We start from the raw sequence: 144,179 nt of genomic DNA, 5'->3' as shown, positions 1-144,179 counted from the left end.
TTCCCAAATTCAAATCGGACTTAGAAATTCTTGATTCCTCTTCTGAATTTAATTCCAAATTCATTTTGAGATCAAAAAATTCAACACTCATATTGGATCTTAGACTTCGGATCCAATTACTCTTTAGGATCCAGAGTCCAATTCCACTTTTGGATCTTAGACTCCAGATCCAATTCCTCTTTAGGATCCAGAGTCCAATTCCACTTTTTCCAAACTCAATTCCTCTTTATGACCCAGAGTCCAATTCCACTTTTGGATCTTAGACTCCAAATCCAATTCCATCTTTAGGATCCAGAGTCCAATTCCACTTTTGGATCTTAGACTCCAGATCCAATTCCTCTTTAGGATCCAGAATCCAATTTCACTTTTGGATCTCAGACTCCAGATCCAATTCCCAATTAAGATCCAGAATCCAATTTTGCTTTGGATCTCAGGCTTTTAGATCAAAAAAATCCATCTTAGGATCCAGAATTCAATCATACTTTGGATCTTAGATTTCAGATCCAATTCTCCTCTAGGATCCAGACTCCAATTTCACTGTGGATCTTAGACTTCAGATCCGAATCTATTTTAGGATCCGAAACCCAATCTCCATTCCCAATTCTAGATTTCCAATTCAATTCCACTTTCGAAATCTTACTTTCTTTTTCTTAAATCCATGATTAAATTCAAAGTTCACCTCTGACTCTGAAACTTCATTTCCTTTCACTTTCAAAACTTTAAATCATTCTTTCTCTAAGTCAAAGAATTACTCTTTCGACTCCGATTTACTTGGACTTAGAAATTTCCTGATCTATCTCAAGTTCTAAGTTAGATTCAATCATTTCTTCACTCCCTTATCAAGTTCACCTCAGAATAACTTGGAGATTTTCAAAATATCTTTCAAAAGAGCATACATTATTGCATTGCACAAGCATAATTCTTTGTGCATTCAGATCTTTTTAGGATAAATTCTTAGATTATGTTTAGGCAAAGCAAAAGGCACAGATTCAATCCTTGGTTCGATTACCCCTGGTAAAGGCGCCAGGAACGGTCGAACCTCGTACCGACGAGCGAATCCCATCTCTCCATTTTCCTGCAATATTTTCAAAAACGGAGGCGAGTTAAATTTCTAAATGTTTTCAAATTAAGGTCAAGTGAGACCGTGCAAAATTGTTCCTCCTCTCTCTTTATTTCTTTCTTTTCTCTTCTCTTTCTCTTTTCTTTCTTTTATTCTTCTCCCTTCAAAAAGGAGGAAAATAGAGGTTAGAAAAGGAAAAGAGAAGGAAGAGAGAGAAAAACCACAAGAGGAAAAATTTTGCGATGATCACAGTTTTGGCGACCGAGATGGGACTCGTCTTCGTCCGGTTGGATCTATGCCTTTGCTTTGCTCTTATATAATCTAAGTCTTTATTCTAACATATGTCAGCTACATTTTCATGCAAACCTTAGGAAGCTTAGATTTTGTCCTAAGCTGCCATCATTGCATATAGGATCTAAGTATGGTTTGGTAGGACCATATTGAGGGGATTATCCATGTTCACATTAGATTTAGGTTGAAATACAACTCTCCTCAAATCTAGGGATTGAATGCAAAAACAATGTATGCAAGTGTATGCTTCTCTTCATTTAAATCTATCTCTTTAGGACTTGCATTAAAGCCTTCTGATTTCATTGCATGTTGATCATATTTTGAAAACATCCCTACCTATATTGTCCCGGTCTTCACGTTGCTGGGATGTCTCACTGAACCATAGTTCGGGAGAGAGCCTCACAACTGGACCACTTATTTGGGTTCGCGCCCCCCTACCACGTACCTAAGGGCCATAGTCCGAGGTATATCGGTAGGTGCTCAAGGATGTTGGGAGGCCCTTACCTTAGAATCAGAGAAATATCTTATATGCCACGTACTTCGAGCTTCGGCTTGAGTATATCGGCATACCTTGATTGGAATCAGATGATCTGAACCATAGAGTTAGGATTAAGGTCCCACAAGCTATTTCAAATATTGCATATAGAGTCAGACCTTAGGGAGTGCTGTGTGTGCATCCTTGTTTGTGCAGCTATGAGTATGCGATGTTTTTCCTGTGTTCTCCTATATCGACCTCTTTTAAAACCCTGGGTATACTATTTTAAACTTCCTCTATTTTCAAAAAAAAACCCAGGTGCATATTTTTCCCCCTTGCCTATATTCTGTTCCTTTTTTGTTTTTATGTCAAAACTTTTTCTTCAAAACCCTGGAAAGTCTTTTTCAAACCCCCTGTGCTTTTCAAAATTTCCAGGATTAATGTTTGTTCCCTTCCTTTCATCGAAAAGTCTATCCGTAAGTCCTGCATTCTACCTGACTCTCTTCCTCTTTTGCCACAGTATCACTCCGATGGCATCCGAATCTCCCGATACTATCTTTCCTTGGGATCATGTCTTCTATCAAATAAGGGATGAAACCCTAGATCATCGGGTCATTCAGTCCCGTACCTTCTTCCCTCGGTGGTACTATTCTTGGTTCACCGCCTTCTCGCGTATGTTCCCAGACCACTTGGACGATTGTGGATTGGAGATGGCTTCGGCAGTTGGCAAGCGAACCATCAACGGCAGTCTAATTCGAGCTATGGCAGAGCGATGGAATCCGCTTACCTGCACGTTTTGGTTTCCGTGGGGAGAGATGACTATGCTAATGGACGAGTTCAATGATATCATGGGATTGCCAGAACCAGCTGGTCAGCCAGATGATCCGGTCGAGCAACAATTTTTGATCAATGTCAAAGGGGTAGATGTCCGAGAAGCATTGGCCAGAGCTACAGGGAGCAGATCCTGGCCTCTCACAGAGATCAGCGGAAGTCAGTTTATCGATCTATTCGAACTCTACAACAAATATGGGGCCTACGAAGAAGTCGATACCTTATCTCGAGCAGCGAAGGAAAGAATCCAGCATGCCATGGTCCTATGCACAGTGGGGCTGGCATTCTTTCAAGATGGTCAGAATTTCATCGATATCAGAGTCGCCCAACTTTTTCGAAGATGGGGAAGCAAGCAGACCCGTCAGCTTTCAGTATCCATGGCAGCTCTAGCGTTTCTCTATAGAGGTTTAGCTCGATTTGCCCTCAGAGAAACCATTCTGGTGGAAGGATGCACGTATGCCTTGCAGTCGTGGTTCCTGCGACATGTATCGTCAAAAGCCAGTTCTTTCAGATTCGGAAGCAAGCAGCCGAAGTCAGCCATTCAGTGCCGGGCTTTGATCGAGAAACTGCATCAGGAGGAAATAGTTTGAGACTTCTTCGACAGAAGAGAGACCATTCCTCGTTACACCTATGCTCGTGACAAATGTTACAAACTGCTTAGTCCGTTCTTCTGCGTAGACTATCAGCCAGAGAGATGTCTCAGACAGTTTTCGCAGCGGCAGGTTCGTGCCAACACTCGCTTCCCGACAGGCCGCATGCCAGAGTTCGATCTACGGTCAGATTAGTGGTCTGGAGCATACCACGTCGCCAAATACACTTGGGACTCCTTTATTCCTTTGTCTATATTTTCTGGTCCTAATGTATCATCAGAATATCGAGAATGGTGGCAAACTGTCTGCCCACCTTCTCTTTGTATTTAAATTTTGTCATCAATGAAAATGCAAACTTTTATTTTGATGAAAAGCTTTTTTGGCCAAATCTTAATTTATTTCATACGGATTCATTTTGTCTATTCTTTTATCCCTCGTCATGACAGATGACCTCGCCTAGATCATAAGGCGCATTTTGTCACCATGAAAGGATGACGCGATCATTGCTAAAATTTGTCAATTCCTTCCCTCATGCCTTTTCTAAAAGAAATCACATTTTCAAAAGTTTCCTCCGAACCCTAATCATTCTTTTTATAATATTTTAACAGGAAATCACTGGCATTGGCAAAATGGTCGTAACAAGGGCAGGAAAAGAAACAGTTCCTCAACACAACGACAGCGAGGCCAAAGGGATAGATTCTCCCAAATCAGTCAGAGGACAAAATCAGAATCAAACAGATGATATCGATCCAGCCATGTATAATCTGTTTAAAAGAATGATGACCAAAATGACGGCTGAGCAGGACGAGGCCAGTAAAAAAGAAGCCGTTCCGAAGAGCAAGCCAAAGAAGAAGGCCGTGAAGAAGCCAGTCAGGATTGTTAGGAAGCAAGTACAGCCCGACACCACTTCTGAAGAAACAGAGTCAGTTGAGGAATCAGAAGAGGAAGAGCAGCTTGTCTATCAGAATCCTCCACCGCAGTTTGCAAGGACCGCTGCAGAGCCCGAATCAATCAACAAGCCCATTCCAACTAATGACCCGATGCAGGAACAAATGAAAGAAATGAATCGGGCCATCAAGGATATTCAAGCTAAAAGCAAGGGCAAGCAGACCTACTCCGGTGAAGACTTCTATCATGGTCTGGACGGGGATGACAATTTGGAGAATCTCCCTTGCAAGTTCATTAAATTCGACGGAATTAGCAATCCCAAGGCTCATTTGGCCACCTTTTATGCCGAATGTGGCCGTTTCAGGAAAGATAATCGGGCGTTATTCATCTGCTTTCCTCGCAGCTTAGAAGGGGTAGCGGCCAGGTGGTATGCAGACCACATTAATCCTATCGAACTAAGAGAGTTCGATAAAGTTGTGAACATGTTCATTGAGCGCTTCATGTTTAATGTTGAAGCCTCACCAACCCTCAATCATCTGTACAATTTAAAACAGATGGAAAATGAGAAAGCCAGTGAATTCGTCCACAGGTGGAGAAGCACCTGTAACAGAATGAAGGTTCCCATCCCGGAGGAGCACGCCCTGCAGATTATTCTGAATAAATTTGCCCAGCCTTTGAGGAACCTCATTTCCACTTCACCTGCCAAGTCATTCATTAAATTAATTGAGAGAGCCGAGTGGCTCGAGACCGGCCTGGACAATGGTCTATACGAAGGATATCCTTTTGTCAGAGGAAATCCAGATCAAAAGAAAAAGGCGCATGTCGCTTATGCTGCAGGATTGACAGATCAGGGCAGCAGTGGTTCCGGCAGAAAGAAGAACAAGAAGGGCCGCAACAAGAACTCAGGACATCCCAGTGCCGAAAGGACAAACTCGGCAACCCAGAAGGGAAAATTTGTTAAGCCCATCCAACCAGCGCCCCAGCCAGAAGCGAAGCAGCCAGAAAGGCCGAAACACGAAGGTTGGAGTTATGATCGGGAATTTTCAGCATTAGAGCAGTCCCGCGAAGACATCTTAGAATATATGATGTCGAAAGGAATGATCAAACTTCCCAAGGTGGCCGATCCTCCTGTCGCTATGGGTAAATGGACTGACAAATTCTGTAAATTCCATCGGACTGTCGGACATGACACCGAGCATTGCTTTGTTCTCAAGAACATCATTCAGGACTGTATTGACAAAAACATGCTGATTGAGGACGAGGATGAGCAGCAGCCGGAAGTCTTGTCCAAACCTTTCCCTAAGCATTCAGCTTCAGTCGTTACAGAGCAAGCATTCTCTCTGCAAGGCAGTATCCAGCCGTATTCTAGGCAGGACATTCAGGATCAACATCAGGTCCTAGTCCTTCGCCAGGCGCAGTCATCCGTCAAGAGGGCGGATGTCATCCCATTTTCCAATAAATCAACAAAGGCAGCAACAGGAACTGCCAAGCTAGTTCCCAGGATCCCGAAGCGCTTCATCAAGGCAGCTTCGAAGAAAGAAGAGGCTTCAGGGTCAATTCAGAAGCCAATTACTGCATTATCCAACATCTCTATCTTGGACCTGACCCACGCTTCATCTGAGCACCAACAAGTGCTAGAAGATCTTCTTAGAAAGATCAAAGTCAAGCCTAGCACGACCCCGCAAGATATGGCTCAGATTGTCAATCAGGCCATGATGAATGCACCAATCACTTTTTCTGATGAGGATTTGCCAAAGCCTCATTCGTTTCATAACAACGCCCTATACATAGTAGTGCGGACCAGGGGCATGACAGTCCCTCATGTGCTCGTTGATGGAGGCAGCAGCCTCAATATCTGTCCAGAGATGACGGCCAAGGCATTGGGCCTAAAAGAAGAGGAATACACCCCAGATCCGATCACTATCTACGGTTTTGATAACCATGGGCAGACAGCCAAGGGGAAGATATTTCTCGAGATCTTCATCAACTATTCAGTGCATACTGTACTCTTCCATGTAGTGAATGTGCCACCTACATACAATCTGCTCCTCGGAAGCACTTGGATCCACAATGCCAATGCGGTCCCATCAACCCTGCACCAGTGCATCAAATGGTCGAAGGGGGGCATGATCACCACGGTCCTAGGAGAGGATCCAGAAGAACGACTCCCACAGCCGATGATTCCCCGTCCCACTTTCACTGCCGACATCCCAAGCATTAGGGAAGTCGACGAGATCAATCTGAGTGAAAGCCTGGATATGCTGAATCTGAAGGAGGTCCAGCCAACAGAAAATGTCATTGCAGTTGTTCAGTGGCAGGGACCTCGCTTCTTCAAGCTAGGAGGACGCCTCGATTGCACCTCAATTAAGGATCACCCTCTGTTTCCTCGATTCTCAAAATCAAGGAAAGGATTTGATCTTCTGATGAAGCATGGGTATCAACCCTTCAGGGGCCTAGGCAAAAATGAAGACGACATTCTGGAGCCGATCATCCCTATTCAGCATGCCACCGGCACAGGCTTGGGTTTCACAGGTCAGTCATCTTGCAGAAAGACCATCCTCGTCAAGGGAGCTCAGTAATGAAGACAATGCCAGTGTTTTCTGTTTTCTTTCCTTTTTGGTCATCTTGTAAGGGCAAGATCCGCCCCAATTTCTTTCCTTGTCTCAAACGGTCGCTTGTAAATATCCAAGTTCATTCAATCAATGAAAAGTTTGTTTTGCTTTGTTCATCTTGGTGTACACAAATTCTCTGCTTATATCCTTATCTATGTTGTCATTTTCTATCTCTGTACAAAAGGCTATTTTTCAGATATTTTACCTTTTTCTCAAAAGCCTCCTTTTCACTTACAGGATTGCCGTGATCATGGCTCCTAAATCATTCAAAAAGCTCGTTATCAATGCCAACCTTTTTCAAAATAAATCAGCCAAAGCGTGCAAAGCGAAGGCAGGGGCAGAAGTCAGCAAAATGACAGAGCGGATTGAGGAGTTGGCAGAATTCGACTCGACAATTCAAGATTTGCCAGAATTTGCCAGCATTCGGAAGCAGGATGAACCATCGCCGTTGGTGCAGGATCCAACAGAGGATGTCAATATTGGTTCAGAAGATGATCCAAGAATCCTCAAAATTGGTTCCAGTCTAAGTTTTGATGAGAAGGAAAGGCTCATCTACTTCCTCAAACAGCATCAGGAAGTCTTTGCTTGGACTTATGAAGATATGCCAGGTTTAGACTCCAAGTTAGTCGAGCATCGCCTTATGTTGAAGTCGGATTGCAAACCAATCAAGCAGAAACTAAGAAAAATGGATCCTCGAGTAGCACCACAAGTTAAAGAAGGACTTGAGGAGTTATTAAAGGCAGGATTCATTCGGACCATTGAATATCCAGACTGGTTGGCAAACATTGTGGCAGTCCCCAAAAAGAATGGCAAAGTTCGGATTTGTATTGACTTTAGAGATCTGAACAAAGCAACCCCAAAGGATGATTATCCACTCCCCAACATCGATCTCCTGATTGATAGCACGGCAGGCCATGCCATGTTCTCCTTCATGGATGGATACTCAGGCTACAATCAAATCAAGTTGGCCGCTCGTGACCAATCCAAAACTTCCTTCACCACGCCTTGGGGAACCTTTTGCTATACAGTCATGCCGTTTGGACTCAAGAATGCCGGGGCAACCTATCAGAGGGCTATGGCAGTGATCTTTCATGATCAGATGCACAAGAACATGGATGCCTACGTGGATGACATCCTGGTCAAATCTAAAGAAGGCGAGGATCATCTTGATGCTCTCAGCCCAGTCTTTGAAAGACTTATCCTCTATAAGTTGAGACTCAATCCGCAGAAATGTGTCTTCGAGGTAGAATCAGGCAAGCTGCTTGGCTACATGATCAGCAAGAAAGGCATAGAGGTGGACCCGGCCAAAGCTAAGGCGATCATTGACATGCCGCCTCCCACCAAGCTCAAAGAATTAAGGAGCCTTCAGGGGCGCATTCAGTCTATTCGACGTTTCATCTCAAATTTGGCCATGAGATGCGAGCCTTTCAATCACTTGCTAAGAAAAGAAGTGAAATTTGAATGGGGACTAGAATGCCAGCTCTCATTTGAACGCATCAAGCAGTATCTCCTCAATCCACCAGTTCTGAAACCACCCGAACTGGGAAAGCCGTTGCTCTTATATATTTCTGTCAACCACAATGCTTGTGGCGGATTTCTTGCGCAGTATGAGGAAGGCAGTCGGATAGAGCATGCCATCTACTACATCAGCAAGACCTTCATCGATTACGAGAAGAGATATTCTCAGATGGAAAAGACATGTCTAGCCTTAGTGTGGATGTGTCAGAAGCTGAGACATTATCTAATGGCATCAGAAATCAAGATCCTGTCGAGACTCAACCCTCTCAAATACATCCTTGAGCAGCCTTTCCTTACAGGACGGATTGCGAAATGGCAAGTCCTCCTGATGCAGTATGATTTGGAGTACGTTTCTCAGAAATCGGTCAAGGGTCAGTCCATCGCAGATCAGTTAGCAGATTTCCCGTTGACAGAAGAGATCAGAGCAGAAGATGATTTTCCTGACGATCGCATCTGCAGTATTCAGGAATCTCCACTCTGGACTCTATTCTTTGATGGAGCTAGAAATATGTCTGGTATAGGAATTGGGATCTTATTAATCACTCCTGAAAAGGAGATGCTCCCCTATTCCCTCAAGCTCAATTTCCAATGTACCCACAACATGGCTGAGTATGAAGCTCTAATACAAGGCCTCAAAATTTTGTAAAGCTTTGATGTCAAGAGAGTACACGCCTTCGGTGACTCATTACTTGTTATCAGCCAAGTTAATGCTGAATGGCAAGTCAAGGATTCAAAGTTAATCCCTTATCAGAAGATTGCCTTAGCTCTTATAGGCAACTTTGAAGAATTTCAGCTCAATCATGTCAAGAGGGAATACAATCACATAGCCGATGGTTTAGCCTGCTTAGGCTCTATTTTGTCTTTTAAAGACAGTGAATCCTGTCGTTCCTTCAAGATCGGCAGACTTGATCAGCCTGCCTACATTCCAGTTGAGCAAGCGAACCAGGCCGCTCAGAAGGAAAAGCCTTGGTATCAAGACATCAAAAATTTTATTGAAACCGGTGAGTTTCTAGCAGAAATGCCAAGAAAGGAACAACATGCGATTCAACGCATGTCAGTCCGCTATTTTATCCTTGCCAATACTCTCTACCGTCGTGGGTTCAGTTCTGAGTATGCTAGATGCTTAGATAAGGATGAAGCCATGGAAGTAGTCCGAGAGGCACATGAAGGAATTTGTGGCGGTCACATTGGCTACCAAACACTCGTCAAGCAGATTATCCGCGCAGGATATTATTGGAAAACCATGCAACAAGATTGCCATCAATTTGTAAGGAAATGCGTCAAGTGTCAAATGCACGCACCTTCCATTCATGCGCCAGCCGCATACTTGCAATCTGTGGTCTCTCCTTGGCCCTTTTCAATGTGGGCCTTCGACGTAGTTGGTCCAATCACTCCTTCTGCATCTAATGGCCACAGATACTTTCTCGCGGCTACAGAATACTTCACCAAATGGGTCGAGGTTGTAACTCTGCGAACAGTAGAAGGCCGGCATGTGGTTTCATTTATTCACAAAAATCTTCTCTGTCGCTTCGGCGTCCCACATGATATTGTGTCAGATAATGGCAGCTATTTCAAGAATGAAAAGATGAAGACCTTCTGCTCGAAGTTCGGGATTCATCACCACTTCTCAGCTCCTTACTATCCCCAAGGGAATGGTCAGGCTGAGGCCACCAACAAGATTTTGATCCACATTCTGGAAAGAACAGTGGAAACGGGCCGTGATTGGCACGAGAAGATGCACGACGCACTTTGGGCGTACCGAACCACCATTCGAACCCCAACCAATGCTACGCCTTCAGAGCTTGTTTATGGGACGGAGGTGGTGTTACCTCTACATGTTCAGAAGCCCGCACTCAAGTTTGCGTCACTCGTTGAACTTCCGCTTGATCAATATCAGCAACAGAGATTGGTACAGCTTGATCTATTAGACGAGAAAAGACTCAAGGCAGCAGAGCACGCTCAAGCCTATCGTCAGAGGATAGCTAGACACTACGCCAAGTTAGTCATTGAGAGAAGATTTCGAGTTAATGATCTTGTGCTCAGATCGACAGCTCATCTCAAACATCGGCCAAAGGGCAAGTGGTCAGCCAATTGGGAAGGCCCTTATGTGGTTAAAGAAGCATTACCCCATAATTCCTATCGTCTGATCAATGCAGATGGAGCGGAATTGCCAGATCCTATTAATGCTTTACATTTGAAGAGATTTTACACTTAAATTCCTAGCCTTTTGTACTCTTCAAAAGAATCTCTCTCAATAAATCGACGATTTTTCTATTAAATTCTCATATCTTCTCCCTGATACTGGGGCATTTTTATTTTTGATCTATATATGTCTTCCTCCGTCATATGCAGGCAGGATTAGACGAACTCTCTTTCTGAAAAACTTGTCAATCTTTCAGTTGATCTATTTTTTAATTACATCTATTTCATTTTCCAATTTAATTGAATTTTCATCGATTTGTTCATTTTGTCAAGTTTTTTTATCAAGTTTTTATCAAACTTTTAAATTTTATCGATCTTTTATTTTACATCCCTTTCAGGTTAAGGGATAAAACCTGAACTACTTCCCATAAACTCTTCAATCCATATCAATCTTTTATTCATTCTTCCCCAGGATAAGGGAAAATCCTGAAGTCATCAAAGTTCAAACCATCTTGGGTCAAGAGTCTTGAATAAATCTTTGTAATCAGCGAGATCTATTCATGCTTTTTGTCAATCCTTTCAAATTCGACTCTTGGGTAGGAATTATCTCCTTCTCATCTGGGTTCCGACTCGGATTTTTTTTCCTTTTTGTATATTCTTATTTTGAAGTCTCAAGTTCCGACTTGAACTTCCTTTTGAATCCAATGCTCGTGTTGGATAATTCTTTGTTTTGAGAATTCGAGTTTTCGAACCCGATTCTCACTCTCTGTCTTGTATTTAAAAACCGGGTTCCGACTCGGATTTTTCTTTTTGTATATTCTCATTTTGAAGTCTCAAGTTCCGACTTGAACTTCCTTTTGAATCCAACGCTCGTGTTGGATAATTCTTTGTTTTGAGAATTCGAGTTTTCGAACCCGATTCTCACTTTCTGTCTTGTATTTAAAAAACCGGGTTCCGACTCGGATTTTTCCTTTTTGGTATATTCTTATTTTGAAGTCTCAAGTTCCGACTTGAACTTCCTTTTGAGTCCAACGCTCGTGTTGGATAATTCTTTGTTTTGAGAATTCGAGTTTTCAAACCCGATTCTCACTTTCTTTCTGGTATTTAAAAACCGGGTTCCGACTCGGATTTTCCCTTTTTGTATATTCTTATTTTGAAGTCTCAAGTTCCGACTTGAACTTCCTTTTTAATCCAACGCTCGTGTTGGATAATTCTTTGTTTTGAGAATTCGAGTTTTCGAACCCGATTCTCACTTTCTTTCTTGTATTTAAAAACCGGGTTCCGACTCGGATTTTCCTTTTTGTATATTCTTATTTTTGAAGTCTCAAGTTCTGACTTGAACTTCCTTTTGAATCCAACGCTCGTGTTGGATAATTCTTTGTTTTGAGAATTCGAGTTTTCGAACCCGATTCTCACTTTCTGTCTTGAATTTAAAAAACCGGGTTTCGACTCGGATTTTCCCTTTTTGGTATATTCTTATTTTTGAAGTCTCAAGTTCCGACTTGAACTTCCTTTTGAGTCCAACGCTCGTGTTGGATAATTCTTTGTTTTGAGAATTCGAGTTTTCGAACCCGATTCTCACTTTCTTTTTTGTATTTAAAAACCGGGTTCCGACTCGGATTTTCCCTTTTTTTTTGTATATTCTTATTTTTGAAGTCTCAAGTCCCGACTTGAACTTCCTTTTGAATCCGATGCTCGTGTTGAGAATTCGAGTTTTCAAACTCAATTCTCACTCATTTCTTATATTTGGAAAAACCGAGTTCCGACTAAGATTTTTCATTTTCCCTAAATTTGCATTAAAATGTCCATTCTATTTCCCCTTCAGAATAAGGGATAATCTTGAAACACCGGCAATCACTTTCGCTCAATTCTCAAATATCTTCGAATGTCGGTCTCATTTTTCAAATCCTCCTTTTGAAAAACCCAGTACTAGGTATGCATTTCGAAAACCCAGTGCTCGCACTGGTGTGCATTTTTCGAAAACCCAACGCTCGTACTGGGGCATTTTTTGAAAACCCAGTGCTCGCACTGGTGTGCTTTTTTCAAAAACCCAGCGCTCGTACTGGGGCATTTTTCGAAATCCAATGCTCGTGCTGGCACATCTAGCGCTCGTGCTAGTGTTTGGCTGACTAATCAGTTAGCCATCCAGGTTCAGTCTTTGCACTAACCAAGCATCATCATTTCAAAGTTCTAAATTCTCAATTTCAACCTTCGGGTTATCATTGTATCAAAAATCAATCTTTTCTTGCGAATGACCCTCTTCAGGGAGAGTTCGAGGGAGCTCATTCTTTTCGCATGCAACCATCTTTCGTTCGCAAGGACCCTCTTCCAGGGAGAATTTGAAGGGACTCATTTTCTTCGCGAACAGTTTGCAAAACAACAGCCAACTTTACACAAGAGAACCCTTTTTCCAGGAAGAGCTTCGACGGAAGCTCGTTTCTTTTGTGGCCCTCGTTTTATCATCTTTGGCCAACTCCTTCACAGAGGACCTTCTTCTAGGGAGAGTATGATGGACTCGTTCCTCTGTGATACTTTCAACTTTGTTTTTCGGCCACCTTTCCATAAGAGAAGCCTAGAGATAGGGAGTTTTGACGAAAACTTAATTTCTCTTCGAAAGTTCCGTTTTGCAAACACCTCCTCTTTCAGGGAAGAGAGGAGTATTTCCAACTTCCCATTCAGGTAAGGGCTTAAGCCTGAGTCTCTCTTTTTGGGGAAAAAGAGAGGAGAATTTTGTCATGGATGTGTCGACTCGATATCAAGCGACCTTCGTCAAGGATTTTCTAGAATACGTTGCCAATTTGCTATCAAAAAGTCATTGTTGATCTCAAAATTTTCATCGCACAAAGAATTACCTCAAACTACCTTCAGTATCATTTTCAAAAAAAGCAAGACTCTTGCGAAGTAAGAGCTAAATTCAAGCTTATTCTGCTGGTCAACCGAGAGGATGAAGAAAAATCTTCGATATGATCGGCAAAGAAAAATTCAATGATGTTGAAAAGCCATAAGTGAACTGGTATTGATCATAGCTGTGGCGCATTCTTAAAGATTATTCTTTTGGCGGTAAGACAGTGGAAATATCCTGGGCAGTAAAAAGAACCTACCCAATCTATATATCCTCAGTCATCCAAGCTAAGCTGTAATCAAATATCCGCAAAAGGGATCTCTCAATTGTCGTCGAGATGAAGGCGAATTAAGCGAGTGGACCCCTGGGGCCAAAGAAGATTTGAAACATCTCCAAGATGACGGAGTTTGCGACGGATCCTTCCAGGAAAAGTTCGGATCACCGTCGAGATGAAGGCGGATGCGATGAACCTACCGACAAACCCTAAAAGATATTTGATTTCTACTATCATTTAGAGATTTCAACCCAAGAACCAATCCCTGAGAAAGGAAAGAAGGATCGGAGCATCTCCAAGATGAAGGAGTTTGTGACGTACCCTTCCTCGAAAAAGGAAGAAAAGTTAGGACATCTCCAAAATAAAGGAGGATGTAAAAGAATCCAGAAAAGATCCATGGTTCAAAAGAGTACAAAAAGATCATCATAGAAAATGCCCAGGATATCAAACTGCCCGAAACTATCAAAGAATCATCTTTATCTATGTGAAATTCTTTATCAATGTCTTTTCGCTTAATTGCTTTTATGAAGCTAAGAATGTTTCCTCTTCTTTTCATATTAGGGAAATTGATATCTTCCTTGAGGAAACTCAACAACAACAAATTTGAATTTTAGATCTCAAAATCTACTGAGTTAGCCCAATTGAAGCTAATACTCTAGGTAAGAAAGAGGTGATATCTTCACACATGAGCACCATTCAATCATTCTGAATCAACTACAATTTTTGGCATCTTATTGGCAATATTTTTCTGATTATCCCAACATGAAGTGTGAACTTGAGATCATTTTGACGTATCCTGATGTCATCCCTCCTTAGGACTGAAAAGTCCTTTCCTTCCGTCTAATCTGAGCGCTCTCAGATCCGCACACTTCCCTGTGCTCCCAACTGTCCCGCCATAGACAGTACCCGCTCAGGATAAGGGTTAAACCTGAACTTTTTGCAAAAGATCTGTTATTGTCAAAAGCTATTTTCAGTCTCAGCAATGAGGTGCCCAAGAACAACCCCTTTTCAAGCTTTAGGGACCCCCATTTTTATCCTTTTGCAAAAATCCCTCTTGGACTTGTTGTGCAAGGTTTAGAGGCCCATCACAGTTCTCCTCGCTCCTCGAGGGTTCTGTATCCATTCAGGCTAAGGATTAAACCTGTTACCTTGCTCCTCGAGGTACAAACCCAAAACCTTCTGCGAGAGGTCGTCTGTTTTCAGAAAGCTGATTTTAGTCTCAGTAATGAGGCACCCAAGATCATCCCTTTTCCAAGCTTTAGGGAACCCCTTGTTTTTCTCTTCTCGCAAACCCCTTCTGGATTTGTTCGTCCAAATTCCGAAGGCCCCATCATGGTTTCTTCATCCGAGGATTCCGTATGGTCATCCCTTTCAGGTTAAGGGTTAAGTCTAAACCTCGCTCCATGAGGTACCTTCCGTTCAGGTTAGGGTTAAACCTGAGTCCCATTTCCGACTAGATATCTTTTCTAGTCCCACCACGGTTTTGTCGCTTGAAGATTCTGTATCATTCTCCCACTCAGGTCAAGGGTTAAACCTGAATCTCGCTTTGGCGATGTATTTGTTGTCCCATCACGGCTTTTCTTCATCCGAGGATTCCGTATGGTCGCCCCTTTTCAGGTTAAAGGTTTAAGCCTAAACCTCACTCCGTGAGGTACCTTCCTTTCAGGTTTGGGTTAAACCTGAGCCTCGTTTTGACGAGGCAATCCCCGTCCCATCATGGTTTTCTCCACAAAGGAACCCATGCTCTTTGTATATCCATCCAGGAAGGGATCGTCCTTAAGTTTCATCTCATGAGGCATTTCTCTCAAAATGTCCCATCGAGGTCCATTTTCCTTTCCCCATCCAAACTATCTTGATCTATCTTCGTCCCATCCAGGTTAAGGGTTAAACCTGAGTCATTCCAAAGGGTTGATCTTATCTCACCCATGAACTTGATCAAAACTCTTGTCTCTCACCACCCCTGGAATTTTCACCCAAAGTCCCATCACGATTTCCTCATTTCTATCATTCAGTCGTATCATTGTCGAGGATTTCATCCCCCCAGGACCATTCAAGAAAAGGTTTCAAGCCCAAAGAGCCGTGTTTTCAAAATAAGTCTTCCACACCCAGCTCAGATCAGCTGACTGGGGCATTTTTCAAAATTTGGAGTGTTTCTTTGCCACTAAGCTCGGCTCTCAACCGACTTAGTAGCAAAGAGGGGCATCTGTGAACACCCCAAATTTTTCAAAATATTGTAAATATCCCCTTTCTGCCCTTTGCCCCCATTTTCTGGGTAATTGAGTCAGTTTTTAATCTAAATTCCATTTTGTTTCTCAAAATTTGGTTGAAATTAAATTCATTTTCCACATCTGACTCAATTTTGGATCCGGATCCATTATCAAAATCCAAATCTGAGCTTCATTATCCAAATTTCAAATTAAAATCTCAAAATTACCAAAATAATCTTTTGGAAAGCTCAGACACTTCATCCGGTATCCGTTTGGATCCATCGAGTTATATTTCTCGATTCGAGGTTTAAAACTCGAATATTTTCTCAAAACTCGGGTCCAAACCCATTTTCTATAGAAACTTCCTCAAAATAGCCTTTAAAATCTTCCTTTTTTCAAATATTTCTCAAAAATACAAAAGAATTAGTTTAAATCCTTGTTTTACCTTACATTTTAGAATTTTGTATTTCCCAAAATACAAAAAAAAAAAAAAAATACTCAGAAAAGAACAAAAAAAAAAATAAAAAATGAATGAAGAAAATTGCGAAATGGTTTTTAGAAACCCGTTTTTTGAAAATCTTTTTATAAGAAGATCTCTTTTGGAAAATACAAAGCTAAATAGTTGAGTTAGGGTTTTTCTCAAAGTTTCCCAAGTTTGTTTCTCTCCTTCAGCCGCTCTCGTCCGAACCCCCCATGTGCATCCTTCATCCTTCAGCCGTCCTATCCCCAACGACCTCCTCCTCCTTCGTTCATCACCTTCGCCCTTCATCTCCTCCATTCCATCTCGCCATCACCAAGCCACCCCCATGTGCGAGACCCCCTCTGGAAACCCCCATGGCCTCCATTCGCCCTTCATCTGCAACGGCTTTGCACGCCCCTTTTCCATCACCCGCTCATCCCCCTTTTGCTTCAAAGCAACCCTTGATCGTCGCCATCATCTTCAACTTCCCCCCATCTTCTCGGCTTCCACCCCTCTCTATAAAAGGAGCGCAATTAGGGATGAAAAGGGGGGATCGACATAGTCCACGAGACACATCTTTTCTCCTAAGCGAAAACCCTTCCTCATTGTTCTTTCCCTCTGGCGCCTTCCCGCAAGCGGTAGAAGGAGATCAAAACCTCCAGCATCCATCGGGTCCTCTTTTCTTCAACATTTCATACAAAGATCTTCTTCAGCAACTCTCCCCTCCTTCGTTGCCTGGTTCCTATCTGTCTCAACTGAAGGAGCTCAGCCGATTCCAGCTCTCCTGGATTAAAGCTCAGCAGCAAAGGACATAATCCAATCCTCTGCAAGAAATCACATCATTAACTATCATACAATGATCCCCCTTCAAGCAACTAAGAAATCGACACCCACTACAGGTATGAAATCATATTCCTCCTTTCTTTTCATTGCCAAAACATTATTTTCCCCTTTATCTTCAGTGCTACTCTGTCTTAATTTTATTTTAGTTTATTTTTTTTTCTATTTCTACTTCGTTTTTCTTTCATTAAATTATGAGAGAATTAAAGAGGAGATCATCCTGCATATAGCAGGAGCGGACCCTCTGTTTGCTACAGTCAAGGGAATGCTTCCTCATTCCTACAAATTTTTTTTTGGGCAAATAATCATCTCCTAACATTTGATTTCTTTTCCTTATCTTGCTTAATCGGATAGTTCTATCATCCCCTTGTTAGTTTTTTTTTTTTAGTTATATCTTTGTTTTCTTTATGTACAGGATGTTCATAGTTTATACTACGTCATTTTTTTTTTTTGCATCTCCATCTGCATTATACAATTAGATTCCATTTAGCATTTTATCCTCCTTTTGCTGCCTTTATAATCTCTTCAGTTCTAGCCTCGTCCATTTCATTACATTACCATCGTAATTCACTGCAACCATGTGTGACTGGATCAATGCCACATCCTTTTCCATTGTGTCTCATTTGACATTAAGTTGGTAAGTTCTGTGACTTCGGATTCATGTCAGAATCTTCTTCCACCATCTACGCCCATACCCCTGGCTGATGCATGAGCCACACCCCTTTGGCATCTGGCGCTATGTGGAAGTTCCCCTCCTTTGCTTTCCCATTCTATATCTCAATTTAGACCACTCTTGCCTCCTGGTTGACCCACAGGAATCAATTTGACAGCATAGCAATAAGGGTGAGATCCACCTAGTTCTTCGTCTCTATCTCAAAACCTTCCATCCATCCATAAGTCACCACCCTCGTCGGCGTTACTTCTTTCAATTTTTGCTGCAAATTGCCCCTGTTTGCGGCTTACACAACCAGCACCATCACACTCATAGGTAAGCCAACCTGAAATTGGCATCGATTTTCTATTTACAATGGCAGATCTAATCCACTGCGAAACTCTCTTGGGTTTGCTGTGGAATTCTGCAAACTCTGCATAAACTACATATTTCGGAATGTCTGCATATTGCATTTTGCCCCATTGCATACTATGTCATTGACACATCCGCGTTTAGGCCAGCAATGCATCATTGGGCAATGGTCTTAATAGGAGTCGGCCAGAAACTCAGGAAATTGTGAGTTACCTATGGTCTGGGTGCCAATCTCATGAAACCTGGATTTCTAAATTTTGTTGTTATTTAGAGAAAATTAAGCCAGTTACAGTATTTGGATGATGTCTTTCTTATTGGTTACAGTTTTATTTATGTGAGAATTCTGGGTGGCTGTATATGCATTCTTTCGTTTCATAAAGAACGTCTAACATGTGAAAATAGCTTACGATAAGATATATTTCTTATCCCTGGTGACAGTTCCAGTAATGTTACATTCTTAGTGCTATTTACTGATATAAGGTTTCCATAAGGCAACTCTTCTGCAGTTATGTAATATGATGATCAGGGCATAAATCTTGCATCATTCCGTGTCAGCACTAGTAAGTATGTGGGTAGGACTCAGATTGATTGCTTTTCTTGAATCAAAATTGCTTGTGTTCTATAGGCCTGTTGGTCCATACACACCCTATTTATTTTACGATGCTGCCTATGCTTACCATGATATGTGCGGTAATTCACATAAAATTTTCTTAAGTTTGTAAGGTTTATCAGATGTATATCCTAAGATTCTTGGAGAATTGATCTACTACGTAAGGTCTGGTATATCATTAGCTAAATGTTATTATGGTGAAATCTCTGGAAATCTGAGGTTTGCGTGGTTATTCAAATTTTCTTTTTTAGGGGAATAACATAACACTTTACTACAAGGCCTCTTCACAACTGTCATATTAGAATCATGTGCACACTGTGGTATTATCACTTCACTGTATTTTCCCCTCCATTGAAACCCTCCGTTCATAGCATCCTTCTACCATAGTCCTATACGCAGCAGTACCAGTACAACACTTCATTTTTCATCTCCCCATATCCTTCTCATTATAGTTTTTCACCTGCCTATTATCATCCCCTGTGTCCCCATACTGCAACATCTACTGCTGCATCCCCTGCGGAATCTATGCATTACTACATACCTCCTTCATATCACAATTGTGCCCTCACAACATGGCCACACTACCCTGCAAAGACCTATACAGTAGGCCCATCATCATCTTCCACCATCTGCAGCCGCATATTATCAGATATGTTCATGACATATCGATTGATATGCTCACAGCATACCATGCACTTAAGCCTAGTTACATTCTTCATTTACCCACAGCATATCATATATTTAGGTATAGTTGCATTTTTCATTTACTTACAGCCATCATATATCTACTACATAGTGGCGGTCTTGTTACACTTTACCAGTTTCCATTATTTCACTCACCTGTTCTACATTCATGTGATATATATATATATATATGTATATGTGTAAGTATATATATATATATGTGTGTATATATGTATATATATATACATATGTATATATATGTAAATATATTAAATGATTATCCTTCCACATCTTAGATTATCAAGGTTATTTCCTTAAGATGATAAGTACAAGGTAGGTATACGAATGTCTCATAACCTGTATCTTTGAAGTCAATATTATATGTGCCATTTTCCTTTTATTTTCATACTAATCAAGGGTTTTTGCAGGGGATATATGGGAACTGTCACTACTGAGAGTTATAAATTTGATTTTATGAGTTGTAATAGTCAGATTTTAATGAGAACTTACATTTCCTGCTTTAGATAGAATGAATGAGCATTGTAGATACCATGAATTACTTGTTCTTCATGCATTTTTCCTTTATTTCTCAAAATCTCACCATGGTGAAACACGAATGGCACGTGCACCATTTCGTAAGAGGTAAATTAATCCTAAGTTGATGATCCATATCAATGGTCATAGTCAGGGTATGGACAAAACTTAGGATTTTTATCTTTTACGAAATAACACTGGACCCATACTGGATCCGTTTTAAAAACTCATCATATTTCCCTTAAATATCTTCTTCTTTTATTAGAATTTAACTTAAAATTAATTCAAAATATATACCAATGGCCATAGTCAGGGTATATTGAGAGTTAATTTCATTTTAAATTCTATAAAAGCACCAAATGTGTTTTATTCTCCACCTGAATTTAAATATAGATTATTATATAATACATTCAATGACCATAGTCAAGGATGTATTATATCTTCAATCTTATTTTAATTCATCCAGAGAATGAAATAGCTTTTCAAAATCCAATTTCAAAATCCTTTAAATTCATTCATCATTTAGGATAGAATTGCATCATATTTTCAAAATTAGTTTTTTTTCAAAACTCCAAGTGATGTAAATATCTTCTTCAATCAATCTTCAATCCTATTCATCTTTTTCAATCCTATCTCATTTTCCATCTCAGAGTCCAATTCAACTTTGAGATTCTAATTTCATTTCCTATTCAAAATTTTCAATTCAAATTCATTTTCAAAGTTCAATTTTATTTTGACATTTCAAATTCATTTTCAAAAGCTTCAATCAAACTCAAAGTTCAGTTTAACCTTGAGATTCTTGATTCATTTCAAGCTTCAAATCCCAGGTCTAAATTGACTTTGGGATTCATCTGTATATCCAAAATTCAATGTCTAAAATTCCCTTTTTCCCAAATTCAAATCGGACTTAGAAATTCTTGATTCCTCTTCTGAATTTAATTCCAAATTCATTTTGAGATCCAAAAATTCAACACTCATATTGGATCTTAGACTTCGGATCCAATTACTCTTTAGGATCCAGAGTCCAATTCCACTTTTGGATCTTAGACTCCAGATCCAATTCCTCTTTAGGATCCAAAGTCCAATTCCACTTTTTCCAAACTCAATTCCTCTTTAGGATCCAGAGTCCAATTCCACTTTTGGATCTTAGACTCCAAATCCAATTCCATCTTTAGGATCCAGAGTCCAATTCCACTTTTGGATCTTAGACTCCAGATCCAATTCCTCTTTAGGATCCAGAGTCCAATTTCACTTTTGGATCTCAGACTCCAGATCCAATTCCCAATTAAGATCCAGAATCCAATTTTGCTTTGGATCTCAGGCTTTTAGATAAAAAAAATCCATCTTAGGATCCAGAATTCAATCATACTTTGGATCTCAGATTTCAGATCCAATTCTCCTCTAGGATCTAGACTCCAATTTCACTGTGGATCTTAGACTTCAGATCCGAATCTATTTTAGGATCCGAAACCCAATCTCCATTCCCAATTCTAGATTTCCAATTCAATTCCACTTTCGAAATCTTACTTTCTTTTTCTTAAATCCATGATTAAATTCAAAGTTCACCTCTGACTCTGAAACTTCATTTCCTTTCACTTTCAAAACTTTAAATCATTCTTTCTCTAAGTCAAAGAATTACTCTTTCGACTCCGATTTACTTGGACTTAGAAATTTCCTGATCTATCTCAAGTTCTAAGTTAGATTCAATCATTTCTTCACTCCCTTATCAAGTTCACCTCAGAATAACTTGGAGATTTTCAAAATATCTTTCAAAAGAGCATACATTATTGCATTGCACAAGCATAATTCTTTGTGCATTCAGATCTTTTTAGGATAAATTCTTAGATTATGTTTAGGCAAAGCAAAAGGCACAGATTCAATCCTTGGTTCGATTACCCATGGTAAAGGCGCCAGGAACGGTCGAACCTCGTACCGACGAGCGAATCCCGTCTCTCCATTTTCTCGCAATATTTTCAAAAACGGAGGCGAGTTAAATTTCTAAATGTTTTCAAATTAAGGTCAAGTGAGACCGCGCAAAATTGTTCCTCCTCTCTCTTTCTTTCTTTCTTTTCTCTTCTCTTTCTCTTTTCTTTCCTTTATTCTTCTCCCTTCAAAAAGGAGGAAAATAGAGGTTAGAAAAGGAAAAGAGAAGGAAGAGAGAGAAAAACCACAAGAGAAAAAATTTTGCGATGATCACAGGGATCTGGGATGTATTCTTCATCTTTGATCCCTAATGCTTTTGCGGTCATCTCGGGACATATATTGAGGTTGTTGCCTCCATCTACTAGCACATGGGGTACTGTCATTCCCCTTACCCGAACGACGATATAAAGAGCATTATTATGAAAGGAATGAGGCTTTGGAAGGTCCTCATTCGAGAAGGTAATTGGTGCATTGGTCATGGCGGAGTTCACAATCTGTGCCATGTCTTCAGAAGTGGTACTGGGCTTAACCTTGATTTTCCTGAGTAAATCATCCAGTACTTGCTGGTGTTTGCTAGAATTCTTGGCCAAGTCAATAATGGAGACATTGGATATAGCGGTCAGAGGCTTCTAACTTGAATTCTCCAGCCTGGGTTTGATAATTTGCTTGAAGAAGTCAGGAGTTCCCTTTGACTTGGGGGCTGACTTTATAGACGCTTTCGAAACTTTTATCTTGTCGAATGCTGAGATTAAGTCCATCCTCTTGGAATCAGGAGTTGCTTATCGTAGCACTGTCACCTGATGCTGAACTTGGAGATCTTGTGCAGAACATGGGTTGATATGCTCATGCGGTAGAAATGGCTGTGCAAACACTACTGCTGTGGTGTGCGAAGGGAAGGGGTGATTGAGAATGTCCATTTTCTCTTCTTCTTCTCCTTCTACCAATAGATTCTTTTCAATGAGATCTTGCACGATGTTTTTGAGAACAAAGCAGTTCTCAGTGTTGTGTTCCACTATCCTGTGGAACTTGCAGAACTGATCTTTCCATTTCCCCATGGGCATAGGGGGATCGGCCAATCTGGGCAACTTAACCATTTCCTTTGATAGCATGTACTCGAGCACATCCTCGAGTGATTGGTCAAGAGGAGTAAATTTTCTATCGTAACTCCATCCTTCATGTCTAGTCTTCTCACGCAGTTTCGGCCCTTGATCCTGCTGAGGAGGCTTGCTGTATTAAGGGGCAGGCTTTGCTTTCTGATCTTTGTGGTTCGAACTGCCTGAGCTGTAGCAGTGATCTTTCTTCTGCCCTTTGTGCTGATTTCGGCCTTTGTTGTTGTTGTTGGCAGAATAAGTGAAGTGAGCTTTCTTCTTCTGCTCACCATGGGAGTTGTTCTTGGAAAAGGTGAAGCCTTCATAGACTCCATTTTCCACACTTAGTTCGAGCCATTCGGCTCGTTCAGTCAGTTCAATGAAAGTCCTGGATGGTGCTGTGGAGATCAATCCTCTTAATGGCTGCGAAAAGTTGTTGAGAATTAGGGACAATGCATGCCTTTCCGAGATAGGATCTCTCATTTTGTTGCAGGCCGATCTCCATCTGTGGATAAAGTCCCGCGCCTTTTCTTTTTCATTCTGCCTGAGGCTGCAGAGATGGCTCAACGTAGGCAGTGCTTCTGTGTTGAACAAGAAGCGTTCAATAAACAGATTCACAACTTTGTTGAACTCCTTGAGCTCGATGGGGTTGATATGCTCAGCATACCATTTGGCGGCAACTCCTTCCAAGCTGCGGGGAAAGCATAAGAACAATGCTCGATTGTCCCTCTTGAACCTCGAGCATTTAGCAAAGAAAGTGGCGAGATGAGCTTTTGGGTCGCCAGAACCGTCGAACTTGATGAATTTACGGGGGAGATTTTCCAGATCATCATCCCCTTCTAAGCCGTCATAAAGTCCTCACTGGTGAAGACTTTCTTGCCCTTGTCGCGGGCTTGCAGATCCTTGACAACTCGGGCCATTTCCTTGAACTGTGCTTGCAAGGGTTCTTCTGCATCTCGGCTTTTTGATCTGCGACTTTTACTTTGGCCACGTTTCTGAAATGCCGGAAGCACCTCATATTCTTCATCAGTATTTTCAGTTGAGTCTGATTCATTTGAAATCTCTTCTGGCTGGATTTGCTTCTTGGGAACCTTCTTACTCCTGTGACCATGGAACTTTTCTCTGAATGGGTTCCTTTCTGAGCTGGTCCCGGGCTGCTCATTCATCATTTTGTTCATCATTTTTCGAAACATGGCATATATTTGAGGGTCTATGCCATCATCTTCTTGCTGCTGCTCTTGACTCTTCTTGGATCGGGGGGAACCCATTTCTTCTTCTGAGGCTGACGAGTACTGCGGTGTTGCTGTCCTTTTGCCTGATCTTGTTTGAACCATCAAATGCTGTGGATGCTCTCTGCAGGGCAAATACCTGATTAGATTTTGTAGGAATTGATTTTTTTTTGAAGAAATATTTGCTGAAAACATGGTAGACAATTTGGAAAAGATGTCCCATTACTAGGGACTGAGTCGTTGCGAAAATCACGACAATTGTGTTGTCATTCCTTCTGCAAAAGAAATAAACAACGAAAATATGCCTTGTTACCTAGGTGAGGTCGTCAAACCACAATGAAAAGAGAGACAATTTTACAGAAATGAGGAAACATGACTTTATTGATCTTGACAAAGAGGTGGGGGACGAACAATTTGCCACCATTCATGATAGTCAGCAGACACTCTAGGACCAGGAAAGATTTTAAGGGAAACAAAGGAATCCCAGCTGTAGCGGGCAAAATGATATGCCCCGGACCATTGTGCGGAGGTGAGATCGAACTCTGCCATAGCTCCTGATAACAGTCAGGCTTCGACATACTGTTGCCTCTGGGAGAACTGTCGAACACATCTCTCTGGTTGGTAGTAAGTGCAGAAGAAAGGTCCCAGCAACTTGAACCGCTTGCCATAAGCGTAGGTATATCTGGGAGGAGATATTTGCCGATCAAAATAGTCCCAAACGATGTCATCTTCCTGAATACTGTTGATCATGGTTCGGTACTGCGATACTAGGAGAAGTTCTTGACCATTGTATCTGAAAGAGCTTGCTCGGGCTGGAACATGTTGAAAAAACCAGGACTGAAGTGCGTAGATGCATCCTTCAACTAAAATGGATTCTCCAAGTGAGAATCGAGTCAGACCTCGATATAGGAAAGCAAGCGCCGCCATGGCTATGGAGAGGCGATTGGTTTGCCGACTTCCCCATCTTCTCATAAGCTGGATTATTCTGATGTCCATGTAGTTTTGTCCATCTGGAAAGAGGGATAATCCTACAGTGCACAGAACCATTGCATTCTGAATCCTTTCTTTAGCTGTTCTTGATAGCGAGCTGACTTCGACGAAGGTCCCGTACTGGCGGTACAACTCAAGTAGGTCAACATATTCATTTCCTTCCAACTAGATCAGAGGCCAAGATCGGCGGCCTGTCATACGAGCTAAGGAGTCTCGGGGGTCCAAACCCTTGACATTGATAAGGAATTGATGCTCTAATGGGTCTCCTGGTTGACCGGCTGGTTCTGGCAACCCCATGATTTCTGAAAATTCATCCATTAAAACGGTCATCTCTTCCCATGGGAACCAGAAGGTACACGTTCGAGGATTCCATCGCTCCGCCATTGCATGGATCAGGTTGCCATTGATGGTCTGTTTTCCGACTGTTGATGCCAGTTCTAATCCGTACTCGCTTAAATGGTCCGGGAACATTTGGGAAAAGCTTTTTAGCCAGGAATAGTACCACCGGGGAATGAAAGTTCCGGTGCTAAGGGCTCGATGTTCAGGACGACCTTGTCGCACCTCGTAGGAGATGTGACCTTCAGGAAAGATAGGATCGACTTGATTGGATGCCATCGAACTGAAAACAGAGAAAGACTCAGAATGAGACTTAGGAAAATGTGGGAAATTTTTGAAAAAATTTTGCAGGCAGGATAAAAATGCAGCTGGAAATTCGAGATCCAGTAGAATGGTAGAAAAAATCGCCTGGTGTTTTGAAAGAAATTGGATATTTGAGAAAATCATCTAGGGTTTGAGAAAAAGATCTTGTGGAAAATAAGGATATTTTGAAAAAGACCTAATGAGTTAAAAAAATATTGGAAAATATAAAGAATGGAGAAAATCATACATACAATCACATCCTGCACAAACATTTATGCACATTCAGCACTCCCTAAAAGGCTGATTCTAGATGCATCAATTTGAAAACAACTGTAGGACCTTAATCCTAACTCTAAGTTCAGATCATCTTTGTCCAATCCAGTTATGCCGATATACTCAAACCGAAATCTGAGGTACGTGGCATAGAATTTCAACTCTGGTTCTAAGGTAAGGTTTTCCAACATCCTTGAGCGCCTACCGATATACTTCAAACTGTGGCCCGCGGTACATGGTAGGGGGGTGTTAACCCAAATAGTTTGCCCAGTTGTGAGGCTCTGTCCCGAACTAGGGTTCTGGAAGAGAGCCCAGCAACGTGAAGACCGGGTAATGATAGGTAATTGAGGTTTGAAAAAATGATCACATGCAAGAAATAGAGGGCTCTAAATCCTAGAGAGATAGATTTTGAAAACTTTGAAGAAGCATACATTGTTTGCATTCAGATCCTAAATTGAGGAGAGTTGTATTTAGACCTAAGTCTATGTAAGCATGAAAATATCTCCTCAATCTGGTCCTACCAAACCATGCCTAAGCTATATGCAATCAATGTCAGCTAGGTCAGAATCTAGGCTCCTAGGTTCACATGATATTGAAAGTAAAAGAGCTGACATTTTGTGAACATAATTTCGATAATTGAACTAAGTCAAGCATAATTTTAATCAGACAAGGAGAGTGTCCCATCACGGTCGCCAAACCTGTTTTCGTCGCAAAATTTTTTCCCGTCTTCCCTTCCTTGCGGAAGAGAGAGGGAAACGCTTTCGCGCTTCAAACTTGACCGGATTTTGGAAATTTGTTTTGAAATACTCGCCTCCATTTTTTAAAATAGCGGGAAAATCCATGGGATGGGGCTCGATCTGTCGGTACGAGGTTCGACCGTTCCTGTCGCCTTTAACAGGAGTAATCGAACCAAGGACCAAAATTGTGCTTGACTTAGTAAAATTATCGAAATCGTGTTCTATCCTATATGCACAGAGAATTCAGGCATGTGCTATGAGATTTTGGAAAATGCAGCTTGGGAAAACATGATGTATGCTTAGAAAATATTTGGAGTTGAAAAGAATTTCTCAGAAAAAAGATGAAAGTCAATTTCTCAGGAAAACTCATGTGAAAGAGGTTTTGAAATCACGAGAAAGTTCATGAAGATGTGGGAAAATCACAAATGGTTGAAAATCCTGGGAAAATAGAAGTGATTCTTGAGAAAAAGGTGAACATTTGAAAAGGAAAACACTTCTTAGGAAAACTTGTACTTTGAGAGTTTTCTTAGGAAAATGATGGAAATTCATTGGAAAGCCCTTGTGGAAAAGGAAAATTGAAACTTGGGAAGTTGAAAACCTGAGAATCTTAACTTTGAAATACTTGGAAATCGATTTTGACTTTGAGAAAGGTGAGAGACTTCTCTTGAAAATCTTGAGAAAATAACCTTTTCCAGGGAAAACTGTGGAAAAACTTGACTTGGGAAAAACGATTTTGGAAAATCTTCAGAGTTTCTTGAGAAATCGATTTTCTTGAGAATGAAGTTTTCTTGAGAGAATCATGAGAAAACCAATGGTTTTATGATGCAAATGATATGAATGTATGAATCACTTTGGAAGACTTTCTAAGAAATTTGTTGGAAAAATGTGTATTAAGTCAAAATAAATCCTTCACATATTCCGACTGTGGCCATGAATATGTTCAGAGTTTAATTGATTTAATGCACAATACTTTGAAAATATTGGAAATATGATGTGCATTTTAAGATAGCCTAAGAGTGTAGGCTCAATGTGACTAGTAGAAAGATGATGGATTTGGGTCTCGTCCATATTCCGACTAGGGCCGTAAATATGGATTCCATCGAGTTCATCAACTCCCTAAGAGTTGGTGCACGTGCCATTCGTGAACATCCATAGTGCTTTTAGAATAAAATGCATGAATCATATAAGCAGGATATTGCATAAATTCAAACTATATGATATGCATCCTAGTCTAAGTAGGAAATTAAAATCTTATTCCAAAATTTACATTATTACATCACTAACTAAATGAAATAAAGGGAATTGCAGTCTTCAGCTCCTTCATTTGAATGTCCCTGCCAAACTTGAAATAAGGTTAGCTAAAAAATGTGTGTTTTTCTAAGATTCTCCAATAATATTATGAAATTATTGGATTTAATTGGATATAAACCCTAATCTCATGCTTCCTTGATATTTGAAATGATGTAAATGCAGAAAATTCAATAGAAAATAGTTTGAAATTCGAAATGGTGGTCAAAATGACCAAAATACCCCTAATATAAAAGTTACACCTTTAAAATCAGGGTTTTTTTTTAAGGAAAACTTGGTAAAATTTAGATTTTGAAATTCAAAGTGAATCAAATGATGATGAAATGCATGATGAGGAATAATGACATGCTGCTAAACACATTTTGCAATTTATCCAAAATAACGAATTTTGCTTGTTTTTCGCTTGGATCCGGGTCCTGCGGGGCCCTGTTTTGATGATATGGCCAAACCGAACCTCAAATGGATTCTAAATTAAACCAAATTCGGTATGAAGCATATTCCTACTCTGATAAACAGCCTAGAATGCTAAAATTTACGAAACGATATGATTTAAATGCTAAAATTTGAAGGAAATCTTAAAATGGTAGATTTTGCCTATGGATCCGAATCAAATGCAATGCTTAATATGATAATGCAAGATTTACACCATGAAAACTTCTGATATTTTGCAGACTGCTAAAGGACCCAAAATGGAACATTTTTGGTTTTTACAGCCTCAGGATTTGAGCCATGGTGAGTTCAGTAACAGGGATTTGGTTCAGACAGAGGTAAAAATCACCCTAATCTGATGTAAAATGCTAAAAAAATGGAAAACAGACATGGAAATTTATGATATTTAACAGAGCTACTCACACCACCAATATGGACAACTTTTATGTTCATAACTTCGGCATTTGATCAACAGAAACATAGATAAAAATATAATTTTGTGTTCCTAAATTGACAGAACAGACAAATGTGACCAAACAGAGGACTGACAAGAAAAATCTGGAACAGGTATCACTACTGTTTTAAAAATCGCAGTCTTTCAGATGCAAACAGAGGACACCTCGTACATAACTTTCACTTTTTATAGTTTTGTATTTGGTGCAACACACAAAGAGAACCCATCGACCCAAGTTGATCAAAAGTCTCAGAGGCCCAAATCAGGCTCTGACACGTGTCCCGAGCTCTCGGATTTTTGTCAGACATAAAAAAAAACTCAGAAAAATCTGAGAAAATCAGGTTACAAACTAGACATTCTCCAAAGGTTAGAACATCTTTTGGATCGAAAATCGGATCTTCCATGAGGGAGATCTCGATTTTACAAGTCAGAGAATAATTTTTAAAACGCATCCCGGGTAACAAAACCAGACTTGTCATTTTGAATGTTTACTGCAGTAAAAAAACTCAAATGCTTCCTAATTTTTGGCACAATTTTAGGGACACCTAAGGTCGCATTCCGTGATTTTTTTGGGATTTTTAACAAAAAATAAATGCATAAAATGACGTGTGTACTGACTGACAAAAACAAAGAACTACTGAAAATGAGCAGAATTGAAATAAAGGCTAAATTAATCCTAATTAATTCATGAAACGTGCTAAATAAACGAAATAAAATGCAAATTAAATCTAGCTAAATGCATGAATGCTAAAAATCATCAAGGAAGCATAATTATGTATTTTTATATATGCCGTTTCATGAGAATAGCTCAATCCATCTCTCGAATGAGCTCTTTCTTCAAACGACTCTCGAATCGAATTATGAAATCAAATCAAGAGGAAAAGAGGTGCACCTTGCTTCGTTAGGCAGCGTTGAAGCTCTTGAAAGGGATGGCTATCACGGTCTTCGTTCGTCCTTCGATCCGAGCTTCAGATGATTCACCAAAATCAACCCACCGTGCCTTCTTCACTGAGCCAAAGGGGGCGTGAATTCCAAAGTGCCAAATCGGGTTCTCAAGAAGGCTAGGTCGAATTTTCAAGTCCAACAGGAGTTCTCAAAAGATGGTCTCCTTAGGCTGGGCGTGGATCCTTGTTTTTATAGATTTTTCTGAAAAATTTGAATTTCAAACAGGCTCAATCTGAGCCCTCCATGTGGCGCCATCTCAGGGGTGCTATCTGGGGGTTTGAAATTCGAATTTGGCTTTTGCAGGGAGCCCTCAGGTGGCGCCACCTCATGGTGTGCTACTTTTATTAAAAATAAAATAAAAATAAAATTTGAAGCCAAGTGGGACTCTGGATTGGTGCCACCTCAAAAGGTGTTCTGAGGTGTAAAGCTGGAAACAGTAGGAGCATGCCATGTGGCGCCACCTCTGGAGGCTCTTGACATGTGTCAGAAGGACAGGAGTGGAGGAAGCAGGCTGTGCCACCTCAGAGGAATTCAAATTCTACTTTTCTGCAGGAAAGGAAAGGCTGACATGTGGCATTTCCTCAGAGTGGCTCCTACGATGCCATGTGGCAGGAGAACATGAATGGAGGAAGCAAAATGCACCACCTCAGAGGGAGGATTTTCTACTTTTTCTGATGCAGGGAGGTTTGGACATGTGGCAGACAAGTGTCAGCTGTCTGGTGAGGTCTTCTCAAATGGCGCCACCTCAGAAGGTGAATTTGAATTTCAAATGGAGGTTGGCTCTGGAGGAATGAAGGATGGACATGTGGCAGTTCCTCAGAGTGGCTCCTACGATGCCATGTGGCAAGAGGGAGGAAAAGGACGGAAAGGGACACATGGCACCATCTAAGACAAAATAGAAAAGGTGAAGTTCAGGATTTGCGCCACCTCAGCCTGAAGTTTGAATATTTGAATTGTTGCTTTTTTCTGAAGGAGGCAGAAAATGACATGTGTCCTCTACTTTTTCTAAGAAGAGCAGAGAATGACATGTGTCATTTTCTTTTTCTGAGAAGAGCAGAGAATGACACATGGCATTTGCTTTTTCTGAGGAAATGAGAGATTGACATGTGTCCTCTGCAGGAGACACACTTCAAACGACGCCACCTCAGAGGAGACAAGCCTACTTTTTCTGGACAAGACAACCTATGACACTTGGCATCTCCTGGTGATCTTTGGAATGACACATGGCGCAGGATGGATAGGGTGATACATGGCAGATAAATGGGATGACATGTGGCGGCTTCTTAAGGTAGCCCCACACTGACACTTGGCATGGAAATGGAAGGAGAGAGAAAAGACAAGTGGCACCAATCCAGGGGACAAGGCTCCTATATTTTTGGGTTTTTCATAATTCAAATTTTTCAAGAGAAAAGTCTATGTGACACCACCTCAGTGTGGGTCCCACATTGCTTCTTTATTGAAATAGGGATAAAACAACAACTTCTTTTTGGATTTTTTATAAAATCTGGACTAATTGGTAAAACAGAAATTTTGAAAAGAGTTGGCCCCTGTAGGGCGATTTTGTAAAAGAATGATAGTTGAAATAGCTGACAAAAGGAAAAATCTGAGTTGAAATTTATTGAAATTTATTGGAAAATTATCCAGATTGTTCTCCTGAGGAAATATTTTGAAATTTAGAGCCCTGGGGGTAAAATGGGAAGAATTGATAATTTTGAAGACCCAGGGTTTTGAAATCAATTTTGAAAAGAGTTGAAATTCAAATCTAGATTGAAAATTTTGAAATCAAGAGTTCTGGACCTCAAAATGACATGCTGTGCAGTGCAGTGATATGAAATGCTCATGCAATGATATGCAATGTCATATCTTATACAATAGATTCTTGAACCGAGACTTGGCGATTCCGGTCTTCTATCAGGAGTAAAATTTTGAACATCTGAGCTAAAAATAGAAAAAATTTGAGAGTTCCAGATGAAATTTGGACTTTTGCAAGGTCCGAGCTCAGAAAATGACCATTTTGCCCTCCGGCGATTTCAAAGGCTGAATGATGATGCTTGGTGGAAATGTCGGGGAGGTGAGTGAAAATTTGGGGTGTTTACACCATGTCAGCAATTCAGAAGGATTCAGAGGTCAAAAAGGAAGGTCTTCTAGCAACAATAAGCCTTCCCAACCTAATTCTCAGCAGCGGGAAAAGAATCAGGGAAAACCAAAGCGCAAGGACTGGGGTCCTGACCGCGAATTCACCCCTTTGGAGCAGACACTCGATGAGGTTCTGGAATATATGCTCATAAAGAATATGATTCGTCTGCCAAAAGCTGGCGATCCTTCAGTAGTCTTGGGCAGCTTCAAGGAACAGTTCTGCAAGTATCATCGAGCAGTGGGGCACGATACAGAGCACTGCTTCGTTCTGAAAAAATATCGTCCAGGACTGCATCGATAAACACCTTCTGATAGAGGAGAAAACTGAAGAGCAGCCCGCCGCCCTGACATAGCCTTTTTCAGATCGTTCAAAAGGCCGATGACACTAGAGTCTTTTCTGTTATCCTCCATTTTCTTTTTCAAACCATCCTGTAAGTGCAAGTCAGCCCGAGTCTTTTACGACCTTCCGTTCAAAGATGCTTGTAAATATTTCAGTCTTTGTTATCAATTTTGTTTATAAATGAAATGTCAATTTCCTTCCTATCTTTGAGGTTTAATTCTTATTTTTTTCGCAATATTGGGGCATCTTTTATTGTTTAAAATTTCATTTACGCTTCAAAATATTCTTTTGCCATCAAATTCCTATTCTTTTAAAAAACGTGGGACAATCCTGACATCATTCATGAGAGAAATGATATTACCTATGAGGGTCTTTTAAAAATCATGAAAACTTTAGTTCAAATATTTTATTACAACCTTTTTCAAAGATCAACCCTTGTGTTGATCATATTTTTTTTTATTGCGAATCATTGCATTTCAAAAGATCAACCCTTGCGCTGATCATATTTTCCGAAAATTGATTTTCGAATTATTGCATTTCAAGGATCAACCCTTGTGTTGATCATATTTTCCAAAACTAACTTCAAATCATTACATTCGATCAACCCTTGTGTTGATCATATTTTCTAAAAATTGGTTTCAAACTATTGCATTCAAAGATCAACCCTCGTGTTGATCTCATTGGTTTCATTACATTCAAAGATCAACCCTTGTGTTGATCTCATTTTCCAAAATTTGATTTCATTACATTCAAAGATCAACCCTCGTATTGATCATATTTTTTCTACAAATTGATTTCGAATCATTGCATTCAAAGATCAATTCTGGTGTTGATTATGTTTTCTAAAAAAATTGATTTAGAATCATTGCATTCAAAGATCAACCCTTGCATTGATCATATCTTCTAAAAAAAAATTGGTTCATTGCATTCAAATATCAACCCTCGTGTTGATCATATTTTTTTACAAATTTGGTTTTCAAATCATTGCTTCAAAAAATTAACCCTCATGATGATCTCTCATGAATGATCCCCTTTCAAAGATTAGCTCTTGTGGTTAATCCTTCTTTCCAAAAAATGATTTTCTCATCTTCTTCTCTAATTTTAAAGATCCCACATGCAGGCAGGATCAAACTCTTTTTCTCAACTTTTATCAACCTTTTGTTTATCCATCTTTATCAGTTTTATCAATTTTTATTCATTTTTATTATTATTCATCCATTTTATTAATTCTCCTTGATTCTTATTTTCAAAGATTCCCCTTTCAGGTTAAGGGATAAACCTGATGCCTCTTTCCCATGAGGTATTTTCTTCTTCCTTCTTTGTCTTTCTCCCCCCTTTCAGGTTAAGGGATAAACCTGAAACCTCATCCTACGAGGTCCTTCTTTCTTCAGGATAAGGGATAGTCCTGAATGTCTTTCTCTTTTTAAAGCTTCATTTATGTAAACACCCCAAATTTTCACTCACCTCCCCTACATCTCCACCAAACATCATCATTCAACCTCTGAAATCGTCGGAGGGCAAAATGGTCATTTTCTGAGCCCGGACCTTGCAAAAGTCTAAATTTCATCTGCAACTCTCAATTTCTTTATTTTTTATCTCAGATGTTCAAAATTTATTCCTGACAGGAGACAGACAGCTCCAAGTCTTGGTTCAAGATTATATTGCATAAGACATGACATTGCATATCATTGCATGAGCATTTCAAATCACTGCACTGCACAGCATGTCATTTCGAGATCCAGAACTCTTGATTTCAAAATTTTCAATCCAGATTAGAATTTTAACTCTTTTCAAAATTGACTCCAAAACCCTGGGTCTTCAAAATTATCAATTTTTCCCATTTTACCCCCAGGACTCTGAATTTCAAAATATTTCCTCAAGAAAACCATCTGGATAGTTTTCAATGTGGATTTCAGTCACTTCACCTTAGATTTTGCCCTTTTTGACAATTTCAAATATCTTTCTTTTACAAAATCGCCCTACAAGGGCCAACTCTTTCCAAAATTCCTGTTTTGCCCATTAGTCCAGATTTTATGAAAATTCCAAAAAAAAAAAGAAGTTGTGGTTTTATCCTTATTTCAATAAAGAAGCAATGTGGGACCCACACTAAGGTGGTGTCACACAAGCTTTCCTTTTGAAATTTGAATTTCGAAAAACCCAAAAATATAGGAGCCTTGTCCCTTGGATTGGTGCCACTTGTCATTTCTCTCTCCTCCCATTTCCATGCCACGTGTCAGTGTGGGGCTACCTTCAGAAGCCGCCACATGTCATCCCAATTATCTGTCATATGTCACCCTATCCATCCTGCGCCATATGTCATTGCAGAGACTACCAAGAGATGCCAAGTGTCATAGGTTGTCCTGTCTAGAAAAAGTGGAGCTTGTCTCCTCTGAGGTGGCGCCACTTGAAGTGTGTCTCCTGCAGAGGACACGTGTCAACCCCTCCTTCCTTCTAGAAAAGTAGCCTGACACATGTCTCTTCCTACTTTTCTCAGAAAAGTAGGAGACATGTGTCACTCCTAAATTCCTACAGAAAAGGTAGGCTTGTCTCCTCTGAGGTGGCGCCATCTGGAGTGTCTCCTGCAGAGGACACGTGGCAAGCTCTCATTTCCTCAGAAAAAGCAAGTGCCATGTGTCATTTCCTGCTTTCTTCAGAAAAACTAGAATTCAAAAGTTCAAAACTCCTCATAGGTGGCGAAAATCCTGAACTTCTACCTTTTTCATCTTATCTGAGATGGCGCCACATGGCTTGGCCCACCTTCTCTCCCCTCTGCCACGTGTCATTCTCTGCTTCTTTCAGAAAAAGTAGAGGACACATGTCTTCTTCCTACTTCTTTCAGAAAAGTAGGAGACACATGTCACTCCTGGCTTTCTTCAGAAAAAGCAAACCATTCAAAATTCAAACAAGGCACTAGGTGGCAAAAATCCTGAGCTCTGATCTTTCCAGATGGCCTGAGATGGCGCCACATGTCCCTTTCCCTCTTTTCCTCCCTCTTGCCACATGGCATTGTAGGAGCCACCCTGAGGTGGCGCCACATGTCCACCCTCCATTCCTTTAGGGCCAACCTCTATTTGAATTTCAAACTTCCCCCTGAGGTGGCGCCATTTGAGAAAGCCTCTCCAGACAGCTGACACTTGTCCGCCACATGTCCAGACCTCCCTGCACCAGAAAAAGTAGAACCCCCCCCCCATGAGGTGGCGCATTTTGCTTCCTCCCTTCATGTTCTCCGGCCACATGGCATCGTAGGAGCCACTCTTAGGAAATGCCACATGTCAGCCCCTCCTTTCCTGCAGAAAAGCAAAATTTCAAACATTTGAACTCCCCAGAGGTGGCGCCACATGGCATGCCCCTACTGTTCCAACTTTACACCTCAGAACACCTTTTGAGGTGGCACCATTCCAGGACTCCACTTGGCTTCATTTTCATTTTTTAATTTATTTTTAATAAAGGTAGCCCACCATGAGGTGGCGCCACCTGAGGACTCCCTACAAAAGGTGAGTTTGAATTTCAAACCCCTCAGATGACACCCCCTGAGATGGCGCCACATGGAGGGCTCAGATCCAGCCTGTTTGAATTTCAAAATTTTTCAGAAAAGTTATAAAAACAAGGGTTCACGCCCAGCCTAAAGCGGGATCATTTTTTTTAGCTCTGGTGAACTTGGAAAATCTGACCTAGCCTTCCTAACATTTGATTTTGAACCTTGGAAATCGTGCCCCCTTTTGGCGCATTGAAGAAGGTGGAGTAAAGTTCGTGCCGTGGCCAATCCGATTCCAACAGAGCTCGATTTTGGTGGACCATCCGAAGCTCGGAGCGAAGGACGAAGGAAGCTCGTGATAGCTGCCCCTTTGAAGAGCTCCTACGCTGCGTAACGAAGCAAGGTGCACTTCTTTTCCCATTGATTGGATTCCATAATTCGAATCGGGGGTCGTTTGAAGAAAGAGCTCATCCGAGGGATGGATTGAGCTATTCTCATAAAACGACATATATAAAAATGTTTTGTTATGCTTCCTTGATGATTTTTAACATTCATATAGTTAGCTAGGTTTATTTAGCATTTTATTTCATTCATTTAGCATATTTCATGAATTAATTAGGATTAATTTAGCCTTTATTTCAATTCTGCTTATTTTCAGTAGGTCTCTGTTTTTGTCAGTCAGTCCACACGTCATTTAATGCATTTATTTTTTATTAAAAATCCCAAAAAAATCACAGAATACTCCCTTAGGTGTCCCTAAAATTTGCCAAAAATTCGGAGGCATTTGAATTTGTTTACTGCAGTAAACATTCAAAATGGCAAGTCGGGTTTTTTTACCCGAGATGCGTTTTGAAAATCATTTGCCAACTTGTAAAATCGAGATATCCCTCATGGAAGATCCGATTTTCGATCCGAAAGATGTTTTGAACTCGAAAGAATGTCTAGTTTTTAGTATAATTTTTTCATATTTTTCTGATGTTGTTTATTTCTGAAAAAAATCCGAGAGTTTGGGACACGTGTCAGAGCCTAATTTGGGCCTCTGAGATCTTGGATCAACTTAGGGCTTTGGTTTCTCTTTGTGTGTTACTCCAAATCCGAAACTGTAAAAAATGAAAGTTATGTCCGTGGTGTCCTCGGTTTGCATCTAAAAGCCTGTAATTTTTAGAACAGTGTTGACCCATGATTCGGATTTTTCTTGTCAGCCCCCTGTTTTGCTACATTTGTCTGTTCTGTTAGTTTAGGCAGAAATAGTTATATTTGTATCTGTGTTTCCGTTGATCAAATGCCAAAGTCATAAACATGAAAGTTGTTCATGTAGGTGTTGTGAATAGCTCTGATTAATTGCATAAATTTCCATGGCTGTTTGATATTTGTTTAGCATTTTACATCAGATTAGTGTGATTTTTACCTCTGTCAGAACTAAATCCCTGTTATTGAACTCACCATGGCTCAAATCCCAAGGCTGTAAAAACCAAAAATGTTTCATTTCGGGTCTTTTAGCAGTCTGAAAAATATCAGAAGTTTCCATGGTATAAATCTTGCATTATCATATTAGGCATTGCATTTAGTTCGGATCCATAGGCAAAATCCACCATTTTAGGACTTTCTTTGAATTTTGGCATTTAAATCATATCATTTCATGATTTTTAGCATTCTAGGCTGTTTATCAGAGTAAGTAGATGCTTCATACCGAATTTGGTGCAATTTGGAATCCATTTGAGGTTCGGATTATCCACAATACCAAAACAGGGTCCCGCAGGACCCGGATCCAAGTGAAAAACAAGCGAAATTCGTTATTTTGGCTAAATTTCAAAATGTCAAATTCTGATTTTACAGTCCTAATGTGTTTAGAAGCATGTCATACTGCATTTCATCATCATTTGATTCAATTTGAATTTCAAAATCTCAATTTTACCAAGTTTTCCTTCAAAAAACCCTGATTTTAAAGGTATAACTTTATAATTAGGGGTATTTTGGTCATTTTGACCCCAATTCCGAATTTCAAACTATTTTCTACTGAATTTCCTGCATTTACATCATTTCAAATATCAAGGAAGCACGAGAATAGGGTTTATATCCAATTAAATCCAATAATTTCATAATATTATTGGAAAATCTTGGAAAAACCCACATATTTGAGCTAACCCAATTTCAAGTTTGGCAGGAACAATCAAAAGAAGGAGCTGAAGTCTGCAAATTTCTTTTATTTCCTTTATTTAGTGATGTAATAATTTTGGAATAAGAGAGTTAATTTCCTGCTTAGACTAGGATGCATGTCATATAGTTTGAATTTATGTAATATCCTGATTATATGATTCATGCAATTTATTTCAAAAGCACTATGGATGTTCACGAATGGCACGTGCACCAACTCTTAGGGAGTTGATGGACTCGGTGGGATCCATATTTACGGCCCTAGTCGGAATATGGACGAGACCCAGATCCATCATCTTTCTACTAGTCACATTGAGCCTACACTCTTAGGCTATCTTAAAATGCACATCATATTTCCAAAGTTTTCAAAATCATGTGCATCAAATCCACTAAATTCTGAACATATTCATGGCCACAGTCAGGATATGTGAAGGATTTATCTTGACTTAATGTACATTTTTCCAACAAATCCCTTAGAAAATCTTTTCAAAGTGCATTCATTCACTCATGACATTTACATCATGAAATCATTGATTTTCTCAAGATTTTCTCAAGAAAACTTCATTCTTAAGAAATCGATTTCTCAAGAAATTCTAAGGATTTTTCAAAATCGGTTTTCCAAAGACAAGTTTTTCCACAGTTTTCCCAGGAAAATGATATTTTCTTAAGATATTCAAAAGAGTTTTCCAATCTTTCTTCAAGATCCAAAATCGATTTCCAAGTATTTAAAAAGGTAAAATTCCCAGGATTTCGATTCCCCAAGTTTTGAATTTCCTTCTCCAATGAGTTTTCCTATAAATTTTCCATCATTTTCCTAAGAAAACTCTCAAAGTCCAAGTTTTCCTAAGAAGTGTTTCCCTTTTCAAAAAGGTTCATCTTTTCTCAAGAATCACTTCCATTTTCCCAAGATTTTCAACTATTTCTGATTTTTCCACATCTTTATAAGCTTTCTCATGTTTTCAAAAACCCCTTTTTTATCTGAGTTTCCTGAGAAATTGACCTTTTTTCTGAGAGATTCTTTCCAACTCCAAATGTTTTTCTAAGCATACATCATGTTTTCCAACTGGCATTTTCGAAAATCTCATAGCACATACCTGAATTCTCTGTGCATTTAGGATAGAACATAACTTCGATAATTTAACCAAGTCAAGCATAGTTTTGGTCCTTGGTTCGATTACCCCTGTTAAAGGCGGCAGGAACGGTCGAACCTCGTACCGACAGGTCGAGCCCCATCCCATGGATTTTCCCGCAATTTTCAAAAACGGAGGCGAGTATTTCAAAACAATTTCCAAAATCCGGTCAAAAGTTTGAAGCGCGAAAGCGTTTCTCTCTTTTTCTCTTCCGCAAGAAAGGGAAGACGGGGGAAAAATTTCGCGACGAAAACAGGTTTGGCGATCGTGATGGGACCTGTCCTTGTCTGACCTAAATTATGCTTGACTTAGTTTAATTATCAAAATTATGTTCACTAAATGTCAGCTCTTTACTTTCAATATCATGTGAGCCTAGGAGCCTAGATTCTGACCTAGCTGACATTGACTGCATATAGCTTAGGCATGGTTTGGTAGGACCAGATTGAGGAGAAATTTTCATGCTCACATAGACTTAGGTCTAAATACAACTCTCCTCAATTTAGGATATGAATGCTAACAATGTGTGCTTCTTCAAAGTTTTCAAAATCTATCTCTCTAGGATTTAGAGCCCTCTATTTCTTGCATGTGATCATTTTTTCAAAACTCCCTTACCTATCTTTACCCGGTCTTCACGTTGCTGGGCTCTCTTCCAGAACCCTAGTTCGGGACAGAGCCTCACAACTGGGCCAACTATTTGGGTTAACACCCCCCTACCACGTACCGCGGGCCACAGTCCGAAGTATATCGGTAGGCGCTCAAGGATGTTGGAAAACCTTACCCTAGAACCGGAGTTGAAACTCTATGCCACGTACCTCGGATTTCGGTTCGAGTATATCGGCATAACTGCATTGGACAAAGATGATCTGAACCTAGAGTTAGGATTAAGGTCCTACAACTATTTTCAAAGTGATGCATCTAGATTCAACCTTTTAGGGAGTGCTGAATGTGCATAAATGTTTGTGCAGGATGTGATTGTATGTATGATTTTCTCAATTCTTTATATTTCCCAATGTTTTTCAACTCATTAGGTCTTTTTCAAAATATCCTTATTTTCCACAAGGTCTTTTTCTCAAACCCTGGATAATTTTCTCAAATATCCCATTTCTTTCAAAACTCCGGGTGATTTTTCATTCTACCATTCTACTGGATCTCGATTTTCCAGCCTTATTCCGATCCTGCCTGCAAATTTTCAAAATTCCAAATTTTGCTCATATCTTCAAGAACCTTGTTTTCGGTATATCTTCCAAATTTTGTCCAAAATTTTGTTTGTTATTTCCTTCCAAGATTACCTGATCCCATCATTTGTTTTCCCTCAAGAGTGTCACTTTCAAAATTCTTTTTCCCATCATGCTAAAACATCCCATGTTATTCTGCAGAGGGCATTGGCATAGTTGTGTGATTCTGACAAGATCAAAGACCGTGCGTGCTACTTCAGCACATTAGTTACAGACAGTGAGTGAGAAATGGATTCTATAAAGTCTGTCAAAGAGGGAGCTCAGACCATCAAGGAGGAGATTGATCCCGCCATATATCGGTTGTTCAAAAGAATGATGATTGAGATATTATCCGAGCAAGCTGCAGCCAATTTCGGAAAAGTTCCTGTTAAAGAAGGGGCATCGATCACCATCCCTATGAGCATCATTGGAGACCACAACAGGGCAACCAGTTCTAAACCCAGCAACAACAAAAACAGAGGTAGTCAAAGCAGCAAGTTAGAAGAGTCTAAAGATTTGAAAGGAAAGTATTCTAGAATCCAGAATAGACCTTTTCAATCCAGCCCTCAGCAAAAGGAAAAAAATCAAGGAAAACCAAAGCGCGGAAACTGGAGCGGCGATCGAGATTTCACTCCTATAGACAAGCCACTCGACGAAGTCCTTGAATACATGTTGATTAAGGGATTAGTGAAGCTCCCAAAGGCCACAACTCCTCCCACCATCATGGGAAGGTTCAAGAATCAGTTTTGCAAATTCCATCGGGCAGTAGGGCATGACACTGATCGATGTTTTGTCTTCAAAAACATTGTGCAAGACTATATTGATAAGAACCTGTTTGTTGAAAGCAGAGAAGAAGAACATCCAGTAGCCCTAACCAAGCAAGTTCAGTCCAATTCCCAGAAAGAAGTCAAAGAAGTCAGCATTCAACAGAAATCCAGCAATCCGAAGAAGATAAAGCGTGATGGTTGGAGTTATGATCGCGAGTTTACTCCTTTAGGTGAGCCCATCGAAGAAATTCTTGGATATCTGCTCGCAAAGGATATGATCAAACTTCCAAGGATTGTGGATCCTCCCGTCACCATGGGGAAATGGAAAGATTGTTTCTGCGAGTTCCATCGGGCAATGGGGCACGATACTGAACGTTGCTTCGTTCTAAAAAATATTGTACAGGACTACATCGATAAAGAGCTTTTGGTGCCGGAAGAAAGGGAGGGACGAGTTGCAGTCCTGACCAAGCCTCTCCCAGATCACTCTGAAGAATGACAATGCCAATGCCAATGCCTTCTCATTTTGTCATATTTATTTTTTTGTCAGGACGATATAGTCCTAGTGGTTTTCCTTTTTCAAGTTGTCATCCCTTTTTAAGGCATCAATAAAATCATCAACTTTTCTCGTTTAATTATGACATTCTTCTTTTGGTTGTTCTGTTTTTGTTATTATCTCTCCCCTATTACACTGGGACATTTTTTTGAAAATTTGTTTTCAAGCATTCTATATGCAAGCAGGATAAACAAATTCCTCATTTCATGCACTTGTGCATTCATGCATCAACTCATATTCATTTGCATTCAATTGCATTAATAACAATCCGGTCGGTATTGGGATTTCAACAAACAGTCCCATCACAATTCCTAATGATCCAAAGATCATCGTCAATACTGAACCAAAACCCAGCACTCGAACTGGTATTATTTCAAAATCCAGTATTCAAGCTGGTACATTTTCAACTTTTTGGAAAACCGAGTTCCGACTCGGGTTTTTATTCAAATCATTTTCCTTTGTTGATTCGGGTTTCGACTCGTGATCTCTCTAACTTATTCGAGCCTTGACTCGAACTCTTCATTTTCCTTTGTTGATCCGGGTTCCGACTCGTGATCTCTCTACTTTACTCGAGCCTTGACTCGAACTCTTCATTTTCCTTTGTTGATCCGGGTTCCGACTCGTGATCTCTCTACTTTATTCGAGCCTTGACTCGATTTCTTCATTTTCCTTTGTTGATCCAGGTTCCGACTCGTGATCTCTCTACTTTACTTGAGCCTTGACTCGATTTCTTCATTTTCCTTTGTTGATCCGGGTTCCGACTCGTGATCTCTCTACCTTACTCGAACTCTTCATTTTCCTTTGTTGATCCGGGTTCCGACTCGTGATCTCTCTACTTTACTCGAGCCTTGACTCGAACTCTTCATTTTCCTTTGTTGATCCGGGTTCCGACTCGTGATCTCTCTACTTTATTCGAGCCTTGACTCGAACTCTTCATTTTTCTTTGTTGATCCGGGTTCCGACTCGTGATCTCTCTACTTTATTCGAGCCTTGACTCGAACTCTTCATTTTCCTTTGTTGATCCGGGTTCCGACTCGTGATCTCTCTACTTTATTCGAGCCTTGACTCGAACTCTTCATTTTCCTTTGTTGATCCGGGTTCCGACTCGTGATCTCCCTACTTTATTCGAGCCTTGACTCGATTTCTTCATTTTCCTTCTGTTGATCTGAGTTCCGACTCGTGATCTCATTATCTTATTCGAGCTCAGATTCGAGCTCTTCTTTTGTTGATCCGGGTTCCGACTCGAGATCTCTCTATTTATTTGAGCTCAGATGCGAGCTCTCCATTGTCTTTTGTTGATCCGGGTTCCGACTCGAGATCTCTCTATTCATTCGAGCTCTAATTCGAGCTCTTCATTTTCTTTGTTGATCCGGGTTCCGACTCGTAATCTCATTATCTTATTCGAGCTCAGATTCGAGCTCTTCTTTTGTTGATCCGGGTTCCGACTCGAGATCTCTCTATTTATTTGAGCTCAGATGCGAGCTCTTCATTTTCTTTTGTTGATCCGGGTTCCGACTCGAGATCTCTCTATTTATTTGAGCTCAGATGCAAGCTCTCTATTGTCTTTTGTTGATCCGGGTTCCGACTCAAGATCTCTTTACTTTGAGCTCAGATGCGAGCTCTCCATTGTCTTTTGTTGGTCCGGGTTCCAACTCGAGATCTCTCTATTCATTCGAGCTCAGATTCGATCTCTTCTTTTTTTGTTGATCCGGGTTCCGACTCGAGATCTCTTTATTCTTTCGAGCTCAGATGCGAGCTCTTCATTTTCATTTGTTGATCCGAGTTCCGACTCGTGATCTCTTTATCTTCATTCGAGCTCTTTATTTTCTTTTGTTGATCCGGGTTTCGACTCGAGATCTCTTTATTCATTCGAGCTCAGATTCAAGCTCTTCATTTGTTGATCCGGGTTTCGACTCGTGATCTGTATATTTTATTCGAGCTCTGACTCGAACTCATCATTCTCTTTTATTGATCCAAGTCATTTCAATCATCAGGGTCTGTCAATTGCTCAAATTTGATATTTTGCTCTCCAAATTCCAATTTAAATCTTCAAATCAGGCAATTCTCCAATTTCAACCTCTGGGTCACCCAATTTTCAATTCTCAATTTCAATTACCAATCTCAATTCTCGACCTTCGGGTCAATCAATTTCCAATTCTCGATCTTCAATTTCCAATTTTCGACCTTCGGGTCAATCAATTTCCAAATTTCGACCTTCGGGTAAATCAATTTCCAATCTTTGACCTTCATTTCTCAATTTCGACCTTTAGGTCACTCAATTCTCAATTCCGACCTTCAGGTCACACAATTTCGACCTTTCGGTCAACCAATTCTCAATTTCGACCTTTGTGGTCAAATCAATTCTCAATTCCGACCATCAGGTCATCCAATTTCGACCTTCGGGTCATTCAATTTCCAGCAACCAATTTTCCAATTTTCCATTTCGACCTTTGGGTCAATCAATCTCAATATCCAATTTCAATCATTTTCTCTTGCGAGAGACCCTTTTAGGGAGAGTTCGAGGGAGCTCGTTCTTTTCGCATGCTATCCAATTTGTTCACTTAGCCCCTTTTTAGGGAGAGTTTGAAGGGACTCGCGTCTTTGTGAACCGTTTGCAAAACAATTTCCAATTTCACACAAGAAACCCTTTTAAAGGGAGAGGCTCGACGGAGACTCGCTTTTCTTGTGACCCCCAATTTCATACTAGGCCATTTTTCGTCATGAAAGACCCTCTTTGCAGGGAGAGTGTGATGGACTCGTTCCTTTCATGACCCAATTTTCAGACCTCACTATTATCGGCCCCCTTTCCATAAGAGAAGCCTAATATTAGGGAGCTTTGACGAAAGCTTAATTTCTCTTCGAAAGTTCGTTTTGCAAACACCTCCTCTTTAGGGAAGAGAGGAGTATTTCCCATTTCCCATTCAGGTAAGGGCTAAGCCTGAGTCTCTCTTTTTGGGGAAAAAGAGAGGAGAATTTTCGTCACGGATGTATTGAGCCGGATTTCAAATACTCACTTTCACCAAGGATTTCAAGAAAATTTTGTCAAATTTGTCAATCAATTGTTGATTTCAGAATCTTTATTGCACTAATCTCTATCTCAATTTACCTTCAGCATCACTTCCAAAAGAGTGAAACTTTTGCGAAAAGGGATTCAAACTTCAAATTCTTTCTATTGGCCAACCAAAAGGAGGAAGGATAAGTCCTCGATATGGCCAGAAAAGAAGATTCAATGTTATTGAAAAGCCGTAGATGATCGATATTGATCACAGTCAATGGCGCATCTTTAAGGTTTATTCTTGTAAAGACAAGGCAGTGGAAATATCCTGAGCGCTAGAAAAGAGAGCGTTTACCAAAGCCCCGTTTCCTCAAAATCACCTAAGCTGCAATTAAATATCCGCAAAAGGGAGCTCTCACCTGTCGTCAAGATGAAGGCGAATTAGGCGAGTAGACCCCTGGGGCCAAAGAAGATTCGAAACATCTCCAAGATGACGGAGTTTGTGACGGGTCCTTCCAGGGAAAGTCCAAAGCACTGTCGAGATGAAGGCAGATGCGATGAACCTCTCGACAATCCCTAAAAAATATTTAATTTCAGCTATCATCCAAAGATCTCCAAACCCATCGTCCAAGAAGGATCGAAACATCTCCAAGATGAAGGAGTTTGTGACGTACCCTTCCAAAAGAGAGCAAGAGAGGAAAAAAAAAGAGAGAAAAAAAAAGTCAAAATATCTCCAAAATGAAGGAGAGTGTAGCAAAAACCCAGAGAGCCAAAAGAGTGCAGAAAGATTATCAAGAGAGAAGCTCTCAGGATATCAAGCTGCCAGATTTATCAAGAATCCTCTTTAATCTTGTGAAATTCTATTATCAATACTCTTTCATCAATTGCTTTCATAACATCAAATTTTCTTTCCTACTCATATCAAGGAAATTGATAACTTCCTTGAAGAAGGTCAATTGTAAACAATTTGGGTTTTCAAGTCTCGATTCTACAAAGTGAACCTTGTGTGGAGGTAATGCTTTAGGTAGAAAAGAAGGAATATCTTTGCAACAATGTGCAACATTTTCAAAATATTTGAACCAACAGCAGAATTTCCAACATTTTGACAATATTTTCTAGCTATCCTGACGTGAAGTGAGAGCTCGATATCCGTCTTCGATGCATCCTGACACCAGTTTTAAATCCCTCCTAAGGACTTGATTCCTTCCCTTCTTTGAGAGCATGAACTCTCAGATTTGCACACTTCCCTGTGTCCCCACTGTCCCACCATAGACAGTCCCATTTCGGTTCGAGGTCGAACCACCAATCATTTTCTTGCGAAAGGCAATTTCAAAAGCTGATTTTAGTCTCAGCAATGAGACGCCCAAAACCAATCCCTTTTCAAGCTTTAGGGACCCCATTTTCCTTCCTTTTGCAAAACCCCTGTCGGATTTACTGTGCAAAATCCGAAGGTTCCATCATGGTCTCTTCCTTCGAGGATTCCATTTCATTTTCCGCCCGATCAGGATAAGGGTACAAACCTGAGCCTCAACCAAAGAGGTATTTCATTTTCCGCCCGATCAGGATAAGGGTACAAACCTGAGCCTCATCCAAAGAGGTATTTCATTTTCCGCCCGATCAGGATAAGGGTACAAACCTGAGCCTCATCCAAAGAGGTATTTCATTTTCCGCCCGATCAGGATAAGGGTACAAACCTGAGCCTCATCCAAAGAGGTATTTCATTTTCCGCCCGATCAGGATAAGGGTACAAACCTGAGCCTCATCCAAAGAGGTATTTCATTTTCCGCCCGATCAGGATAAGGGTACAAACCTGAGCCTCATCCAAAGAGGTATTTCATTTTCCGCCCGATCAGGATAAGGGTACAAACCTGAGCCTCATCCAAAGAGGTATTTCATTTTCCGCCCGATCAGGATAAGGGTACAAACCTGAGCCTCATTCAAAGAGGTATTTCATTTTCCGCCCGATCAGGATAAGGGTACAAACCTGAGCCTCATCCAAAGAGGTATTTCATTTTCTGCCCGACCAGGATAAGGGTACAAACCTGAGCCTCATCCAAAGAGGTATTTCGTTTTCCGCCCGATCAGGATAAGGGTACGAACCTTAATCTCATTTCAATGAGATATTTCATTCCCCAATCAGGTCAAGGGTTCAAACCTGAGCTTCGTTCCCTACGAGGTATTTTATCCCATCCAGGTTAAGGGCATAAACCTGAACTTCGCTCTCATAGAGCAAATCTTTCCTCTTCATTCTCCCTTTCACATCTACCATCTTCCTCGGCCTAATTCCTTCACACTCAGTCAGATCCTTCTAACTGGAGCAATTTTTTATATAGCTCAATTTTGGTGTGTTTTTCTTTGCCACTAAGCTCGGCCATGAGCCGGCTTAGTAGCAAAGAGGGGCATCTGTAAACACCCCAAATTTTCACTCACCTCCCCTACATCTCCACCAAACATCATCATTCAACCTCTGAAATCGTCGGAGGGCAAAATGGTCATTTTCTGAGCCCGGACCTTGCAAAAGTCTAAATTTCATCTGCAACTCTCAATTTCTTTATTTTTTATCTCAGATGTTCAAAATTTATTCCTGACAGGAGACAGACAGCTCCAAGTCTTGGTTCAAGATTATATTGCATAAGACATGACATTGCATATCATTGCATGAGCATTTCAAATCACTGCACTGCACAGCATGTCATTTCGAGATCCAGAACTCTTGATTTCAAAATTTTCAATCCAGATTAGAATTTTAACTCTTTTCAAAATTGACTCCAAAACCCTGGGTCTTCAAAATTATCAATTTTTCCCATTTTACCCCCAGGACTCTGAATTTCAAAATATTTCCTCAAGAAAACCATCTGGATAGTTTTCAATGTGGATTTCAGTCACTTCACCTTAGATTTTGCCCTTTTTGACAATTTCAAATATCTTTCTTTTACAAAATCGCCCTACAAGGGCCAACTCTTTCCAAAATTCCTGTTTTGCCCATTAGTCCAGATTTTATGAAAATTCCAAAAAAAAAAAGAAGTTGTGGTTTTATCTTTATTTCAATAAAGAAGCAATGTGGGACCCACACTAAGGTGGTGTCACACAAGCTTTCCTTTTGAAATTTGAATTTCGAAAAACCCAAAAATATAGGATCCTTGTCCCTTGGATTGGTGCCACTTGTCATTTCTCTCTCCTCCCATTTCCATGCCACGTGTCAGTGTGGGGCTACCTTCAGAAGCCGCCACATGTCATCCCAATTATCTGCCATATGTCACCCTATCCATCCTGCGCCATATGTCATTGCAGAGACTACCAAGAGATGCCAAGTGTCATAGGTTGTCCTGTCTAGAAAAAGTGGAGCTTGTCTCCTCTGAGGTGGCGCCACTTGAAGTGTGTCTCCTGCAGAGGACACGTGTCAACCCCTCCTTCCTTCTAGAAAAGTAGCCTGACACATGTCTCTTCCTACTTTTCTCAGAAAAGTAGGAGACATGTGTCACTCCTAAATTCCTACAGAAAAGGTAGGCTTGTCTCCTCTGAGGTGGCGCCATCTGGAGTGTCTCCTGCAGAGGACACGTGGCAAGCTCTCATTTCCTCAGAAAAAGCAAGTGCCATGTGTCATTTCCTGCTTTCTTCAGAAAAACTAGAATTCAAAAGTTCAAAACTCCTCATAGGTGGCGAAAATCCTGAACTTCTACCTTTTTCATCTTATCTGAGATGGCGCCACATGGCTTGGCCCACCTTCTCTCCCCTCTGCCACGTGTCATTCTCTGCTTCTTTCAGAAAAAGTAGAGGACACATGTCTTCTTCCTACTTCTTTCAGAAAAGTAGGAGACACATGTCACTCCTGGCTTTCTTCAGAAAAAGCAAACCATTCAAAATTCAAACAAGGCACTAGGTGGCAAAAATCCTGAGCTCTGATCTTTCCAGATGGCCTGAGATGGCGCCACATGTCCCTTTCCCTCTTTTCCTCCCTCTTGCCACATGGCATTGTAGGAGCCACCCTGAGGTGGCGCCACATGTCCACCCTCCATTCCTTTAGGGCCAACCTCTATTTGAATTTCAAACTTCCCCCTGAGGTGGCGCCATTTGAGAAAGCCTCTCCAGACAGCTGACACTTGTCCGCCACATGTCCAGACCTCCCTGCACCAGAAAAAGTAGAAACCCCCCCCCCCCCATGAGGTGGCGCATTTTGCTTCCTCCCTTCATGTTCTCCGGCCACATGGCATCGTAGGAGCCACTCTGAGGAAATGCCACATGTCAGCCCCTCCTTTCCTGCAGAAAAGCAAAATTTCAAACATTTGAACTCCCCAGAGGTGGCGCCACATGGCATGCCCCTACTGTTCCAACTTTACACCTCAGAACACCTTTTGAGGTGGCACCATTCCAGGACTCCACTTGGCTCCATTTTCATTTTTTATTTTATTTTTAATAAAGGTAGCCCACCATGAGGTGGCGCCACCTGAGGACTCTCTACAAAAGGTGAGTTTGAATTTCAAACCCCTCAGATGACACCCCCTGAGATGGCGCCACATGGAGGGCTCAGATCCAGCCTGTTTGAATTTCAAAATTTTTCAGAAAAGTTATAAAAACAAGGGTTCACGCCCAGCCTAAATGGGGATCATTTTTTTTAGCTCTGGTGAACTTGGAAAATCCGACCTAGCCTTCCTAACATCTGATTTTGAACCTTGGAAATCATGCCCCCTTTGGCGCATTGAAGAAGGTGGAGTAAAGTTCGTGCCGTGGCCAATCCGATTCCAACAGAGCTCGATTTTGGTGGACCATCCGAAGCTCGAAGCGAAGGACGAAGGAAACTCGTGATAGCTGCCCCTTTGAAGAGCTCCTACGCTGCGTAACGAAGCAAGGTGCACTTCTTTTCCCATTGATTGGATTCCATAATTCGAATCGGGGGTCGTTTGAAGAAAGAGCTCATCCGAGGGATGGATTGAGCTATTCTCATAAAACGACATATATAAAAATGTTTTGTTATGCTTCCTTGATGATTTTTAACATTCATATAGTTAGCTAGGTTTAATTAGCATTTTATTTCATTCATTTAGCATATTTCATGAATTAATTAGGATTAATTTAGCCTTTATTTTAATTCTGCTTATTTTCAGTAGGTCTCTGTTTTTGTCAGTCAGTCCACACGTAATTTCATGCATTTATTTTTTATTAAAAATCCCAAAAAAATCACGGAATACGCCCTTAGGTGTCCCTAAAATTTTGCCAAAAATTCGGAGGCATTTGAATTTGTTTACTGCGGTAAACATTCAAAATAGCAATTCGGGTTGTTTTACCCGAGATGCGTTTTGAAAATCATTTGCCAACTTGTAAAATCGAGATATCCCTCAAGGGAGATCCGATTTTCGATCCGAAAGATGTTTTGAACTCGGAAGAATGTATAGTTTTTAATATGATTTTTTCAGATTTTTATGATGTTTTTTATTTCTGACAAAAATCCGAGAGTTCGGGACACGTGTCAGAGCCTAATTTGGGCCTCTGAGATCTTGGATCGACTTAGGGCTATGGTTTCTCTTTGTGTGTTGCTCCAAATCCGAAACTGTAAAAAATGAAAGTTATGTCCGTGGTGTCCTCTATTTGCATCTAAAAGCCTGTAATTTTTAGAATAGTGTTTACCCCTGCTTCGGATTTTTCTTGTCAGCCCTCTGTTTTGCTACATTTGTCTGTTCTGTTAGTTTAGGCAGAAATAGTTATATTTTTATGTGTGTTTCCGTTGATCAAATGCCAAAGTCATAAACATGAAAGTTGTTCATGTAGATGTTGTGAATAGCTCTGATTAATTGCATAAATTTCCATGGCTGTTTGATATTTGTTTAGCGTTTTACATCAGATTAGTGTGATTTTTACCTCTGTCAAAACTAAATCCCTGTTATTGAACTCACAATGGCTCAAATCCCAAGGCTGTAAAAACCAAAAATGTTCCATTTTGGGTCTTTTAGCAGTATGCAAAATATCAGAAGTTTCCATAGTGTAAATCTTGCATTATCATATTAGGCATTGCATTTGGTTCGGATCCATAGGCAAAATCCACCATTTTAGGACGTTCTTTGAATTTTGGCATTTAAATCATATCATTTCATGATTTTTAGCATTCTAGGCTGTTTATCAGAGTAAGTAGATGCTTCATACCGAATTTGGTGCAATTTGGAATCCATTTGAGATTCGGATTATCCACAATACCAAAACAGGGTCCCGCAGGACCCGGATCCAAGTGAAAAACAAGCGAAATTCGTTATTTTGGCTAAATTTCAAAATGTCAAATTCTGATTTTACAGTCCTAATGTGTTTAGAAGCATGTCATACTGAATTTCATCATCATTTGATTCAATTTGAATTTTAAAATCTCAATTTTACCAAGTTTTCCTTCAAAAAACCCTGATTTTAAAGGTATAACTTTATAATTAGGGGTATTTTGGTCATTTTGACCCCAATTCCGAATTTCAAACTATTTTCTACTGAATTTCCTGCATTTACATCATTTCAATTATCAAGGAAGCACGAGAATAGGGTTTATATCCAATTAAATCCAATAATTTCATAATATTATTGGAAAATCTTGGAAAAACCCACATATTTGAGCTAACCCAATTTCAAGTTTGGCAGGAACAATCAAAAGAAGGAGCTGAAGTCTGCAAATTTCTTTTATTTCCTTTATTTAGTGATGTAATAATTTTGGAATAAGAGAGTTAATTTCCTGCTTAGACTAGGATGCATGTCATATAGTTTGAATTTATGCAATATCCTGATTATATGATTCATGCATTTTATTTCAAAAGCACTATGGATGTTCACGAATGGCACGTGCACCAACTCTTAGGGAGTTGATGGACTCGGTGGGATCCATATTTACGGCCCTAGTCGGAATATGGACGAGACCCAGATCCATCATCTTTCTACTAGTCACATTGAGCCTACACTCTTAGGCTATCTTAAAATGCACATCATATTTCCAAAGTTTTCAAAATCATGTGCATCAAATCAACTAAATTCTGAACATATTCATGGCCACAGTCAGGATATGTGAAGGATTTATCTTGACTTAATGTACATTTTTCCAACAAATCCCTTAGAAAATCTTTTCAAAGTGCATTCATTCACTCATGACATTTACATCATGAAATCATTGATTTTCTCAAGATTTTCTCAAGAAAACTTCATTCTTAAGAAATCGATTTCTCAAGAAATTCTAAGGATTTTTCAAAATCGGTTTTTCAAAGACAAGTTTTTCCACAGTTTTCCCAGGAAAATGATATTTTCTTAAGATATTCAAAAGAGTTTTCCAATCTTTCTTCAAGATCCAAAATCGATTTCCAAGTATTTAAAAAGGTAAAATTCCCAGGATTTCGATTCCCCAAGTTTTGAATTTCCTTCTCCAATGAGTTTTCCTATAAATTTTCCATCATTTTCCTAAGAAAACTCTCAAAGTCCAAGTTTTCCTAAGAAGTGTTTCTCTTTTCAAAAAGGTTCATCTTTTCTCAAGAATCACTTCCATTTTCCCAAGATTTTCAACTATTTCTGATTTTTCCACATCTTTATAAGCTTTCTCATGTTTTCAAAAACCCCTTTTTTATCTGAGTTTCCTGAGAAATTGACCTTTTTCCTGAGAGATTCTTTCCAACTCCAAATGTTTTTCTAAGCATACATCATGTTTTCCAACTGGCATTTTCCAAAATCTCATAGCACATGCCTGAATTCTCTGTGCATTTAGGATAGAACATAACTTCGATAATTTAACCAAGTCAAGCATAGTTTTGGTCCTTGGTTCGATTACCCCTGTTAAAGGCGGCAGGAACGGTCGAACCTCGTACCGACAGGTCGAGCCCCATCCCATGGATTTTCCCGCAATTTTAAAAAACGGAGGCGAGTATTTCAAAACAATTTCCAAAATTCGGTCAAAAGTTTGAAGCGCGAAAGCGTTTCTCTCTTTTTCTCTTCCGCAAGGAAGGGAAGACGGGGGAAAAATTTCGCGACGAAAACAATTTATCTCTGCCAAATCTTTTTCTTCGTTCAATTCTATCAATTTTATTTCTTAATTTAATTCTTCCAAAGCTTTTTCATCAACTTTTGCTTAAAATTTTTATTTCTTCCCCATTCAGGATAAGGGGTTAATCCTGAAAATCAGGCCACATACAGCTTAACTATGATGGTCTATTTCAATCCACAAGTTGAATCCTTTCTTCTTAATTTGAGATATTTAGGTTGAATTCCTATAAAATCAAAAGCCTGTAGGTTGAACCCTTGTTAAACCATTATAACTCATAGGTTAAAACCCTTCTCGACCAAAATTTCTTCTTAACCCGATCGATCTTTAGGTTGAACCCCTACTGATCAACGAGCTTTAGGTTAAAGTCCTACTGATTCGCAGTCCTTAGGTTGAAATCCTTTAGTACCATTTCTTTCAATCTTTAGGCTCAACCCCTACCGATCAACGAACTTTAGGTTGAAGTCCTACTGATTCACAGTCCTTAGGTTGAAATCCTTTAGGACCATTTCTTTCGATCTTTAGGTTGAACCCCTACTGATCAGCGAGCTTTAGGTTGAAGTCCTACTGATTCGCAGTCCTTAGGTTGAAATTCTTTAGGACCATTTCTTTCGATCTTTAGGCTGAACCCCTATCGATCTACAAAACTTTAGGTTAAAATCCTACTGATTCGCAGTCCTTAGGTTGAAATCCTTTAGGACCATTTCTTTCGATCTTTAGGCTGAACCCCTACTGATCAGCGGGCTTTAGGTTGAAGTCCTACTGATTCGCAGTCCTTAGGTTGAAATCCTTTAGGACCATTTCTTTCGATCTTTAGGCTGAACCCCTATCGATCAGCGAAACTTTAGGTTGAAATCCTACTGATTCGCAGTCCTTAGGTTGAAATCCTTTAGGACCATTACTTCCATCGATCTTTAGGCTGAACTCCTACTGATCCGCGATCTTTAGGTCGAACTCCTACTAATTCGCAGTTCTCATCATTCATAAGTCAATCTGTAGGTTGAATTCCTACTAATCTCTATTCTTCCGCAGTTCTTGGGTCGAATTCCTATTGAGCCAAATTCATCTTTCAAAAAGTAAATCTGTAGGTTGAAATCCTACTGATCCATATTCTTTGGCAGGTTCTTAGGTCAAATCCCTACTGAACCAAAATTCATTTCTATCCAAAATTTCAGTCTATAGGATGAATTCCTACCAATCTATATTCTTCTGCAGTTCTTAGGTTGCACTCCTATTAAACCAGAATTCATTTTTCCAAATTTTAATATGTAGGTTGAATTCCTACTAACCCATGTTCTTTTACGGTTCTTAGGTTGAATTCCTATCGAACCACATTTATTCTTCAAAAAGTAAATCTGTAGTTTGAATTCCTACTAATGTGTATTCTTTGGCGGTTCTTAGGTTGAATTCCTATTAAACCAAAAATTCATTTTTCAAAAGAATCAATCTGAAGGATAAAGTCCTACTGACCTATATTCTTTTGCAGTTCTTAGGTTGAATTCCTATTGAACGAAATTCATTTTTTTTGTAGGCTGAATTTCTACTGATCTATATTCTTTTGTTGAAATCCTATTTAACCAAAATTCATTTTTCAAAAATCCAATTTGTAGGTTAAATTCCTACCGATCCATATTTCTTTTTGCTATTCTTAGGTTGAAATCCTATTGAACCAAATTCATTCTTCGAAAATTCAGTCTATAGATAAATTCTTATTAGTCACAAATTCTTTTACAAAATTCTTAGGTTGAATTCCTATTAAATTAACTTCATTTTTCAAAAATTCAATTTGTAGGATGAATCCCTACAGATCCAATATTCTTTACGGCTCTTAGGTTGAGTCCCTGTTGAGTCAATGTTGTGTGATAAAACCCAATATCTTTATGTTATTTCTTCCAAAATTTCAGCTAAAGGATGTATCAAAACCTATATTGAGTGATTATTTCACAAAGAATTCGTGAAAACTTCGCCAATTTGCTAAAACCATTTATTGATTCTAAAAGTCTGACTACACAAAAAGAATTTCCACAGCTTACCTCCAGTATTTCCTTCCAAAAAGGGTGAAACTTTTTGTGAAAAGAGGTAAAATTCAAATCTTTTCCTGTTGATCAACCAAAAGGATGTAAGAAATGTCCTCGATATGATCAGTGAAAGAAATCTTTAATGATGTTGAAAAGCCAGAAGCGAATTGATATTGATCTTGGCTATGGCGCATGTTTAAAAATGACTTTCTGGCAATCAGGTAGTGGAAATATCTTGAGCTATAAAAAGAATTCACTCAACCCATATCTTCTCATTCATTTAAAGTTGTAATCAAATATCCGCAAAAGGGATCTCTCAACTGTCGTCAAGATGAAGACGAATATGCGAGCAGACCCCCGGGGCCAAAGAAGATTTGGATCATCTCAGAGATGAAGGAGTTTGTGAAGGATCCTTCCAGGGAAAGTTCAGATCACCGTCGAGATGAAGGCGAGTGTGATGAACCTACCGACAAACCCTAAAAGATATTTGATTTCTGCTATCCTTTTGAGCCAATATCACATATAATCCTTGAGAAAAAGAAGGATCGGAGCATCTTCAAGATGAAGGAGTTTGTGACGTACCCTTCCCTGAAAAAAGAGAGAAAAGTCAGGACCCATCCAAATGAAGGATGATGTAAAAACCCGAGAAGGTGCAATGACTCAAAAAGAGTGCAAAAAGATCATCGTGGGAAAACACCTAGATATCAAACTGCCAAAGTTGCCAGAAGCTATCTTTTCTCATGCAAATTTCTTTTATCAATACCTTTTCATTACTTGCTTTTATGAAATTAAGAATATTTCTTCTATTCTCATATCAGGGAAATGGATAGCTTCCTTGAAGAAAATCATCAGCGCTAAAATTTTGAATTTGACTCTTAGAACCAGGGAGTTAACCCCATTTGGAGGAAATACTCTAGGTAAGAGAGGGAATATCTTTGCACATACGTGCACATTTTCAAGCGTTTTGAATCAACTATAATTTTATCTTATTGGCAAAATTTTCTAGCTATTTCAAGAATGAAATAAACATTCAATATCCATTCTGATGCAACCTAGCGTTGTTTATATCTTCCAGAAGAGTTGCCTCATTCAGTTGAAGTATTTCTTCCTGTCCCATTATGGTTTCTCCATTTTTGAAAAATCCGTATGGTAGATTTCCCCCACTCAGGATAAGGGTCAAACCTGAACCCCCCCCCCCCCCCCCCGCGAGAGGTCATAGATTTCAAAAGTTATTTCAGTCTCAGCAATGAGGCGCCCAATTTCTTCCCATTTTCGAAGCTTTAGGGAACCCTATATTTTCCTCCTCTCGTAAAACCCCTTTCAGATTTGTTCGTCCAAGTTCCAAAGGTCCCATTATGGTTTCTCCATTTGAGAAATTTGTATGGTAGATTTCCTATTTCAGACTAAGAGTTAACTCGAAACCTCGCTTCGCAAGGTATCTTCCTTTCAGGTTTGGGTTAAACCTGAGACTCGTAACAACGAGATTCCTCGTTTTGACGAGATTGTTTTCTTCCAGTCCCATCATGGCTCTTCCCATCAAGGAATCCATGCTTCATATATTCATCCAAGAAAGGATCATACTCGAGCTTCATTTCACGAGGCATTTTCCAAAATGTCCCACCAAGGTTCTCATGTACTCCTTTCCTCATTCAAAACACTTTTTGATATATCTTCGTCCTATCCAGGTTAAGGGCTAAACCTGAATCATTCGAAAAAAGAGTATCTTGTCTCATCCATGAGACCTGATCAAAATTCTCATTTCCCATCATTTCGGGATTTTCACCCAAAGTCCCATCACAATTTCCTCATTTCTATCATTTGATCACACCATCTTCGAGGATTTCGTCTCCCCAAAACCATTCAGGATAAGGTTTTAAAGCCTGAGAAGCCATGTTTCTTAAATAAATTCTTCCACACCCAGTTAGATCTGCTGACTGGGGCATTTTCAAAATTTGGAGTGTTATCTTTGTTGCTAAGCTCGGTTTTCAATCGGCTTAGTAGCAAAGAGGGGCATCTGTGAACACCCCAAATTTTTCAAAAATTTGTAAAAATGACGTTTTTGCCCTTGGTTTCATTTTCTGAGAAAACCAAAGCTAAATTTTGATTATTCTTCAGATTTTCTGAATTAAAATCCATATTGATATATTCAAAATCAACTCCGGATCCGAATCCAGGACTTTAAATCCATATTTCTTTAAAATCCGGATCCAAACCCATTTCTGAAGAAATTTTCTCAAAATAGCTTTTAAATTCTCAGAAAAATTCCCTTTTTATAAATATTTTTTGCAAAAACACAAAAAAAAATAGTTTTAATCTTTGTTTTCTCACAAAACTTTAGGATTGTAGTCTAAAAATACAAAAAAATGGAAAAATAACACAAAAACCAAAAAAAAAAAATTGGAAAAACTACGAGAAAAAGCAAAGGATTTTTTTGGGTCTTTTTGAAAATTAATTTTGCTAAAAACTTTGGGAACCCCCTTTTTGTAAAATTTTGAAAATCAAAGGGAGGGGGTCTTTTGCAAAAAAACTTTTTAGGGTTTCTCCTTCGTAAGGAAAAGGAGGAAAAGGGAGCCGCCTCGATCACCTTCAGTCTTGCCCCTCTCTCTTTCTCTCTCCTCCATGGTCGATCGCACGAACCCTTCCTTCCTCCGCTCATCTCCAATGATCTTCTTCCTGAATCCTCTTCCCCTCCCTTAAAAGGGCACGCACGGCTCTCTCTTCATCACCCGTTATCACCCCCGCATCTTCCCTTCTTCATTTTTTTTGCTTCTTACCACCACACCCCTCTTCTCTGTAGACGATCCATTAACCCCCGCAATCCATTTTCTCGCAATCATCCATCTTCTGCCTCTCCACCTTCTTCTCCTTCGCGATCCGCATCTTCCTCATTCCTCTTCCATTCCACCTCATCAGAAGCGACACATCAGCTCGCCACTTCCCCTGGTTCCTTCTGTGCACCGCGCTTCACCCCATCACAGTACATCTGCTTCTTTTTCTTCCTCCCAATCGACTGAACCAAAGTCACTTTTCAACCTCCAGGGCTTCAAGCAACCACGGTAAGCATCTCCTCCCTTCTTCTTTTATCATGTTCAGTTTTACTTTTCATATTTTGCCCCGCCTCATTAGAGCATCGACATAGTATCGGTCTTGCTTATAGCAAGTACCGATCTATGTAAGTATGCAACATCAAAAGGAACGGATGCGTTCCAATACATTTTTTTTATTATTTATCCTTGTTCTGTTTACGCTATGATATTCAGTAATTTTTTTTTATTCCATTTTCTCTGCTAATCTTCGACTTGTGCTTTTATTTTGCTTTCTGAGAGTTTCCAATTCCCCATTCACATTGTCATCTATGTTCTCTGAATTTGATTCCACCTCTTCACTAGTCATTTACATGCTGATTTCCTTTTCTATTTCTTTCTCATTTCATAGTATTTCAATATTTTTATTTCAGTTTGCTTCACATGCTCTGATTCTCTGCAACGAGTTCAGGGTCTTAAAAAAAAATCTGACAGGCTAGTTGGACAACGGCCTACCACTTTTTTTTCTTTCTTTTCGTTTCTGCAAGTGTTTAAACAAAAAAAAGAAAAGAGGAGAGCAGATCAAAAGATCTCTGATATCGATCTAATTTCTGGGTTGATTCTGATTTGTTGGAATCCTGTTGAGGGTTAACCCGATTGCTTTAATTCTTTCATGGGTGCTGATGCTCTCGATTCAAAATATATTCAAAAGATGAAGATATTATGTCTAGATATTGCTATTCTTATTTAAATTCTAAAGTTGTCTCTATATATTCTTGTTACATTAATGTCTATTCCCAAAATTAATCTGTGGAGGCCACCTGACAAATCAATTTGCTTTTGCTGATTCTTTGGCCGAAATCCATCTGTTAACTAAGGTCATGTTGTGATATTTGTCTCAATAACGTAAGGAATTCGTTGGGTAAAAGGGTTGATGTGCCCATAAGTTTGTTAAGGCCCATGTGCAGCTCTGCCCTCTTTTATTTGTTGCTATGGCAATCAAAACGAAAATGTCGGTTGAACATATGGTAGATAATGATGTAAAGGTACATGATAAGTGGTTAGGAAGGGCAGGATTTCTCAAGAATTACCGATGCATAAGTGGTGGGTTTCTCGTGAAAACCTCACTCATCCAATACTTCCATGGCAACATCAGGTTGATGGAATGAGAAGGTTACAGATCAGTTGTCAAGGGTATGTCAGTTAGCTACTTTGAACCTGTATATCTGCTTTTGATGTGTGGATTGTTCATTGCATTCTGGTTCCTTGTTCATATCTTAATTTTTTTTTTGCCTTAAATTAGGTTTGATTGATTTCTCAATTATGTTTTGTTCATCTCATGTGCCCAGATTCAGCATCACATCTCTCATCATTTATGTCTCATCCTTTGTGTTAGCTCATATTGGTGTTCCAGACCCCACTGTGTTTTCATTTACCTTAGAATCTATTGTCATATATCTGTATTCAGATCATTTACATGATTTATCGATTCCCCCTTTGGGGATCCGAAGCATACTCTACAAGTGTACCTCACTCAGATAGAAAGCAGGGGAGCAATCTCTCTCCAGGATCCATACTTTGAATTAGCATTGCCTGACTTAACAACTCATGGTATTGAATAGGATTTAGGGATACTTCCAGTTGAATACATTGTAAGTAATGTGGATCTATATTGGGTATGAGATGGAATTATAAAACGAGAGAAATTCATTAAAAAAGACTTTAAATGATGGAATTCTCTCATGTTCATCGTAAAGCATGTAAATAGCTTGCAGGTCCGCTATTTGAATCATTTTAACCCTGGGACAATTGCTCTGGAGTTATGAAGAACCCTCAGGTTCGGTTTGTTTCAGCAAGATGCAGTGATAGGTGTTTTAAAATGATCTTGTATTGGCCAACGACTTATGTACATCATAATATTTTTCTAATCAAAATGCAGCTTACCTTGATAGTTTCAGATACTTGGTCGAGAGCAGTAAGGCCCGCAAAGCAGTGAGGCTGATCACCCTAATGCCAAATGGAAATAACGTCTCTTTCTACAGCAAATGTCTTTGGCAACCCTTCATTACAGAATATTTTGTGATGCAAGGATTTTGATGGATGACCTCGTAGCCCATGCAAGGTGTCACTGGAGCTTTTTGTGGGAGACCTTGATGTTCGCATTATGAATCGAATGGTCATGTTTTAGGGGCTCGGAAGTCATATTTAGAAACCTCTACTAGCATATAACAGAATCACATCAGAATTTGCACCCCAGAAAATAACTGAAGGGTTGAAGAATCCATGATAGCATTTCTCATAAAGAGTTATTTGCATGAAAGCCAAGAAAAGATTTGTTAGCGAGATTCTGAAAAGGGGCTTCAAGCAAAGGTGGTGAAGAGGTCATAACCAGGTTGGATATTCTTACTGCTAAAGATTCGAGATAACATCCTGAATAAAAAAAAGTATGCCTGATCCTTCCTCACATTTTATTTACTCCAATTATTGTTACTTTCTTTATTTCGTCTATTCTTTGCATTTCTGGAAATCTGCTCCATCCCATTTGTCATTGCTTGAATCTTACCTTTCTGCTTACATTCTCTTTTGATTTAACCACTGTAGCATATTGACTTTCTATGAATCATTTAGCTAGGGTACTAGGTGAGGAATGATAGTAAATAATGGTCAGTAAACATTATTGAATTGTTGCTGGTGGAGTGGCAATTGTAATTTTTTTTTATATGATATCATCAAATGAACCTTCCTATTTGTATATGATATGCCACTATAATATATGGTTTATCCTACGTCATAACATATTAGATTTGTTTTGTTTCCCTTAGGACTAAGCAAACAGATTCCTTTTTTTTTTTTTTTTTGTTGGTTTTGGAGACAATGGTCGCTTTAGATCAAGCAACTTGTTCTCCACATGCTACTGCTCGATGAGGTAGTTCAAAATTCTAGAATGGCAACTGGCTGGTTACATTACAAAGAAGTCTCTACAAGGGACATCTCTGGTCAGCATCCCGATTTCAATATCCTGTCTTCACTGAATTCTCATAGCCCTCGAGAAATAAGTCTGGTGATCGATTCTTCAGCAGGGCCCGTTTTGCATTCATGACCAATTGTCATTTGATATTGTTACATCTAAGTTTTGCAGTAGATTTTAATATGTGTTATATTTGTGTTTTACATTTGAATTGTTTTCTTACACATAAACTTTACTGTGCTACCTTTGAGTTTGGAAGTAGAATTTGATTGTCACAACTGAGTATTAAGTGGTTTAGTGCTAAGTATTGAACATCAGTACATAATGTGTTTAGTCTTTGGCAGTCAGTAGGCACATTAGCAGTTAATCTGTGTTAGTATTTAATGAGTCGGCGTCAGCAGAGTGTGTTAACATTATACAAGGTCATCAATCTGCGTAGTGTGTATATTGTTAGTATTGTGTGTCGATCTTTATAAATGTATGCGATTAATAATTATATTTCCAGCATAGGGCATAATGTGTACAGTGCAAGCATAGTGAGCATTGACAGTAAAGGTGGGTGTATTAGCAGTATGTTAAATAGTCAGTCTGTGTTATGGTGTGTGTGTTAGCATTTGTTAAAATGTTTTGTGATAACATAGAGTGTCGGTTTTACCTGTGTCAAGGACAGTGTGTTATAGTGTCTGCAGTTAGGCTATCAGTAGGTGCGTAGTTAAGGCAATCAATGGAAATCATGATTAACAGCGAATAGGTGTTAGCATTAGTAGTTAATAGTCTATATTTCTGGAAGTTAACAAAGGGTGTTAGTATTGTATCTGTTAGCAGTATATACACATTAGCAGTTAGTATATATTAGTACACTATGTTAGTATAGGGTATAATTAGCAATAACTGAGTGTGTTAGGTAGTGTGTTACAACTACTATTCTACATTTGAGTTTTATATCTAAGTCTCGTAACTAAGTTTAATTGTTTCTTACATCTGGATTTTACTATGTCCTTGCTTATCGTTGAGTAGTGACTCTCATAGCCTCTACATCCTCATCTTTACTTCTCGGTTCATCCTCATCCTCAGTTAATGTATCCCTGTATATATGTAAATGGATGTCTTTATGTGTTTCCTATTTGACACGAGCGTAATATCTAGATTTCGCCTCATATTGGCAGCCTTGTTTTGCACTAACTCTGATTTTTGCAGGAAGCATATAAAGAGTGTTATTTCCCTTTTTGAGATTAACGTATATTCCAATTAGATGATGTAATAGCCAGATTATGATGAGAATTTACATTCCTGCACTAGAATAGAATGAATGAGCATTGTAGACATCATAAATTGCTCGTTCTCATGCATTTTTGCCTTTATTTCTCAAATTCTCACAATGGTGAAACACGAATGGCACGTGCACCATTTCGTAAGAAGTAATTGATACTAAGTTGATGATCCACATCAATGTCCATAGTCAGGGTGTGGACAAAACTTAGCATTTTTAAAAGAGAGAAAAACCTGTTATCATCGCAAAATTTTTCCCCTCCCTTGCGAGAGAGAAACGAATTTCGCGAGTCAAACTCGACCAAAGTTTTGAAAATGGTTTTGAAAATTACTCGCCTCCGTTTTGAAAATTTGCGGGAAAATTCTATGGAATGGGATCCGCCTGTCGGTACGAGATTCAACCGTTCCTGGCGCCTTTACCAGGGGTAATTGAACCAAGGATCAATTACGTGCTTTAACTTGACTCAAATATCTAAATTATGCTCTATTTTTCCTAGAATGCACAAAGAATCAGGCTTGTGCTATGGAATTTTGAAAAATGCAAGTTTGAGAAAATATGATGTTTGCTTTGGAAAATTGAAATGCATTTAGAAAAGGACTGGAAAATGCTTGAAAATGGAATTCCTGGGGAAATCATTGAATTTTATTGGAAATCAGAAATTTGCATTGGAAAGTGATTTCTCAGGAAAATTTGAACTTTAGAAAATCGATTTTGAAATTTTGAATTGCTTTTCTGAGAAAATGGATTTGAGAATTCTGAGAAAATCTAAGAAATTCATTGGAAAATGACTTTTGAAATGGAAAATGAATTCTCAAGAAAACTGGAAATATGAGAAAATGAATTTCTGAAAACTTGGGATTTTGAAATTTGAGAATTTGAAAACATAGGAAAATCTTGATTTGAACTTGGGAAATGCTTTGAAATGTCATTTGAAAACTTAGGATTTTGAGAAAATCAGATCCTAGGAAAGACTTGGAAATTCTTGAGAAAATTGAATTTTCTGAAATTGAAATTGGAAAATGAGTTTGAAAATAATGCAATTTGAATGATATGAATGAATGAATATGAATTTGAAAAGGGAATTTCATTGAGGAATTGGGAAATCCTTTTGAAACTTTGAGAAATGCAGTGCATTTTTGAAGTTAGCCTAAGAGTGTAGGCTGAATGTGGCTGATATAAAGATCATAGATCTTGGTTTTCTTCGTATTCTGACTATGGCCATAAATACGAATCCCACCGAGTTTATAAACTCCATAAAAGCTTGTGCACGTGCCATTCGTGTAAACCATAGTGAATTTGAAATAACTATGCATGAATCATACATCACATATTGAAATTTGCAGAAATTAAACTATATGCAATGCAGTCCTATTCTAAGCAGAAAATGTAACTCTTATTCCAAATATTACATTGCTTTTTACATTGAATTGAATAAGATAAATAAATGAAACAACTAAGTCTTCTTCTTGAATGTTCCTGCAAAACTTAGGGATCCAGCTGTCACAATTGAGGATGAATTCTGCTTGTTGTTGACGTTGGCTACCAAGAAGATGGTTGAAGGAGGTGCTTCAAAATATGGGCTGGACCGGCTGGAGCAAGAGCTGCAGGAGATGGTGTTGTGTTGATGCGGCTGCAAAGGAGGAAACTGTTGATTGCTGATCACCAAGGGCTACTACACCAACTGGTTCCAATGGAGAGCTGTTGGGGATGATGGGCTGGTAGTGGTGTTAAAGGAAGAAGGTGGCTGTGCTGTTGGCTTTGAACGGCTATTGCAGTTAGTGATGGCAATGGCTGCTTAGGCTGAAGTTGAGGATTCCCTTGTGGTGGCTGCAGCTGTTACAAAGGGAGGAGGAGCCAACTGCAACAAGGAGGGTGATGTGCCGGCTGAAGGAGTTGGACTGGCTGGAACCAAGGTGGCTGCGCCGGCTGAAGGAAGTGGTCGCCGGCTGGACGTCCCCTTTGTGTGGTGACTGCAGCTGTATGGTTGGAAACAATGATGGACCTGCTGTTGAACTGGTAGAGCTGGAGCTTCAAGCTTGGGGTGCTAGTGGCTGGAGTAGGCTGCACTTGCTTAGGCTGGAGGTTGAACTAAAATGATCTGGATTGAAGTGGGTTTTAGAGTTTCAGAACTCAAGTGAACTAACCAGACATTCACTCAACTGACCTTTTCGATTGAATTTTCAAGAAAAGCTGCCATTTTTAAAGAAATGGTACGGAATGGTCACTGGAGCGAAGTGAATTACAAACCTGAGCTAGCTTTAAGCTAAAACAAAGGTCAGTAATATTGACATGAACTCAAATCAAAGCTCAAACACTAGCTCAATTGGCTGAACTCATCTCAGTTCAAGCTGAAAGAGCTGAAATGGACTAAAATGGGCTCCTGAACACTTGGAAATGGTTTTGAACTAAAACTGGAGTGCTTGAACTTCTGGTGAGCTCAAGTTAAACTCTGGGGAGTATGACTGACTATGAATGACTAACTCGGAGACAATTGGCTTGGATTTGAGCAAGAAATGAGCTCATTTCTGAAGAAATGATCCCATTTTGGCAGGAATGATCAGAAATGAAAATGACTTTCTCACTGTGAGCTCAAATGGATTTGAAATGACTGATATTCTAAATGTTTTGAACTAACCAATGAGCTTATTTGACTCCGACTGACTGGTGTCCGGGATGACCTAGGGGTAAAATGGTAATTTTCCTAATGAAAGTGGGTAAAATGGTAATTTTCTGAAACTGACTCGGGGTTTGACTCCTACACTGACCTAACAGGGTTGGCACTGCACGAGGAGGGTTGTTTGAGAATGAGTGAGGAAAATTTGGGGTGTTTACAGATGCCCCTCTTTGCTACTAAGCCGGCTTGAAGACGAGCTTAGTGGCAAAGAAAAACACACCAAATTTTGGCTATAAAAATGCCCCAGTTATAAGGATCTGACTGGGTATGAAGAAATTAGCCCTGATGAAAATGGTAGATATGAAATGGAGAATAGAGAGGAAAAATTTACTTCAAAAGAAGTGAGATTTAGGTTTTTGCCTTTAACCTGGATGGGACGGGAAATACCTCGTGTAGAAACGAAGCTCAGGTTTGACCCTTAACCTGACCGGGAAACGAAATACCTCATCAAAATGAGGCTCAGGTTTGTACCCTTATCCTGATTGGGCGGAAAATGAAATACCTCATCAAAGGAGGCTCAGGTTTATACCCTTATCCTGATTGGGCGGAAAATGATGGGATTCTCGAAAGAAGAACCCATGATGGAACCTTCGGATTTCCGCACAATGAATCCGATAGGGGTTTTGCAAAAGGATGAAATTGGGGTCCCTAAAGCTTGAAAAGGGGTTTGATTTTGGGCGCCTCATTGCTGAGACTAAATAACTTTTGAAATTGATGACCTTTTGCGAGAAAATTATTGGTGGCTTAACCTCAAGCCGAAATTGGACTGTCTATGGTGGGATAGTGGGGACACAGGGAAGTGTGCGAATCTGAGAGCCCATGCGCTCAGATTATACCAATAGAAGGGAAGGAATCTTGAAAACTCCCATTATCAAGTCCTTAAAAGGGATAACAACTGATGTCAGGATGCGCCAAAGATGAACCTCAAGCTCTCGCTTCACGCCAGGATAGCTAGAAAATATTGTCAAAATGTTGAAAATTATTGTTGATTCAAAATAATTTAAAATGATGCACATTGTTTTGAAAATATTCCCTCTTTTCTACCTGAACTATTACCTCTGCCTGAGCTTAACTCCGTAGAATCAAGATTCGAATTCAAATTTCTTGCAATTGACTTTCTTTCAAGGAAGCTATCAATTTCCTTGATATGAGCAGAAAAGAGAGTATTCTTGATATTGTGAAAGCAATTGGTGAAAGAATACTGATAATAGAATTTCACAAAATTTAAAGAGGATTCTTTGGCAAATTTGGCGGTCTGATATCCTGGGATTCTTTCCTCATGATTATCTTTCTGTCCACTTTTTTTTTTTTTGGCAGAATTTGAGCTCTCTTGGATTTTTTTGGTGATTACATCATCCTTCATTTTGGAGATGTCCTAACTTTTCTCTCTCTCTTTTTTTTGGAAGGGTACGTCACAAACTCTTTCATCTTGGAGATGTTCCGATCCTTATTTTTCTCTCAGGGATTATATCGACGGTTATTGGCTCATTGGCTGGTGGTCTCTTGATGATAGCGGAAATTAAATATCCTTTAGGGTTTGTCGGGAGGCTCATCGCAATCGCCTTCATCTTGACGGTGCTCCGAACTTTCCCTGGAAGGATCCGTCACAAACTCCATCATCTTAGAGATGATTCAAATCTTCTTTGGCCCCGGGGGTCTACTCGCCTAATTCGCCTTCATCTTGACGACAACTGAGAGATCCCTTTTGCAGATATTTAATTGCAGCTTAGATGATTGAAGAGATATAGGGATTTAATGGATTTTTTTGTATCACCAAGGATATTTCGACTGCTTTATTTTTCAAGAATGATCTTTAAAAATGTGACATTGACTGCGATCAATACCGATCACTTATGGCTTTGCAACAACATTGAATTTCCTTTGCTGGCCATATCGAGGATTTATTTTTCATCCTTTTGGTCGGCCAATAGAAAGATTTTGAATTTTAAATTCCTTTTCGTGAAAGCTATGTCCTTTCGGAAGTAATACTGAAGGTATTCTGAGGTAATGCTTTTGTGCAATAAAGATTTTGAAATCAACAAATATTTAATGACAAATTGGCAAAATTTTCTTGAAATCCTTTATAGAAGCGAGTATTTGAAGCACAACGCAACACATCCATGACTAAACTGAATCCTGAAAATACTTTAGTAAGAGATCAACTTGAAAGTTAGGTTTTGTTTTGATTTACCAGCTCGAAAGCAGGATTTGTTTTGACGGACCAGCTCAAAAGCAGGATTTGTTGAACTACCAGCTCGAAAGCAGGATTTGTTGAACGACCAGCTAGAAAGCAGGATTTGTTGACCGACCAGCTCGAAAGCAGGATTTGTTGACCGACCAGCTAGAAAGCAGGATTTGTTGACCGACCAACTCGAAAGCAGGATTTGTTGACCGACCAGCTCGAAAGCAGGATTTGTTGACCAACCAGCTCGAAAGCAGGATTTGTTGACCGACCAGCTCGAAAGCAGGATTTGTTGACCGACCAGCTCGAAAGCAGGATTTGTTGACCGACCAGCTCAAAAGCAGGATTTGTTGACCGACCAGCTCGAAAGCAGGATTTGTTGACCGACCAGCTCAAAAGTAGGATTTTGTTGATTTAAAAATGATTGACATTAATGAAATTGTAACCCGAAGGCTTGGAAAGTGATAGATATTGACAAAGTTGTAAACCGAAGGCAGGAGAATGATTGATGTTGGTAAGATCGTAACTCGAAGGCTTGAATTGAGAATCTGATAGAGTGGACGGCCCAGAGGCCTGATTGATCAAATTGGATGACCCGAAGGTCAAGATTTGAGAATTACATGACCCGAAGGTCGAAATTGGGAGTCGAATGACACAAGGGGTCGAAATGGGAAATCAAAGGTTGAGATTAAAGGATTGAATAACCCGAAGGTCGAAATTGAGGATTTGAATGACCCGAAGGTCAAAATTAGAAATTGAGTGACCCGAAGGTTGAAATAGAGAATTGGGTGACCCGGATGTCAAAATTGGAAATTGGAAATTGGAAATTGGAAATTGGAAATTGAAAATTAGAAATTTAAAATTTGGTATTTGAAATTGGAAATTGGAAATTGGAAATTGAAAATTTGGAATTTGAAAATTGGAAATTAGGAATTTAGTATTGAAATTGGAAATTGGAATATGAAAATTGGAAATTGGAAATTGGAAATTGGAAATTTGGAAATTGGAAATTGATTGACCCGAAAGTAGAAATTGAAGTTGATTGTCCCGAAAGTCGAAATTGAAGTTGATTGACCCGAAGGTCGAAATTGGAAATTTGGAATTTGAAACTTGGAAATTGGAAATTAGAAATTTAAAATTTGGTATTTGAAATTGGAAATTGGAAATTGGGAAATTGATTGACCCGAAGGTCAAAATTAGAAATTTGGAAATTGATTGACCTGAAGGTCAAAATTGGAAATTTGGAAATTGGGTGGCCCGAGGGCCGAAATTAGAATTTGGAACTTTGAAATTTGAAATTTGATATTTGAAATTGGATTTGGAAGAAGATTTGAGTCAGAACTCTAATCTTCTAGACCAATTCTAGGACATTTGAATTGGATTTGAAAGAAGATTTGAGTCAGAAATCTAATCTTCTAGACCAATTCAGAAGGAAAAGAAATTCGAGTTGAAACTCGAATCCCAGAGGAAAGAAAATTCGAGTCGGAACTCGAATCCCGCAAGAAGACTAGATCAGCATGGATTAGGTTTGAAAACATTAACCAGTAAAACCAGATTTAGAAAGTTTGACCAATAAAAAATGGATTTTGAAAGATGTACCAGTGTGAATACCGGATTTTGGAAATGAACCAATATAAGTACTGGATTTTGAAAATAGATCAGTGTGAATACTGTTTTTGGATGAATTACCAGCACGAACACTGGATTTTGAAGAATTTACCAGCACAAACACTGGATTTAAAAAAAAAAATTTACCAGCACGAACACTGAATTTTGAAAATTTACCAGCACGAACACTGGATTTAGAAGAATTTACCAGCATGAACCCTGGATTTTGAAAATCTTACCAGCACGAACACTGTATTTTTGAGAATTTACTAATTGATTTTGATAGAAGATTTTCAGTCTTCACCCTCACAACGACTTGGACAACTGTCGGGGTCTCAAGATTTATCCCTTAACCTGAAGGGGAAACTCGATGCAAATGCAAATTGATGCAGATGAATGCAAATGTATGCAAATGAATGCGAAAAGATGCACATGCATGCAAAATGAGAGATTTGTTTGATCCTGCCTGCATACAAGATGTTTTGAAAATAATTTTCAAAATAATGCCCCAGTGTAACTGGGAAAGAAGAATTTGACCATTATTGAAGAAAATATATTGAGGAATTACAAATGATGGAATAGAGGATTTAAGTATAGAAAATTTTCAAATGTTGAGCATTGATGGGGTCTGATAATTCCATACCATCGGCATTGATAAGCAGATATGAATTGCAGGGTAATGCTTCCTCGACAACATAGGGCCCTTCCCAATTCGGCGACCATTTGCCACCTGGGCGGTGCTTGAGATAGGTCGTTGATCTGAGCACTAGATCATTGACTCAGGATTTCCTTTGAATGACAAATTTTGCATATTGTCTGGCTATCCTCTGACGATATGATTGAACGTGCTCTGCTACTCTGAGTCTTCTTTCATCTAGCAAATCAAGTTGTACTAGTCGCTGTTGCTGATACTGATCAAGAGGTAATTCAAGAAGTGATGCAAATTTCAGAGCAGGTTTCTGAACATGTAGAGGCAATACTACTTCGGTTTCGTAGACAAGTTCTGACGGAGTAGCATTAGTTGGAGTTCGAATGGTGGTTCGATATGCCCACAATGCATCATGAATCTTCTCATGCCAGTCACGACCTGTTTCTAAAGTTCGCTCCAAGATTCTAATAAGAATCTTACTGGTGGACTCTGCTTGACCATTCTCTTGAGGATAATAAAGAGCGAAGAAATGATGATGGATTCTGAATTTTGAGCAGAATGTCCTCATTCTCTCATTCTTGAAATAACTGCCATTGTCCAACACAATATCATGTGGTATGCCAAAATGACATAGGATATTCTTGTCGATGAATGAGACCACATGTCGACCTTCTACTGTGCGTAGAGTGACTGCTTCTACCCACTTAGTAAAATATTTTGTTGCGGCAAGAAAATTTTTGTTGCCATTTGAAGCAGAAGGAGTAATGGGGCCTACAACATCAAAAGCCCACATAGAAAATGGCCATGGCGAAACGACAAATTGTAAATATGTTGTTGGCGCATGAATGAAAGGTGCATGCATCTGACATTGAACGCACTTCTTCACAAAACGATAGCAATCTTGTTGCATAGTTCTCCAGTAATATCCTGCTCGGATGATTTGTTTGACAAGAGTTTGGTAGCCAACGTGACCACCACAAATGCCTTCATGTACTTCTTGCACAACTTCTTTGGCTTCTTCTTCATCCAAACATCTGGAATATTCAGAACTGAATCCACGACGATAAAGGATGTTGGCAAGAATAAAATATCGAGCAGACATGCGCTGAATTGCTCGCTGCTCTTTCTAGTGATATTCTGAGAGAAGGAGACAGATGTTTTCTCCTTGATGGGAGCCTTTCTGAGACTGTCTTCAGCTTGCTCAGACATCATCTTAATCATCATTTTCTTGAACATCTGATATGTAGCAGGATCAATGTCATCCATATTATTCAGACTCTGTCTTCTGACAGATCTTGGAGAATCCATTTCTTCTTGCCTGCTTCTAAAATCACTGATGCTCTGATACAGTGATGTCTTCTTGCTTGATCTGATCTGAATCACTTGTGAATACTAATGCTTTCTACAGAATGGATGATTAAATTTCGATGATGAAGATTCAGGATAGAAATGAATATAGAAAAAAAAATATTTTATGAGAATTTGGTAGATAATTGAAAGAGTATCCCATTACTAGGGATTGAGTCATCGCTGGGATTACAACAATTGCGTTGTCATTCCTTTGCAAAGAAAATAAACAACTGAAAATCATGCCTTGTTACCTAGGCGAGGTCGTCAAACCAAGAATGAAGAATTTGAAAGATTTTTATTCATTGAAGGGAAAACATGATTGTATTAATAATAAACTTGAGAAAGAGGGGGCGGACAAACAATTTGCCACCACTCTTTATGATCAATAGAGACATGAGGATTGGAGAAAAGAGTGGGAATGATGAAAGAATCCCAGCCATATTTGGCAGAATGGTATGTTTCGGATCACTGCGCTGATGCAAGGTCAAACTCTGGCATAACCCCTGATAGTAGCCGAGCTTCTACGCGCTTCTGTCTTTGAGAAAATTGTCTGACACATCACTCTGGATAGTAGTAGGTACAAGAAAATGGGCCGAGTAGCTTGAATATCTTACCATATGCATAGGTGTATCTAGGAGGTGATAACTCTCGATCAAAAATAGTCTCACACCACTTCTTCTTGCAGTAATCGATCAGGAATCAGTACCATGCAATTGGAAGGAGCTCCTTGCCGTTATATCTGAACGAACTAGCTTTGATCAGTACATGCTGAAGGAACCAAGACTGAAGAGCATAGGTACATCCCTCGACTAAGATGGACTATCCAAGCGTGAAACAAGTCAATCCTTTGTATAGAAAAGCAAGCGCGGCCATGGCTATTGAGAGACGGCTGGTCTGTCGACTTCCCCATCTTCTCAAAAGCTGAACTATTCTAACATCCACTTAATTCTGTCCATCTGGAAAGAAAGCAAGTCCCACAGTACATAGAACCATCGCATGCTGAATTCTCTCTCGAGTTGTTCTGGACAGCGAGCTGACTTCTGCGAATTTTCCATGCTGTCGGTAGATCTCGATCAGGCTCACATACTCATTCTCGTTTTCTTCAATCAGTGGCCAAGACTTGCCCCCTGTCATGCAAGCTACGACATCTTTGGGGTCCAGACCCTTGACATTGATCAGAAATTGCTGCTCTAATGGATCTCCAGGCTGACCGACTGGCTCGGGCAGTCCCATAATCTCTGAAAATTCATCCATCAATAGTGTTATCTCGCCCCACGGGAACCAGAACGTGCAAGTGCGCGGATTCCACCGCTCTGCCAGTGCATGAATCAGATTGTCGTTGACTGTCAACTTTCCCACTGCAGATGCCAATTCCAACCCGCAATCGCTCAAGTGGTCCGAAAACATACGAGAGAAGTTTTTGAACCAGACATAGTACCACCGGGGGAAGAAGGGTCCGGTGCTAAGAGATCGATGCTCAGGAAGACTTTGTCGCACCTCGTAGGAGATGTGACCCTCAGGAAAAACAGAATCGAGCTGACTAGATGCCATTGGACTGAAAGACAAGAAGACTGGAATTAGACTTTGGAAAAATACAAGAATTTTGAAAATTGCAGACAGGATAAAATGAAAGCTGGAAATTCGAAGTCCAGAGGAACGTAAGAATGGAAAATTTCCTGGAGTTTTGAAGGAAAAGGTAGATAATTTAGAAAAATCGTCCAGGGTTTTTAAGAAAAAGGAGATATTTCATAAAAGATGAAAAATGAGGTATTTTGGAAAATGGTTCGGTATTTTGGAAAAATTGGGAAAAATATGAGAAAATAAGGCGAAAATGAATATCATACATTCAATTACAAACAATTATGCACATACAACAATCCCTAAGAAGCTGACTCTAAATGCTTCAATTTTGAAAGAGCTTTAGGACTCTAATCCTGACTCTAGGCTCAGATCAACTGTGTCCGATCATGCTATGCCGATATACTCGAGCTGAGGCTCAATGTACGTGGCATAAAATTCATCTTCGGGTCTAGGCTTGTGTTTTACAAACATCCTTGAGCGCCTGCCGATATACGTTGGACTATGGCCCTTGGTACGTGGCAGGGGGGCGTTAGCCCAGTTGTGAGGCTCTGTCCCGAACTATGGTTCTGGAAGAGAGCCCAGCAACGTGAAGACCGGGTAGACATAGGTGGGGTGGTTTTTGAAATATGATCACATGCAGGCAAACAGAGGGCTCTAAGTCCTAACGAGATAGAATTTTGAAAACTTTTGAAGAAGCAAACATTGTTTTCATACCAGTCCTAGATTGAGGAGTGTTGTATTTCAGACCTAAGTCTAAGTGAGCATGCATAATTCTCCTCAATATGGTTCTACCAAACCATGCCTAGTCTACATGCAATCCATGTCAGCTGGGTTCAAGTCTAGGCTCCTAGGTTCACATGATATCAGGAATTAATGTTGACATTCTATAGAACATAATTTTGATAAATGAGCTAAGTTAAAGCACATAATTGATCAGGCGAAGACAGTTCCCATCTCGGTCGCCAAACCTGTTATCATTGCAAAATTTTTCCCCTCCCTTGCGAGAGAGAAACGAATTTCGCGAGTCAAACTCGACCAAAGTTTTGAAAATGGTTTTGAAAATTACTCGCCTCCGTTTTGAAAACTTGCAAAAAAATTCTATGGAATGGGATCTGCCTGTCGGTACGAGATTCAACCGTTCCTGGCGCCTTTACCAGGGGTAATTGAACCAAGGATCAATTACGTGCTTTAACTTGACTCAAATATCTAAATTATGCTCTATTTTTTCTAGAATGCACAAAGAATCAGGCTTGTGCTATGGAATTTTGAAAAATGCAAGTTTGAGAAAATATGATGTTTGCTTTGGAAAATTGAAATGCATTTAGAAAAGGACTGGAAAATGCTTGAAAATGGAATTCCTGGGGAAATCATTGAATTTTATTGGAAATCAGAAATTTGCATTGGAAAGTGATTTCTCAGGAAAATTTAAACTTTAGAAAATCGATTTTGAAATTTTGAATTGCTTTTCTGAGAAAATGGATTTGAGAATTCTGAGAAAATCTAAGAAATTCATTGGAAAATGACTTTTGAAATGGAAAATGAATTCTCAAGAAAACTGGAAATATGAGAAAATGAATTTCTAAAAACTTGGGATTTTGAAATTTGAGAATTTGAAAACCTAGGAAAATCTTGATTTGAACTTGGGAAATGCTTTGAAATGTCATTTGAAAACTTAGGATTTTGAGAAAATCAGATCCTGGGAAAGACTTGGAAATTCTTGAGAAAATTGAATTTTCTGAAATTGAAATTGGAAAATGAGTTTGAAAATAATGCAATTTGAATGATATGAATGAATGAATATGAATTTGAAAAGGGAATTTCATTGAGGAATTGGGAAATCCTTTTGAAACTTTGAGAAATGTAGTGCATTTTTGAAGTTAGCCTAAGAGTGTAGGCTGAATGTGGCTGATATAAAGATCATAGATCTTGGTTTTCTTCGTATTCTGACTATGGCCATAAATACGAATCCCACCGAGTTTATAAACTCCATAAAAGCTTGTGCACGTGCCATTCGTGTAAACCATAGTGAATTTGAAATAACTATGCATGAATCATACATCACATATTGAAATTTGCAGAAATTAAACTATATGCAATGCAGTCCTATTCTAAGCAGAAAATGTAACTCTTATTCCAAATATTACATTGCTTTTTACATTGAATTGAATAAGATAAATAAATGAAACAACTAAGTCTTCTTCTTGAATGTTCCTGCAAAACTTAGGGATCCAGCTGTCACAATTGAGGATGAATTCTGCTTGTTGTTGACGTTGGCTACCAAGAAGATGGTTGAAGGAGGTGCTTCAAAATATGGGCTGGACCGGCTGGAGCAAGAGCTGCAGGAGATGGTGTTGTGTTGATGCGGCTGCAAAGGAGGAAACTGTTGATTGCTGATCACCAAGGGCTACTACACCAACTGGTTCCAATGGAGAGCTGTTGGGGATGATGGGCTGGTAGTGGTGTTGAAGGAAGAAGGTGGCTGTGCTGTTGGCTTTGAACGGCTATTGCAGTTAGTGATGGCAATGGCTGCTTAGGCTGAAGTTGAGGATTCCCTTGTGGTGGCTGCAGCTGTTACAAAGGGAGGAGGAGCCAACTGCAACAAGGAGGGTGATGTGCCGGCTGAAGGAGTTGGACTGGCTGGAACCAAGGTGGCTGCGCCGGCTGAAGGAAGTGGTCGCCGGCTGGACGTCCCCTTTGTGTGGTGACTGCAGCTGTATGGCTGGAAATAATGATGGACCTGCTGTTGAACTGGTAGAGCTGGAGCTTCAAGCTTGGGGTGCTAGTGGCTGGAGTAGGCTGCACTTGCTTAGGCTGGAGGTTGAACTAAAATGATCTGGATTGAAGTGGGTTTTAGAGTTTCAGAACTCAAGTGAACTAACCAGACATTCACTCAACTGACCTTTTCGATTGAATTTTCAAGAAAAGCTGCCATTTTTAAAGAAATGGTACGGAATGGTCACTGGAGCGAAGTGAATTACAAACCTGAGCTAGCTTTAAGCTAAAACAAAGGTCAGTAATATTGACATGAACTCAAATCAAAGCTCAAACACTAGCTCAATTGGCTGAACTCATCTCAGTTCAAGCTGAAAGAGCTGAAATGGACTAAAATGGGCTCCTGAACACTTGGAAATGGTTTTGAACTGAAACTGGAGTGCTTGAACTTCTGGTGAGCTCAAGTTAAACTCTGGGGAGTATGACTGACTATGAATGACTAACTCGGAGACAATTGGCTTGGATTTGAGCAAGAAATGAGCTCATTTCTGAAGAAATGATCCCATTTTGGCAGGAATGATCAGAAATGAAAATGACTTTCTCACTGTGAGCTCAAATGGATTTGAAATGACTGATATTCTAAATGTTCTGAACTAACCAATGAGCTTATTTGACTCCGACTGACTGGTGTCCGGGATGACCTAGGGGTAAAATGGTAATTTTCCTAATGAAAGTGGGTAAAATGGTAATTTTCTGAAACTGACTCGGGGTTTGACTCCTACACTGACCTAACAGGGTTGGCACTGCACGAGGAGGGTTGTTTGAGAATGAGTGAGGAAAATTTGGGGTGTTTACAATCTTTTACAAAATAACACTAGATCCACACTAAATCCACTTTCAAAATTTATCATATTTTCCTTAAATATTTTCTTCTTTTAGCATAATTTAACTTAAAGTTAACTCAAAACATATACCAATGGCCATAGTCAGGGTATATTGAGGGTTAATTTCATTTTAAATTCTGTAAAAGCACCAAAAAGGTATTTTATCCTTCATTTGAATTTAGATATGACTATTATATAATACATTCAATGACCATAGTCAGGAGTGTATTATATTATTAATCTTATTTAAATTCATTTGAAGAATGAAATATAATTTCAAATCCAATTTCAAACTTATTCATTCATCATATAGGATAGAATTGCATCATATTTTCAAAATTTCCTTTTTCAAAATTCCAAGTGATTCTTCTTCTTATCCAATTCTATCTCATTTCAAGATTCAAAAATTCAATTTCAAAGTCCAATTTGACTTTGAAGTTCCAAAATCATTTTTATATTCGAACTCCAAAATTCCAACCCAAATCCAAAATTCAATTTCAAAGTTCAATTTAACTTTGAAGTTATCTCCTGATCCTCTTATCTTCAATCAAGGTTTGGACTTGAATCTCAAAACTTGAAATTTTAAATTCAATCTGGGTTTTCAAAACCCAGATCCATCATTAAAGGTCCCACTTTGGGCTTTCAGAATCCAAATCTAAAATTAGATCCTAAATCCCAACTTGGATCCGGATTTCCAAGTACAATTCCACTTTGGATCTCAGATTACAGATCCAAAATCTATTCTAGGATCCAGAACCCCATTCTGCATTGGATCTCAGATTACAAATCCAAAATTCCACCTAGGATCTAGATCCCCATTCTACATTGGATCTCAGATTACGGATCCAAATTCCAATTCTAGGATCCAGAATCCAATTCTACTTTGGATCTCAGATTACAGGTCCAAATTCCATTTAGGATCCAGAACCCAATTCTACTTTGGATCTCAGACTTCAGATCTAATTCCATTTAGGATCCAAAAATCTAACTTCATCTTGGATCTTAACTTGAAGATCCGAAATCCATTTAGGATCCAGAATCCAACTTTACTTTGGATCTCAGACTTCAGATCCAATTCCATCTTAGGATCTCAGATTTCAGATCAAAATACCATCTTGGGTTCCAAATCTTGAATCCAATTCCATTTAAAATTGCAAGTCCAAATTCCACTTTAATTCCAATTCTTAAAACCAGTTCCATTTTATTCCAGATTTCAAATCAAGTTCCCATTTTAGATCCTAAATTCAAAATTCAACTTTGAACTCTATTCAGAATCCAGATCTTGGATTCGGATTTCATCTTGAAATTCCAACTTTTAAATCAATTCCATTTCTCAATTTTATTCAGATTTCCCAATTTTATCTTTCCTTCTGATTCAACTCCATTTTCATTTCTATCCTGATTCAAAGTCCATTTATGACTTTGAAAATTCCTTTCTTCTTCTTTTATCTCAAAACTTCAACATCATTTTTCAAAATCCAGATTTATTTTCCCAAGCTCTTGATTATTCTAAAAACTTAGAACTTTAATCTTAAGTTCTAAGTTAGAAATCATTTCTTCACTTTATCAGATTCATCTCAGAAACACTTGGGAATTCTCCAAAACATTTTCAAAAAGAGCATACATATTTGCATTTGCACAAGCATGATTCTTTGTGCATTTAGACTTAGAATAATTTCTTAGATAATTTCTTAGCAAAGCAAAAAGGCATAAATTCAACCCTTGGTTCGATTACCTCTGGTAAAGGCGCCAGGAATGGTCGAACCTCGTACCGATGAGCGGATCCCGTCTCCCGATTTTCCTGCAAATATTTCAAAACGGAGGCGAGTTATTTCAAAATATTTTTAAAATTAAGGTCAAGTGAGACCCCGCAAAAGAATTCCTCTCTCTCTTCTTTTCTTTTCTTTTCTCTTCTCTCCTTCTTTCTGTCTTTTATTTTCTTCCCTCAAAAAGGAGGAAATAAAGGTTGGAAAGGAAAAGAGAAGGAAGAGAGAGAATATTATAAGAGGAAAAATTTTGCGATGATCACAGTGAATCATCGAAATTGTGTTTTATCCTAAATGCACAGAGAATTCAGGCATGTGCTATGTAGTTTTGTAACAAATTGCAATTTGGAAAGTATGATGTATGCTTGGAAATCTTTTGGAATTGAAAAAGTCTTTCTCAAGCAAAAGAGGGAAATCAATTTCTCAGGAAATTCTGATAAGAGGATTTGAAATCTCAGGAAACCTTATAAAGATTTGGGAAAATCATGAATGGATGGAAATCCTGTGAAAATGGAAAGAATTCTTGAAAAAAGATAAATATTTGTCAGGAAAATTCTAACTTTGAGAAATTTCTTTGGAAAATGATTAAAATTCATTAGAAAACTCTTTGGAGAAGGAAAATAAAAATTCGGGAAACTGAAATTCTGAGAATCTCAGCCTTGAAATATCTGGAAATTGATTTTGATTCTATAGAAAAATGAGACACTCTTTTTGAAAATGAATCTTAAGAAAAGGATATTTTCTAGGGAAAATCGTGGAAAAACTTGACTTGGAAAATCCGACTTTGAAAATTCTCAGAGTTCCTTGAGAAATCGATTTCCTTGTAATAGAATTTTCTTGAGAAAATCATGAGAAATGCAAGTGCTATCATGATGCAGATGATTTGAATGTATGAATGCACTTTGAGAAAATATCCAGAAAGATTTTCTGAGAAATTTGTTGGAAAATGTGTATTAAGCCAAAGTAAACTCTTCACATATTCTGACTGTGGCCAAGAACATGTTTAGAATTTGATTGATTTAATTCTCAATCCTAGTCTTCTATAATGGTCCTTCCAAATCCAGTCTAACACTGGTCCTTCACCAAATCCAATTCTCACATTGGTCCTTCCAAATCCAGTCTAACACTGGTCCTCTATCAAAATCCTTCATCAAATTCCAATGTTTTCATTGGTCCTTCCAAAATTCCAATTTTTCAAATTGGTCCTTCAAAAAATTCCAGTTTTATACTGGTCCTTCAAATTCCAATTGGTCCTTCAAAATTCCAATGTCTACATTGGTCCTCCAAAATTCCAATTTTCTCAAATTGGTCCTTCAAAATTCCAATTTTACACTGGTCCTTCATCAAATTCCAATGTTTTCATTGGTTCTTCCAAATTCTAATTTTCTCAAGTTGGTCCTTCAAAATTCCAGTTTTACACTAGTCCTTCAAATTCTGATTGGTCCTTCATCAAATTTCAATGTTTTCATTGGTCCTTCCAAATTCCAATTTTCTCAAGTTGGTCCTTCAAAATTCCAGTTTTACACTGGTCTTTCAAATTCCAATTGGTCCTTCATCAAATTCCAATATTTTCATTGGTCCTTCCAAATTCCAATTTTTCTCAAATTGGTCCTTCCAAATTCCAATTTTTCTCAAATTGGTCCTTCAAATTTCTAGTTTTACACTGGTCCTTCAAATTCCAATTGGTCCTTCATCAAATTCCAATGTTTTTATTGGTCCTTCTAAATTCCAATTTTCTCAAGTTGGTCTTTCAAAATTCCAGTTTTACACTGATCCTTCAAATTCCAATTGGTCCTTCATCAAATTCCAATGTTTTCATTGGTCCTTCCAAATTCCAATTTTCTCAAGTTGGTCCTTCAAAATTCCAGTTTTACACTGGTCCTTCAAATTCCAATTGGTCCTTCATCAAATTCCAATATTTTCATTTGTCCTTCCAAATTCCAAATTCTCAAGTCAGTCTTTCAAAATTCCAATGTGTACATTGGTCCTTCAAAATTCCAATTTTCTCAAAATTGATTCTTCAAATTTCAGTGTGTACATTGGTCCTTTAAAAGTCCAATTTTCTCAAAATTGATTGTTCAAATTTTCAAAATTCTAATATGTACATTGGTCCTTCAAAAGTCCAATTTTCTCAAAATTGATCCTTCAAAATTCCAATTTTCACAAATTGGTCTTTCAAATTCTAGTTTTCACACTGGTTCTTCAAAATTCCAATGTGTACATTGCTCCTTCAAAATTCCAATTTTCTTAAAATTGATTCTTCAAATTTCAGTCCTTCAAAATTCTAATGTGTACATTGGTCCTTCAAAATTCCAATTTTCTCAAAATTGATCCTTCAAATTTTGGTTTTATCCTAGTCCTTCAAAATTCCAAATATTTACATTGATCTCTCAAAATTCCAATTTTCACAAATTGGTCCTTCAAACTCCAGTTTAACACTTGTCCTTTACCAAAATCTTTTACCAAAAATCCTTTTTCCAAAATCCTTTTTCCAAAATCCTTTTTCCAAAATCCTTTTTACCAAAATTCATTTAGTTGGTCCTGCCAAATCCAATTTTTACTGGTCAAGTTTTTCAAAATCTAAATCCTTACATTATTTCTTCTGAATATAAGCTCAAGGTTCTATCAAAATCTATATTGAGTGATTATTTCACAAAGGATTCTTGAAAACTTTGCCAATTTGCTAAAAATATGTGTTGATTCCAATATTTTATTGCACACAAGAATCACCTCAGATTATCTCTAGTATTCCTTTCAAAAGGGTGAAGCTTTTTGCGAAAAAGGATAAAATTCAAATCTTTTCTCTACTGATCAACCAAGAGGATGTAAGAAATATCCTTGGTATGACTAGCGAAAGAAATATTCAATGATGTTGAAAAGCTAGAAGTGAATCGATATTGATCATAGCTATGATGCATGCTTAAAGACGACTTTCTGGCAATCAGTGGAAATATCCTGAGCGATAAAAAGAATCCACTCAATCCATATCTCCTTATTCATTTAAGCTATAATCAAATATTCACAAAGGGGATCTCTCAATTGTTGTCAAGATGAAGACGAATATGCGAGTTCGACCACCGGAGCCAAAGAAGATTTGGATAATCTCTGAGATGAAGGAGTTTGTGGTGGGAACATTCAGATCACCATCAAGATGAAGGCGATTGCGCTGAGCCTCCCAACAAACCCTAAAAGATATTTGATTGCTACTATCATCAAGAGATTTTTGACCAATGAGCCAATATAATTCCTGAGAAAAAGAAGGATCAGAGCATCTCTAAGATGAAGGAGTTTGTGACGTACCCTTCCCCAAAGAAAAGAAGAAGCCAGGACATCTCCAAAATGAAGGATGATGTAATAAACTTCCCCCCAAACCCAAGAAAGCTCAATGTCTCAAAAAGAGTGCCAGAAAGATTATATCAAACTGCCAAAATTACCAGAAATTATCTTTTCTTATGCGAAATCCTTTCATCAATGTCTTTTCACTACTTGCTTTTATGAAATTAAGAGTATTTCTTCTCTGTTCATATCAAGGAAATAGATAACTTCCTTAAAGAAACTCAACAGCATAAAAATTTGAATCTGACTCTAGAACCCGAGAGGTTAACCTCATTTTGGAGGAAATAATCTAGGTAAAAAGAGGGAATATCTTTCGCACATACGTACACAATTTCAAGCATTTGAATCAACTACATTTTCATCTTATCGGCAAAATTTTCTGGTTATCCAAAAATGAAATAAATGCCCAATATCTATTTTGATACAACCTAGCATTCTTTGTATTTTTCAAAGAGAGTTGCCTCATTCTGATAAGGTATTTCTCCCGGCCCCATCATGGTCTTTCCCCATCAAGGAATCCATGTTTTGTATATCCATTCAAATAAAGATTATACTTGAACCTCGCCTCACGAGGTATTTTTCAAAAATGTCCCATCATGGTCTTTCAAATCTTTGTCCCATCTAGGTTAAGGGCTAAACTTGAGTCTTTTCAAAAAATCTTATCTTTGTCTCAACCTTGAGGCTTCTTTAAAAATATCTTCTTTTTCATTTCGGGATCTTCATCCCAAAGTCCCATCACGATTTCCTCATTTTCCTTCTGTCCAATTATTTCATTCTCGAGGATTTCGTTCTTCTTCCCAAAGTCACTCAGGATAAGGTACTAAACCTAAGAATAAAGTTTTACAAAAATAATTTTTCCACACCCAGGTCAGACTTTCTGACAGGGGCATTTTTAAGAAAATTTGGCGTGTCTTCTTTGCCGCTAAGCTCGGCTTACAACCGGCTTAGTAGCAAAGAGGGGCATCTGCGAACACCCCAAATTTTCCAAAAAAATCCAAAAATTCCCTTTTTACCCCTAGGCCTATTCTCTGAATCAACTGGGTCAATTTTTGATCAAATTTCCATTTATTTCTCGGATTCACTGGAATCCATACTCAATTTTTATCTCTGATTCAAATCGGATATCTGGATCTCTTATCGTTCAAAAAATAAAAAAGATTGATTTCTTTATATTTTCTCAAAGGTTTGTCTCAAAACTCAGGGTCCAATCTCAATTTGTGGTCCGAATTCTAAATGTTTGATCAAAATTCCTGGACCCGGATCCATTCCTGAAACCCAATTTCCAAATTTAACTCGATATTTTCCAAAAACCTCATTTTAGAAAATCTTGAATACTTTAAAAATAATTTTGCAAAAAACCTTCAAAAACTTCATTTGGGTCCCGCTTGCTAAAATCCTCATGTTTCCCTTATATTTTCGGATTTTTCTTCCAAAATTCAGAAAAAGAGTAGTTTTATCTACTTGTTAAAACCCTTCTTTAGCTAAAAACCTTGTTTGTTTGTTTTTTTGAAAAAACTCTTTTCTAAAAACCTTTTATTGAAATTTTGAAAATGGCATGGGACCTCCATTGTAAAATCCATATTGGATTTCCGTTATAAAAAGGAATTGAAGGCTCCCTTCCTTCCTCACTGCACTTCACCCCACCATAGCTTCTTTTCCTTGATTCCTCTTCATTCCTTCTTCTTTTCCCCTCTTTCTTCTCCCTTCTTTTGTTTCTCTGATGGTCGTTGGTAAAGAAGATTTGATCCGCCATTGAAGCAAATCATTCCTCACGGCCCTGTAGAGAAGCTTGATCGCCTTCACCCCTCCACCCTTCTAGCATCAGATTCCTCTTTCTCTCGGTATCCTCTTCTCTCAAAGTTTCTTCATCTTCCTCCACCAAGCATCACGAAGTTCTCCTCCTTCTTCCCCTTTCGTTCTCCCCCTTTCTCTCTTCTTCTTCTTCTTCACTAGTAGATAATTCCAGCGATAGAACAAAAGAGCGCTCACTTTTCCAAGCCAAGCAAGTCACGGTAAGTAGTCATTCTCTCTTCCCTTTTTCTGTAAAATTTCCATTCATAGCACTTTTTTTTCCTTATTTGTTTTCTATTGATTCATCCTGAGCATAATTCGTAGGATCGATCTGCATATAGCAGTGTCGATCTACGTATTGCGATATCATCGGAAGGTTCATTTCAACATTTTTTTACTCCATTTGCTGAATTTCTCTAGTTTACAGTTGAACATTTGTTTATGATCGGTATTTCCCTTGTTACTTTTTTTGTATCCAATAATTGGATCGCTTCATATGAATCGCCCTTGTGATGAGCATCTGTGCCCTTGAGCAATCGACATCATCATTGGCATTAGATGTTAAAATCACATTGCATCATTTGAAGTGGTTTACATCTGTGATTGCCTTACTGGTAATCGGTGATGCCTCGTAATGACATCACCGATTTACCCAAAGGGCATCCCAACCAAGTCGTTGCCATTGATTTCATAGCATTATTATTTCAGCATTCCCTCTTTTGCTATGTAATTTCTTTGTGCATTATATTTCATCATCGCATGTTGTCATCATTTTAACAATCGTCAGTAATTAGCACCCGACCTTTTGATTTATATTCCCATTTTGGAAGAGACGAAGTCTAAGATTAGCAGTCGTAACATCATATTATATACAGTGCTCATATTTGAAGTTCGTTCAGATGTTGAAAAATAACTCCCCGATGTATTCCATTGCATCTGTTAAGATTTTATTCTCGATGGCTCAAACCGTGCCATGTATACTCCTTGCTTTGCTTTAAATCACTGTTTGGTAAATTTTATTTATTATTATTTTTTTCTGCTTTACTTGGATTCACCATATTCCGTTATCTATTCCTCTTTTATATTCATTTTGTCGACTAATTTCCTTTGTTAATTCCATCAGTTAATTTCATTTGTTCGATCCAATCCTTCATAATTGATCATTGATCTCATCCATTGTTTCATAAATTAAGACAGTTTGGTGGATTTAATCTACATTTTCTGTGCTGGATCTAAATAAAGATGCCTTTATTTTATCGCATATTAGCTGTAATTGGAGTATCGTGTCTTATTCTGCATTTGTTCTCATCCCTTGCGCATTATTCTATATCACCATTTGCCCATACCTGCAGCATGTGCTCCCCCATTTTTTTTTTACTTCAGTATATATGTCACATTGCTTTTATGTCAAGCATTCTGATTCCAGCCAGTGTAAGGCCTCCTTTCTCTTCAGCAGAGGTGTCTACTTTAGATATCCCAAGTCGTAGGAAGAAAATGTATGAATTATGGCATAGCATAATCCCAAGGTGGATTGTGGTAAGCTATACCTTCTGAGAGAAAATTGCAGTGTATTGTTGTTAACATGAATACAGGGTGCTTCCATTTGCTCATAAATTCTGCAATTGATTCTCTAAGCAAAAACCTGAGGCTCTTTTACTTTGAGGGTCTGTGCTACCATACATCAAAAGAGTTGCCTGTATATGTGATTTATCCCTTGAAGCCATCAAATCAAAGGCAATGAGAGACAGTGAATGGGCTGAAGAGTATTGCATCAAGAAATCATCCAACATTCCATTGATTTGGAATTTCCATCTATCTTATTATGAAAATGGCAGTTGTTTGCAGCAGGATTATGGGATGATTTATTGTAAATTCAAGTATGTTATATTGTAAAAATTCTCTATCTCTCTCAAAGCCAAATCCTTCATCATCCCTTGGGACAGTACCTCGGCTTTGTTGGGGGAGTATGCCTGTTGATTACAACTTTTCTGTTATTGTAAATATCCTTGTGCACCTGTATTAGATTCATCGATTTTTCTACGCTTTATATATATATATATATATATTCTCGTGTATACTCCATCATATGCATAAACACCTTGCATTTTCCTATGTGTTCCAACGAATACACCTTCATTTGTCTCACTTCATTGCACTCACTCTACCCCTATTGCACCCATTGTGGCTTCCGGTGCTTCAATAGCTCAGCAGTCCTAAGGCTGCTATAGCTTCCCATGCTTTTGTGGCTTCACTGTTTTCACACACACACACCTCGCCTTCAGCCTTTATATCACTTGTCAATTGCATCATATATGTTCATCACAACACTTAGCACTTTCCTCACCACCTAACACCTATTAGGCACCCCTTCCACCATGTATAGAACAACTGAGTTAGAAGCACCTACAACCTTCACTACATTACATCCATACATATGCACCTTGCTGCATACTGTCATCCACCTGCCTATTCCTGCAAACTGTATTGTTCACCACGCAATAGCATTGTTACATCACCTGCACCCATTGCTATATAGTTATAACCTTCAACCCCTACAACACTCCACTTCAGCTACACACAACAACAACAAGATTTTCATCTGTTCTCGACATTCAGCTACCATCATTTCACCGCCATTTTGGGCGTAGCACCACTCATCCATCATCCTACATCAACATCAAATCACCTGCATATTCATCATGTCTCAAACCTACATCTTACACACCTATGCATTATTGTGCATTTCCCACTCACAACACTTGGCCACCATCTTCAGCACGTTGTTACCATAGCCCCATTGCAACACCACCAGTACCACCTGTGCACAGCATTTGTGCCACATCACATCACTCACCTACCTTTTCCTGCTGCATTTTTTTTCCTCACCACACCTACTGCTACAGTCCTATTTGCAGCAGCAGGTTCACGTTTTGTTAGTGCATTGCTGCACTAACAGCACTCACTTCCCACCATGTTTATCTACAACATCGTATCCATTTCCATTCTCCACTGTATTTCACCCTCCTAGCAATCCAAGTGTTGCTCCTGCTAGCAGCACTATGGCCACCCTTTGTGGCCGATATCCCCTTCAACTCTACATCCCCACCTTCATGACAGTCTAGCACATGCCCCCCACATTTCACCATATCAAAACATTGTTGGTATGCTTCATCCATTGCTATCACTATAACAACACACCCTATGACACACCTTTTTCCTGTGTTTGTAATGCATCCATATACTACACTGATTTCCCTCACACCCATCACCAGCCCCACTACTATTGCAGCACAGTCACCCCCTGCTGCATGTTCATCCAATACCTATTGCATTACCACTGCAGTGGCGATAGTGTATTATGTTGCCTTCACTTCCATTCCATTCACCATTACTAACAGCCCATTACTGCCCACGGCTAGCCTATGCTTGCCTTCATATTTGGCATATATTAAATGTCTTCGCCATAGCATTTTCATACCCCATCTCCACAAAACTTTCCAACTCCTACCATGTTGTATCCATGCATAAAGCTCTAACATCCATACATCTCTACATCTATTGCCTTAGTCATATGATACATTATGTCTTCACATAGAAATCATTCATTAATCTAGGCATGTTTATATACAGGTAGGATCTTTTAATATGATATTTTCATATTCTTGTCTCATGCTAACTCTGTTTTGCAGGAGAAGTTAAAGTGTTAAACTTCCTCTCTCTTAAATTAGAAGCTCTTGTGATTTTAATTCAAGTTTGTAATAGTTAGAGTATAATGAGAAATTTTCATTTCCTCGCACTAGATTAGAATGTATGAGCATATGCATCTTCTAGAATTGCGTGTTTTATGATATTTTCTTCTTTATTCCAAAAATTTCACAAATGGGAACACGAATGGCACGTGCATCGTTCTAATAAGAGGTAATCCATCCTAAGCAAATGACCCACATTGATGGCCATAGTCAAAATGTGAACAATGCTCTGGATTTTTATCTTTTATGGAATAACAGTGGATCCACACTAGATCTCTTTTGAAAATCATCATATTTCTTCTAAAATATTTTCTTCCTTTATCAGAGTTTAATTTGAAATTAACTCAAGATATATATCAATGGCCATAGTCAGGATATATTGAGGGTTAATTTCATTTTAAACTCTATAAAGGCACCATAATGTATTTTATTCTTTATGTGAATTTAAATACAGAGTATTATATAATACATTCAATGACCATAGTCAGGAATGTATTTTATCTTCAATCTTATTTCAATTCATTTAAAGAATGAAATATGCTTTTTTAAAATCCAAATTCAAATTCTTTTAATTCATTCATCATCCAAGATAGAATTCCATCAGATTTTCAAATTCTCTTCAAAATTCAAATGATTTTGAGATATATTTTTCAAATATCTTCTTCATCTCTCAGATCAATCTTCAATTATCATTCATAAATTCAAAATCTCCTTTCTATTCTCAAAATCTATCTCACTTTGAAAATTCAAAACTTCAATTTCAAAGTCCAATTTGACTTTGAAATTTCAGATTCATTTTATATTCAAAAGTTTAATTTCAAAATCCCATTTGACTTTGAAAATTCAAATTCATTTCTAGATTTAGAATTCAATTCACAATTCAAATCAAATTTCAAAGTTCATCTCAAAATTTTCAAATTCATTTTTTATAGTTCAAATTCAAATTCAATTCAATATTCAAAATCAAATTCAAAGTTCAATTCAAATTTGAAAATTCAGATTCATTTCCATTTTCAGAATTCGATTTTAAATTCAATTCAATATTCAAAATCAAAATTTCAAAGTTCAATTCAACTTTGAAATTTCCAGATTCATCTCCTGATTTCAAAATTCAAGTTTGAAAATCAAAATTTCAATCTCTATCCTCCTTCCCAAATTTTGGAAATTGATCTAGGATTTCTCAAGTTCAATTTCAAATTCTATTTGGTTTCTCAAATCCAATTCTATCTTCAAATTCCATTTGGACTTCTCAAATCTACTTCAGATTCAATATGGATTCTCAAGTTCAATTCCAGATTTCTCGGAATCTGATTTTCCACTCTTAATTCAACTCGGATATTTTAAAGATCCAAATCCAAATCCAATTTAGATCTAAAAATCCAAACACATATTCAAAATCCAGACTCCATATCCAACTTCATTTAGGATTCAGACTTCGGATTCAATATCCATATTGGAATCCAGATTTCAAATCCAATTCTACTCCCAATTCCATATTTCAAATCCAATTTTATCTTGATTTCCATATTTCAAAACCAATTCCATTTTTCAGATCCCATCTAGATTTCTTAAATCAAATTCTATTTTCAAATTCCATTTGGATTTCTTAAATCCAAAATTCCATCCTGATTTCAAACTTTAAATCTGGAATTCAATTCCATTTCAAATTTCATCTCCACTTCGAAATCCAGATTCCAAATTCAAATTCAAAATCCATTTTGACTTTGAAACTTCATTTTTTCTATCTCAGCTTCAGATCCCCCTTTCTCTTTATTCTTTTCAATTCAAGATTTATTTTTTCAAACTCTGATTATTTAAAAACTTAGAACTTCAAATATCTTTTCAGATCTATCTCAAGTTCTAAGTTAGATTCAACTATTCAAAAATCATTTCTTCACTCCATTATCACATCTATTTCAGAATCACTTGGAAAATCCCAAATTTCCAAAAGTGTTTTCTTAAAAGCATACACCTTTGCATTTGCATTGCACAAGCATGATTCATTGTGCATCTTAGACTTAAAATAAATTCTTAGATAATATTTTAGCAAAGCAAAAGGCATTTATTTGATCCTTGGTTTGATTACCCCTAGTAAAGGCGCCAGGAACGGTCGAACCTCGTACCGACGAGCGAATCCCGTCTCTCCAATCCTTTCTCGCAAATTTTCAAAATGAAGGTGAGTAATTTGAAAATATTTTCAAAATTTAGGTCAAGTGAGACCTTGCAAAAAAGTTCATTTCTCTTCTTTCTTTCTCTTTTTTTTCCCTCAAAAGGAAAAAGAATGGGAAAGAGGAATGAGAGGAAAAAATTTGCATGATCACAGTTTCCTAACCACAGTCCCATTCTACATGCTCTGGTCTTTCAACCTAATCGATCATCTTGCCTGTGAAGGCGCATGATTATCATTTATGTGAATTACACGCGTCATTACGTGTTCAAGGCAACCACACACCTCTCATCCTACTCACCGTAATACGCAACGTACCTGTTCAAAAGTACAACCATGATGAGATAGGTAAGGATCTGTTGCAGGAAATCTCCCAACACTTCTGCTTTATAGAAGTCCACAGTGAACTCATTCCAGTTCCAACTTATCATGCTCGGGTCCTTTAGACAATCGCAAGCATTTTTCCTATTAGGCGAATATCAACATAACAGGATTTAACTTAAAGTATCAATATACAATTAGAGGTTACTACCGACCTCTCATCTTGCTCTTCGTAGTTGAAACATATTGTACGTTACTAAGAGTGCAACTACAATAGGAGGAGCATGGATTCCTCGTAAGAAATCCAACAACAATACCTTCACGAGCAAGGAAGGCGCTATTATCTTAGTTTGACCAAAAAGCCTAGAAACTAAGTCTCGCATCAGAGGTGATGTAACGCCGATCTAACGATGGCGCAAGTACCTCGATAGGATTCTCGCTCTACACGTGCACATGCTCCTAAATAGGGTTATTTGAGTCGTATCAGATAGGCGAACTAAAGTTATAACACACTTTTCCCAAATACGTCGATTTGGGAGATCCAGTCGGTATCTCGCAAAAGGCTTTCAAAAATCTGCTTTGCAAAATTATACGTTTCGAAAATAGGTTGGTGCTTAAAAAATCATTCTTTGGAGAACTAAAGTGCATAAGTGTGCATCGTGTCTTTTAAAACAAATAAGTGAAATAGTATCTACTATACACTCAAAGCTGCACTCAGGGAGTGCAAGCTGACAAAGGGCAAACCCGTGCACATACAAATACAATGAAAAATCAAGGGGCAAGACTCGATGTGTGAAACTGCACCTCGAGCGCAAAACGCATAAGCCACACATGAGGTATGAAATCATACCTCGACCATCGAAACACACAAGCAGACAACTACGTAAGCAACTCACGAGGTATGAGATACTATACTGACTAAGCAAGTGTAAAAGATGACTCACGAAGGATGGGGTTGTACCTCGAGTAAACGATAAGCGTAAGCAAGTAAAGGAGCATACGACAGAGATAAGAATGCATGCACGAAGTGCAACAGCAAAGTAAGGACGAACAACACATACAAAAAGTAAGTGCAAAAGAAGTACGACAGCAACAGGAAAGTAAGGTACGAAGAGAAAAAGCAAGTAGTAAGGCCATGGCGCATAAAGCGCGGGGCAATAAAGATAAATGTAGAAAGCAAAGTGCGAGAATGTAAAAGAGGACCAAGATTGCATCCTGGACTAAAAAGATAGATGTATACAAGTAATGGCCATGGCGTAAAGCGTGGGGCAACAAGAAAGTAAAGTACAAAAAAGTAAAGAGGACAAGGATCGCGAAACCGCATCCTTGAGTTAAAAGACATGAAATGTAAGGACATGAATTAAAAGCCTAGGTACATATAGCGTGGCGGCAACAGAAAGGAAAGTGCAAGAAAAGTAAAGAGGACAAGGATCGCGAAATCGCGTCTTAAATGTAAAGACATACTTATATATATTATACATATACATATATATCATCCTCTTTTAGTTATCTTTCCTTATTTAAGCATTTATTTGTTCATTGTCCATTTACACAAGAATCCCCTACCTTGAGGGGTTTGTAAACACCCCAAATTTTCACTCACCTTCCTAACATCATCACATTCTGGTTCTCCGGAACCAATGAAGGGCAAAATGGTCATTTTCCAAGATTGAACCTTGCAGAAAGTCCTAAATTCCATTCTCGAGTCTCAAAACTTCTCTATTTAGACTCAGAGACATCTTTAAATTACAAATTCTCCAAATCTCATGCTTAACCAGAAGTCAGAATTTTTAAATTCAAATTCAGAGCGGCAATTTTGTAGAACATGTCTTTGCATAGCATTGCATGAACATTTCATATCATTTCACTACACAGCATGTTATCAATTCTTCCCATTTTACCCCCAAGACCCCGAATTACAAAAAGTTTTCTCAAGAAAACAATCTGGATGGTTTTGACATTTCAAAATTTTGCCAGTTGAAAAGGAAGGGACACAATTTCAAAATTCATAAGATCTTATTTCAAACTTTTACAAAAAAGCTTCGAATTTCCCTACATCTTTCTAAATTTTGCCCTGAAAAACCATTTTTTTTTCAAGTTTTGAAATCAAGCCAAAATTTTGCTTTGTGTTTTCCAAAAACTAGCCTACTATTATGAAAATTCCAAAATATATCTCACTTGGCTCGGATTTCAAATAAATGATGTGGGACCCACCTCGAGGTGGGGTCACACTCAAATTCTCAAAAAATTCTCCTATTTTTAAAACAGTGACCATCCAAAAGTGACACTGATTTATAAAATTCTTTTATTTTGATTTAAATCTTGATAAAATATTTAGTGGGCCCACGTAGGTGGCACCCACTAAGACTCTTTGCCAAAAGAAAGATTTTTTTATTTGAGATGGCACTACCAAAACAAAATTAAAATTTTTTTTTTTACTCATTTTATTTATTTTTTATTACTTTTCAGCCCCCAAAGGGAACCACCGTGAAACCCTACCGAGATTTTCGTACTTAACCTAAGTTTTTTAAAGGTACATCTGGAGAAAAGGAGCCGCCCACCCTCTTCAAATGGCGACATTTTGAAAACTTTCAAAAATCAATTTTTTTTTAAACTTATCAAAAAATCTTTCACAGGGCAGCCCGAGCTTTTGGCTGAAAGGGCGGAACCTCTTTTTTTAAGAGAGGGCTTAAGCCACCAAAAAGAGGGACTTTGGATTTTCCCCCTAATCGTTCAGCGTCCCTTTCTTCACGGCTTCTCCCCTCACCATTGGAGCCCTTCCTTCAGCCAAGGGCCAAGGAACTCCAGCAAAACCTGAGAGGAAGGACCCAATAGGAGCGATTGCCCCTAACTTCAGCCATCTCTCACTCAGAAGTGTGCCTGCTCTCATCTTCTTCAACCCAGTCGATCACTTTCTCCTCCCTTTCAGCCCATCAGCAGGAGACCAGCTGTGTCTTCAGCTCAGCAGCAGAAGCAGTCCAGCGGCACACTTCAAAGGAAAGACAAGTCTTCAACGATTGGCACTCAGTAGCCCTTCCACATACCTCTAGAGGATCAACTCACCCTGTTAGGAAGCGCATCTTCACTTCTGTCGAACCAAGGTAAAGCCCCTTTTTTTTTTTTTTCCTTTTATTTTTTGTCTTACTCGGCATCTACAAGAATTAGATATCTGGTTCGTGTCATGTGCTCTGTAAACCCTTTTCAATGGTTGATGAGGTTTACATTCTAGGTTTAGTCAGTATATTAAGAAATGATAACGCCCTTCAATGGCATTCTCATTTCAGTCCTAAATATCTTGGTTCCATTGAGTCCCTATTTCAAAACTCTCACATGATTCATCATGATATCATGGACTTTTCAAAAATGATCTCTTTATTTCAGTTCAAGGCTTTCATGTATATGTCTAAACCAGTCGGTTATATGATCGTTGTTAGAGTAAATTTTCAGTTATCGCTCTTTGGAAACGCAGCAACCAGGACTTCAGGCATCGGCTGTGTCAATATCCTCATCTTCATATGGTTTTCCTGTTTTAAGTTGGCTTTGGAAACTTTGGCAAGTCATCGGTTTACACCAAATTACATGGGTTTTGCTGAAAATACCTATATACAATGGAATCAAATGATAGCTTACTGAGCTCATCATACAGTAAACAATGTCCTTAACCAGGGCATTAACATCCAGCCCATCTGACTTTGCTTCCATTTCCCTATCCGTTAGTGTAAGCATCTGGATTTCATGTTATTTTCGATCTGTGAAAGCAGCCTCTTTGTCATTCGACCTTTCTTCTCTTTTTGCAGATCATCTTTTTAATAGCATTAATATTAGATTTGAGTTCATTGCAATGATTGTTATTCCATTTTGTATTGGTGACATGCAAATGACGCCTGGTGGTATTGATTTTAGTGGTGTTTTGGGGAATGTAGAGAGAGGATACCGTAAATCCTCCTGCACTTGGCATTTATCTGATGGTGATTGTTCCATTAGTGATCCTATTACCTAACACAGAGGTGATTTCAACAGTTTGGATCTATGACTTCATCTATGGCATTTCTTTGAATGTTCATGACAGCATCCACGATCCAGGTAAGTGTCATAATGGCGGAACACCGCGACATTGGAGCTAACAGCAAACTCAAAAGGCCCAGGCAAAACCCTGTGTTGCACATGTATATCATCCAAAAAAAAAATTTTCTCTTCCCCAACATGCTCTGTTTTCTTCATAGCAGTAGGGTAAATACATGTAGAGTCTGTGAGATATTCCTGTACAGCATCGCCCAGGCCCATTTTACAGCTTCCTGTGTCGCCGCGTGCAGGACCTCTTGCTGACACTTAAGCTAATTCCACCATCTGTAACAAAAAAAAAAGAATTTTTTTACCCTATTGACTTACTGTGGTATCATTTCTACTGTTGTATCATATAGTAAACACCTAAGGTTTAATGGCATATATAATTTTTTTTTTTGCTGTGTATAGGTCTTGTTGTCACAGCCCTAGCGGCTGGATTCCACGCATATTAGCTCTCTCGATGTCATAGATTTGCTCCCAGCATCTACTGAAAGCTCATTCCTCATGTCATTTCTGCACATGGCATGATTAATCCATTTTAGAAGCACATTATTGGCCCAGCTCTAATAAATTTTCTATACTTTGATCATCAGGATAGTGCTTTGCTTCATCTATAGGACGGGCCTGAAAAGTTTCTTGTTACAGATATTCTGGTCTCACCAGCACCAAGTGGTCCTTCTGTTTTTGTAGATGCTGGATATGTGAGGTTTTAACAAATTCATGTTGTCCATATAGATGCTTTATTTCAGGTGCTCATTGGTTTCTTTTGCATATTGTAAAATGAAATGTTAAGCCTCATTCTACGCAGATTGAGGATATACCTGTTTGCTGGCCATAGCAAAAGTTATTAGAAGCTTGCGTTTCTCATAGGCTGATCGATGAGCATAAATTTTCCCTCAATGAAGGAAATCTGTACCACGGATCCTGTATTTAAAAGTCCAGTTCACCGAATCTGACTGTTGGAGTAAAGCAACCGTTAGGCCCGCTTAGCTAGGATATAGGACCCACACCTATCTTGTATAAACATTTAAGAGAGACACCAGCCTCTATGACTTCAATCCTTTAAGGTTATCCGATTAGGGCACGTATAAATCACACATTCTTTTTAAGCAACTCTCATGTGGAACATATTGTCTGTTGCATATGTTTACTTCCCTTTTGTCAAATCATCGCCCCCCATTCATTTGATGCCATCATGACCTATACATTTCTCCTTTTGTATAAATGAAGTTTTCAAGCATAGTCCTGGAAATCTCCTACTTAGCCTAGGCACAAGCTTAGGTCACTGTATACACATTATCATAGACGCAATCATATGTGGTTTAGCACAAGTGTAAGGCTTCCAATTTCTTTGCCTACTTTGTATTGCTATTTCTGATATTAACTCATTTACAGGAAAATCTGGAGGATGCTGAGTATTTTAATTTTGTATTTCTTTGATTCATTTTGCTTTTATGTCAGAGATGTAATAATTCAATTTGGAATAAGAAATTTTATTTTCTGCTTAGACTAGGATGCATATCATATAGTTTAAATATATGCAATATCTTGCTTATATGATCCATGCATTTTTATTTCAAAAAGCACTATGGATGTTCACGAAGGGCACGTGCACCAACTCTTAGGGAGTTGATGAACTCGGTGGAATCTATATTTACGGCCCTAGTCGGAATATGGACGAGACCCAGATCCATCATCTTCCTACCAGTCACATTGAGCCTACACTCTTAGGCTATCTTAAAATGCACCTCATATTTCCAATGTTTTCAACATCTTGTGAATTAACTCAAATAAACCCTAAATATATTCATGGCCACAGTCAGAATATGTGAAGGATTTACTTTGGATTAATCCACATTTTTCCAACAAAATTTTCAGAAATCTTTTCAAAAGTGCATTCATTCATTCAAATCATTTGCATCATTTGTTTTTCTCATGATTTTCTCAAAAGATTTTCACTCCATGGAATCGATTTCTCAAGAAACTCTGAAGATTTTCCAAAATCGGTTTTCCCAAGTCAAAGTTTTTCTGTGATTTTCCTTAAAAAGTTTATTCTCTTAAGATTTTCAAAAGGAGTTTTCCAATCTTTCTCAAAGATCAAAATCGATTTCCAAGTATTTCAAGGGTAAGATTCCCAGGATTTCAATTTCCCAAGTCTCAGTTTTCTTCTCCAATGAGTTTTCCTATAAATTTTCCATCATTTTCCTAAGAAAATGCTCAAAGTCTGAGTTTTCCTGAGAAGTGTTTCCCTTTCTCAAATGTTCACCTTTTCTCAAGAATCACTTCTATTTTCCCAGGATTTTCAACCATTTATGATTTTCCCACAACTTTATGAACTTTCTCGTGATTTCAAAAAACCCTTTTTCATCTGAGTTTCCTGAGAAATTGACCTTTTTCCTGAGAAATGTTTTTTTTTCAACTCCAAAGTTTCCCAAGCATACATCATAGTTTTCCAACTTATATCTTCCAAAATCTCATAGCACATGCCTGAATTCTCTGTGCATTTAGGATAGAACATGATTTTAATGATTTAACTAAGTCAAGCATGATTTTGGTCCTTGGTTCGATTACCCCTGTTAAAGGCGGCAGGAACTGTCGAACCTCATACCGATAGGTCGAGCCCCATCCCATGGATTTTCCCACAAATTTTCAAAACGGAGGCGAGTATTTCAAAACCATTTTCCAAAATCCGGTCAAGTTTGAATCGCGAAAGTGTTTCCCCCCTTTTCTTCCGCACGGATGGGAAGACGGGAAAAATTTCGCGACGATAACAGGTTTGGCGACCGTGATGGGACCTGTCCTTGTCTGATCAAAATTGTGCTTGACTTAGTTCAATTATCGAAATTATGTTCACAAAATGTCAGCTCTTTTACTTTTGATATGATGCGAACCTAGGAGCCTAGATTCTAACCTAGCTGACATTGACTGCATATAGCTTAGGCATGGTTTGGTAGGACCATATTGAGGAGAAATTTTCATGCTCACATAGACTTAGGTCTAAATATAACTCTCCTCAATTTAGGATCTGAATGCAAACAAAGTATGCTTCTTCGAAGATTTTCAAAAGTCTATCTCTCTAGGACTTAGAGCCATCTATTTCTTGCATGTGATCATTTTTTTAAAAAACCCAATTACCTATCATTACCCGGTCTTCACGTTGCTGGGCTCTCTTCCAGAACCCTAGTTCGGGACAGAGCCTCACAACTGGGCCAACTATTTGGGTTAACACCCCCCTACCACGGGCCACAGTCCGAAGTATATCGGTAGGCGCTCAAGGATGTTGGAAAACCTTACCTTAGAACCGAAGTTGAGATTATATGTCACGTACCTCGAATTTCGATTCGGGTATATCAGCATAACTGAATTGGACAAAGATGATCTGAACTTAGAGTTAGGATTAGGGTCCTACAGCTGTTTTCAAATTGATGCATCTAGAGTCAGCCTTTTAGGCAGTGCTGAATGTGCATAAATGTTTGTGCAGGATATGATTGTATGTATGATTTTCTCCATTCTATATATTTCCCAATGTTTTTTTTAACTTATTAGGTCTTTTTCAAAATATCCTTATTTTCCATAAGATCTTTTTCTCAAACCCTGGATGATTTTCTCAAATATCCTATTTCTTTCAAAAACTTCAGGTGGTTTTTTATTCTACCTTTCTACTGGATCTCAAATTTCCAGCTGCATTTTTTTATCCTGTCTGCAAAATTTTTCAAAAATTTCCCACATTTTCCTAAGTCTCATTCTGAGTCTTTCTCTGTTTTCAGTTCGATGGCATCCAATCAAGTCGATCCTATCTTTCCTGAAGGTCACATCTCCTACGAGGTGCGACAAGGTCGTCCTGACATCGAGCCCTCAGCACCGGAACTTTCATTCCCCGGTGGTACTATTCCTGGCTAAAAAGCTTTTCCCGAATGTTCCCGGACCATTTGAGCGAGTGCGGATTAGAACTGGCGTCAGCAGTCGGAAAGCAGACCATCAACGGCAACCTAATCCATGCAATGGCGGAGCGATGGAATCCTCGAACGTGTACCTTCTGGTTTCCATGGGGAGAGATGACTGTTTTAATGGATGAATTTTCAGAAATCATGGGATTGCCAGAACCAGCCGGTCAACCAGGAGATCCATTAGAGCATCAATTCCTTATCAATGTCAAGGGTTTGGACCCCCAAGACTCCTTAGCTCGTATGACAGGTCGCCGATCTTGGCCCCTGATCCAGTTGGAAGGAAATGAATATGTCGACCTGCTCGAGTTGTACCACCAGTACGGGATCTTCATTGAAGTCAGTTCGCTATCCAGGATAGCTAAAGAAAGGATTCAGAATGCAATGGTTCTGTGCACTGTAGGATTATCCCTCTTCCCAGATGGACAAAACTACATGGACATCAGAATAATCCACCTTATGAGAAGATGGGGAAGTCGGCAAACCAACCGTCTTTCCATTGCCATGGCAGCGCTCGCCTTCCTATATCGAGGTCTGACTCGTTTCTCACTGGGGGAATCCATCTTAGTTGAAGGTTGCATCTACGCACTTCAATCCTGGTTCTTCCGGCATGTTCCAGCCCGAGCCAACTATTTTAGATACAATGGACAAGAACTCCTTCCAGTGGCGCAGTACCGATCCATGATCAACAACATTCAAGAAGATGACATTGTCTGGGACTATTTTGATCGGCAGCTATCTCCTCCCAGATATACCTACACTTATGGCAAGCGGTTCAAGTTGCTGGGACCTTTCTTTTGCACTTACTACCAACCAGAGAGATGTGTTCGGCAATTCTCCCAGAGGCAGCAGTACGTCGAAGCCCGACTGCTATCAGGAGCTTGTGAACACCCCAAATTTTTCAAAATCTTTTAAATATTCCCTTCTTGCCCCTAAATTCATTTTTTGAGCAAATGTGTCATTGTTAAATATAAATTCCAGTTCATTTCTCAAGTTTTACTGAAATCAAATTCATTTTATATGTTTAAATTGATTTCGGATCTGGATCCATTGTCCAGATCCAAATCTAAATCTCCTTGTTCAAATTTTAAATTTAAATTATAGAAAATACCAAAAATAGTCTTTAAATAGCTCGGACAGTCCATTCGACATCCGTTTGGATCCATCACATGTATTTCTCAATTCGAGCTTCAAAAACTCAAACATTTTCTCAAAACTCGGGTCTGAACCCATTTTCTAAAGAAATTTCCTCAAAATAGCCTTGAAAACCTTTTTTTTGTAAATATTTCTCAAAAATACAAAAAATTAGTTTAAATCCTTGTTTTGCCGTACATTTTAGGATTTTGTATTTCCCAAAATATAAAAAAATAAAATTACTCAGAAAAGAACAAAAAAATCAAAAATAAATAAAGAAAATTGCAAAATGGTTTTTAGAAACCCGTTTTTGAAAAATCTTTTTATAAGAAGACCTCTTTTGGAAAATGCAAAACTAAATAGTCGAGTTAGGGTTTTTGAGGGGGGGGGACCCTTTCAAGCTTTTTCTCGAGTTTGTTTCTCTCTCTCTCAACCGCCTCCATCGATCTCTCCTCTCTAGGAGACACTCTCGAAGCCTCAGCCACCCATCAGCTGTAGGAGCTTCCACCGAACCCTCCATGGCCAACCCCCCCATGGGCGACCTCCTCGACCACCATTGATCTTCAACAAACCCCTCTTTCTCTCCTCCATCCATCCGCAACGGAAGCACCGTTCTGGATTCTTCTCCACCTTCTTTAAAATCGGCAAAGGGAAGACCCTGGACCTCATCCGTTATCACCCCACCATTACCTCTCTTCTTCCTCTTCTCGGATCCGTCTTCACCACACCACCGGTCTCCTTCTCTTCTCTCTACTTCACAAACCGCTTCTTCACCTCCCCGTTTCCTCCTTCACGAACGGCTCTCAAACTCCCTCTTCTTCTTCAGTCTGGCCCTGAAGGGATCCCCACGGCAGATCATGTTTCACCATATTCACCGGACTCTCTCCTTCAAAAGCTCTGCAAGATAAGGAAGATCAACATTTGACACCCATCTTTTGCTTCCCCTGGACTTCTCTCCCTCTCTATCGGCCAAGGGGTTTAGATTCGACCAGAACACCGGAGGAGAAGCCCCATCTCTCATTTCTTCAAATCCACCCAACCGAAAGCAAGACACCTTTACAGTATAAGGCTACGGACTGGTAATCGTCTCCCTCCCTCTTCTTTTTTTTTTCTTTTCCTGCCAATTTTCCTTCTAATTACCAAGTTTCATTATTTAGATTTTTTTTTAGCACCAACAGTGGAATCGACCTGCATATAGCGGGACCGATCCACCAAAGGCTATAGCAAAATGGAACAATCATGTTCCAACAGTTCCCTTTGTTTTTACTATTTTATTTCCTCTATTTACATCTTGATATCTCTTTGTATTTCGCATAGATCACGATTTACATTGGAATGCACTAATTAGTTTTTTTTTTTTTTTTTGATTTCCCCCCTTTCTTTTTTTTTTTCTTCTCTCCTTGCCTTTCTCGAATATCAACTCCATGTTTACAGTTTAACCTCTCTTTTCTTCGATCATCTGTTTACATTTGGATTTTTCTGGTTCTGTTTGATTTCCTATGTTTATATAATTCTTTTTTTTTTTTTTAGCCTTCCGTTGTTTTAATCCCTTTGCATCATCTTTTCCTTTTGATTAATCCTTGATTTATGGCTGACCTTTGGTTTTGGCGTGTATTTGATCCTCCCCTTCATTACAATTCGTCTCTGATTTTCTTGTTTCAAATGTTTGTTTGTGTCATCATACGTTAGACCCAGTGATTCTGCATTTCATTCCTAAGTGATTACTTGTTTTTAGTTGATAGCAGTATATTCGATATTTTCATAAACATAGCATCATCAATGGTGGGTGTACCCTGCCATGTACCCCCTTTCTGCTCATATTCTTTGGGCTCGTTCCATCGGCTCATGTAGCAGCGAGGATTGGCTTGGCTTTTGAAGAATTAAGATCATTAGTTGATTCTTATAACATTCAGTCCTTTGCAATATTCTTCCTCACCAGATCAAGTCCATGAATTACTGCGAAGTGTAAATAAAAAAAAAATCATTTGATAAGCGATCTGGCTGTATTGTTTAAAACTGATATGCTGGTGGGGGATATCTGGTTGAATACGCTAGAAGAAGTTTAACCCTGCAAAGGAGTTATTAGCTAGAAATCATGTTGAATTTCTGGTCAATTAGCTAAACTCCACAGGTAGATCTTTTCACCAAATTCCCCACCGATATGGTTGAAGACTGTTTGACAATACCATTGTAAATTGACCTATGACAGCTGAAAGTGGAATTGCAGGTATGGTTTTCCTTTCTGTTCCTTGTACTTTTTTTTTCTTCTTTCTTCACCTTCTTTTGCAAATTTCAAGGTTTTTTTTTGGTGGCTTCCTGTTTGGGTATTGATATTCATGATCTATTGCAGGGGCCAAGAAGTATGTGCTTTTGATGTTTACGCTGGGTGACAAACCAACAACATGGAATTTGGGTTCATCTTTATGTTACATGATCATCTTTAAGTTACAAGAATGGTTCCATAGAATTTGATTTTTTTTTTTTTTAGATAGCATTTTGCTTCTCATCTTCTTGAAAATTTCGAGGTTTTTTTTTTGGGGGAGGGGATATGTTGTTGACTTGTTGATGTATTGATATTGAGGATTTATTGCAGGGAATAAGAAACATCTACATTTTGATGCCCACACTGGGTAACAACAAGCTGGCCAGAGAATGTGGAATTTGGAGTTATTTGTAAATCTCGAGTGACATGATCATCTGATCTCTGTCATTGCTTTGTTATTTGGATAGACTGTCTTCTTTTCCTCCTTGGATTTGTCTCTGCATAAAAGGGCATTGATGCTCTATTTCAGCTGCATGAGGTCACCTATTGGTAAAATAACTTGTATATTAAGAAGCATAACTTGTGAAAGAAGCAATGATGTCTCAAAATGCATATATATATATATATATATATATATATATGTCGTGATATAAACTCCAGGTCTGTTAAGGGTTTCTATGTTTGAGATAATGAGGTTTATGAAATTTCCTATGCCACTCTCTTATATTGTTAAAAAGGGGAATCTGTTGCTCATGTCTGCAAGTTAATCTGATGACCACTAGTCCTAACCAATGTCTCTGAAAAGAAAGGAATACTGCAGTTATCATCACCTCCATTTGGGGAGGGAACATTTCAAATATGAGTTAATGAAGAATGACGCAGAAGTTTGTAATTTTTGTGATGAGGCTAGTAGCAAAGAGGCGTTTGCTGTTTATAACAGTAGTAGTAATGGAACAGAGCATACCTACTGCAGGAAACTTATGCTGGGTGAAGGCCCAGAAAGTGAAAGGCTCCATGAAGTATACAAGCCTGAGGAGAATGCTAAAAGCCAGCTAGTCTGATAAATCCGTTCCTACAAAATGTCTGTCATAATGCCAATACAAGTGGTTCCAAAAGACTACAACTCAGTCTTCTGTTGTAAAATTTCCTTGCCAAAGTCAGCAGATTGGTGGTTGGGGAATAGGGCCCAGTTACATCTACAACTCACAGCTACAAAAATTTGCAATATCTCTAATAAACAGGGTAATTTGCGTGTTATTTGTAACAGATTGAGGAGCTGCATCAGATCTCTTTACGCAGAATTTGAGCATTCTCGCAGATGAAGTTCAGTGGTTGATAGCCATGGTTATAATGGCTTAATTGTTGCTTAGTCCCACGGACTGCCAGGTTTGGTCAAGTCATTGGAGGAACAGATTGTAAAAGCTTTCTTACATCCCCTTTTCCATTTTTTTTTATCCTGTAGTGTTATGAGCCTGTGTACCACTTACATACAGTAGCATTTTGAGTTTAACACTTCAACCATTCACAGGTTATTGTCACATCCCACTATGCTCATGTCTTCCATTGCGCACACGGCATCACATGTTTAGCCTGCGCCCATCGTCATCTCAACATCATGGCAGCCACCTAGCATTGCAAAACTTATTTATCTCGTATTGTTGGTTGCAAACCAAGACATCCTCAACGGCTATTGAAAGAGGATAACAATGAAGACACAGAGACAGATTCAGCAGTTAAAAATTTTGAAGTTGGAGAACAACAATGGTAGGCAATTATTTAAAAAAAAAAAAAAAAGCTTTCTGCAGCCTTTCATGGACTTTTTTAAATACTTGAGCATTTCTTTTGAGGACTGTATCTCCTGTGTTATGATGTAATTAACTGATCTCATATATTGTTTTCAATATGTTGCTGAAAATTCTTTCATGTGCTTGAAGTATCTTCTAAGTCATGTTTCAAAGGGTTTGCCTCGATGTCCTTAGCTCAATGTCGCTGAATTCTATGTGGATGCCACTAAAAATAGGAAGATTCTTATAAATATATGCATATCATGTTAGTGCACTGGAACTGATGCTTTGGTGTCTAAAGCTAGTTCTGATTGCTTCTGACTACAAACTGTTGCTTTGCTGTCATGAGTATTTTATTGTAGGGCCTCTTGATCTAAAATATGATTTACTAATATTTACAAATTCCTTTGGCATTTCATGATGGTAACTATGTACAGTGCTACTTGAACAAGAGATTTTCCACCTGCTTTTGTACATCATGGAGAATTCTTGTTTGTTGGAAATAAAAGAAATCTAATCGGTCTTGATTCTAATATTTGTCTTGAGCCTCAAGAGGTCACTGATCAATAAGATTACATTTGGGAGTTATCTGTAGCATCTAAATCAAAGGGCTCATCCAGATTTTGTATTTACCCCAGAACCTTTGAGTTACAATTTCAAGTGGTCTACCAATAAGAAAGTTTGTTTGAAGTTTATCCTACACATCTATCCCGTAGAAGGTTATAGATGCATCAGTAAGGCCAAGGGGATATATGATTGCTGATTGCCAAGATTTGCTGGATGAAAAGCATCATCCAGGAGGGTCTAACTTAGGCTTGTTTACAAAAATTCGTTTCCTTTTAGCATGGTGGTTATCATCAAACATTGCATTTTCCATTATGCCTTCATACAGGCGCAGCACCCTGATATGAAGGGTTATAGCATATCCTTTCCCTCACATTACCACCACCTTCATCCAGCCCCATTGCCTATAGTCCATTAGCTCATTATCTCTCTCATGACATATATATCTATATATATATATATGTATATATAACATATGCATGTATATATATATATATATATATATATATATATATATATATATATATATATATATATATATATATATACAAGCATATATATATCATCCTTCCATCATTCATGTCTTGATATATGAACATTTTTAGATATCCATAAGATATATGTCATTTTTCTTTCTATTTTCATTTTAACCCAGTTGTTTTGCAGGGAATATATGGAAAATATCTTTACTTAGAGTTGTAAATTCAATTTTAGGTATTGTAATAGTTAGATCTCAAATGAGAATTTACATTTCCTGTTTTAGATAGAATGAATAAGCATTGTAAATATCATAAATTGTTTATTTTCATGTCTTTTTTTTTCCTTTATTTCTCAAAATCTCGCATTGGTGAAACACGAATGGCATGTGCACCATTTCGTAAGAGGTAAATTAATTCTAAGTTGATGATCCATATCAATGGCCATAGTCAGGGTGTGGACAAAACTTAGTATTTTTATCTTTTACGAAATAACACTGGATCCACACTGGATCTATTTTCAAAATTCATCATATTTCCTTAAATATTTTCTTCTTTTATTAGAATTTAACTTAAAATTGACTCAAAATATATACCAATGGCCATAGTCAGGGTATATTGAGAGTTAATTTCATTTTAAATTCTATAAAACCACCAAATGTATTTTATTCTTCTCTTGAATTTAAATATAGATTATTATGTAATACATTCAATGACCATAGTCAAGGATGTATTATATTTTCAATCTTGTTTTAATTCATCCAAAGAATGAAATAGCTTTTCAAAATCCAATTTCAAATTCTTTAAATTCATTCATCATTTAGGATAGAACTGCATCATATTTTCAAAATTACTTTTTCAAAACTCCAAGTGATGTAAATATCTTCTTCAATCAATCTTCAATCCTATTCATCTTTTTCAATTCTATTTCATTTTCCATCTCAGAGTCCAATTTAACTTTGAGATTTCAATTTCATTTCATATTCAAAATTTCCAATTCAAATTCATTTTCAAAGTTCAATTTTACTTTGAAATTTCAAATTCATTTTCAAAAGCTCCAATCAAACTCAAAGTTCAATTTAACTTTGAGATTCTTGATTCATTTCAAGCTTCAAATCCAAGGTCTAAATTGACTTTGGGATTCATCTATATATTCAAAATTCAATTTCTAAAATTCCTTTTCCCAAATTCAAATCAGACTTAGAAATTCTTGATTCCTCTTCTGAATTTAACTCCAAATCCATTTTAAGATCCAAAATTCAACACTCATATTGGATCTCAGACTTCAGATCCAATTTACTTATAGGATCCAAAACCAATTTCACTTTGGATCTTAGACTTCAGATCCAATTTTTCATTCTAGGATCCAGAATCTAATTCTACATTGGATCTCAGACTTCAGATCCAAATCCATCTTAGGATCTAGAACCCAATTCTACTTCGGATCTTAGACTTCAGATCCAGTTCCAGGATCCAAAATTCAATCACATATTGGATCTTAGACTTCTGATCCAAATCCGTCTTAGGATCCAGAACCCAATTTTATCTCGGATCTCAGATCTCGGATCCATCTTAGATCACTTTCCATTTCATTTCCAGACTTCAAATCTAAGTCCACTTACAGATCATATCTAGAGTTCATCTCTACACCATTTAGATTTCTCAGATCCATTCTAAATTTAAGATTTCCAATTTCAAAATCTAGATTCAATTCCATCTCAAGTATTCATTTCCTTTCCTAAATTCAAATTCAAATTCAAATTCAAAATCTATTTCTTAACTTTGAAACTTCATTTCCTTCCATTTCAAAGCTTCAAGTCATTCCTCCTCATTTATTCTTCCAAAATTCTGATCTACTTCAAAGACTTAGAACTTCTCTGATCTATCTCAAGTTCTAAGTGAGATTCAAACATTTCTTCACTCCCTTACCAAGTTCATCTCAGAATACTTGGAAATTTCTAAATCAATGTTTCTAAAGAGCATACAATATGGCATTGCACAAGCATGATTCTTTTTGCATTTAGATCTTTTAGAATAAATTCTTAGATTATATTTAGTCAAAGCAAAAGGCATAGATTCGATCCTTGGTTCGATTACCCCTGGTAAAGGCGCCAGGAACGGTCGAACCTCGTACCGACGAGCGAATCCCGTCTCTCCATTTTCCCGCAATATTTTCAAAACCGGAGGCGAGTAATTTTTTAAATATTTTTCAAATCAAGGTCAAGTGAAAACCCGCAAAAGAGTTCCTCTTTTCTCTTTCTTTCTTTTTCTCTTCTCTTCTCTCTTTCTTTTCTTTCTTTTGTTCTTCTCCCTTCGAAAAGGAGGAGAATGGAGGTCAGAAAAGGGAAAGAGAAGGAAGAGAGAGAAACCACAAGAATAGAAAAATTTTTGCGATGATCACAGAACTATGGCAGAGTTCGATCTCACCTCCGCGCAATGGTCCGGGGCATATCATTCTGCCCGCTACAGCTGGGATTCTTTTGTCTCCCTTAAAATCTTTCCTGGTCCTAGAGTGTCTGCTGATTATCGTGAATGGTGGCGAATTGTTTTTCCTTCACCTCTTTGTCAAGATCAATAAAAGTTTAATTTTCTCATTTCAATAAAGTTTTCTTTCTCTCTATGATGGTTTGACGACCTCGCCTAGGTAACAAGGCGCATTTTCGTTGTTTATTTCTCTTTTTAAGAATGACAACACAATTGTCGTGATTCCCGCGACGACTCAGTCCCTAGTAATGGGATATCTTTTTCAAATTGTCTGCCATATTTCCAGCAAATATTTCTTCCAAAAGTCAATTCCTTCATAATCTAATCAGGTCTTTGCCCTGCAGAGAGCATCCATAACATTTGATGGTTCAGACAAGATCAGGCAAAAGAACAACGGCATCGCAGTACTCGTCAGCCTCAGAAGAAGAGATGGGCTCCTCTCGATCCGAGAAGAGTCAAGAGCAGCAACAAGAGGATGCCGGCATAGACCCTCAAATGTATGCCATGTTCAGAAAAATGATGAATAAGATGATGAATGAACAGCCCGGGACCAGCTCAGAAAGGAATCCATTTAGAGAAAAGTTCCATGGTCACAGGGGTAAGAAGGCTCCCAAGAAGCAGATCCAGCCAGAGGAAATCTCAGATGAATCAGACTCCATTAAAGATACAGATGAAGAATATGAAGTGCCTCCGGCATTTCAGAAACGTGGCCAAAGTAAAAGTCACAAATCAAAGAGCCGAGATAAAGAAGAACCTTTGCAAGTGCAATTCAAGGAAATGGCCCGAGTTGTCAAGGATCTCCAAGCCCGCGACAAGGGCAAGAAATTCTTCACCAGTGAGGACTTCTATGACGGCTTAGAAGGGGATGATGATCTGGAGAATCTCCCCCGTAAATTCATCAAGTTCGATGGTTCTGGCGACCCAAAAGCTCATCTCGCCACATTCTTCGCAGAATGCTCTCGGTTCAAAAGGGACAACCGAGCATTGTTTCTATGCTTCTCCCGCAGCTTGGAAGGAGTTGCAGCTAAGTGGTATGCTGAGCATATCAACCCCATCGAGCTCAAGGAGTTCGACAAAGTTGTGAATCTGTTTATTGAACGCTTCTTGTTCAACACAGAAGCACTGCCTACATTGAGCCATCTATGCAACCTCAGGCAGAATGAAAATGAAAAGGCGCGGGACTTTATCCATAGATGGAGATCGGCCTGCAACAAAATGAGAGATCCTATCTCGGAAAGGCATGCATTGTCCCTAATCCTCAACAACTTTTCGCAGCTGTTAAGAGGATTGATCTCCACAGCACCATCCAGGACCTTCATTGAGCTGACTGAACGAGCCGAATGGCTTGAACTGAGTGTGGAAAATGGAGTCTATGAAGGCTTCACTTTTTCCAAAAACAACCCCCAAGGTGAGCAGAAGAAGAAAGCTCACTTCACTTATTCTGCCAACAACAACAACAACAAAGGCCGAAATCAACATAAAGGGCAGAAGAAAGATTACTGCTACGGCTCAGGCAGTTCAAACAACAAAGACCAGAAAGCAAAGCCTGCCCCTCAGTACAGCAAGCCTCCTCAGCAAGATCAAGGGCCGAAACTGCGCGAGAAAGCTAAGCATGAAGGATGGAGTTACGACAGAAAGTTTACTCCTCTTGACCAAACACTCGAGGATGTGCTCGAGTATATGCTATCAAAAGAAATGGTTAAGTTGCCCAGATTGGCTGATCCCCCTGTGCCCATGGGGAAATGGAAAGATCAGTTCTGCAAGTTCCACAGGACAGTGGGACACAACACTGAGAACTGCTTTGTTCTCAAAAACATCGTGCAAGATCTCATTGAAAAAAAATCTTTTAGTGGAAGGAGAAGAAGAAGAGAAGATGGATATTATCAATCAGCCATTTCCTCCACACACCACAGTTGTAGTGTCTGCACAACCATTCCTGCCGCATGAACGCATCAAATTGTGTTCTGCATAAGACCTACAAGTTCAGCACCAGGTATCGGTACTACGACAAGCAGCTCCAGATTCCAAGAAGATGGACTTAATTTCAGCATTTGGCAAAATGAAAGTTTCGGAAGCACCTGCGAAGTCAGTCCCCAAGTCAAAGGGAACTCTTGACTTCTTCAAGCAAATCATCAAACCCAGGCCAAAAAATTCAAGTCAGAAGCCTCTGACCGCTCTATCCAATGTCTCCATCTTTGATTTGGCAAAAAATTCTAGCAAGCACCAGCGAGTACTGGAAGATTTACTCAGGAAAATCAAAGTTAAACCCAGTACCACCCCGGAAGACATGGCACAGATAGTGAATTCGACCATGACCAACGCACCAATTACCTTCTCGGATGAGGACCTCCCAAAGCCTCATTCCTTTCATAATAATGCTTTGTACATTGTCGTTTGAGTCAGGGGAATGACGGTACCGCATGTACTGGTCGATAGAGGCAATAGCCTCAACATATGTCCCGAGATGACCGCAAAGGCATTAGGGATCAAGGATGAAGAATATATTCCAGATCCCATCACTATCTATGGATTTGACAACCATGGTCAAACGGCAAAAGGGAAGATATTTCTGGAGGTATTCATCAACTATTCGGTGCACTCCGTCCTTTTCCACGTGGTTAATGTGCCACCCACCTACAACTTGCTGCTCGGAAGAACGTGGATTCACAATGGAAATGCAGTGCCTTCCACCCTGCATCAACGCGTGAAGTGGTCAAAAGGTGGAATGATTACCACAATACTGGGAGAAGACCCCGAAGAAAGGCTCCCGCAGCCCATGATTCCTCGGCCATCATTCAATGCGGATATTCCCAGCATCAGGGAAAGTGAAAAGATCAATCTCGGAGAGAATCGAGAAATACTTCAGGCATCCTCAGAACTATCTCCGCACACGGTAGCCATGACCCGATGGAGAGGTCCTCAATTTTTCAAGGTTGGAGGCCGAATCAACTACAACGCTATTAAGGATCATCCCTTGTTTCCTCAATTCATGAAGTCAAGAAAGGGATTCGATTTGCTCCTGAAACATGGTTATCAACCCTTCAAGGGACTCGGCAAAAACGAAGATGGCCGCATCGAGCCAGTGATCCAGAAGCATCGTCCCCACAAAGCAGGGCTGGGGTTCTCCAGCGGATGCTCGCCAAAGAAGACGGTTTTTGTCAAAGGGGCACAAAAAGACCATTTGTTATTTCTTTCTATTCTTTTCAAAATAAATGTCTCATTTTATCAAATGTTTGATCAATTCAATCAATAAAATTCCAAGTTTCTTTGTCTATCTGGATGCCATTTATTCCCTTTCTGTCTATCTCTTCATTTTATAATTCAACGCCATTTTATGCATGGTTCTCTTCAAATGATTGCTTGTCTCGCTATAAGCCGATTTATCTGAACCAAATCTCTTATCCAAATTTTCAGAATGACTTCTCGGACAATCAAGAAGCTTGTTCTCAATCCCAAGGCTTTTTAGAAGTCGGCAGCAATTCACAGAGTCAAAGCAAGCACTGAAGATGGCCAGATTGCAAAGCAATCAGATGATTGTGCAGAATATGATCAGTCTCTTCAGGAATTACCGGAGTTCGCTGCAGTTCAGAAGCAAGATGAACCATCTCCTCTAGTACAAGATCCGACTGAAGAGGTCAATATCGGTTCAGAGGAAGATCCCAAAATTCTCCAGATTGGAACCAGTTTGAGTCCGGAAGAAAAGAAAAGGCTTACAAATTTTCTCAAGCGGCATGAAGAAGTGTTCGCATGGACATATGAAGACATGCCTGGCTTAGACCCCAAATTGGTCGAACACCGACTCATCTTGAAGCCAGATGCTAAACCAGTTAAGCAGAAGCTGAGAAAAATGGATCCCAGAATAGAACAACAAGTCAAGGAAGGACTTGAAGATTTGCTCAAAGCAGGATTTATTCGAGCTATTGACTACCCAGATTGGTTAGCCAATATCGTCGTTGTCCCAAAGAAAAGTGGCAAAGTAAGGATCTGCATAGATTTCAGAGACCTCAATAAGGCAACTCCAAAGGATGACTATCCACTTCCAAGCATCGATCTTCTAGTCGATAGCACGGCAGGACATGCCATGTTCTCCTTCATGGATGGATATTCCGGCTACAATCAGATTAAGTTAGCCGCCCACGATCAATCAAAAACTTCCTTTACTACGCCTTGGGGCACTTTCTGCTATACAGTAATGCCTTTTGGGCTCAAGAATGCCGGAGCAACGTATCAACGGGCAATGGCCGTTATATTTCACGATCAAATGCGCAAAATCATGGATGCGTATGTTGACGATATCCTCGTGAAATCTAAAGAGGAAGAAGATCACCTCGAAGCGCTTGATCAAGTCTTTAAGTGACTCATCCTTTATAAGTTAAGGCTTAACCCGCAAAAGTGTGTTTTTGGAGTTGAATCAAGCAAACTGTTGGGTTTTCTGGTCAGCAAAAAGGGAATTGAAGTCGACCCAGCCAAAGCAAAGGCTATTATTGATATGCCACCCCCAACAAATCTCAAAGAATTACGTAGCCTTCAAGGACGTATGCAATCAATCCGGCGATTTATTTCCAACTTGGCAATGAGATGCGAACCTTTCAACCACTTGCTCAGAAAAGGAGTTAAGTTCGAATGGAGACCAGAATGCCAACAATCGTTCGATCGAATCAAGAAGTATCTTCTCAATCCTCCCATCTTGAAGCCGCCAGAATTGGGAAAACCTCTTTTACTATACATCTCAGTCAATCAAGTCGCATGCGGCGGATTCTTGGCGCAATACAAAGAAGGCAGCCTGATAGAGCACGCCATCTATTATGTGAGTAAGACTTTCATAGACTATGAAAAGAAATACTCGCAAATAGAGAAGACCTGCCTAGCTCTGGTATAGATGTGTCAAAAGCTAAGACACTACCTACTAGCCTCGGAAGTCAAAATCTTATCCAAACTCAATCCTCTCAAATACATCTTAGAGCAACCTTTCCTCAGCGGACGTGTTGCCAAATGGCAAGTCTTACTGATGCAGTACGACCTAGAATATGTCTCGCAACAGTCAATCAAAGGCCAAGCAATTGCAGATCAATTGGCAGACTTTCTGTTGGCAGAAGAGGTGAAAGCCGAAGATGACTTTCCTGATGAGCAGATTTGCAATATCCAGCAATTTCCAGTCTGGAATTTATTTTTCGATGGTTCTAAGAACATGGCCGCAATAGGCATCGGAATCCTATTAATCACTCCTGAGAAGGAGATGATTCCATTTTCTCTCAAGTTAGATTTTCAATGTACCCACAATATGGCTGAATATGAAGCCCTGATTCAAGGTCTAAAGATTCCACTAGACTTCGATGTTAAGAGAGTGCATGCCTACGGCGACTCATTACTTGTTGTCAATCAAGTTCGAGCCGAATGGCAAGTCAAAGATCAGAAGCTATTTCCCTATCAGAAAATTGTTTCAGCTCTTGTCAGCAAGTTCGAAGAATTTCAGTTATTCCATATCAAGAGAGATTTTAATCAAGTGGCCGATAGTCTAGCCAGTTTAGGCTCCATTATGACATTCAGAAATAGAGAATCCTGTCGCTCCTTCGAAATTGGCAGACTTGACCAACCTGCTTTCCTTCCAGCGGAACAAGTAAACCAGACTGAGCAAAAGAAGAAGCCTTGGTATTACAATATCAAAACTTTCGTAGAAACTGGTGAATTTCCTCCAGAACTCTCAAAGAAAGAGCAACGAGCAATCCAGCGTATGTCCACTCGATATTTCATTTTGGCCAATGTCCTCTATCGTCGTGGATTCAGTTCAGAGTATTCCAGATGTTTAGATGAAGACGAAGCCAAAGAGGTTGTGCGAGAAGCACACGAAGGCATTTGTGGTGGCCACGTCGGCTACCAAACCCTTGTCAAGCAAATCATAAGAGCAGGGTACTACTGGAAGACCATGCAACAAGACTGTTATCATTATGTGAAGAAGTGTGTGCAATGCCAAATACATGCACCTTCCATCCATGCTCCCGCAACATATCTGCAATCTGTTGTCTCTCCATGGCCGTTCTCTATGTGGGCCTTCGATGTTGTAGGTCCCATCACTCCTTCAGCTTCAAATGGTCACAAATACTTCCTTGTCGCAACAGAATATTTCACCAAGTGGGTAGAAGCTATCACTCTTCGCACAGTAGAAGGCTGACACGTGGTCTCTTTTATTCACAAGAGCATCCTTTGTCGTTTCGGCATCCCGCATGACATCGTTTCAGATAATAGCAGTCATTTTAAGAATGAAAAGATGAAGACATTTTGCCCAAAGTTCAAGATTTATCATCATTTTTCCGCTCCCTACTATCCTCAAGGGAATGGTCAGGCAGAAGCTACCAATAAGATTTTAATTCGAATCTTGGAGCGAACTGTGGAAACAGGCCGTGACTGGCATGAGAAGATCCACGATGCACTATGGGCTTACTGGACCACCATTCGCACTCCAACGAATGCTACCCCATCAGAATTGGTATATGGAACAGAAGTAGTATTGCTGCTACATGTTCAAAAGCCCGCTTTGAAATTCGCATCACTTGTACAATTACCTCTTGATCAATACCAGCAGCAGTGACTGGTACAATTAGACTTGCTCGATGAGAGAAGGCTAAAAGCAGCAGAGCATGCTCAATCCTATTGCCAAAGAGTAGCCATGCTCAATCCTAAAAGCAGCAGTATGCAAAGTCTGTCATCGAAAGAAGATTCAAAGTCAATGAATTAGTGCTTCGATCCACAGCTTATCTCAAACATCATACCGGCGGGAAATGGTCACCAAATTGGGAAGGTCCCTATGTTATCAAAGAAGCATTACTCCGCAATTCATATCGGCTCATCAACGCCGATGGGATAGAATTGCCAGATCTCATTAATGCTCGACACTTGAAAAAGTTTTATACTTGAAACACCTATTCTTCCTTTGTAATCTTCCTATATTCTTCAAATAATGATCAAACTTTCTTTTCCCAGTTACACTGGGGCATTTTTAAAATTTTATTCTGTATGCAGGCAGGATGAACAAATTCCTCATTTCACGCACGTGTGCATTCATATGCATCAATTCATATTCATTTGCATTCAACTGCATTTACAACAATCCGGTCAGTATTGAGATTTCAACAAACAGTCCCATCACAATTCCTAAACGATTCAAAATTGAAAGGTAATCACCAATACTGAACCAAAACTCAGTGCTCGAACTGGTATTATTTCAAAATCCAGTGTTCAAACTGGGTACATTTTCAAAATCACAGCTTTTCAGAAAACCGAGTTCCGACTCAGGTTTTTATTTAAATCATTTTTTCTGTTGATTCGGGTTTCGACTCGAAATCTCTTTATCTTATCCAAGCTCTAATTCAAGCACTTCATTTTTTTTCTCTGTTGATCTGAGTTCCGACTCGTGATCTCATTACCCTATTCGAGCCCTGACTCGAGCTCTTCATTTTCTCCTGTTGATCCAAGTCATTTCAATCATCAGGGTATGTCAATTGCTCAAAATTTGATATTTTGCCCTCCAAATTTCAATTTAAATCTTCAAATCAGGCAATTCTCCAATTCCGACCTCTGGGGTCACCCAATTTCTAATTCTCAATTTCAATTACCATTTTCCAATTTTTGACCTTCGGGTCAATCAATTTCCAAATTTTCGACCTTCGGGTCACTCAATTTCCAAATTTCGACCTTCAGGTCACTCAACTTCCAAATTTTTGACCTTCGAGTCACACAATTTCGACCTTTTGGTCAACCAATTCTCAATTTCGACCGTCAGGTCATCCTATTTCGACCTTCTGGTCATTCAATTTCCAGCAACCAATTTTCCAATTTCCAATTTCCAATTTCGACCTTTGGGTCAATCAATCTCAATATCCAATTTCAATCATTTTCTCTTGCGAAATACCCTTTTTAGGGAGAGTTCGAGGGAACTCGTTCTTTTCGCATGCTATCCAATTCGTTCACTTAGCCCCTTTCCAGGGAGAGTTTGAAGGGACTCGCGTCTTGGTGAACCGTTTGCAAAACAATTTCCAATTTTCACACGAGGAACCCTTCTTAAGGGAGAGGCTCGACGGAGACTCGTTTTCTTGTGACCCCCCAATTTCATACTAGGCCATTTTTGTCATGAAGGACCCTCTTGGCAGGGAGAGTGTGATGGACTCATTCCTTTCATGACCTAATTTTTAGACCTCACTATTATTGGCCCCCTTTCCATAAGAGAAGCCTAATATTAGGGAGCTTTGACGAAAGCTCAATTTCTCTTCGAAAGTCCGTTTTGCAAACACCTCCTCTTCATGAAAGAGAGGAGTATTTCCCATTTCCCATTCAGGTAAGGGCTAAGCCTGAGTCTCTCTTTTTGGGGAAAAAGAGAGGAGAATTTTTGTCACGGATGTATTGAGCCGGATTTCAAATACTCACTTTCACCAAGGATTTCAAGAAAATTTTGTCAATTTGTCAAATCAATTATTTGTTGATTTCAGAATCTTTACGGCACAAATCTTTATTTCAGTTTGCCTTTAGCATTACTTCCAAAAGAGCGAAGCTTTTGCGAAAAGAGATTCAAACTTCAAATTCTTTCTATTGGCCAACCAAAATGTTGAAGGATAAGTCATCAATATGGCCAGAAAAGAAGATTCAATGTTATCGAAAAGCCGTAGATGATCGATATTGATCGCAGTCAATGGCACATCTTTAAATATTACTCTTGTAAAATGAGGCAGTGGAAATATCCTGAGCGCTAGAAAAAGAGAGCATTCATCAAAACCCTGTCTCCTCCAAATCACCTGAGCTGCAATTAAATATCCGCAAAAGGGATCTCTCACCTGTCGTCAAGATGAAGGCGAATTAGGCAAGTAGACCCCCGGGGCCAAAGAAGATTCGAAACATCTCCAAGATGACGGCGTTTGTGACGGATCCTTCCAGAGAATGTCCAAAGCACTGTCGAGATGAAGGCAGGTGCGATGAACCTCCCGACAATCCCTAAAAGATATTTAATTTCAGCCATCATCCAAAGATTTCTAAACCTATGAGCCAATATTGTCAAAGAAGGATCGAAACATCTCCAAGTTGAAGGAGTTTGTGACGTACCCTTCTCAAAAGAGAGCAAGAGAGGAAAGAGAAAGAGAGAGAAAGTCGAAACATCTCCGAAATGAAGAAGAATGTAGCCAAAACCCAAGAGAGCCAAAAGAGTGTAGAAAGATTATCAGGAGAGAAGCTCCCAGGATATCAAACTGCCAAGTTTATCCAGAATCCTCTTTAAATTTGTGAAATTCTATTATCAATACTCTCTCATCAATTGCTTTCATAATATCAAATTCTCTTTCCTGCTCATATCAAGGAAATTGATAGAACTTCCTTGAAGAAGGTCAACGGCAAGCAATTCGAATTTCAAGTCTCGATTCTACGAAGTGAACCTTATTTGGAGGTAATACTTTGGGTAGAAGAGAAAGAATATCTTTGAAACAATATGCAACATTTTCAAAAATTTTGACTCAACAGCAAGATTTCCAACATTTTGACAATATTTTCTAGCTATCCTGACGTGAAGTGAGAGCTTGATGTTCGTTTTCGATGCATCCGGACACCAATTTTAAATCCCTCCTAAGGACTTGATTCCTTCCCTTCTTTGAGAGCATGAACTCTCAGAATTGCACACTTCCCTGTGTCCCCACTGTCCCACCATAGACAGTCCCATTTCGGTTCGAGGTCGAACCACCAATCATTTTCTCGCAAAAGGCAATTTCAAAAAGCTGATTTTAGTCTCAGCAATGAGACACCCAAGATCAATCCCTTTTCAAGCTTTAGGGACCCCATTTTCCTTCCTTTTGCAAAACCTCTGTCGAATTTATTGTGCAAAATCCGAAGGTGCCATCACGGTCTCTTCCTTCGAGGATTCCATTTCATTTTCTGCCCGATCAGGTTAAGGGTACAAACCTGAGCCTCAATCAAAGAGGTATTTCATTTTCCGCCCGATCAGGATAAGGGTACAAACCTGAGCCTCACTCAAAGAGGTATTTCATTTTCCGCCCGATCAGGTTAAGGGTACAAACCTGAGTCTCATTTCAATGAGATATTCCATCCCCCAATCAGGTTAAGGGTTAAAACCTGAGCTTCGTTCCATACGAGGTATTTCTGTCCCATCCAGGATAAGGGCAAAAACCTGAACTTCACTCTCATAGAGTGAATCTTTCCTCTTCATTCTCCATTTCATATCTACCATTTTCCTCGGGCTAATTTCCTCACACCCAGTCAGATCCTTCTAACTGGGGCATTTTTTTCATATATATATATCCCAAATTTGGCGTGTTTTTCTTTGCCACTAAGCCCGACCATAAGCCGGCTTAGTAGCAAAGAGGGGCATCTGTAAACACCCCAAATTTTCACTCACCTTCCTGACATCATCACATTCTGGTTCTCCGGAACCAATGAAGGGCAAAATGGTCATTTTCCAAGATTGAACCTTGCAGAAAGTCCTAAATTCCATTCTCGATTCTCAAAACTTCTCTATTTAGACTCAGAGACATCTTCAAATTACAAATTCTCCAAATCTCATGCTTAACCAAAAGTCAGAATTTTTAAATTCAAATTCAGAGCGGCAATTTTGTAGAACATGTCTTTGCATAGCATTGCATGAACATTTCATATCATTTCACTACACAGCATGTCATTTTGACATCTAGAACTCCTGATTTTTTAAAATTGTCAATCCAGATTTGATTTTAAAACTTTTCAAAATTGATTTTAAAACCCTGGGTTTTTAAAATTATCAATTCTTCCCATTTTACCCCCAGGACCCCGAATTACAAAAAGTTTTCTCAAGAAAACAATCTGGATGGTTTTGACATTTCAAAATTTCGCCAGTTGAAAAGGAAGGGACACAATTTCAAAATTCATAAGATCTTATTTCAAACTTTTACAAAAAGGCTCTCAATTTCCCTACATCTTTCTAAATTTTGCCCTAAAAAACCATTTTTTTTCCAAGTTTTGAAATCAAGCCAAAATTTTGCTTCGTGTTTTCCAAAAACTAGCCTACTATTATGAAAATTCCAAAATATATCTCACTTGGCTCGGATTTCAAATAAATGATGCCGGACCCACCTCGAGGTGGGGTCACACTCAAATTCTCAAAAATTTCTCCTATTTTTAAAACAGTGACCATCCAAAAGTGACACCGATTTATAAAATTCTTTTATTTTGATTTAAATCTTGATAAAATATTTAGTGGGCCCATGTAGGTGGCACCCCACTAACACTCTTTGCCAAAAGAAAGATTTTTTTATTTGAGGTGGCACTACCAAAACAAAATTCATTTTTTTTTTACTCATTTTATTTATTTATTTATTTTTATTACTTTTCAGCCCCCAAAGGGAACCACCGTGAAACCCTACCGAGATTTTCGTTCTTCACCTAAGTTTTTTAAAGGTACACCTGAAGAAAAGGAGCCGCCCACCCTCTTCAAATGGCGACATTTTGAAAACTTTCAAAAATCAGTTTTTTTTTAAACTTATCAAAAAATCTTTCACAGGGCAGCCCGAGCTTTTGGCTGAAAGGGCGGAACCTCTTTTTTTAAGAGAGGGCTTAAGCCACCAAAAAGAGGGACTTTGGATTTTCCCCCTAATCATTCAGCGCCCCTTTCTTCACGGCTTCTCCCCTCACCATTTGGAGCCCTTCCTTCAGCCAAGGGCCAAGGAACTCCAGCAAAACCTGAGAGGAAGGACCCAATAGGAGCGATTGCCCCTAACTTCAGCCATCTCTCGCTCAGAAGTGTGCCTATTCTCATCTTCTTCAACCCAGTCGATCACTTTCTCCTCCCTTTCAGCCCATCAGCAGGAGACCAGCCGTGTCTTCAGCTCAGCAGCAGAAGCAGTCCAGCGACACACTTCAAAGAAAAGACAAGTCTTCAACGATTGGCACTTAGTAGCCCTTACACATACCTCTGGAGGATCAGCTCACCTTGTTAGGAAGCGCATCTTCACTTCTGTCGAACCAAGGTAAAGCCCCTTTCCTTTTTTTTTTTCCTTTTCTTTTCTGTCTTACTCGGCATCTACAAGAATTAGATCTCTGGTTCGTGTCATGTGCTCTGTAAACCCTTTTCAATGGTTGATGAGGTTTACATTCCAGGTTTAGTTAGTATATTAAGAAATGATAACGCCCTTCAATGGCATTCTCATTTCAGTCCTAAATATCTTGGTTCCATCGAGTCCCTATTTCAAAACTCTCACATGATTCATCATGATATCAAGGACTTTTAAAAAATGATCCCTTTATTTCAGTTCAAGGCTTTCATGTATATGTCTAAACCAGTCGGTTATATGATCGTTGTTAGAGTAAATTTTCAGTTATCGCTCTTTGGAAACGCAGCAACCAGGACTTCAGGCATCGGCTGTGTCAATATCCTCATCTTCATATGGTTTTCCTGTTTTAAGTTGGCTTTGGAAACTTTGGCAAGTCATCGGTTTACACCAAATTACATGGGTTTTGCTGAAAATACCTATATACAATGGAATCAAATGATAGCTTACTGAGCTCATCATACAGTAAACAATGTCCTTAATCAGGGCATTAACATCCAGCCCATCTGACTTTGCTTCCATTTCCCTATCCGTTAGTGTAAGCATCTGGATTTCATGTTATTTTCGATCTGTGAAAGCAGCCTCTTTGTCATTCGACCTTTCTTCTCTTTTTGCAGATCATCTTTTTAATAGCATTAATATTAGATTTGAGTTCATTGCAATGATTGTTATTCCATTTTGTATTGGTGACATGCAAATGACGCCTGGTGGTATTAATTTTAGTGGTGTTTTGGGGAATGTAGAGAGAGGATACCGTAAATCCTCCTGCACTTGGCATTTATCTGATGGTGACTGTTCCATTAGTGATCCTATTACCTAACACAGAGGTGATTTCAACAGTTTGGATCTATGACTTCATCTATGGCATTTCTTTGAATGTTCATGACAGCATCCACGATCCAGGTAAGTGTCATAATGGCGGAACACCGCGACATTGGAGCTAACAGCAAACTCAAAAGGCCCAGGCAAAACCCTGTGCTGCACATGTATATCATCCAATTTTTTTTTTTCTCTTTCCCAACGTGCTCTGTTTTCTTCATAGCAGTAGGGTAAATACATGTAGAGTCTGTGAGATATTCCTGTACAGCATCGCCCATGCCCATTTTACAGCTTCCTGTGTCGCCGCGTGCAGGACCTCTTGCTGACACTTAAGCTAATTCCACCATCTGTAACAAAAAAAAAAAGAAATTTTTTACCCTATTGACTTACTGTGGTATCATTTCTACTGTTGTATCATATAGTAAACACCTAAGGTTTAATGGCATATATAATTTTTTTTTTTTGCTGTGTATAGGTCTTGTTGTCACAGCCCTAGCGGCTGGATTCCACGCATATTAGCTCTCTCGATGTCATAGATTTGCTCCCAGCATCTACTGAAAGCTCATTCCTCATGTCATTTCTGCACATGGCATGATTAATCCATTTTAGAAGCACATTATTGGCCCAGCTCTAATAAATTTTCTATACTTTGATCATCAGGATAGTGCTTTGCTTCATCTATAGGACGGGCCTGAAAAGTTTCTTGTTACAGATATTCTGGTCTCACCAGCACCAAGTGGTCCTTCTGTTTTTGTAGATGCTGGATATGTGAGGTTTTAACAAATTCATGTTGTCCGTATAGACGCTTTGTTTCAGGTGCTCATTGGTTTCTTTTGCATATTGTAAAATGAAATGTTAAGCCTCATTCTACGCAAATTGAGGATATACCTGTTTGTTGGCCATAGCAAGAGTTATTAGAAGCTTGCGTTGCTCATAGGCTGATCGATGAGCATAAATTTTCCCTCAATGAAGGAAATCTGTACCACGGATCCTGTATTTAAAAGTCCAGTTCACCGAATCTGACTGTTGTAGTAAAGCAACTATTAGGCCCGCTAAGCTAGGATATAGGACCCACACCTATCTTGTATAAACATTTAAGAGAGACACCCGCCTCTATGACTTCAATCCTTTAAGGTTATCCGATTAGGGCACATATAAATCACACATTCTTTTTAAGCAACTCTCATGTGGAACATATTGTCTGTTGCATATGTTTACTTCCCTTTTGTCAAATCATCATCCCCCATTCATTTGATGCCATCATGACCTATACATTTCTCCTTTTGTATAAATGAAGTTTTCAAGCATAGTCCTGGAAATCTCCTACTTAGCCTAGGCACAAGCTTAGGTCACTGTATACACATTATCATAGACGCAATCATATGCGGTTTAGCACAAGTGTAAGGCTTCCAATTTCTTTGCCTACTTTGTATTGCTATTTCTGATATTAACTCATTTACAGGAAAATCTGGAGGATGCTGACTTTTTTAATTTTGTATTTCTTTGATTCATTTTGCTTTTATGTCAGAGATGTAATAATTCAATTTGGAATAAGAAATTTTATTTTCTGCTTAGACTAGGATGCATATCATATAGTTTAAATATATGCAATATCTTGCTTATATGATCCATGCATTTTTATTTCAAAAAGCACTATGGATGTTCACGAAGGGCACGTGCACCAACTCTTAGGGAGTTGATGAACTCGGTGGAATCTATATTTACGGCCCTAGTCGGAATATGGATGAGACCCAGATCCATCATCTTCCTACCAGTCACATTGAGCCTACACTCTTAGGCTATCTTAAAATGCACCTCATATTTCCAATGTTTTCAACATCTTGTGAATTAACTCAAATAAACCCTGAATATATTCATGGCCACAGTCAGAATATGTGAAGGATTTACTTTGGATTAATCCACATTTTTCCAACAAAATTTTAAGAAATCTTTTCAAAAGTGCATTCATTCATTCAAATCATTTGCATCATTTGCTTTTCTCATGATTTTTTCAAAAGATTTTCACTCCATGGAATCGATTTCTCAAGAAACTCTGAAGATTTTCCAAAATCGGTTTGCCCAAGTCAAAGTTTTCCTGTGATTTTCCTTAAAAAGTTTATTCTCTCAAGATTTTCAAAAGGAGTTTTCCAATCTTTCTCAAAGATCAAAATCGATTTCCAAGTATTTCAAGGGTAAGATTCCCAGGATTTCAATTTCCCAAGTCTCAGTTTTCTTCTCCAATGAGTTTTCCTATAAATTTTCCATCATTTTCCTAAGAAAATGCTCAAAGTCCGAGTTTTCCTGAGAAGTGTTTCCCTTTCTCAAATGTTCACCTTTTCTCAAGAATCACTTCTATTTTCCCAGGATTTTCAACCATTTATGATTTTCCCACAACTTTATGAACTTTCTCGTGATTTCAAAAAACCCTTTTTCATCTGAGTTTCCTGAGAAATTGACCTTTTTCCTGAGAAATGTTTTTTTTTTAACTCCAAAGTTTCCCAAGCATACACATAGTTTTCCAACTTATATCTTCCAAAATCTCATAGCACATGCCTGAATTCTCTGTGCATTTAGGATAGAACATGATTTTAATGATTTAACTAAGTCAAGCACGATTTTGGTCCTTGGTTCGATTACCCCTGTTAAAGGCGGCAGGAACTGTCGAACCTCGTACCGACAGGTCGAGCCCCATCCCATGGATTTTCCCGCAAATTTTCAAAACGCAGGCGAGTATTTCAAAACCATTTTCCAAAATCCGGTCAAGTTTGAATCGCGAAAGCGTTTCCCCCCTTTTCTTCCGCAAGGATGGGAAGACGGGAAAAATTTTGCGACGATAACAGGGTTGCGGGTCCTCGTACGTCTGCGGCGTAGGTAAGTGCAAGCTCAAGCCACGAAGGCGAGCGGGATCTATTGTTCAACCTGCGATGCTTAGAACGTTAGTATATGTCATAATATAAACGACATGCGGGTCAGGTAAGACCTGCAGTGGTACTGAACCCCAAATGCGAGAGTAGGCAGGGAGCTCAGCTCCCTATAGAGGAGCAACAGAGGTAGCAAGGCCTCTCACAGGTTGCAGTGCCAAAGGCAAGGGCCTCAGCTCTGCTGGCAAAAAGCAGCAGATGCAGAGAGCAGGGCTCCTTGCAAAAAAACAACAGAGGAAGGCAGGGGAGGGAGTGGAGGCGCTTTGTCGAACTTGCCACAACAAGACAGGGGGAAACCTGTCGGAACACGAAACAAGACAGGTGGCGCAACCCCCCTGCGGGAAACGAGACAGACAGAGGCTCTGCCCATACCGACAGCAAGAACAAGGCAGGGGGCAAAAGCCCCTTGCCGGAGAACAAACAAGGTGCAGGGGGCAAGCCCCCCGCTCGAAAACATGAAGAGGACATGGGGGCTTCACCCCCCGCTGGGAAACCAAAAGAGGTAGGGAGCCTCGCCCCCTGTCGGCAAAACGCAAGAGGCAGGGAGACAGAACCCCTTGCCGAGAAGCAACAAGAGAGCAGGGGGGGGCTCCACCCCCTGTCGGGAAAACAACTGAGAGCAGGGGGTGAAGCCCCCTACTGAAAAACAAAGCAAAGGCAGGGGAGGGCCTCGCCCCCTGTCGGGCAACAAAAGAAGGCAGGGGGCGAAGCCCCCTATCGAGAAGCAAAACAAAGGCAGGGGGACCTCGCCCCCTACCGAGAAACACAAGGCAGGGGGGGCGAAGCCCCCTGCCGAACACATGATGGGGGTAGGGAGCAGAGGACCATAGGAAGCACGGGGGCAAAATCCTTTGCCAAAAAACCACAAAGCGATAGGGGGCAGAGCCCCCTGTCAACGAGAGGCGACGACAGGGGGGTAACCCCCTGTCGACAAGAGGTGACGATAGGGAGCTGAGTCCTCTGTCGACCAACCCCTCACAAAGAAAAAGAAGAAGAGAAGGGGGTTTTACCTCAGAAGACCACGACAACGGGGGAGTGTCGACTGAGGTCACCAGACCGAGGGGATGTCGACGAACATCGATCATTGTCGGGGGTAGCAAAGAAAGGAGATCGGGGGAGAGGGTGTCGGACGACGACGATCGTTGGGAAACACAGCCAAGAGGGAGCAGATGGTGGCTGACGGCGAGTCGCTGTGATCATCGCAAAATTTTTCCTCTCGTAATATTCTCTCTCTTCCTTCTCTTTTCCTTTCCAACCTCTTATTTTCCTCCTTTTTGAAGGGAGAAAGATAAAAGACGGAAAGAGAGAGAGAAGAGAAAAAGAGAGAAGAGAAGAGAAGAGGAACTCTTTTGCGGGGCTCACTTGACCTTAATTTTGAAGAATTTTGAAATAACTCGCCTTCGTTTTTGAAATATTTGCGGGAAAACTGGGAGACGAAATCCGCTCGTCGGTACAAGGTTCGACCGTTCCTGGCGCCTTTACCAGGGGTAATCGAACCAAGGGTCGAATTAATGCCTTTTGCGTTGCTAAGAAATTATCTAAGTATTTATCCTAAGTCTAGATGCACAAAGAATCATGCTTGTGCAAATGCAAAGATGTATGCTCTTTAGAAAGTGTTTTTGAAGAATTCTCAAGTATTTCTGAGATGAATCTGATAAAGTGAAGAAATGATTTCTAACTTAGAACTTAAGATTAAAGTTCTAAGTCTTTAGAATAATCATGAGCTTGGGAAAATAAATCTGGATTTTGGAAAATGATTTTGAAGTTTTGAGATAAAAAGAATTTTCAAAGTCATAAATGAACTTTGAATCAGAATAGAAATGAAACTGGAATTGAATCAGAAGGAAAGATAGAATTGGGAAATTTGAACAAAATTGAGAAATGGAATTGATTTAAAAGTTGGGTTTTCAAGATGAAATCTGAATCCAATATCTAGATTCTGAATAGAGTTCAAAGTTGAATTTTGAATTTAGGATCTGAAAATGGAAACTTGATTTGAAATCTGGAATAAAATGGAATTGGTTTTTAAGGATTGAAATGAAAGTGGAATTTCGATTTGGAATTTTGAATGAAAATTGGATTCAAGATTTGGAATCCAAGATGGTATTTGGATCTGAAATCTGAGATCCAAGATAGGGTTGGACTCTGGATCCTGAATGGAATTGGATCTGAAATCTGAGATCCAAAGTAGAATTGGATTCTGGATCCTAGAATGGATTTGGATCTGAAGTCTGAGATCCGAGATAGGATTGGGTTCTGGATTCTAGAATGAAATTTGGATCTGAATCTGAGATCCAAGGTAAAAGTCTGGATTTTGGATCTTAAATGGAATTGGATCTGAAGTCTGAGATCCAAAATAGAATGAGGATCTGGATCCTAAATGGAATTTTGGATCTGTAATCGGAGATCCAAAGTGAAATGAGGATCTGGATCCTAAATGGAATTTGGATCTGTAATCTGAGATCCTAAAAGGGGAATTGAGTTGATACTTGGAAATCTGGATCCAAGTTGAGACTAGGATTTAACTTTGGATTTGGTTTATGAAAAGTCCAAATAGGACCTTTAAAGATGGATCTGGGTTTTTAGAAACCCAAAATTTAAGTTTTGAGATTCAAATTCAAACCTTCATTGAAGATAAAGGAGGTGAACTTGATTTTAAAATCAAAAGATAACTTCAAAGTTAAATTGAACTTTGAAATTGAATTTTGAATTTGAGTTGGAAATTTGAAATTTGAATATAACGGAGTTTCAAAGTCAAATTGGACTTTGAAATTGAAATTTTGGATCTTAAAGTGAGATAGAATTGGATTTGAATAAGATCTGATGAAGAAGAAGAAAACACTTGGGATTTTGAAAAAGAAGTTTTGAAAATATGATGCAATTCCACCCTTTATGATGAATGAATTTGAATAAGTTTTGAAATTGGACTTTGAAAAGCTATTTCATTCTTTAAATGAATTTAAATAAGATTGAAAATATAATACATCATTGACTATGGTCATTGAATGTATTATATGATAATCTATATTTAAATTCAAAAGAAGAATAAAATACATTTTTAGTGCTTTTATAGAAGTTAAAATGAAATTAACTCTCAATATACCCTGACTATGGCCATTGGTATATATTTTGAGTTAATTTTAAGTTAAATTCTGATAAAAGAAGAAAAAGAAAAAAATAATAAAATATTTTAGAAAAATATGATGAATTTTGAAAATGGATCCAGTGTGGGTCCAGTGTTATTTTGTAAAAGATAAGAATTCTAAGTTTTGTTTACGCCCCGACTATGGCCGTTGATGTAAATCGTCAACTTAGAATTAACTTACCTCTTACGAAATGGTGCACGTGCCATTCGTGTTTCACCATTGTGATAATTTGAGAAATGAAGAAAAAAAATGCATGAAAGCAAGCAATTTCATGATATTTACAATGCTCATCCATTCTACCTAAAGCAGGAAATGTAAATTCTCATTTTAAAATCTAACTATTACAACATGTAAGATCAAATTTACAACTCCAAGTAACGACATTTTTCACACATTCACTGCAAAACACTTTAGTTAGTATGAAAAATAGAAGAGAAATCGCCCAGATCATGTAAATGTTTAATGATGAAGTGCTCATATACCGAGATACAAATAATGGGAAGATGGAAAATGATATATACATGTATGCATACCTATGTATAGATACATGCCTATATATATATAAGAGTTATATATATATATATATATATATATATATATATATATGTCACATATATACATTCAATATAGGTGGATGAAAGTGATAGGTGTGATTGTTGTGCATACATATATTGATGAAGTGGGTGGCGTGTCCATTACTGCGCAACAGTGGAGAGGCCGTGCAAACATAATGGATGAGTGCGCAGTTAAATCACATAAAGGAAGGGGATGTTGTATGCTAGGCAACAAGTATAATATATGGTGCAGCAGTAGTGTAAGTGTTATGAAAATTGAAAGGGTTATGTAAAAGGTGTTGTGGGTTGGATGAACACGCAACAAGTGATGACTTAGCTGTAATGGGAGGTCCATGGTGAGTGCATTGTTGGCTACTGCAAATAACAACAAGTGTAATAGAAGTGACAGACACAGATACTAGCCTATATGGACAAATGCAGCAAGGTTGTAGTGGTAATGAAAGTAAATGTATATAGGTGATGGTTTTATAAATGCAGTGTAGCTACTGTGAATGACACTGTAGGAGTGGGCTATAACAATACATCAAGTATACAGGAAGGGATGTGTAATGGTGCGAGATATTGTAAGCAAGTGAAGCATCAATGCAAAATGTGGATGGTGTGTGAAGTGCAAGATGGCAGTTGTGACATAGTGAAAGTGCAGCAGTTGGCTGCATATGTTACTATGGAAATTGCAATAGGTGGAAATGTGCAGATGGTGCCTACTGAACGTGGAGCATAGCACTAATGCATATGGAGTGATGGTAATGTTATGGTAAAGGTGTAGCAAGGGAAGGACATATGAGTGCAAAATGAAAAAATGTAAGGTGTTGTGCACAGTGAGCTGGGAGCACAGAGGTACTGTGAAAGTGTTGTGCACAGGTGATGTAAAAAATGGAAATGTTGAGTGAGATGAGGTTGGTGGGTAGTGAAGAAGTGTAGTATGCAACAAGGAGGACAGCAGGTGGGTGCTGTGGTAATGGGGTATAATATGGGCTGCTACACTGTTATGAGTACCAGAAGAGTGAGACACAACAGTGCATTGGCACTGCTGTGAGTATGTGCAAAGGCTACAACAGTGTAGGTGTATGGATAGCCAAATGATAGCTGGTGAAGATATGGCTTCACAGACTCTGCCACCACCTGCAGCAGTAACAAGGAACACATTGATTGAGCACAACAAAGACATCTTTCAATTGGTCATAAAATTGGAGAGCAGAAGTCGGGTATTTTCCCATTATGTCACCCTCCTGCATTGCTAACCAAGAAATTATATGAAATGGTGACACTCAACATGCATTTGCGCCCTGAATGCTAATGTCGACAATGTTGCCACAGAGTTTTAGGCAGTAGTTGTAGCATTCAACCATTATGCTTCTTTGCGTGCATTTCAGAAATATCATCCAAGTTGTAATACACTGATATTTTGAGTCAACCATGTAAGCACCAAATATATATCATTGAAAAGGAGCTTAATATGAAGCCAGAACAAAAACAACAACAAATGAAAATAAAAGGAACATCCGTAAGATACTAAAAGGATTTCACAATCACGTAAAAATAGCACGTTTACCTAGTGTTAAGCCAAAAGCATTGGTAAATCTACAGTTAATAGCAATTCAAATGCGAATGATTTTCAAATTTCAAGAATATTCAAACCTATTGATTCATTTCAGGGAGGAAAAGAAACTAACCTGTATGGTAGTCCAATATATCCCAAATTTGTGGCAGTACTAAACATAAAAGGAAAAATCAGTGAATGAGACATAGTACCACATCACTTTAAAAGTAAATGAGACATGAAAGCAAAGTGTACACGACCACCACAGAAGGCTGGAAATTATATCAGAACTTGAAAATGGCATGCTCTTCAATTTGATGAGGAATAAACAAAATATTCTGAAAATAAATAATGTCTGAAAATAAAATATATCTCTGTAACATGTCACAACAACTTAAAAAGACTGAAAATAAAGTCGATCATCTACTTACCCTCCCATCATATGATAAAGATACAAATATCCATGGTTCCTGACAACTCCATGCAAGACCATATACACAATCCTCATAATCACCATGTGAGTGAACCAGTGGATCTATTTTTTTTTTTTTTAGGAAGACGACTCAGACATACTTTCAGATGTAGCAACATCACTGCATGGGTGGTGCTGGATGGACCATGTCTGGGGGTGAGAGATTTTCCTGGGAAGTTTACCTAGGTTGCAAGAGCACAATACTGATTGTCACGGTCTGACCAATAGCTTGTTCCTTGTGAAAAGCTTACCCAGATTGATACCCCATGATGAGTTGATTCTGCAGGTTGATTGGAAGAACATGTGGCTGACAAGGCAATCGTCCAATGTTAATTTGATCTGGTCCATCCAGCCTTGACAGACTGATGACCATGAAAATGAATAGCATGTGAAGGCATTAAGCTTTGCTTACTCTTTAATTGCCTAAGATCATGCATATATCTCGACACCACAAAATTTTCTCAATCAACCAACAACCTACCTTGCTAGGGGTCGACTGTGAATTTCTACCCCTAGATTTACAAAAAAAAAAAAAATTGTTGCAATCTATCTTAGCCATGGTATACCCCTTTTAGTATGTGACATAGTTTGATCCTCATTATAAAGTGAATGGAAATGGCGAGAAATATACCTGCAGGAACAAGCCACTGAGAGAGCATAAAGATATCCCAGAGATTCTCAACTTGGAGTAATACTCAATAACTTACTGTTGCAAGAAATCATGCATATGATGTAAAAAGAAAAAGAATACTGCATCATGAACCATAATGCAAACTCTTGGATTTCCATCTCCTCTTACCTCAGAGATGGTGTGACGACATACCTGTATTCATGTGCTATACATCTACTACACAAATTTTCACTATCACATATCATCAGAGCCATTAACTACCATAGTATAACTGGACATGGATGAATTGAACCATTTGTTTGAGACAAACAAATTGAGATTATACAGATATTCTAAAAACCTTTTCAGAGAAACATGAACCGTCAGGCATAGTCTCACCACCACTACTGACATCACCAATGATTCCATACTGGGAGGAATTTCTGTTGACTGGAACAAGAATGACCACCGATGTTGAAGCTTTTCAGATGAGCATGGTATCGATCACCTCGAAATCTTGGAAATGAGGAATTCTTGGAACCTGATTGCTATCAACTCCTGCAGCATTCTCAATTTGATTCCTCCATCAAAGTTTAATATGGACCCCACCTTGTCCATAATGGATTCGACAGGGCTACGCTTATGAGCCATTCACGCACGGACTTTCAAATATTTCTCTGCAACTATGGGGTTTTCTAGTCGTTTTCACTATGAATCTGAGTTGATTTATGGTGGAGCTAATGTAGGCAAGACATGGGCACTGTTACTTATGGGGGTGACCCCATTAAACTCAGCATGGCATGATGAAGCCATGAGGATATACATGAGTCGTGATCCCATTCGATCGATGCTAGAACAACAATGATGACCCAAATGAAACTGAAGGGGCTTTCGAATATCATGATCAACCAAACATTAAAATGCAGTAAAGCGCATAAAGAAAATGAATCAGAAATATCTAAAGGGATATTACATATAATCAAAGCAAAACAGGGATTCTGTTACAGTAGTAGGATGAATCGATAAACTGCCGGAATTACATAACCATGAAGACATATCTGATATTTATAACAAACGGCATAACTTGGGAACGAATGTTATAATGCAGGGAAATAAAGTTTTAAAATGAAAATCGACATGCTAAAATATTTTTAATACTTAAGGGAATGAACAGAAGTTAAAGAAATAAAAGGCAAAGGAAATCTAAAACAATGCAAAGGATGAGAGAATCGTAAAACGAAGAAAAGAAAAAGAAAAATATGGGAACTCATGGGCTCCTATTGTTTTTGCACATATGTAGACCAATTTTGCCACCAGCAGAATGATCTCGCACGGGTGCTCTAATGGACCAAAATAAAGGGGAAAACTAAAAAAAAAGGGGAAAATAAAGAAACTGGAGGAGGGGAAAGGTATTTACCTGATTCGGAAGAGAGAATCGATCTTTCTCTATTATTTTAAGAAGACCCGAGGAAAGAAACTTGGGAGAAAGGGAGTCGAAGAGGCAGAAGAGATCGAGCAGGAAGGCGTTTTCCTTCTGAAATTTGAAAATGGGTCCAATCCTTTTGTTGCTGCCGCTGAAATTGAAACTCACTTTGATTCTTTACTACAGGATTAAGCGATCGTAGCCTTGTTGTAACAGTGGAAATTCCGAAGGAAGGAGCTGCTGGATCTCGTAGATGGGGTTCTCTTCAGAAGGTTTGATCGATCGGGCGATGCTCCTTCCAGACTTGCTTGCTGAAGGGGCGGAAGTTTTCCTCAAACCGCCAGAGGAAGAAGAGAGGATGGTTTGAAGAGGTAAGAAGGGGAAGAAAGATACCAATGGGGAGGCAGAAGATGGATCGTGTTCAAGAGAGAGAAGGCTATGGAGGGGTGAAGGCGATGCCCGATCGGGAGCCTTGCGTGCCCCTTTTAAGGATGGAGGAGATGGTTCGAGAAAGGGAGGTTAGAGATGAACGAAGGAGGGCGATCGGTGGATCTGTTGGAGATGGGCGACGACAGAAAGAGGGTGCGCCATGGTGAGAGAGGGTTTTAGGGTTTCGGTGGAAAGAGTCGGGAGAGAGAGAGAGTGGAGAAAGGGTTTCGAAGGGTTTATTTGTGAGAATTTTTGGTTTTTCCAAAAAAGAGGCTCTCTTTAACAAAGTTTTTCATAAAAATGGTTTAAAAATAATTTTTTTAGTAAAATCGATTTTAAAAAGTTTAAACTCATTCGTTTTTTTTGAAATTTTCCATTCTTTTTTTTGGTTTTTGTTTTATTTTTCAATTTTTTTGTATTTTTAGAATAAAATCCTAAAGTTTGTCAGAAAACAAAGATTAAAACTAATTTTTTGGCAATTTTGCAAAAATATTTACAAGAGGGAATTTTTCTGAGAATTTTAAAAGTTATTTTGAGAAAATTTCTTCAGAAATGAGTTTTGATCCAGATTTTTGGAGGAAATATGGATTTAAAGTACTGGATTCGGATCCGAAGTTGATTTTGAATATAGCTTTACGGAATTTAGTTCAGAAAATCTGAAGAAATGATTTGATTTTTCTCAGAAAACGGGATTAGGGGCAAAAGGGTTATTTTTACAAAACTTTGAAAAATTTGGGGTGTTCACAGTCGCCAATGACAGAGGTCATCGAGGCTCGGAGGTAGGCAACGACAAGGAACTTAGGCGGTGAGGGTTGAAAACTTCGACGTTAGTGGCTCTGGCACAGCTGACGAGGTCGCATGGGAAACAAGGTCGTCAACAGATGGAGGTTCCTGGAGAGCGTGGGAGATGGTCGGTCATCGAAGCTCAGAGGCCGTCAAACTCAGAGAGGAGGAGGCTATCAAACGGAGTTGGTCGCCGGCATCTCTAATCGCCAGCGGCAGCGTGAGAGAGATGGAGCAGAGGAAAGAGAAGGGGTGAGGGTTTTTTTTCCTCAGCCGAGACACCTGTGTCCTTTTAAGGACACAAGCTTCTTGAGAATTCGAGAAGCTGGGCTCGGGCTCAGATCCGGGTCTAGCTTGGATCTGATGCGATGGACAAACCGCGACACGTGCCTAGCACGTGTCCAATTTTTTTTATGGGCTTTTACATCCTATCTCCCTTATAAGAATTTCGTCCACAAAATTTCATGTGAAGGTTACATGTAGAGATCGTAGTCTCAGTTAATCGGTGTTAACAAGGACGTACAAGAATTGTGTGATCCCAAACATATAAGCTTCAGAAAGGATTAGGACAACACATAATGAATTTTTGAGAAAGGTTTGAAGCCAACAACTTGATCGAACAAAAATGTATGTGTGAAGAGTTTATACGGAGCTATAAAAAGAAAAAGGAAGTTTAGCAAAAGACTATAAGAATGTTTATTTGTTTTCTTCAAGGATGAAGAGACACAACAAGTCATCAAAGAAAAGGGATCTAGTAGAAGACCATAGGAAAGGTTTATTCATCTTCTTCTACTTGATTCGTTAGGGATGAAGAGACAAAACGAGACATTGCTAGTTTACGTTCTTTGAACGGGGTCTCTAAATCATTATCAAGACGTCGTGTGTCGCTCTCACTATTTCTAACAAAACTTTGGGTCATGAATAACCTTAATCTATTCCCATCTTTCAAGGCCTTATGCGGTCAACTGCCACCTATCATGACTCACTTAAGGCGTCATACTTTCTCATAAAAACCCACCCTTCCATAGAAGGTCCAAAACATGATCAAGATTTGAAATCAATAAAGATCTGATTCACACATCTGAGTTGGGCATATAATTATGCTAAAATAGAAAGCCAAAACTATAGATTCATAACTGGCTATAACCCTCAACATCAAAAGATCATCACGGCTCACCATAACTTTTCATGGAAATCAAAATCACAAGTTTCACGTCGGACCGCCTGATCTGGGAAATGTACGACCTCACAAGGAATCACTGCCCTAGATGGTATACCTGGTCTTGGACAATACACTTCCTCACAGGAGTTCACCGTCTTTGCGGCTACCTTCTCTTGGACAGTGTACTTCCTCACAAAGATTCTACCGTTCTAGTCGGATTACCAGATCTTGGTCATACCTACCCTCACAGAGAATCCTTGGGGAACCCAATCCTCAACAAATGTCATATTCAATGAAGATCATTGCGATACATGCATCAAACATAAATGACCACTCTCAAGGTCGATAGCCACTAATATGATTAACAAGATCCACGCCGGATCACCTGGTCTGGAAAATGTACGACCTCACAAGAAATTACTGCCCTAGATGGTATACCTAGTCTTGGACCATACACTTCCTCACAGAGATTTACCACTCTAGTCGGGTCACCTAATCTTGGTCATACACACCCTCGCAGATAATCCTTTGGAGATCAGATCCTCAACAGATACCACACAGTGATACATGCATCAATACAATTGACTACTCAGAACAATTGACCGCTCTCGGTGTCAGCATCCACCAATATGGGCACAAGCATATATACCAGCAATATGTGTCGTATCACTTCACATGGCAAAACAAAACACAGAATCACACATTCTTCCAACAAGGTTCCATGAACCATAATCATATAGCGAATTTAAACATTCATTGCATGCTCTCAACACTTCTATTCAGGTGGCATGACAATCACATCATACTGAAGCTATCATTGCCACAAGGAACACTGCATCCTCAAATAGGACCTCAAAGCATGCGTAATCAAAGCACGAGTTCTATACACAGAAACACGCAGATAATATATTATGAATCAACTTAACTTCAACTTACGAAATTCCTACGTAGTTCAATAAATTCACAGGATTAAAGTTATATGTGCATGTAAGACAATTCAAATCATCACATGCATTCACAATTCTTACCTCAAAGCACATCGCATTCGACCTTTTTAGCATGAAACTTACACACATCATCAAGATATTTTAGTCCAATATCATGATACTCATCAATCATGCTATACAGGTATGATGGATTCATGCAAACAATCATAATGCAACCCTCTGCAACACAATTATGTTGACGTGATGTAACATCAAAAACTAATCGTTTGTAGTCATGAGGTGTCATTCCTCTAAATAGTCTAAACTAATGATTTGTACGCGTATAAGTCAAACACCTAAAAGTTAATCGTTTGTAGACGTAACAAGTCAACTATCCAAAAACTAATCAGTTGTAGGTGTGACATGTCATTTACCTACATAAGCATCATAATCATTAAGATCACAAAGACACCACAGTCATATGTACTCTCATCGATAAGCCTTTACTTGACAAAAATACGTAACAAAACACACAAAAAGTCATAAACTAAGACTATCAAAGTATCTATTCAACATTTTTATGTGTTCTTGTTGTTGTTGCGGAGGAGGTTGGTGTGTATTGCCCACTTGCTGGAGGTCATCGACCTTCTTCTTGCGGCAATCACGGATAAAGTGGCCCATTTTGCCATAATAAAAACAACCACCAGAGTCTCGGGGACATGACTATCCATGATGAACACAATCGCATCTCAAAGATTTTGGGTTTAACGGTCATTGAGGCTCATTTCATCCACCTAGTTTTGGTCTTTTAGCAGGTCAACGCTTGTTATCAGCACTATCTTTGGCAGACTTTTTTGTCGCGATGTTGATTAAAGTGGCATTCTTCAGCAGAATGACCCACCTTTCGGCAAAAATTACAATCATCGGGGTTCTGAAGGCATATCTGACCCGAGAGAGCATGAGGGTTAACACTCCGCCCAAGGTTGGTGATCTCGCAACCCAACCCATCCACCTTATGATCCAAGTTCTGGACCATCGCTTGGAGCTGCTCAACTGCTCTGGCTAATGCGTCTATAGATTGGATCAGTTCATTGAATGACATCTAAGCATAAACACATTCTTTAATTAAAATAAATGAAAAATAATTTTAAAAAAAATAATACTCACAGTGTGATGCAGATGCCGGATGATCAAGGATTACCGTTTTTCCTATCGCTCTGATACCAAAAGTTGTAACGCCCCAAAATCGTGGACTTGAAACCTTTTATGAAAAAGGTTGAAAGCTTTGAAATCAATCGTTTATCAGAGTTTGAAACAGAAGTTCAACGAAAGATCAGGTTTAAAATAGCAAATCCCTAGACCTTGGGCGCATTACAACGCAAATTCCTCTTTACAAACCGATTTGCAATTCAAGTATATATTTTATTGAAATGAAAAAAAGAACGAAGTTTTGGTAACACAGTTTTAGTAATCCAAAGTTTTAATCAGAAGAGATGATTTCAAAAAAACTTTATACCACATTTACCAAAAGTGTTCCCAAGAGTGCAACGTTAGGAAAGGGGTCTCGCGTTGAACGCATCACGTCATCGTGTCATCGCAAGTTGTATAACCTATTCACCACCTGCCCATGAAATGGGTCAGTCCCACAACAGACTAGTAGGGGTGCAAAAGAGAAGGTACAAATGCTGCAATAAGCAAGATAATCACTAGGTCAAGCAGGAAAAAGCAAGACTAACAGACTAACCAAACGAACTGTAGAGTAAGCAAAACTCTAGTCAAGCAAGTAGCTAAATACAAGAGCAGTAAAGATCATAGTGCTAAACAAGCAACTATAGCGATCCCACATATTCTAAAGGTGAAGAGTAACTAACTTTATCCAACAGTCAAGCAAAGTAATTGCATAAGACAAGCATTCATAACAACGCTCGTAATACATATACAAGTATCATTGGATGGCTCAATCCATCGGCAAGTAGCTACATTAATCATAAGGCACAAGTTATTCCATCACAAGCAATTCATAAGCTACACATGATAAGCAATCATATGATAGCAGTTATAACACAATATGTAACGACTAGCATAATGCTAGTGTTATAAGCAATTGACTAGTATGAGAAGCTAGTTATTACCTAGCAAAGAACTGTGTAAGCAGTTTAACCAACTAGGGTAATGCCTCAACAGGCATGCATAGCTCAATGAGTAATGTACTGAACTACAAGGCAAACGAGCAAGCAATCAATTCATGTCTGTAAACACACCAAATTTTTACCTTCATCCAGTGTTTGTCCATTTCATAAGTCATCACAGATCATTGCATGTCATTGCATGTATTCTGCATAGCATTGCATGTCATTACATCTCATCTTCGAGATCCAGCACTCCTATTTCAAAACATTCAATCCAGATTTGAATTTTAAAGCTTTATTTCAAAATCAATTTCAAAATCTGGGTTTTTAGTCAATACTCTGTCATTTTCCAACCCCAGGACTTTATATTTCAAAATATTTTCTCAAGGAAACAATCTGGATTCATTTCAAATTCAAATTTTAATCGATTTCAATTCACAGATGAGACCCATTGAGGTGGTGTCGCTTCTGAATTCCTCTATTCATCAAATTTCTCAAAATTTTGAAAGTTTCAGTCCGATCAGGACTCTGTCTCAGAGACCTGATCCGGTCAGGAGTCTGTTTTGAAGTCTGTTTTACTTCCATTTTTAATCTTTTTCGTTTGTTTTCGAAATTTAGGTCATTTTACAGAGTCCAGTTAGTTCAGGATTCTATTTTAGAGTTCGGTCGAGTTGAGAGTCTAACCCTGACTGTGTTTTCTGACTTATTTCATCATTTCTTGATAAAATCTTTTGAAAATTCTTTAATTTGGCTTTTAAAATCTAAAATCTCAGAGTCCTAAGGGTTCAGGACTCTAACCCGGAGTTCCAGTTCGCTTGAGACCCTATTTTCAAAGATCTTGAATTTCAAATGTCAATTTTAACCCCTTTTCAAAGCCATTTTCAGTGTTTATTTCAAAAATGTTCAAAATTCGATGTGGGCCCACTCAGTTGGCACCATATCCAGAGGAATTCTAACTCAGTTAGGACCTTATGCCATTTCAAAAATCCTAATTTTAAGTTTACTTTTGAAAATCTTTTGAAAATCTTTTGAAAACTCCTTCAATTTCAAGTTTTAAAATCACTTTTTGAAAAACTCAAGTAGGGCCCACTCGGGGTGGCGCCATATTTGAGTAAGTCAGGGCTAGACTAGGGTTAGTTGATGTCTTGGTTAGTGTTAGAGGTTTAGAAGAGTCAAAACCATTTTGAAAACTCATTTTGAAAATTAGTTTTTAAAACTAGTGTTTTTAAATGTTTTTAAAGGTGTTTTAAAAACCCAAATGTGAAAGATGCCAAGTGGCATCACATTTGGGGGTTTACTAGGTTTAGTTAGGGGCTAATTAGGGATTAATTAGAGTCCCACCTAGGTTAGAAAACCACAAAAAATCGTTGCCTTTAGTGGATTTATTAGAAAGAGTCCTAAAAAAATGAAAAAACCTCTTAATTAACCCTAATTAAGTGACTTTTTGAAAAACTATAAAAAGGGACCTAAGGGGGGCCAAAAGGAGGGCTCTTTTCTCTCAAATTTTCGTGGCCTCTCTCTCCTATCCAGCACCTCCACCTTCCTCCATTGCAGCTGCAATCACCAAGGTAATATTTTTAATATATTTTAGTTTTATTTAATACTTTTTCATGTTTTAAATCAATTTTAGCCATTGGTGTCATCCCCTTCATGGATTCAACCTCAAGAACCATCAAGAATCAGCACAAACAATCCAAGAAGGTGATCTAACCCTGTTTTGGATGATTTACAAAGATTTTAATCCATTAGAATTGATTTTAACATGATTCTTTGCATTATTAACCAATAAAATATATGATTTACCCTTTTTAATGGGTTAAATCTATGTTTTAAAGCTGATATCAAATTCCAGCCATTGATTCCCTGTTTTTATTTTATTTTCATGGTTTATTCATGTTTGTTTTACGTTATATAGCATAGAAATAAGTTTTATTTACTGTTTTATGGTTTATTTTATTTATTTACATTAGTTAATGCATGGTTTTTCAAGTTTCTTAAATTTCTGTGTGTTCTAGGTTTAGAACAGTAAAGATGATGTTATTTCGGATTGAAGAACTCATTATTTATTTCTGATTTTTTTATATGTGATGAATGCATAAGTTATTGAGTTACTGTAGAAAAAGCAGAGGTTTTGGATCTCGGAAACCCTGTCAAAAAAATCAGACATCAAATCGGGTTTTTAAAGCTTTAAAATCGTGGTTAAAATCAAGAAGGTAACTTGCTGTTATGATATTTCTCTCATCTCATATCCGATTTTAGATCTGTAAAGTGATATGGATTCACATTGAGTAGATCTGTCTTCTATGAAATTTTCGGATTTTTTGATCACTGTTTAGTGTTTTTCCCCTTTTAGAGAATTTGTTTTTAAATTTAAAGCTCGTTAGGGTTTACCAAAACCCTAATCAGACTTGTGTTAGTCATAAATCCCAAACCACAGATCCGATTTTAGATCTGTAAAAAGTGAGTATTGTTATTTTTCTGTCTACTATTCACCACTAAAATTTCAGAGATTTTTGTTTAGGTTTTCTATTTATGTTTGTATTTTCAATCTGGAATAGCTATTTTAATCCCTATTAAGAGTGATATATTTTAGCTCAGATTGCCGGAAGGGTTTCTCCCTAACCGGAGATGATTTTTCCGATCTGTAAATTGGGAAATCTCTGTTTTTCTTTCTAGTTAGTCTCTGTAAAATGTCATAAATTTTCATGGAGATTTAACCCCTGATTCAGGTCTTGGATTGAAACTGGTTGGTGAATTAGGTCAAAAATAGCATATTTTTAGGGTTTAATGCAATTTTCGGATTGATTTAATGTTAAAAAATTATTTTTATGATTCCAATTCGACATTAGAGTTATAAAAAGTGCAGGTACCAATTTTTATGGATTTTGGAATCCATTTGATGGCTGAATTAAGCAAATTGCAAAACCGGGTTCCTGAAAGATCCAAAAACACTGCTAAAATCACAGTTTTTGTGATATTATTGGATTTTCGTGCATAAGCATATATTTTTAGGGTTTAATCATGTTCATAATCATGTTAGGATGCTTTAGGTTTAATTTGATGCTCATTTGATTTCATTTAGTGCATAAAACCTAGGTTTTTACCAAAATCTATTTCAGAAAACCCTGATTTCAAGGCCATAGTCTTGCTATCGGGGGTAATTTGGTCATTTGACCTAAACTTCGAAATCCCTAACCCTAATTTCATATTTTTAATTATGTCATAGCATATTTGGTTTGAGTTTATTTCATTTAAACTTCAAAACTTGCATTTTATCAAAATATCTTTCTAAAAACCCTAATTTCAAGGCCATAGTCTTGTTATTAGGGGTATTTTGGTTATTTTGACACCAATTTCGAAATTTCATATTTTCTCTTTCATATTTATTCAATTTTATTTCATATTTTATCATTTTTATTTAAGGGAATCATGGCAAAAAGACTTATATCTAGCAAAATCCAACAATTTCCTGATATTGTTGGATAAATCTAGAGAAGCCAACATATATTCATTAACAAGTTTTCTAGTTTTGCAGGTACATTGAAGACTTTATTTTTCATGTATTTAATTTTCAATAGTGATGTAATTTGTAATTAAACTTTGGAATAAGAATTTACATTTCCTGCATAGAGTAGGTTGCATCGCATATAGTTTATTTTTATCATGTTAATGTGTGATGGATGATGATTCATGCATATTTTTACAAATTCACCATGGTCTACACAAATGGCACATGCACTAGCTTCTATGAAGTTTATAAACTTGGTGGAATTTGTATTTATGGTCATAGTCAGAATACGAATGATACTCAGATTTATAATCTTCACATTAGCCACATTCAGCCTACACTCTTAGGCTAACTTCAAAATGCACTGCATTTCTCAAAAATACAAAAAGTATTTCTCAATTCCTCAAATCCATATTCATTCATTTCATGCATTTGCCAATTCCAATCTCAATTCAAAGAAGTTCATTTTCTCAAAATCTCCTAAGTCTTATAGCAAAATCGATTTTCCCAAAGACATTGAATTTCAAAGGATATTTCAAGTATTTCCCAAGTTCCAAATTCAAATTTTCTAAGTTAGAATTTCAAATTTCAAGTTTGAATTCAGAGAAACCAAGTCTCTCAGAATCGATTTTCACCAAATGTCAAGGATTCCTCAAAATCGATTTTTATTTCTTTCAGAAGTATATTTGAAATCCCAATTCACGATTTTCCAAGATTTACATTTTATATTTCAATCATTCAAAGCAAACATCATGTTTTCAAATGTGCATTTTTCTGAAAATTCATAGCACATGCCTGATTCTATGTGCATTTAGAAATTAGAATATGATTTAGACAAGTTGAATAGAGTAGAGCATAAGATTGATCCTTGGTTCAATTACCCCTGTTAAAGGTGGCAGGAAAGGTTGAACCTCGTACCGACAGGCGAGTTCCATTCTACGGAATTTTCCCGCATTTTAAAACGGAGGCGAGTTATTTTCAAATTTTTTTTCAAAGGTCAGTTTGACTCGCAAAAGTAAAAATTTTGCGATGATAACAGGTTTGGCGACCGTGATGGGACCTGTCTTCTCCTGATCAATCTAATGCTCTACTTAGTTCAAATTGTCAAAATCGATTTCCATGGAATGTCAGCTTTGCTTTATGATATCATGTGAACCTAGGAGCCTAGACTTGAACCCAGCTGACATGGAATGCATATAGACTAGGTATGGTTTGGTAGGACCATATTGAGGAGGAAATTTTCATGCTCACATAGACTTAGGTCTAATACAACCCTCCTCAATTTAGGCTTTATTGAAAACAATGTTTGCTCCTTCAAAATTTTCAAAATCTCTCTCTCTTTAGGTTTTAGAGCCTTCTGATTTGATTGCATGTGCTCATGTTTTCAGAAACCACCCCACCTATATTGTCCCGGTCTTCACGTTGCTGGGCTCTCTTCCAGAACCATAGTTCGGGACAGAGCCTCACAACTGGGCCACCTATTTGGGTGAAAACCCCCCTGCCACGTACCAAGGGCCATAGTCCAACGTATATCGGCAGGTGCTCAAGGATGTTGGAAAACTTGAACCTAGAACCGAAGAATTTGATTTTATGCCACGTACATCGAGCCTTGGCTTGAGTATATAGGCATAACTGGATTGAATACAGTTGATCTGAACCTTAGAGTTAGGATTAAGGTCCTACAGCCATTTCAAAATTTGTGCATCTAGAGTCAGCTTTTAGGGAATGTTGTATGTGCATACTTGTTTGTGCAGAAATTGATTGAATATGTTGTAGTCATATTTTCTAAAAATACTGGACGATTTTTCAAAATTCCCCAGTCCATGTCCATGTACTGTCTATGTTTTAAATCCTGGATGATTTTCAAAACACTTCATTTTATAAAGTACTTCCTTATATTTCATTAAACCCTGGACGATTTTCATAAAATTCCTCCATTTTCTTCAAAACTCCGGGTGATTTCCCATCTTTCCTGTCTTCTGGATCTCGAATTTCCTGCTTTATTTTTATCCTGCCTGCATTTTCCTCAAAATTCCTGTATTTTTCAAGTCTTATTCCAAATTTTCCATGTTTTCCAGTCTATTCTGATGGCATCCAGTCAGCTTGATTCAGTCTTCCCTGAGGGTCACATCTCCTACGAGGTGCGACAACGTCTTCCCGAACATCGAGTTCTCAGCACCGGATCCTTCTTTCCCCGGTGGTATTATTCATGGTTCAAGAACTTCTCTCGTATGTTTCCGGACCATCTGGACGAGTGTGGATTGGAACTGGCGTCCGCAGTGGGAAAGTAGACAGTCAATGGCAACTTGATCCATGCACTAGCAGAGTGGTGGAATCCGAGCACTTCTACCTTCTGGTTCCCGTGGGGCGAGATGACAGTACTGATGGATGAATTTTCAGAGATTATGGGATTGCCCGAGCCAGCCGGTCAGCCTGGAGATCCATTGGAGAAACAATTTCTAATTAATATTAAGGGTCTGGACCCTAAGGATGCCTTAGCTCGCATGACAGGACGCAAGTCTTGGCCATTGATAGAGGAGGATGGAAACAAATAGGTGGATTTGCACGAAATCTACCGACAGTATGGAACATTCGTAGAAGTCAGCTCGTTGTCCAGGACAGCTCGAGAAAGAATTCAGCATGCGATGGTTCTGTGCACGGTGGGATTAGCTTTCTTTCCCGATGGACGAAATTACATGGATATCAGAATAGTTCAGCTTCTAAGAAGATGGGGAAGTCGACATACCAGCCGCCTCTCAATAGCCATGGCCGCACTCGCCTTTCTATACCGAGGGTTGACTCGTTTCGCACTCGGAGAGTCGATCCTAGTCGAAGGGTGCACCTATGCCTTGCAGTCTTGGTTCCTCCGGCATGTGCCAGTCCGAGCCAGTTCCTTCAGATACAATGGTGAAAAGCTTCTTCCAGTTGCGCGATACCGGTTCTTGATCGACAACCTTCAGGAGGAAGAGGTCGTATGGGATTACATGGATCGTCAGGAATCACCTCCCAGATACACTTATGCTTATGGCAAGCGATTCAGGCTACTTGGCCCATTTTTCTGTGCATACTATCATCCAGAGCGGTGTGTCAGGCAGTTCTCTCAGAGGCAGAAGCGCGTAGAGATTCGTCCACTAGCCGGGGTTCTGCCAGAATTCGACCTCGCATCAGATCAGTGGTCCGGAGCATACCATTCTGCCAGACATGGCTGGGATTCCGTTGTCAATCTTACTATTTTTCCTGGTCCTCGAGTGTCCTCTGATTATCCAGAGTGGTGGAAAATTGTTTGTCCCCCTCCCCTCTGTCAAGAGTATTATTGATAAAATCATGTTTTTCCCCTCAATAAAATTCCTTTATTTTACATCTCATCTTGGTTTGACGACCTCGCCTAGGTAACAAGGCATATTTCCAGTTGTTTATTTTGCAAAGAATAACAGCGTAATTGTCGTAATTCCAGCGACGACTCAATCCCTAGTAATGGGATACTCTTTCAATTGTCTACCAAGATTCTCAACAAATATTTTCCTTCAACCAAATTTCCTTCAAAAGCCTAATCATCAGTTCTACCTTGCAGAGAGCATCAGTAACATTCAGGAGAGCATTTGTGATACTCGATGGGTCAGACAAGGTCCGAAAAGAAAACCTCATCAGTTGAAGGCGTTGCATACTCAGTCACTTCAGAAGAGGAAATGGACTCACCCCGATCAGTCAGAAGTCAAGGTCAGCAAGCAGAGGATGATGTTGATCCTCAGATATATGCTATGTTCAAAGAGATGATGACCAAAATGTTGACAGAACAAGCTGAAGCTAGTACAGAAAAGATCCAGGTCAAGCAGAGGGCAAAAGGCCGGTCAGCCAAGAAAGTTTTAAAACTATCCAAGAAATATATCTAACACAAGGATACATCTGATGAGTCAAAATCAGTAGGCGGCACTGATAAAGAGTATGAAGTCTGGCAAGCACTTCAAAGATCCCCTCATAGGCAAGGGACAACCTATAAAGGGAAAAATCAAGCAATGGATGATCCATTCCAAATACATCTGAAGGAAATGGCAAAGAAGATTAAAGATTTGCAAGCCCGCGACAAGGGTAAGAAGGTCTTCAGGAGCAAAGATTTCTACAAGAGCATCACTCCCGTCAGGAATAATCAAAATTCAAAAAAGACAAATTCTGTTAAGGCCCACCGCGAGGGGTGCAAGGATAACAAGGGCAATCATACAAGTCAGAAAGAGAAATCTTTAAAGCAGAGTGAAAAATTGAGTCAACAGAAAGAGAAGAAAAAGCATGACGGTTGGGGTTACGATCGCGAATTCACTCCTCTAGATCAGCCCCTCGAAGAGGTCCTTGAATACATGCTGAGCAAAGGAATGGTTAAGCTTCCAAGAATTGCTAATCCTCTGGTCGCCCTAGGGAAATGGAAAGACCGCTTCTGCAAATTCCACCAAACAACGGGGCACGATATTGAACATTGTTTTGTCTTTAAGAATATCATCCAAGATCATATCGACAAGAATCTTTTCATTGAAAATGAGAAAGAGTACTGGTCAACTGTCTTATCCAAGTCTCAGCAAAAATCAAGTACTCGACAAGAGATGCAGTGTGATAATCCAAACCAGGACCACAAGATGGCCCCGTTAGATCAAATACTCGAGAGTTTCTTGGAATACATGTACACAAAAGATACAGTCGGGTCTCTGAAGGCTCACTCCACATTTTCTACCAATTCTACCAGAAGTAGCAATGGACAAAACAAAAGAGGAGGTAGAAAAAATCATACTGGAGGCTCAGGAAATCCAAACTCAGAGAAAAATGACCTCACAAGTCGGAAGGATAAAATGGACAAGCGAGATGGCAAGTCTTCCTCAAGTGTCCAATTCGAATTAAAATTTCAAAGAAAACCAAAGCATGATGGTTGGGGGTACGATCACAATTTTACTCCCTTAGAACAGCCACTGGAGCAAGTTCTGGAATACATGATAGCCAAAGGGAAGGTTAGACTCCCCAAGATAGCAAATCCTCCTGTGACCATGGGAAGGTTTAAAGATCAGTTCTGCAAATTTCATCGGGCAATGGGTCACGATACTGAGCATTGTTTTGTCCTTAAAAATATTATCCAAGACGTCATTGACAAGAATATTCTCGTTGGAGATGAAAAGGAGGACCATTCATCCTGATCATGTTTCTCCCCAATCATTCAAAAAATTGATAACACTAGCACTTTCCTAATTTCTCATCTTGCTTTTATTATTTCAAAGGGATGATGTAATCTCGTTTGTCTTTCCTCTATTTGTTACCTTTCCTTCAATACATCAATAAAGTTGTCAGTTTTTCTCGCAAGCTCGGTGCCATTTTTTTTTATTCTCCTCGGCAAAATGTTCTCTTATGAGGAATGACCTCTTTAGAGTCTCTTCTGAATCAATCAAAAGCCAATTGTCGTGTCACCTTCAGAGAGCGCTCCTCAAACATCAATCATTTATCCTTTTGTTCAAATTCTTCTTTCCCAGTTACACTGGGGCATTTTCAAAATTTTCATTTTATCTTCAAAACTTTCTGTATGCAGGCAGGATAAACAAATCTCTCATTTCACGCACTTGTGCACGCATGTGCACCCATTTACATTCATGTGCATTTGCATACATTCATTCGCATTCATCTGCATCAATTTGCATTTGCATTGATTACCCATTCAGGATAAGGGATAAATCCTGAGACCCCGACATTTGTCTAGGTCAGCGTGAGGGTAAAAGATTGAAAATCTCACATTACAATCATCAAGCGCTTTCTAAACACCAACCTTTTTCAAGTTCGTCCTGCGGGCCGAGTTTTTATCAAAACCATTTTTACCGGTCAACCTTCGGGTGAAGCGAACTTTCTAAATCCAGTTTTCACTGGTCGAACTTCTTAAATCCGGTTTTTACTGGTCGAACTTCCTAAATCCGGTTTTTACTGGTCGAACTTCCTAAATCCAGTTTTCACTGGTCGAACTTCCTAAATCCAGTTTTCGCTGGTCAAACTTCCTAAATTCGGTTTTTACTGGTCGAACTTCCTAAATCCGGTTTTTACTGGTCGAACTTCCTAAATCCGGTTTTTACTGGTCGAACTTCTTGAATCCAGTTTTTACTGGTCGAACTTCTTGAATCCAGTTTTTACTGGTCGAACTTCCTAAATCCGGTCTTTACTGGTCGGACTTCCTAAATCCAGTTTTCACTGGTCGAACTTCCTAAATCCGGTTTTTACTGGTCGAACTTCCTAAATCC

This window comes from Nuphar pumila, chromosome 9, assembly GCF_984573655.1.
Source record: "Nuphar pumila chromosome 9, dmNupPumi1.hap1.1, whole genome shotgun sequence".
Taxonomy (NCBI): Eukaryota; Viridiplantae; Streptophyta; class Magnoliopsida; order Nymphaeales; family Nymphaeaceae; genus Nuphar; species Nuphar pumila.
This window is presented reverse-complemented; position numbering follows the sequence as displayed.